At 49.5% G+C, this 138,181-nt stretch overlaps 7 protein-coding genes and 3 pseudogenes across 18 annotated transcripts in view; 6 read left to right on the top strand and 4 right to left on the bottom strand.

Moving 5' to 3' along the window:
- The window catches only part of RETREG3 (reticulophagy regulator family member 3), a 27,881-nt gene extending 26,025 nt beyond the window's left edge, over positions 1-1,856 (bottom strand). The window contains exon 1 of the mRNA XM_004041622.5: positions 1,618-1,856. Within this exon, the coding sequence (XP_004041670.3) occupies positions 1,618-1,856 (239 nt within the window). The remainder of the gene's footprint in view (positions 1-1,617) is intronic.
- A 205-nt stretch (positions 1,857-2,061) lies between these two features.
- Positions 2,062-7,766, top strand: LOC101154437 (tubulin gamma-1 chain). The gene is made up of 11 exons (XM_004041620.4): positions 2,062-2,317; positions 2,639-2,751; positions 2,954-3,121; positions 4,603-4,671; positions 4,955-5,034; positions 5,475-5,601; positions 6,176-6,262; positions 6,378-6,527; positions 6,789-6,941; positions 7,025-7,186; positions 7,373-7,766. The coding sequence occupies exons 1-11, from the start codon at positions 2,269-2,271 to the stop codon at positions 7,568-7,570; spliced, it is 1,356 nt and encodes a 451-aa protein (XP_004041668.1). The 5' UTR covers positions 2,062-2,268; the 3' UTR covers positions 7,571-7,766.
- A 31,886-nt stretch (positions 7,767-39,652) lies between these two features.
- LOC109026758 (ATP synthase subunit g, mitochondrial-like) lies at positions 39,653-39,962 on the top strand (annotated as a pseudogene).
- Positions 39,963-39,992: 30 nt separating this feature from the next.
- Positions 39,993-40,615, top strand: LOC109026757 (high mobility group protein B3-like; annotated as a pseudogene).
- Positions 40,616-51,099: 10,484 nt separating this feature from the next.
- TUBG2 (tubulin gamma 2) lies at positions 51,100-58,921 on the top strand. 4 transcript variants are annotated; one of them, XM_019026757.3, is made up of 12 exons: positions 51,100-51,403; positions 51,685-51,797; positions 51,999-52,166; positions 52,487-52,555; positions 53,049-53,075; positions 54,822-54,901; positions 55,226-55,352; positions 57,392-57,478; positions 57,594-57,743; positions 58,005-58,157; positions 58,241-58,402; positions 58,518-58,921. In XM_019026757.3, exons 1-12 carry the CDS (start codon positions 51,355-51,357, stop codon positions 58,713-58,715), a joined length of 1,383 nt encoding a protein of 460 aa, XP_018882302.1. In that variant the 5' UTR covers positions 51,100-51,354; the 3' UTR covers positions 58,716-58,921. The 4 variants fall into 4 exon arrangements, with proteins under 4 accessions (XP_018882302.1, XP_018882303.1, XP_055244055.1 ...); XM_019026758.3 differs by lacking the exon at positions 53,049-53,075; XM_019026759.3 differs by lacking the exon at positions 57,594-57,743 and having other exon boundaries at positions 51,106-51,403.
- A 902-nt stretch (positions 58,922-59,823) lies between these two features.
- On the bottom strand, positions 59,824-68,937 carry PLEKHH3 (pleckstrin homology, MyTH4 and FERM domain containing H3). Of its 5 annotated transcripts, XM_055388076.2 has the most exons (14): positions 68,299-68,437; positions 67,731-67,969; positions 66,254-66,309; positions 65,834-65,913; positions 65,543-65,734; positions 65,299-65,456; positions 65,076-65,196; positions 63,986-64,292; positions 63,254-63,461; positions 62,891-63,027; positions 62,470-62,602; positions 61,815-62,273; positions 61,326-61,517; positions 59,824-60,214 (listed from the first exon to the last, which is right to left on the bottom strand). In XM_055388076.2, exons 2-14 carry the CDS (start codon positions 67,884-67,886, stop codon positions 60,038-60,040), a joined length of 2,376 nt encoding a protein of 791 aa, XP_055244051.1. In that variant the 5' UTR covers positions 67,887-67,969; positions 68,299-68,437; the 3' UTR covers positions 59,824-60,037. The 5 variants fall into 5 exon arrangements, with proteins under 5 accessions (XP_055244051.1, XP_004041674.3, XP_030867437.2 ...); XM_004041626.5 differs by lacking the exon at positions 67,731-67,969 and having other exon boundaries at positions 68,299-68,891; XM_031011577.3 differs by lacking the exon at positions 67,731-67,969 and having other exon boundaries at positions 62,900-63,027; positions 68,299-68,891.
- A 651-nt stretch (positions 68,938-69,588) lies between these two features.
- On the bottom strand, positions 69,589-73,895 carry CCR10 (C-C motif chemokine receptor 10). The gene is made up of 2 exons (XM_019026755.3): positions 73,705-73,895; positions 69,589-72,522 (listed from the first exon to the last, which is right to left on the bottom strand). Exons 1-2 carry the CDS (start codon positions 73,726-73,728, stop codon positions 71,458-71,460), a joined length of 1,089 nt encoding a protein of 362 aa, XP_018882300.2. The 5' UTR covers positions 73,729-73,895; the 3' UTR covers positions 69,589-71,457.
- Positions 73,896-73,985: 90 nt separating this feature from the next.
- Positions 73,986-92,017, top strand: CNTNAP1 (contactin associated protein 1). Of its 3 annotated transcripts, none has more exons than XM_019026753.4 (24): positions 73,986-74,125; positions 75,718-75,819; positions 75,933-76,126; positions 76,890-77,037; positions 77,116-77,319; positions 77,858-78,042; positions 78,821-78,964; positions 79,639-79,900; positions 80,369-80,518; positions 80,783-80,954; positions 81,428-81,534; positions 81,995-82,114; positions 82,649-82,852; positions 83,047-83,203; positions 83,294-83,421; positions 83,716-83,901; positions 84,409-84,630; positions 85,217-85,456; positions 87,495-87,848; positions 87,999-88,126; positions 89,252-89,345; positions 89,534-89,779; positions 89,883-89,930; positions 90,644-92,017. In XM_019026753.4, exons 3-24 carry the CDS (start codon positions 75,992-75,994, stop codon positions 90,934-90,936), a joined length of 3,927 nt encoding a protein of 1,308 aa, XP_018882298.1. In that variant the 5' UTR covers positions 73,986-74,125; positions 75,718-75,819; positions 75,933-75,991; the 3' UTR covers positions 90,937-92,017. The 3 variants fall into 3 exon arrangements, with proteins under 3 accessions (XP_018882298.1, XP_018882296.1, XP_018882297.1); XM_019026751.4 differs by lacking the exon at positions 73,986-74,125 and adding an exon at positions 74,169-74,791; XM_019026752.4 differs by lacking the exon at positions 73,986-74,125 and adding an exon at positions 75,232-75,584.
- Positions 92,018-92,298: 281 nt separating this feature from the next.
- EZH1 (enhancer of zeste 1 polycomb repressive complex 2 subunit) lies at positions 92,299-137,419 on the bottom strand. Of its 3 annotated transcripts, none has more exons than XM_031010732.2 (21): positions 137,341-137,419; positions 122,546-122,636; positions 120,837-120,964; positions 119,649-119,777; positions 116,340-116,459; positions 114,823-114,943; positions 112,294-112,470; positions 111,126-111,228; positions 110,475-110,638; positions 109,997-110,088; positions 105,238-105,418; positions 104,305-104,501; positions 101,866-101,957; positions 100,899-100,939; positions 99,981-100,106; positions 98,031-98,209; positions 97,117-97,212; positions 96,631-96,712; positions 95,769-95,849; positions 94,906-94,990; positions 92,299-94,621 (listed from the first exon to the last, which is right to left on the bottom strand). In XM_031010732.2, the coding sequence occupies exons 3-21, from the start codon at positions 120,951-120,953 to the stop codon at positions 94,561-94,563; spliced, it is 2,244 nt and encodes a 747-aa protein (XP_030866592.1). In that variant the 5' UTR covers positions 120,954-120,964; positions 122,546-122,636; positions 137,341-137,419; the 3' UTR covers positions 92,299-94,560. The 3 variants fall into 3 exon arrangements, with proteins under 3 accessions (XP_030866592.1, XP_055244049.1, XP_030866594.1); XM_055388074.2 differs by having other exon boundaries at positions 119,676-119,777; positions 137,341-137,378; XM_031010734.3 differs by lacking the exon at positions 116,340-116,459 and having other exon boundaries at positions 137,341-137,378.
- Positions 106,336-106,685, top strand: LOC115934692 (large ribosomal subunit protein eL34-like; annotated as a pseudogene).
- Positions 137,420-138,181: the final 762 nt, after the last annotated feature.

Below are 138,181 nucleotides of genomic sequence, written 5' to 3'. Positions count from 1 at the left end.
TACCACTGCATTCCAGCCTAGGTGACAGAGCAAGACCTTGTCTCAAAAAAAAAAAAAAAAAAAAAAAGGCCAGACGCAGTGGCTCACGCCTGTAATCCCAGCACTTTGGGAGGCCGAGGCAGGCAGATCACCTGACGTCGGGAGTTCGAGACCAGCCTGACCAACATGGAGAAACCCCATCTCTACTAAAAAAAATACAAAATTAGCCGGTTGTGGTGGCTCATGCCTGTAATCCCAGCTACTTGGGGGGCTGAGGCAGGAGAAATGCTTGAATCTGGGAGGCGGAGGTTGCAGTGAGCCGAGATCACGCCATTGCACTCCAGCCCGGGCAATAAGAGTGAAACTCTGTCTTAAAAAAAAAAAAAAATAGGGAAAAAGCACTACCAAAAATAAATGAAGAACGTGGTATGAAAAGTTTACCATCGAGTTTGCTAAAGGCTCTGGAAGCCACAAATGCCAGAGACTACTGTGACACCTTTAACTGGGTCTCTTTCAAACTGGGAGAGGATTAGCTTAATAGCTGAACACTGTTTTCGGGTCAGTGAACTTCGAATTATTTGTTCTGCTTCAGCTCACTGAAAATCTTTCAGATAAAGGATAATAAATGTTTTGATTTTAAAACCAATTTTAAGGGGAAAGCTATTTTTAGCAAAAACACATTTAAAAAACACACATATTTTGTTGTTTCAGGCTTATCCAGAATAGTCTTAATCCATTCAGCAGCAAAGGCCCCCTATAAGTCAGTTCCCTTGGAACCTCCTCCATTACAAATAAATCCAAAATTATGGTTGGTAGATCCTATGAAGTCCTAGGTCCACTTCAGGTGATGACAACTGAGAGAAGCAGCAGTTCCATTTTCACAGAGCATGACACACACAAATAAAGCATATTTACAGTGCTACTTTTCCAGCTCAGGAAAACTCACACACAGTATTAGACATCAATTTCCTTGCCTATAAACCATGGCTAAGGATGCCTCTCTAATTCCTTGGAACAGGGAGGAGTTACAATCACAGGTGGCTTTGACACGCGTGAAATCTCCATCATCATTTCCTAACTGTTCTTTAAAAGCTTGTAATTTTCTTTCAATTTTCAGCTTTGGGGGCTCACACTGACGCTCAGACTTCATAAACTTCCTTCCTAGATATATAACATGCTAATTCATGCGAATCGCTCAAGCTTGTTGTATAATCACACCTATGGATACCTCTGCAAGACTTCACGCCTCTACTCCAACAATAAACTACTAAAACCTCTGGAAACAATCTAGAACTTCCACTTGAGCAGACAAGAGAAAGGAAGTGATGGCTTTAAAGGGACGCAGCTTTGTCGGGCTCAAAAGAGGCGCCCTCGCTCACTCTTGAGCGGCTCAAGATGTTACCAGAAGCTCCCGCCAGATGTGCGGGGCGGGGGTGCGGGCACAGGTAAGGCAGAGAAGATGGGTGGACGGCCCTGGGAAGAACTGGGGTGCCGAAGCCTGCAGGCGGGATGGAGTGGAAGGAGGTGAGGCAAAATTAGGCCAGTGCAGCGAAGAAAACAGGGCAGGCAAGAAGTAGAGCCCTAGAGGAACCAACGAATTCGGGACTCGGAGGGTTTCCGAGAGTCCAGTTCTCTCACCAGAAAGCCGCGTTCAGCCCCAGGCACCACAGAGCGCTCCTAGCTGGCCGCTCCCACACCAGGGCTGCCTGCACCCGACTCAGCAGAGGCTCGTAAGGCCCCAGCACCTCCACCAGGGCCCGCTGCGCCGCCTCAACCTGCTGGTCCCGCTCCCTGGAGCCTGACACATCTCGGCGGCCCCTGAAAGTCGACCCCGAAGCCGGGCCTGGGGTCGTGGGCACCCCTTCGGCCTCAGCCATCTCCCCCCGGCAGCCACAACATCCGGGGCCGTGGCCCGACAGTGACAATAACAGCAACTGCGCAGATGCGCGATTCGGCGGGGGAGGTGGCTTCGCACCACAGCGCGCTCGCGCGCAGGTCCAAACAGGCGCCCACCCAGAGGGGAGGGAGGACGCCGTACCCCGCCTTCGCTGAGGCGCGGAGCCGGATCCGGAGGCACCGAGCCGGATCCGGAGCCGCGCACGCGCAATCTGCATGAACGAAGGCCAGGGCTTAAAGACGTGCCATTCATTGCCAGAACTCGGTTCTCATTGGAGCGGAGGAAGTTCGTGGGTGGAGCTGGTTGTTTGGCGCCTGCGTCTTGCGGCGAGCGGGCTGGCGTGCGGCGCCGTTGCGGGCGGGAGCGGCTGCAACGCCGGTGCCTGAGGAGCGATGCCGAGGGAAATCATCACCCTACAGTTGGGCCAGTGCGGCAATCAGAGTGAGCGAAACTCCGGCCCCTCAGCTAGCCAGGTTCCTTAGGGTCAATGGGATCTCGCTGTGGGATCCTGGACTCCATCTGTCCTTGCCAGAATCGTAGTTCTCTGAAAGGCGAGACATCCCTGACCCAGTGTCCACTTGCCCAACCCCGAGGGGCCCTCCCCTGCCCAGTCCCTGGCGTACAGTCCTTTCCTCAGACACGGGAGAGTCCTGCGGCTTGACTTCTTATCCCTGGACGCAGGCGCCCAGTCCCCCGGCTCCTGATTGGAACCTGCCCGGACCTAGATATCTTCTTTCTCCCCTGCCCGCCCCTTCCCCCCAGTTGGGTTCGAGTTCTGGAAACAGCTGTGCGCCGAGCATGGTATCAGCCCCGAGGGCATCGTGGAGGAGTTCGCCACCGAGGGCACTGACCGCAAGGACGTCTTTTTCTACCAGGTGCCCCCAGCGACTTGGCCGGGGGCGGCAGTGGCCCAAGGGGGCGGAAGGGAAGGGAGTGGCCGGGTACTGGGAACCCCGCTGGGCAGTAGGGCCAGGCGGCTGGCTTGAGGAGGGAGGGCCGGAGGGAGCCAGAGTTGGGAGGACTTCGGACTTGGGCCGCCCTAGCTGATTGGGCCCCCTCCTGGACTCCCCTTGACAGGCAGACGATGAGCACTACATCCCCCGGGCCGTGCTGCTGGACTTGGAACCCCGGGTGATCCACTCCATCCTCAACTCCCCCTATGCCAAGCTCTACAACCCAGAGAACATCTACCTGTCGGAACATGGAGGAGGAGCTGGCAACAACTGGGCCAGCGGATTCTCCCAGGTCGTTTCCTATTCCCTGGCAGGGCCCACAACTCGCTGGGTAGGGACAGGCTCTATGACGTCCCGAAGAGAGGGGAAACCGGATCAGGGATGTATGAATGCTGGAGGGAGAGACCTGGCTGCAGGGAGTGGACTATGTAATATTGTCAAGCGCCTACACTAGCTAATGCAGTGTGCCATGCCATTCTAAGTGCTTTACATATATTAATTTTTCTAAATCTCCCAACAACCCTAGAAGTAAGTACTACAGGTCCACAGTCCCTTATCTGCCTTTCCAGGATCCAGAAAGCCATGAAACCAAAGGACATTTCATAACTAGTTTATCAGCAAAAACAAATTTCAATGAAGACAGGCTGTTTTATAGTTTCTTTTTTTTAATTTTTATTTATCTATTTTTTTTGAGACGGAGTCTCACTCTGTCGCCCAGGCTAGAGTGCAGTGGCACGCTCTCAGCTCACTGCAACCTCTGCTGCCCAGGTTCAAGTGATTCTCCTGCCTCAGCCTCCCGAGTAGCTGGGATTACAGGTGCTTGCCATCACGCCTGGCTAATTTTTGTATTTTTAGTAGAGACGGGGTTTTACTGTGTTAGCCAGGATGGTCTTGATCTCCTGACCTCGTGATCCACCTGCCTCAGCCTCCCAAAGTGCTGGGATTGCAGGCGTGAACCACTATGCCCGGCCCTATAGTTTCTATCCAACTTACTGTCATTAGTGATGCCTTTTATTACAGAAATACTAATATATTTGATTAACGTGCTTCGATTAAATAAAAATTCCCACTGGAATTTTATTTAATATATAGTATATATACCATAATACCTTTCTAAAATCTGAAATATTTTGAATTCCAAAACATAACTGGCCCCAACACTGTTAGATGAGGGTATATGGACCTGTATTATTACCTTCGTTGTACAGATGAGGAAACTGAGGCATAGAGCAATTAAATAAGCTGCCCAGAGCTACACAGAAGTAGAGTTAATGGGCCAGGCGTGGTGGCTCACGCCTGTAATCCTAGCACTTTGGGAGGCCAAGGCAGGCAGATCACCTGAGGTCAGGAGTTCAAGACCAGCCTAGCCAACATGGTGAAACTCTGATTCTACTAAAAATACAAAAAATAGCTGGGCATGGTGGCATGCGCCTATAATCCCAGCTACTGGGGAGGCTGAGGCAGGAGAATCGCTTGAACCCAGGAGACGGAGGTTGCCATGAGCCAAGATCGCGCCACTGCACTCCAGCCTGGGAGAAAGAGAGAGACTCCATCTCAAAAAAATAGAGCTAATGTATGAACCCAGGTAGTCTGGGTGTAGAGTGCTTTCTTGTAACCACTGCACCGTACTGCCTCTCAATGTAGATAAAAGCAGGTAGCTATGCTCCATAAAAGGGCTTCTGGGTGCTATAAGGAGAATTGAGGGTGGCTTTTCTGAGGTCAGAGACCTCCCATGGTTCTGTCCCACTCTGACCCTCCCCTATGTCTGTACAGGGAGAAAAGATCCATGAGGACATTTTCGACATCATAGACCGGGAGGCAGATGGTAGTGACAGTCTAGAGGTAAGTGTCCCAGGAATGCTGGTAGGAGCCGACATGGGCAAGGCTTGGCAGCATCCTCTAGAAGCGACCTGTTAGGAACAAGACCCACTCATGTACCCTTTGCACTGGACAGAAGCTATCAGGCCTTGCCGGAAACAAGGCAGTTGCCTAAGCTGTATAAGTGAGGGGACTGGATGGGAAGCAAGGGCTCGGGAAAATGGGAGTCCTAAAAAACTATGAGATGGGTCTAGTTTGACATCCTGCCACTAGATACCTGTACACTGACTGCCCCTTCCCCATGCAGGGCTTTGTGCTGTGTCACTCCATTGCTGGGGGGACAGGCTCTGGACTGGGTTCCTACCTCTTAGAACGGCTGAATGACAGGTAAGTTTGTGTTTGGGGATTAGGAAAGGTCTCCAACTTGGCTTCCTAAATGACTAGGGGACCCAGCAGATATAACTCCATATTTGCTGGAACAGGAAAGAGTTCTTATATTCCCTCCTATAGAGAGGAAAATGAAGTTACAATGACTGAGAACCCCATCACACTCCCAGTAGTGGGAACTGGAGCCTAGAACCTGAGCCCTGGATGAAAGTCGAGGTAGTGTGGCCAGGTATCAATTTGGAAGCCCAGAGTCTAAGATGTCTCTGCCCTTCCCCCTGTAGGGCTACAGACTTCCAAAAGTCAAGGCTCCCTTCTCTACTGATCTGACCCCACCCCAGTTTTGCCATCAAGATTTATCTGCTTCTGGACAGTTGTTAGGGAGCGCCATGTTCACCAGGCCTTCAGTCTGTTGCCCTGATCCTTTCCCCAACCCCCACCAGGTATCCTAAGAAGCTGGTGCAGACATACTCAGTGTTTCCCAACCAGGACGAGATGAGCGATGTGGTGGTCCAGCCTTACAATTCACTCCTCACACTCAAGAGGCTGACGCAGAATGCAGATTGTGTGGTGAGTCCTGGATTCTACCTCTTCCCAACTCTCAACACCCCATACCCACTCGAGTCTATTAAATCATTTTCATGTATTTAAAAAAAATCCATTTTAGCCAGGTGCAGTGGCTCATGACTGTAATCCCAGCACTTTGGGAGGCCAAGGTCGTTGGATCGTTTGAGTTTAGGAGTTCGAGACCAGCCTGGGCAACATGGCGAAACCCCATCTCTACTAAAAATACAAAAATTAGTCGGGAGTGGTGATATGTGCAGAAGGATCACTTGAGCCTCAGAGGCAGAGGCTGCAGTGAGCTGAGATCATGTCACTGACTGCACTCCAGCCGGGGTGACAAAGTGAAACCCTGTCTCAGAAAACAAAAACAAAAACAAAAACTATTTAAATAATTAAGATGAAAAGAAAAATTTAAAAATCCATTTTGAGCCCTCCTTTGCCCTAGGTCAGTGCAAATCCCTTTCCAGTGAGTCTTTCTGGCCATGAAGCTCAAAGGAAATTAAGCTTCAGAGCCTAGGGTCAGGCAGAGCTCCTGTTTTTCCTATCCCCATTGATCTGTGATCCTCTTCTGTCCCCCCAGGTGGTGCTGGACAACACAGCCCTGAACCGGATTGCCACAGACCGCCTGCACATCCAGAACCCATCCTTCTCCCAGATCAACCAGCTGGTGGGCCCCCACTCCTGGACTCCTTTGGACTTGAAGCCTTCCTTGTTGGAGGGTCATTTGGGGAAGGGAGGTCCCACCCAGGCTGAGGCCCATAACATGGCACGCCTGTCCCCAGGTGTCCACCATCATGTCGGCCAGCACCACCACCCTGCGCTACCCCGGCTACATGAACAATGACCTCATCGGCCTCATCGCCTCGCTCATTCCCACCCCACGGCTCCACTTCCTCATGACCGGCTACACCCCGCTCACTACGGACCAGTCAGTAAGAGCAGCCTTCAGTGTCCCAGGCCAGGCTGGCCCTGGGCCCAACAGGCCCTGCCCTAGCCTTTCTCTCTTCCCCACTGCTCCTGGAGCTGCCCTTTGCGGGCCCCAAGGCACTGCGCTCAGGGACTGACACAGAGCGGGCGACTTTCTTGCTGACTTGCTCTCCACCCTCCCTCTGCCTTTGGCTTCTGCCAAAGAGAAGCCAAAGGGGGACTGTGCCCTGAGCGCTGGCCGGGTCCCTGTCTCACTGTCCCATCAGGTGGCCAGCGTGAGGAAGACCACGGTCCTGGATGTCATGAGGCGGCTGCTGCAGCCCAAGAACGTGATGGTGTCCACAGGCCGAGACCGCCAGACCAACCACTGCTACATCGCCATCCTCAACATCATCCAGGGAGAGGTGGACCCCACCCAGGTAGGGGAGGCCCCTTCATCCCGCGCCCTGGACCCGCAGGGGTAGAGGAGAGGCCACCTCCACTGCTCCTGTGCCCACCCCAGGTCCACAAGAGCTTGCAGAGGATCCGGGAACGGAAGTTGGCCAACTTCATCCCGTGGGGCCCCGCCAGCATCCAGGTGGCCCTGTCGAGGAAGTCTCCCTACCTGCCCTCGGCCCACCGGGTCAGCGGGCTCATGATGGCCAACCACACCAGCATCTCCTCGGTGAGTCTCAAAGTTTGCACCTTTTTTCCCTGAATCAGTTTCTTGACTATACCTCACCTCTCTGCATCTGCTGGCCCTGCTTCTAGCTTTTTTGCGGTGGGCATAGCCCAGCCTTGGTTCCCCAGCTTTCCGGGCCACATTATTCTTTGAAGTTCTTTGTAACCCCTGTTTTCTGCACACCCCAAGCTCTTCGAGAGAACCTGTCGCCAGTATGACAAGCTGCGTAAGCGGGAGGCCTTCCTGGAGCAGTTCCGCAAGGAGGACATGTTCAAGGACAACTTTGATGAGATGGACACATCCAGGGAGATTGTGCAGCAGCTCATCGATGAGTACCATGCGGCCACACGGCCAGACTACATCTCCTGGGGCACCCAGGAGCAGTGAGTCCCCAGGACAGGGACCCTCATCTGCCTTACTGGTTGGCCCAGGCCCTGCCTGACTGACCACCCCCTCACAGCACAGATCAGGGACCTCACGCATCTCTTTCTCATATACATGCACTCTCCGTTGGCCTGCAAACACATTTACTTCTCCTCTTGTGAGACTATTTATCTTTAATAAAGCACTGGATATAAATCAAGTCACTGCTCGCTTTAAAGCCTTTGGGTTCTGGAGATGCGGTGGGGATGCCTGTTCTTTCTCCATCATTCTGACAGGGTCCTCACCCACTTCCAGCATCTTCAATTCTGAACCAACAGCTTCCCCTAGGTTTTTCCTCTGCCTAGTTTTGGAGAACGCTGGTGGGGTTTGACCCACCTGAAGTTCCTTTCCAGGGTAAAAAGGCCCAGAGATATTACTTTGTTCTCTGTCTGACCCTTTCTGGGTCCCCGTTCCCTCCCACCCTCACTGTATCAGGTGAATATTCCACCAGCCTCATGTTTCCACATCAGAGTGTCTGATTAATCACAACCTGAGGCCCAAGGCCACCACCCCTGCCACTAGGCCATGAACAAGCAATGGAGTCCAACCCAATACCTTTAAGCTTCTAGCAAGCAGTCCAGGAGAGCCGCTCATTTCAGGCAGATGGAGTCTAGCAGCATCAAGTCAGCGACCAAATCTAAAACCTAGACTGTAAGCAGGATCATAAGTGGTTCCGTAGCTAAGACACCATAATTCTCTTCTCTAGTGGTTGCCAGTAATTTAAATGGCCAGTGCCTTCTACTTCTGGTGGAAGATTGCAGAGAGGTAGTAAATACATAGGGGCCTAAGTCTTCAGGATTGGTTTTTTTTTTTTTTGAGATAGGGTCTTGCTCTGTCACTTTGTCACCCAGGCTGGAATGCAGTGGCATAATCACGGTTCACTGCAGCCTCGACCTCCATGGCTCAGGCGATCCTCCTGTCTCAGCCTCTTAAGTAGCTGGGATCACAGGCACACACCACCTAAATCTTCAGGATAAAAAGGGCAAAGCAGGTTCTCCTTAGAGCATGGTGGGTTGTCAGGGCCCCATTAGGCTCTTATACACACCATAAAGTTATATAGTAGTGACAGCTAACATGCACACATATGCTGTGAGAAGTACATTATTTTGTTGAATCCTCACAACAACCCTATGAAGTGGTAGATACTAATTTTTTTTTTTTTTTTGAAATGGAGTCTGGCTCTGTTCCCCAGGCTGGAGTGCAGTGGCATGATCTCGGCTCACTGCAAGCTCCGCCTCCTGGGTTCAAGCAGTTCTCCTGTCTCAGCCTCCCGAGTAGCTGGGACTACAGGTGCCCGCCACTGCGCCCGGCTAATTTTTTTGTATTTTTAGTAGAGACGGGGTTTCACCATGTTAGCCAGGATGGTCTCGATCTCCTGACCTCATGATCCACCTGCCTCGGCCTCCCAAAGTGCTGGGATTACAGGTGTGAGCCACTGCGCCCGGCTGGTAGATACTAATTTTTAAAATACAATAACAAGGCCGGGTGCGGCGGTTCACGCCTGTAATCCCAGAACTTTGGGAGGCCAAGGCAGGCGGATCACCTGAGGTCAGGAGACCAGCCTGGCCAACATGGTGAAACCCCATCTCTACTAAAAATACAAAAAGTTAGCTGGGCATGGTGGTGCATGCCTGTAATCCCAGCTACTCAGGAGGCTGAGGCAGGAGAATCGCTTGAACCTGGGAGGCGAAGGTTGCAGTGAGACGAGATCGCGCCACTGCACTCCAGCCTGGGTGGCAGAGCAAGACTCCGTCTCAAAAAAAGAAATAAAAATAAAACAAGGCCGGGTGTGGTGGCTCACGCCTGTAATCCCAGCACTTTGGGAGGCTGAGATGGGCGTATCACAAGGTCAGGAGATCGAGACCATCCTGGCTAACGCGGTGAAACCCTTTCTCTACTAAAAATACAAAAAAACACAAATGAGCCAGACATGGTGGCAGGCGCCTGTAGTCCTAGCTACTCGGGAGGCTGTGGCAGGAGAATGGCGTGAACCCGGAAGGCGGAGCTTGCAGTGAGCCAAGATCGCGCCACTGCACTCCAACCTGGGCAACAGAGTGAGACTTTGTCTCAAAAAAATAATAAATAAAAATAACAATAAAAGTACAAATAAAAACCAATACAGTATAACAATGATTTACAAGCATTTACCTTGTATTAGGTACTACAAGTAATCTAGAGATGATTTAAAGTACTGTACAGGAGGATGTGCATAGGTTATGTGTAAATTCTACACCATCTTATATATTTTCTTCTTTCTGTTTTTTTTTTTTTTTTTTTTTGAGACAGTCTCACTCTGTTGCCCAGTGCAGTGCAGTGGTGCCATCTTGGCTCACTGCAACCTCTTCCTCCCAGGTTCAAGCAATTCTTGTGCCTCAGCCTCCCCAGTAGCTGGGATACACACATGCGCCGCCATGCCCAGCTAATTTTTGTATTTTTTGTAGATATGGGGTTTCTCTATGTTGGCCAGGCTGGTCTTGAACTCTTGACTTCAAGTGATCTGCCCACCTCGGCCTCCCAAAGTGCTGGGATAACAAGCATGAGCCATGGCCATATTTTATTTTTTCTAAACCATTTTATTTAATTAAGGATCTGCAGATTTTGGCATCCTTGGGTGTCCTGGAACCAATACCCTGTGGGTACCAAGAGACAACTGTACTTGCTCACTATTGGCCTAGGAATGTACTTTTCCTTCTATGAACCTGTTTATCTTTCATAGTTATCCCCCCTTTGCCAGGTAAGTATGAACCTGTTTATCTTTCATAAAGCTCTACATGTGAACAGAGAACAATATACAGGCCAGGCCCCTATGAACAGAGGGAACCCTTTCAGGACTGATGGGCAGAGAACAGGCCATCAGAAGCTAGGCCCTAGGCTGACTGAGGGGTAGCAGAGAGGCCACAAGCCTGTTATCATCACAGCCAAGACAACCAGCCTGTCACTGTCAGTTGCCAGTGTCTTCAGGGGGCTGACTCAGGGAGAACCAGCCTGGTTGGTGTGAACCAGCTGCCTGTTCTCCCAAAAGGAAGGAAGATGACTTCAGTGAAAACCAGTGTGCACCTGGTCCCTTCTCAGCTCCTCCTCCTACTTCTGTACCACTAGGTTCCTTGCCTCAGTCCTCCTTTCCTTCCCCTGCCCTTGAAGACCAACCTTGCATTAGTTGCTCCAGGCATCTGCATGAGTGCTGGTGCTGAGTAGGGGATCACAAGCTGGCACAAGTAGCGAGGCTGCTGTATGTGAGTGGCCAGCTGGCCCACCTCCAGGCCATAAGCAACCCCCAGGCCCTCCTTTGGAGGATGCAGTTAAGTAGCACGTAAAGCCCTGAGCAGGAGAAAACACCAGGTAGTCCAGAATAAAAGTTATGTCTGGTTAGTACTACAGCCACCAACCCAGAGGGGTGAATACATGCCCTGGGGGGAAAAATGGAGCTGCAAAGACACCTCCTTTTCCTGATGGCTAAGTATCAGGCATTCTAAGCACAGACAAAGCCTTCGGTGCTAACTTCAGAACCAGATCCCTCCCCCAAGGCTATTTCCAGATCACCCATCACCCCAAACCAGGGCAGCCCCTCCCTGTTCTTGGCCAGCCTGCAAACCCCAAAGTGTGTCAACTAGAGGGCAGCTCAGAGGCCAGGTGGAAAGGGAGGGAGGCCTCTGGGAATCAGGACAGCAGGTGGTGCTGGTAGTGAAAAGTCCCTGTGGTTTGAGAGACTGTAAGCCACAGAAGAGACTGTCCCCGCTGAGAGACAAGGACTGCTGCAGAAACAGAGAGAAAGCCTGGAGGCGGGCCAGTGCTCAAGCCTGGAATAGGAACTTCTCTGCAACTAAATAAAAGAAAATTAGCTGTTTAAAGCTAATGTTCCTAGACTTCAGTGTGATGTGACCCCAGGGACCCTCAAACATGCATGACACGGACATCTATATCAGGAAGCTCATAGGCAAAAATAGAGCTGTGTAAATGAATCTGAAACTTAGAAGCTGTAACTTTGGAAAGTGAGACATGAAGAGGTGGCGAGCACACGCGGTGGGTGGGGAGCACGTGGCGAGCAGAGACACTGGACAAAGAGTTGGTGGGTCAGTCCATTAAGCCTTATCCTGGTCTCTACCAGTTGCAAACATTCTAGATCTCCCTAGAAAATGGGCTCCTCAGTGGAGAGTCCATTGAAATCCAACATGTAACCCACCCCCAAGTAATGCCCACCTCCAGCACTTGCTCCCTTTCCATTCCTTCTCAGGTATCTCAAGCAGGGAAGGGGCTGCCCTAGTAAAGTAACAGAAATATTTGAAATTGACATTCTGAACTACTAATACATCACTTATAAGATTTACTTAAATTTGGCCAGGTGCGGTGGCTCACGTCTGTAATCCCAGCACTTTGAGAGGCTGAGGCGGGTGAATCACTTGAGGTCAGGAGTTCGAGACCAGCCTGACCAACATGGTGAAACCCTGTCTCTATGAACAATACAAAAATTAGCCAGGTGTGCTGGCAGGCCTGTAATCCCAGCTACTCAGGAGGCTGAGGCAGGAGGATTGCTTGAACCCAGGAGGCAGAGGTTGCAGTGAGCTGAGATTGTGTCACTGCACTCCAGCCTGGGTGACAGAGCGAGACTCCATCTCAAAAAAAAAAAAAAAAAAAAAAAGTTTTAAAATTAGCCAGGCATGGTGGTGCATACCTGTGGTCCCTGCTACTCCACAAGCTGAAGTGGGAGGATCGCTTGACCCGGGAGGTCAAGGACAGCGAGCTGTGATCACGCTACTGTTCTCCGGCCTGGGCAAGAGAGTGAGACCCTGGCCACTCCAAAAAAAAAAAAAACATTCCATGATGGGGACAAAAAATTAAATAAAATAAGAACAACCCCCCCCCAGAAATCCCCACATTCCCTTAGTCCTAGGAAAACCAGGACAGTTGGTCACCCTAAATGAAAAACCACCACGGAGGATGATTAGAAAATCGCAAAGCAGTACATATAAATAATCAGGGCTGAATTAAAGCCTGGTAGATATTTGTTCATGAATTAAGCAAGGATTTATAAAAAACGGAGATTGAGTTGCTCAGCACTAAGCTTCACAATGGACCCTACCTAAAGGGGTTCCCACTTTTACTAGAGGGGTGATATAGCATTGTTACCATTTGGATAGTGTTTTACCCTGCACGATGCACCTGCACAGGCATTCATTATCTGGGTTTTCTGAGGGAGGTTTTTTTCGTCATTTATCATCATAGGGAAATCGGTTCAGGGAGGTTAAGTAAGTTGTCCAACATCACACAGCTGGTACATAAAAGACACACTAGACCTCATGTCCTCTGGCACCAAATCAATACACTCTTTCCTCCACACCCACTAAGAAGTGCTCAGAGGTGATGCAACCTGAATTGCAGTTGTTGGTTTGGGGAGTTTTATTTATTTATTTTTTTGACACAGAGTCTCGCTGTGTCACCCAGGCTGGACTGCAGTGGCGCGATCTCATTTCACTGCAACCTCCGCCTCCCAGGTTCAAGCAATTCTCCTGTGTCAGTCTCCCAAGTAGCTGGGACTATAGGCGCATGCTACCACACCCAGCTAATTTTTGTATTTTCAGTAGAGACAGCATTTCACCATATTTGTCAGGCTGGTCTTGAACTCCTGACCTCAGGTGATCCACCCGCCTTGGCCTCCCAAAGTGCTGGGATTACAGGCATGAGCCACTGTGCCTGGCCTTTTGTGTTTTATTTTTGAGACAGGGTCTCCCTCTGTTGCCCAGGCTGGAGTATGGGTGGCACAATCTTGACTCACTTCAGCCTTGGCTGAAGCTATCTTCCTGCCTCCGCCTGCCAAGTAGCTGGGACCACTGGTGTGCGCCACCATGCCTGGCTAATTTTTAAAATTATTTGTAGAGACAAGGTCTCCCTTATGTTGCCCAGGCTGGTCTCAAACTCTTGGCCTCAAGAGATCCTCTTGCCCCAGCTTCCCAAAGTGCTGGCATTACAGGCATAAGCCTCTGGGCCTGGCCTCAGTTGCAGGTTCTTAAATGAGAAGGGACATGATGAAATCTGTGTTTTAGGGCTGGTGCGGTGGCTTGCACCTGTAATCCCAGCACTTTGGGAGGCTGAGGCAGTGAAATTGCTTGAGCCCAGGAGTTTGAGAATAGCCCGGGCAACATAGCAAAACCCGTCTCTAGAAAATATACAAAAATTAGCAGGGCATGGTGATGTGCACCTGTGGTCCCAGCTACTTGGGGGGCTGAGGTGGGAGGATCACTTGAGCCCAGGAGGCAGAGGTTGCAGTGAGCCGAGATCACACCATTGTACTCCAGCCTGAGTGACAGAGCAAGACCTTGTTTCAAAAAAAATAAAAATCTGTGTTTTAGGATACTTTGTCTGAAGCTGGCTTAAAATGTAAATCAGCAAATTGGCAGTTTTTTAAATGAAAAAACACTCAGTGGTTTTTGGGGGTGTTGTTGTTGCTGTTGTTTAGAGACAGTCTTGCTCTGTCACTCAGGCTGGAGTACAGTGACACAATCATAGTTCATGGTAACCTTGAACTCCTGTGTTCAAGCAATCCTCCCGCCTCAGTGTGCCAAGTACCTGGGACTACAGGTGGTGCCACCATACCTGGCTAATTTTAATTTTTTTTTTTTTTTTAGAAATGGGGTCTCACTGTATTGCCCAGATTGGTCTCAAACTCCTGGCCTCAAGTGATCCACTTGCTTTGGCCTCACAAATTGCTGGGATTAAGGCTTGAGCCACTGCACCTGGCCTTTCTTTTTGTTTTCTATATTTTCCAAATGGTCTATAATTAATATGTATTACTTTTATAATCAGAAAGAAGTATATTTTAAGTGTAAATAAGTAGAAGAGTAAACAGGAAAAGAAGCTAGAGGTAAAGTGGCCACAGATGGTAAATGACAATCAGGTAGATATGAAAAACAGAGATGATTATAACAGAACAGAAGGAGAAATCTAACTGCTTGGTGGTGGAGATCAATACATTCTTATTTCAGACAGATTTTTACTCTCTTTCTGAAAACTATGGGAGACATGAAGGTTCAGGGTTATTTCAAAAAACAAGTGGAGGCTGGGTACTCATGCCTGTAATCCCAGCACTTTGGGAGGCCAAGTCGGGAGGATCACTTGAGGCCAGGAGTTTGAGATCAGCCTGGGCAACATAGCGAGACCCTGTCTCCACAAAAATAAGCCAGGGCTGGTGGCAGGTGCCTGTATTCCTAGCTACTCAGGAGGCTGGAGTGAGGAGGATTGCTTGAACCCAGAAGTTCAAGGCTGCAGTGAACTATGATTGTGCCACTGCACTCCAGCCTGGGCAACAGAGGGAGATCCTATCTCAAAAAAAAAAAAAAAAAAGTGGATATATTTGATTCAAGTTTAGAACTACAAAAGAATAGCAAGCAAAGAAACAAGCTCAATATTTTTCATACCATGACCAACAAGAAAACTTAACATTCTAAATGAACTTTCTATAATATATTAATTAGTGTACAAGTATTATAAAATATACATTCATGATATACAATTGTATACATTAATATGCCATACAAATGGATATAAAGTATCTCAACAAAAGTTTTTTTTTGTTTTTATGTTTGTTTGTTTTGTTTGTTTATTTTTAGGAGACAAGGTCTCACACTGTCACCCAGGCTGGAGTGCAGTGGCATGATCATAGCTCAGTGCAGCCTCAAATTCCTGGACTCAGCCTGTAATCCCAGCACTTTGGGAAGCCGAGGTGGGCAGATCACCTGACTTCAGGAGTTCGAGACCAGCTTGGCCAACATGGTGAAACCCTGTCTCTACTAAAAAGACAAAAATTAGCCAGGCATGGTGGTGGGCATCTGTAATCCCTGCTATTTGGGAGGCTGAGGCAGGAGAATCACTTGAACCCAGGAGGCAGAGGTTGCAGTGAGCCAAGATCGCTCCATTGCACTCCAGGCTGGGCCACAAGAGTGAGTCTCAAAAAAAAAATGCCTGGGCTCAAGTAATCCTCCTGCCTCAGCCTCCCAAGTAGCTAGGACTGCAGGTGCCTGGCACCACACCTGGCCTCAGTGAAACTCTTAAAGTGATGAATAAATACTCGAAATGCTAGGGATGGACTGCTGAACATAAATATAATTTTTGCATATAATCATATGCTTTGGTTTGTTTTTCAAATTCAAAATAAAATGTTGCAAAACATAAGTTGTCCAGCTAGGCACAGTGGCTCACACCTGTAATCCCAGCACTTTCAGAGGCCGAGGCAGTGGGATTGCTTGAGCCCAGGAGTTTGAGAACAGCCTCAGCAACATGGTGAAACCCTGTCTCTACAAAAAATACAAAACTTAGCTGGGTGTGGTGGCACACGCCTGTACCCCGTCACTTGGGGGGCTGAGGTGGGATAATGTCTTATGGGATGGGACAGTGTCTTTATCTCTATTTCCCTGTTATCTACTACAGGCCCTGCACAATGTAGCTGTTCAAAAAACATTTGTTGAACAAATGAAAAAATGATGTCAAGGCCATAACTTTTACTCCTCCTCTTTTCATTAACAAGAAGACATTAAGAGACTTGCCACATAATCAAATAAAAGCACACCCCAGGACAAATTAATGTGTTGACCACATTGGATCAGGAATATTGAGACTTTAATCCTAGACTGTTTTCAGAGAGGAGTTGGAAAATGGGGAAAAAAGATGTAATTTCTCCAACTAGAAATTAACTTATTAAAATTCATGCATAACATAAGATATCCCAAGATTCCTTTTTTTTTTTTTGACACAGGGTCTTGCTTTGTCACCCAGGCTGGAGTGCAGTGGCACGATCACGACTCACTGCAACCTTGACCTTCTAGGATCAAGCAATTCCCTGCCTTAGCCTTCCAAGTAGCTGGGACTACAGGCATGCACCACCACACCTGGCTAATTTTTTTGGTATTTTTTGTAGAGACAGGGTTTTGCCATGTTGCCCAGGCTGGTCTCGAACTCCTGAGTTCAAGTGATCTGCCCGTCTCAGCCTCCCAAAGTAGCAGGATTACAGGTGTGAGCCACCAGGCCTGGCCTATTCCAAGATCCTTACACCAAATAGTTTATAGTATCAGAAACCAAATGGCTTGATGTAGCTGAATTTCTGATACTTGATACTTTGGAAATTTTCCCAATGGACACATTATACAAGATGCCATTAGCACCTGAATGGAAACAAACTGGTGACTACAAGTATTCTACATCCTGCCAGATCAAATAATAGTCATGAGTCATAACTGGATCTGCAGACAGCTGCGTAAAACAGATTATCAGCGGAAGGTATGGCAGTTCCAAGGCCTGACCTGCAAAGTCAGTCGGGAAAAGGGTGCGGTCAGAACCGGCACAGCTGGAAGGTCACCCACAGAATAAAAATTGCCAACTGGATGTGTTCCTCTAAGACAACTTTGCAATGACACAGAAGCACAGCCATGGTCAAGAGATGGCCAGAAGGAGGTGGTGAGGAGCTGAGAGAGGTCCTTGGTGATCCTCAACCTACAACTGGGCTAATGAGGCAAACACTGGACCAAACAGCCCTAAATCTCACCCAAAGACTTGAAGGCTGTCCGTCTTCGTTCCCTTGACACACACAGCACTCCCTGAGAATTCCCATTCCCTCTATGTCCCATCCTTCTTTAGGATTTCTGAACTTAGAGAAATTTGCTCCCTGAAATTTTCTGTGGTGCTCACACAGATTTCAAGTTCTGGAAATGGCTCTATAAGGAATACCTGGCTGAGTGCAGTGGCTCACGCCTGTATTCCCAGCACTTTGGGAGGCTGAGGTGGGTGGATCACCTGAGGTCAGGAGTTCAAGACCAGCCTGGCCAACGTGGCGAAACCCCGTCTCTACTAAGAATACAAAAGTTAGCCGGGCATGGTGGTATGCGCCTGTAATTCCAGCTGCTTGGGAGGCCGAGGCAGGAAAATTGCCTGGACCCAGGAGTGGAGGTTGTAGTGAGCCGAGATCGTGCCACTGCACTCCAGCCTGGGCAACAGAGCAAGACTCAGTCTCAAAAAAAAAGAAAAAAAAAGAGTACCCCATCAGCCTGGGCCCCAAGGATGGAAATGAATCACAGATAACACTGGCCACAGGGATGGTATAGAAAGGTACTAGGTCCCCAGGGTACCCGGAAGGGATGAAGTAGAGATGAACAGAATGGAGTTTAGGTCAAGGAACTTAAGAAGGCCAGGTTACTACTTCTGCTTCTAAGACACAACCATAGGCAATACGGCTCAAGAGGATCATCTACCCCGAGCCAGGAGACAACCTTAAACTGAAGTCTAGTGTGGTTCCTTGGAAATCCTTGTGACTTGGCCCTCTTGTGAGGCATACATTGAATCTGGCCTGAGAATATCCTAATACTCTGTTTCCTCTGACAACAAATTGTGTTTAGTGACCTCCCCATAGTGACTGCTCTATTCCTACTGGCTATGTTCCATTGGATGCATAGTATTTATGTGCATAGTATTTTTTTTTTTTGAGACAGGGTCTCACTCTGTTGCCCAGGCTGGAGTGCAGTGGCGTGATCACTGCTCACTTCAACCTCCGCCTCCCCGTTTTTTTTTTTTTTTTTTGAGAAGGAGTCTCACTCTGTTGCCCAGGGTGGAGTGCAGTGGCATGATCTCAGCTCACTGCAAGCTCCGCCTCCCGGGTTCAGGCCATTCTCCTGCCTCAGCCTCCCAAGTAGCTGGGACTACAGGCGCCTGCCACTACGCCAGGCTAATTTTTTGTATTTTTTAGTGGAGACAGGGTTTCACTGTGTTAGCCAGGATGGTCTCGATCTCTCGACCTAGTGATCTGCCCACCTCAGCCTCCCACAGTGCTGGGATTACAGGCGTGAGCCACCGCGCCCGGCTGCCTCCCCATCTTAAGCCGTCCTCCCACCTCAGCCTCCGGAGTAGCTGAGACTAGAGGCACATGCCAACATGCCTGGCTAATTTTTAATTTAATTTAATTTATTTGTTTTATTTTATTTTATTTATTTATTTTGAGACAGAGTCTCGCTGTGTCATCCAGGCTGGAGCGCAGTGGTGTGATCTTGGCTCACTGTAACCTCCACTTCCCAGGTACAAGTAATTTTCCTGCCTCAGCCTCTTGAGTACCTGGGATTATAAGCACCTGCCACCACGCCTGGCTAATTTTGGATTTTTAGTAGAGACAGGGTTTTGTCATGCTGCCCAGGCAGGTCTTGAACTCTGAAACTCAAGTGATCTTCCCGCTTCTGCCTCCCAAAGTGCTGGGATTACAGGTGTGAGCCACTGTGCCTGGCCTACACAGTATTGATTTCTCTGACTGCCTTACAGTTGCCACCAGCTCACTCAGAAGGTTCCAGACTACTATCTCTAGCCCACAGAGATACATGTAACTACTGTTATCTGGTGATGTAGCAGTTATTAATCCATAGGCCCTAGGCCATCAAAATGAGCATGACTACACTGCCAGACTCCATTCACTGGTGTTCCTGCTGTGTGAACCACAACGCCGCTATAAATGCATTCTTCCTTCTCTTTTGCCCTACACCAAAAGTTCTTAACTTTTGTTCATTCACAGATCTGTTTGAGAATCTGCTTGGACATTTCCCGGAAAGAAATGGACACATAGATTTGCAAACAATTTCAAGATGTTCTCCACACATAAAGCCCATCCTTGGGATCCCAACTTAATGCTCACAATTTCTGATGGTAAGAAATGAAGACACTTCGGCCAGGCACGGCGGCTCATGCCTGTAATCTCAGCATTTTGGGAGGCCAAGCCAGGTGGATCACCGGAGGTCAGGAGTTCGAGACCAGCCTGGCCAACATGGTGAAATCCCGTCGCTACTAAAAATACAAAAATTAGCTGAGTGTGGTGGCACACACCTGTAATCCTAGCTACTCAGGAGGCTGAGGCAGGAGAATCACTTGAACCCGGGAGGTGGAGGTTGCAGTGAGCCAAGATCACACCACTGCACTCCAGCCTGGGCACAGAGTGAGACTGTGTCTCAAAAAAAAGAGAAAAGAAAGAAAGAGAGAAAGAGAGAGAGACAGAGAGAAAGAGAAAAAGAGAGAGAGAGAAAGAGAAAAAGAAAGTGAGTGAGAGAGAGAGAGAGAGAGAGAGAGAGAGAGGGAGGGAGTCCAGCCAGTTGCTGTTGTCACCTGTCCACCTAGCTCAGGCAGCAGGCTCATCATGACCAATCAAGGCAGAGCTCCTCTCTGAGACTGACACAGGCCCCTCCCCTTGCTCACACCCAGACACTCCCACTTATGGGTCTAGGGCAGACCTTACATACCTTTCCCTATGGCCACCTAGGTGACACTAGTGCCCACTTTGACACCTTGGAACAGCGGATGAAAAGGACTTCCCGCTGGGCGCAGTGGCTCACACCTGTAATCCAAGCACTTTGGGAGGCGAAGGCTGGTGGTTCACTTGAGGTCAGGAGTACAAGGCCAGTCTGGCCAACATGGTGAAACTCTGTCTCTACTAAAAATACAAAAATTAGCCAGGCATGGTGGTGGGTGCCTGTAATCCCAGCTAGGGAGGCAGAGGTTGCCGTGGGCCGAGATGGCACCACTGCACTGTAGCCTGGGCAAAGAGCAAGACTCCATCTCAAAAAAAAAAAAAAAAAAAAAAAAGCTGGGCATGGTGGTGTGCACTTGTAATCCCAGCTACTTGGGAGGCTGAGGCGAGAGGATCGCTTGAACCCAGGAGAGGGAGGTTGCAGTGAGCTGAGATCAAGCCACTGCACTCCAGCCTGGGCGTGCTGGAGTTGTTTGAGAGCATGACTCTCAAACAAACAAACAAAAAAACTTTCCCTAGGTCTGCTAGGCCACGTCTTTTCTGTGTTCCTCCTTCTCCCTTCTTGTCTTTCTCTCTCTCTCTCTCTGTCACACACACACACACACACACACACACACACACTCCAGCTGTCAGTAGAAGAGCCAGAGTCAGCACCTTGAGGCCTCCTGGAGCAGAGATTTTCTGGAAAGTCTTCAGGGAAGACTCTGCTGAGCTCAGTGACAATTGCCACCCGGCCACTGGCCAGATTACATTTCCTGGGTCACTTTGACCTTCTCAAAGGCTGCAGCCACCATTGAGCTGGTATTCGCTCATGCTGACATCCTACTCCAACCCTCTCTGCCTCATCAAACAAATACAGCCTTGATTTTGGTACAAGCCTAAATGCTCATCATATGCACACATATGCTGGGGTTACCACCAGCCTTCCCCAAACTATGCCAAAAATGATTCTATACATCTCACAAAGATTCATCATGAACACAATTGAAGGCCTATGGATCCCCGGGATAGGAAAAGATCTCCCTGCCCTTCCATAGAATGAGGACTTCTTGTGTTCTAGCCTTTCCCAGCTATGGGAAAAACAACCAAGGTGGCTTCTCTTGTCTACAAACATGGACCCACCATTCCTAAGGTACAGCATTAGCAAGAAAAACAAAACTAAGGAATTAAAAAAATAAAACTGTGAAGACAGACGAAAGAGTCAACTCTTTTTTTTTTTTTTTTTTGGAGATGGAGTCTTGCTCTATCACCCAGGCTGGAGTGCAGTGGCGTGATCTCTGCTCACTGTAACCTCCGCCTCCCAGGTTTGAGTAATTTTCCTGCCTCAGCCTCCCTAGTAGCTGGGATTATAGATGTGCATCACCATGCCCAGCTATTTTTGTATTTTTAGTAGATGAAGTTTCACCATGTTGGCCAGGCTGGTCATGAACTCCTGACCTCAGGTGATCCACCTGCCTCGGCCTCACAAACTGCTGGGATTACAGGCGTGAGCCACTGTGCCCAGCCGACAGAGTCAACTTTTGATGCTGTGAATTGTCACGTGAATTTCTCCTTTGTTTTTTGAGACAAGGTCTCACTCTGTCATCCAGGCTGGAAGGCAGTAGCAGGATCATGGCTCACTGCAGCCTCAACCTCCCAGACTCAAGCAATCCTCCTACCTTAGCCTCCCAAGTAACTGGGACTACAGGTGCACACCACCACACCTGTCTAATTTTTTTATTTTTTGTAGAGACAGGGTCTCACTATGTTACCCAAACTGGTCTGAAACTCCTGGGTTCAAGCAATTCTCCTTCCTTGGCCTCCCAAAGTGCTGGAATTACAAGTGTGAGCCACTGTGCCCAGCCATTAATTTTAATTCTGTCAATAACCTGTGATCAAAATTTTATTCCAAGATCCAGCTCTGTTCTGGCCTCTTACTATGTGTTTCCAAGCAATGTAATGTAATTAAAATGTTATCATAACCTTTCTCTCAGAATGTTGTTACTACATTTGTGATCTTGGGCAGGTCACTTCCTGTCCCTGGGCCTCAGTTTCATCATTCTGTTGCTCAACAAATATGTATTGAGTAGCTAGTAAGTTCCAGGCATTGTGCTAAGTGCTGAAGACAACAAAGATGAGCAAGATATAGTATGGCTGAAGAATTGCTCATTCCATTGTTTATGTGTTAATGTAAATAACTCATCATGTAACTGTGTGATTAGGGCTATAATGAAGGTTGGACAAGGTATGAGAGAAAAACTGGAAGGGGAACACTTGTGTCTGATGGGGGTTAGGGGTTTGTAAAATAAGGGGTTCGGCTTCTAGAGGAGTCTGTTATTCTAAGATTGTGATACATTCAAAAGGACACAGAGTCCATTTAGATATTCTGTTTCAGGGAAATGTGTACAATACCAGCCCTCTGCTAGTGCAGATGAGGAGTTTACCATTGGCACCAATACCTCTTTTTCAAGTTGAATAGAAGCCAGATTCCTATTATCAGTCGTTTGCATTACTCAATTCTAACAATCACTTGGGAACATAAATAATACTTGGTAAAATTCTTTTCCAATACAAATGAAAGAAACATATCACATATACTTGTGCCATACATACGCTTAACCAACAAACACATCATCTGGGGAAGAAAAAGCAAACCCAGACACATATAAAATGAAATCATCATAAGGTTTCCTTTTATTTATTTATTATTTTTTTTTTTTGAGACAGAGTTTCGTTCTTGTTGTCCAGGCTGGAGTGCAGCGGTGCGATCTCAGCTCACTGCAACCTCCACCTCCCAGGTTCAAGTGATTCTCCTGTCTCAGCCTCCCAAGTAGCTGGGATTACAGGCATGCGCCACCATACTCAGCTAATTTTGTATTTATAGTAGAGACGGGGTTTCACCATGTTGGTCAGGCTGGTCTCGAACTCCTGACCTCCGGTGATCCACCTGCCTTGACCTCCCAAAGTACTGGGATTACAGGAGTGAGTCACTGCGCTTGGCCTAAGGTTTCCTTTTAAAATACAATTTTTTTAATAACATAGAGATGGGGTTTCACTGTGGTGCTCAGGCTGGTCTCGAACTCCTAGATTCAAGCAGTTCACCTACTTTGGCCTCCCAAAATGCTGGGATTACAGGCATAAGCCACTGTGCCCGGCTCATCATAAGGTTTTCTTTCAAACAAAATCAGAAGTAAAATGTTATTGATTTGTTACTGCCAGGAACTCAATATGCACCCTGCGATGCTGTTGAACTAAAGTCTGCTAACTGTGGCTTACAAATAATTGAAGCACCAGCTAATACTATTTAAATCCTTAACTAGTGAAATAAAGAGTTATGAATTCCTAAAAGGCCAATATTTATTTTTTTGTAGTGACAGGGTCTTGCTGTGTTGCCCAGTCTGGTCTAGAACTCCTGGCCTCAAGTGTTCCTCCTGCCTTGGCCTCACAAATATTGGGATTACAGCCATGAGCCACCATGCCCGGCCCTCATTCCATTAGGCTTATATAAATATAATGATTCGTGTTAAACATTTTGTGTTTAGGATGGGCACAGTGGCTCACACCTACAATCCCAGTACTTTGGGAAGCTGAGGCAGGAGGATTACTTGACCCCAGTAGTTGGAGACCAACTGGGCAACATAGCAAGACCCTGTCTCTAAAAAAAAAAAAATACAAAAATTAGCCACATGGCCCAGCGTGGTGGCTCACACCTGTAATCCCAGCACTTTGGGAGGCTGAGGCAGGCAGATCACTTGAGGTCAGGAGTTCAAGACAAGCCTGGCCAACATGGTGAAATGCGGTCTCTACTAAAAATACAAAAATTAGCTGGGCATGTTGGTGCATGCCTGTAATCCCAGCTACTTGGGAGGGTGAGGCAGGAGAATCGCTTGAACCTGGAAGGTGGAGGTTGCAGCACTACACTCCAGCCTGGGCAACAGAGCAAGACCCTGTCTCAAAATAAATAAATAAATAAATTGGTTAAAATCGACTAGCTTGGGCAACATGGAAAAACTCTGTTTCTACAAAAAAATAAAACACACACACACACACACACACACACGAAATTAACAGGGCGTGGTGGCACACACCTATAATTCCAGCTAACCAGGAGGCTGAGGTGGGAGGATCACCTGAGCCCAAGAAGACAAGGTTCCTAAGATCACACTACTACTGCACTTCAGCCTGGTCAGCAGAGAGAGAGATCGTGTCTCAAAAAAAAAAAAAAAAAAAAGTTAAAAAGGTTAAATAGTAAATTTTATGTTATATGTACTTTATAAGTTTTTTAAAAAAATAAACAATTTTTAATTAAAAAATGTAACTGATGGCCAGGCACGGTGGCTCACGCCTGTAATCCCAGCACTTTGGGAGGCCGAGGCAGGCGGATCACGAGTCAGGAGATCAAGACCATCCTGGCTCACACCGTGAAACCCCGTCTCTACTAAAAACACAAAAAATTAGCTGGGCGTGGTGGCAGGCACCTGTAGTCCCAGCTACTTGGGAGGCTGAGACAGGAGAATCCCTTGAACCTGGGAGACAGAGGTTGCAGTGAGTGGAGATCGTGCCACTGCACTCCAGCCTGGGTGACAGAGCAAGACTCTGTCTAAAAAAACAAAAAAATGCAACTGACTTATTTATATGGACTATATATCCCATAACCTTTCTAAACTCCCTTATTAGTTCTAAACTCCCTTATTAGCTTTTTTTTTTTTTTTTGGTACATGCCTTAGGATTTTCTATGTACAATTATGTCTTCTGTAAATAATAGTTTTATTTCTTCCTTTCAAAAATAAAAATAGACATCTCTACATTAACAAAGGTACCAGAGTATACATTTTCTTTTTCTGTATCCTCAATAGCTTCTAGATAGGCCATGAAGGAGAAACAGTGCTACACAGAGGTCAATTCAGATTAGGAAAGATAAGATTAAAATTACTTTGATTCAAACACATGAGAACAGTTTAGGAATGACTATGCTTCAACATGTGATTAACAGCCATATATCACTCCTGAAATGGGGAGGAACTATGGCAGAGGGAAGCAGGGAAGTGCACACAAGTTTGTTTCCTTGGTTTATCAGCTCCTTATTTGAGCACAGAGTGATTCAACCAGCGAGCACTGCTTCAACCTGTTTGGTCTTGGTCTATCTAGAAAACTCACTGGCAGACCTGTTTCTATCGCTAACTTACAGTTGAGCTTGAAGCAAGCAAGGGAAGAGTTCTCAGAATAGTCACGGACTGGCCCAGACAGCCAGCGACTGTCTGAGACCTGCTGGGCCCTAGGGACAATCACCGAAGTCGGGAGAGGTAAGAAGCCAGAGGGGGTCGGGCGTGGTTGCCCACGCCTGTAATCCCAGCACTTTGGGAGGCTGAGGTGGGTGGATCACTTGAGGCCAGGTGTTCGAGACCAGCCTGGCCAACTTGGTGAAACCCTGTCTCTACTAAAAAAACAAAAATCAGCCGGGCGTGGTGGCAGGCACCTGTAATCCCAGCTACTCGGGAGGCTGAGGCAGGAGAATCACTTGAATCTGGGAAGCCGAGGTTGCAGTGAGCCGAGATCGCGCCACTGCACTCCAGTCTGGGCGACAGAGTGAGACCCCGTCTTCAAAAAGAAAAAAAGCAAGCTAGAGGGGCAGGCCAGCCAGGGCTCAGAAAACAAGAGCTCCAAAACTAGCAAACGAAACACTTTTCATTAGTGCAAAGTGTTAAGGACTTAAAATATCCTTAAAAAGCTATATCTTCTCTCTCTTTTTTTTCCATTTCTTTTTAGAGATTGGGCCTCACTCTGTCACCCAGGCTAGAGTGCAGTGGCATAATCATAGCCCACTGCGGCCTCGAACTCCTGGAAATATTTGGAACTACAGGCAGGGGCCACCATGCGTGTTTTTTGGGGGGCTTTTTTTTTTTTTTTTGGTAGAGACAGGGTCTTCCTATGTTGCCCAGGCTGGTTTCAAACTCCTGGTCCCAAGGGATCCTGCCACCTTGGCCTTGGGAGTCCAAGGGATTATACGCATATAATCCCGAGTCCTGGGATTATACGCATGTGCCACTGTGCCCAGCCTCCTGTCTTCAACTAGAGTGTGAAATTACTATTCTGAGAACTTTACAGTGTTGATTTTTTTTTTTTTTTTTTGAGGCAGTCTCACTCTGTCGCCCAGGCTGGAGTGCAGTGGCGCCATCTCGGCTCACTGCAAACTCTGCCTCCCTGGTTCAAGCCATTCTTTTGCCTCAGCCTCCTGAGTCACTGGGACTACAGGCACCCGCCACCACGCCCGGCTAATTTTTTGTATTTTTACTAGAGACGGGGTTTCACGGTGTTAGCCAGGATGGTCTCGATCTCCTGACCTCATGATCGGCCTGCCTCAGCCTCCCAAAGTGCTGGGATTACAGGCGTGAGCCACCGCACCCGGCCTACAGTGTTGATTTAACAAACCAAATGATAGTAGGAAACTAAAATCATGTCAAATGTTAATGCTTAATAACAATATCCTAAATAGTTTTTAATTTAAAAATTTGCCTAGCACTGTGTTACTAACCTGTAGTCCTACCTACTACTAGGAGGCTGAGGCAAGAGAATTGCTTCAGCCCCAGGAGTTCAAGGTTGCAGTGAGCTATGATCATGCCACTACACTCCAGTCTGGGCAACAGAGGGACTCTGTTTCTACAAAAATAAATAAATAAGTAATAAATATCTATTAAATCAAAATGGACTAAAATTCTCAACATACATATAAAAATAATGGAAGCAGGCCGGGTGTAGTGGCTCACGCCTGTAATCCCAGCACTTTGGGAGGCAAAGATGGGCGGATCACCTGAGGTCAGGAGTTCAAGACCAGCCTGGCCAACATGGCAAAACCCTGTCTCTACTAAAAATACAAAAATTATCTGGGTGTGGTGGCAGGTGCCTGTAATCCCACCTACTCTGGAGGCTGAGGCAGGAGAATCGCTTGAACCTGGGAGGAGGAGGTTGTAGTGAGCTGAGATTGCACCATTGCACTCCAGCCTGGGCGACAAGAGCAAGACTCCATCTCAAAAAAAATAATAATAACATAAATAATGGAAGATGTAGGAATAAAGGAATAATAACTTAATCCCAGGTACTTAAAAAAATCAATTTACAAAATATAATAACATATTAAAACTTTATGTAAGAAATATATTTTACCATATTAGAAAATATTTCAGGCTGGGGACAGTGGCTCATGCCTGTAATCCCAGCACTTTGGGAGGCCAACATGGGAGGATCGCTTGAGGCTAGGCGTTCAAGACCAGCCTGGGCAACATATCAAGACCCCCGACTCTATTACATTTTTAAAAAATATTTTAAGTTTTGGTCAGGCACGGTGTCTCAAGCCTGTAATCCCAGCACTTTGGGAGGCTGAGGCGGGTGGATCACTTGAGGTCAGGAGTTGGAGACCAGCCTGGCCAACATGGTGAAACGCCCATCTCTACTAAAAAAACAAAAATTAGCCAGGCATGGTTGTAGGCGCCTGTAATCTCAGTTACTCAGGAGGCTGGGGCAGGAGAATTGCTTGAACCCAGGAGGTGGAGGCTGCAATGAGCCGAGATCACGCCATTGCACTCCAGCCTGGGTGACAAGAGCAAAACTCCATCTCAAAAGAAGAAAAAAAAAGGTATTTGTGAAAGCATAGAAGCACAAATGGCTGGAACAGCAGGATCTTTTCTTTTCTTTTCTTTTCTTTTTTGAGACAGGGTCTCGCTCTGTCACCCAGGCGGGAGTGCAGCGGCAAGATCTTAGCTCACTGCAACCTATGCCTCCTGAGTCCAAGCAATCCACCCACTTCAGCCTCCCGAGTAGCTAAGACTACAGGCACATGACACCATGCCCGGCTAATTTTTGTACTTTATATAGAAACGGGATTTCACCATTGCCCAGGCTAGTTTCGAACTCCTGGACTCAAGTGATCTGACCACCTCAGCCTCCCAAAATGCTGGGATTATAGGTGTGAGCCACTGTGCCAGCCCAACAGCAGGACCTTAGAAAGGATCTCAGAAAGGATCTCTGACAAAAGGCCCAACATAAATATATAATTGGTTAAACAGAAATCATGTTTAAGAAGGAAAAAATATATATATGTAATTTTCCTAATAAAAGGAAAATACAGACCATGCACATAATACTAATACTATTATTTGTAAATGATTCAAATACATTTTTGAAAAAGAAAAGGGTCTGAGTTTCCTCATTCACAATACGGTGAGTTAAAATAGACTTGTGTGCCTATGATGGGCCATAGGTGTGCTGGATCGGGACCCTTCAGCTCTGGCTGGAGCCTGCAGGCAGCCCATCCTGCAGCAAGCTGCTTCTTCCCTTCCCTTTTCTTGGGGTGTTGGATAACATCTTCATTTTCTATGTGAACCCTGTGCAAGAAAGCCCGGGAAGCCTACTTAAGAAATGAGCTCCAGGTCCTGCTTAGGTCTAGCATGTGTCACTGTACCTCTAATAAATCAACATCATGATGCACTGTAGCAACAAGGCAAACAGACAGAACCTCCATGTTGCACAAAAGGTAATGAAAATGACAGAAATGGCCGGGCGCAGTGGCTCACGCCTGTAATCCCAGCACTTTGGGAGGCTGAGGCAGGGAGATCACAAGGTCAGGAAATCAAGACCATCCTGGCCAACATGGTGGAACCCCATCTCTACTAAAAATACAAAAATTAGCTGGGCGTGGTGGTGGGTGCCTGTAGTCCCAGCTACTCGGGAGGCTGAGGTAGGAGAAACGCTTGAACCCGGGAGGCAGAGGTTGCAGTGAGCTGAGATCGTGCCACTGCACTCCAGCCTGGTGACAGAGCAAGACTCCATCTTAAAAAAAAAAAATGACAGAAATACCCCTATTCTTCTAATAGCTACATTTCTGTAAGTTAACTACTTCAAAAAAGTTAGGGCTGGGTGCGGTGGCTCACACCTGTAATCCCAGCACTTTGGGAGGCTGAGGCGGGCGGATCACAAGGTCAGGAGATCGAGACCATCCTGGCTAACACGGTGAAACCCCGTCTCTACTAAAAATACAAAAATTAGCTGGGCGCGGTGGCAGGCGCCTGTAGTCCCAGCTACTCGGGAGGCTGAGGCAGGAGAATGGCGTGAACCCGGGAGGCGGAGCTTGCAGTGAGCCAAGATCGTGCCACTGCACTTCCGCCTGGGCGGCAAACCAAGGCTCCGTCTCAAAAAAAAAAAAAAGTTGGATGGGGTCTTGCTATGTTGCCCAGGCTGGCACTTTTCTGTCTTTCTTTCCTTTTTTTTTTTTTTTTTTTAAAACAGAGTCTCACTCTGTCATCCAGGCTGGAGTGCAGTGGTGCAATCTTGGCCCACTGCAACCTCTGCCTCCCAGGATCACATAATTCTCATGCCTCAGCCTCCCTAGGATTAGAGGTGTGCACCACTATCACCAGCTAATTTTTGTGTTTTTAATAGAGACAGGATTTCACCATGTTGGCCAGGCTGGTCTCAAACTACTCGAACAAGTAATCTTCCCACCTCAGCCTCCTAAAGTGCCAGGATTACAGGTGTGAGCCACCTTGCCCGACCTCAAATTTATGTTTGGAATAAGTTTTCCATTTAAAAGCAACTGTGGGCTGGGTGTGGTAGTTCATGGCTGTAGTCCCAGCACTTTGGGAGGCCGAGGTTGGCGGATCACCTGAGGTCAGGAGTTTGAGACCAGCCTGGCCAACATGGTGAAACTTCATCTCTACTAAAATACAAAAATTAGCTGGGTGTGGTGGTGCGCACCTGTAATCCCAGCTACTTGGGAGGCTGAGGCAGGAGAATCGCTTGAACCTGGAAGGCATAGCTGAATCCTGAGCATGTAACTTCAATCTGATCAGTTATGTATCTTTTCAGTGCTCTTCAATAAAAGAAAGAAAAAGACTCAATTAAGCATATTGTAGAGCAGTGCTTCTTAAACTTGAATATGTGTACAAACAACCCAGGAACCTCCTAAAAATGTAGATTTAGATTCAGTAGGTCTGCATGTAGTGGAGCGTGAGACGGTATGTTTTTCTTTTCCTTTTTTTAAAAATAGAGACAGGATCTCTGTCACCCAGGCTGGGGTACAGTGGCTCGACCTTGGCTCACTGCAATCTCTGCCTCCCGGGCTCAAGTTATCCTCCCACCTCAGCCTCCCCAGTAGCTGGGACCACAGGTGTGTGCCACCATATCCAGCTAATTTTTGCATTTTTTATATTTTTATATTTTTTGTAGGGTTTCTCCATGTTGCCCAGGCTGGTCTTGAACTCCTGGGCTCAAGCGATCAGACTTGGTCTCCCAAAGTGCTGGGATTACAGGCTTGAGCCACTGCACCTGGCCTTGCTTTTCCTTTTTTTGAGACAGGGTCTGGCTCTGTCCCCCAGGCTAGAGTGCAGTGACGCCATCATGGCTTACTGCAGTCTCAGCCTCCTAGGTTCAAGGGGTCCTTCCACCTCAGCCTCTGAGTAGCTGGGACTACAGACGTGCATCAACACACCTGGCTGATTTTTTTTTTTTTTTTGGTAGAGATGGGGGTCTCTCCATATTGCCCAGGCTGGTCTCAAACTCCTGGGCTCAAGCGATCCGCTCACCTCAGCCTCCCAAAGTGCTGGGATTACAGGTGTGAGTCACTGCACCCGGCTGAAATGGTATATTTTAAGCAAGCTCCCAGGTTGTCCAGAACCACACAGTGAAGAGCATGGCTACAGAACGGTGGTTCTCACACTTTCGGTGCATGAGAATCACTGGGAGGGCTTGTTAAACCAGATCGTTGGGCCCACCCCCACGGTTTCTGACTTAGAAGGTCTGGGGTGGCATATGATATTCTGCATTTCTAACAAGTTTCTCCGTGATACTGATGTTGCCTGTCCGGGGACCACACTTGGAGATCCACTGCTGCCAAGGAAAGCATATTAGATTGTGAGAGTCAAAACCCGGGTTACTAACTGGCCCTATGACTCTATCAGGTAGAAATGCATTCAACAGAACAACCAATTAACAGTAGCTTAAACAAATAATAGTTTGTTTTTCTCATTTGTTAAATCCAGAGGTGGGCAGTCCAGGTCTGGGGCGCTTCTTAGAAAGTCAGCAAGAACACGTGGTCTTTCTTTCTTTCTGCTCCACCATCACTAACATGTGGCTTTTGTGTTCATAGGCACAAGATGGCTGTGGAACCAAGTTCCTAGCAGAAAGAAGGGAGCAGAGACTGGGCATGGTGGCTCACACCTGGAATCCCAGCAGTTTGGGAGACGGAGGCAGGATAATTACTTGAGCCCAGGAGTTTGAGACCAGCCTGGGCAATGTGGTGAAACCTGGTCTGTACAGAAAAAAACACAAAAATTAGCTGGGAGGCATGCACCTGTAGTCCCAGCTACTTGGGAGGCTGAGGTGGGAGGATCACCTGAGCCCGGGAGGTTGAGGCTGCAATGAGCCGAGATCATGCCACTGCACTCCAGCCTGGGTGATGGAGTGAGACCCCGTTAAAAAAGAAAAAAAAAAAAAAGGAAGGAGGGAGGGAGGGAGGGAAAGAGAGAGAGAGAGAGGAAGAAGGAAGGGAGGGAGGGAGGGAGGGAGGAAGGAAGGTAGGTAGGAAGGAGCAGAGCCAATGGGGAAGGAGCATCCAGCTTCACTTGCCCTTTTGAGAAAGTTTACCCAGGAGCCCTGCTCCATGACTTCTGCTTACATCTCATTGGCCTGAACTGTGGCAAACACAGACCAATCACTGGGCGGTAACTAGGGTGAAAGGGTGAGACTTGCTGCTTGACACTGTCTGCCACAGGGACCTCAGATATAGACACAAAATCTTAAGCCATGCATAGTAGCACGCATTTGTAGTCCCAGCTACTTGGAAGACTGAGGCAGGAAGATTGTGTGAGTCCAAGAATTGGAGGCCAGCCTGGGCAACAGAGCGAGACCCTCTCTCTCTGTCTCTCTCTCTTTGAAACAGAGTCTTGTTTTGTCACCCAGGCTGGTGTGCAGTGGTGCAAAGACTGCAGCCTCGGCCTCCTGGCCTCAAGCGATCCTCCCACTTAGGCCTCCCAAAGTGCTGGGATTAGAGGTGTGAGCCACCATGCCCAAGACAAGGTCTTGCTCTGTTGCCCAGGCTGCAGTGTTGTGGGATGATCTCATCTCACTGCAGTGACCCTATCTCTTAAACAAAAAAGTCTTAATATAATTTCAATGCTACAGAAGCTCCCAAAAGTAGGCACATACCTCAGCTCTGTGAGCCTCAGTCTGCTTATCCATAAAATGTGTGAGATGCATGACTGGCATTTTGTGTAGGACAATTCATCAGCGTGTGGAGCTCTCCTGTGCATCGCAGAGTGTTTAGCCTCCCTAATCTCTAGGTACCAAATGCCAGTATCACCCACCCACAGCATTGTGATAAAACCAAAGGCCTCTGTGGGTTTGCAAATACTTTCTGGTTGGGTGGGGTATGGGAGGGGACCACCTTCCTGGGCTGGAAACCACCATACTTTTTTTTTTTTCTGTCACCCAGGCTGGAGTGCAATAGTGCAATCGTAGTTCACTGCAGCCTCAAACTCCTGGGCTCAAGCAATCTTCCCACCTCAGCCTTTGGAGTAGCTAGAAGTACAGGCACACAACACCATGCTCATCTAATTTTTAGGTTTTTTTAAGAGACGGCGGTTTCATTGTGTTGCCCAGGCTGTAGCCTCTTTTATAAAGGTTAGAGGTTTTTCTGTTTTGTTTTGTTTTGTTTTAACTTTCTCTGTTGCCAGGCTGAAGTGCAATGGCGCAATCTTGGCTCACTGCAACCTCCACCTCCCAGGTTCAAGCGATTCTCCTGCCTCAGACTCCCAAGTAGCTGGGATTACAGGTGCATGCCACCACATCTGTCTGATTTTTGTATTTTTAGTAGAAGCAGCATTTCGTTATGTTGGTTAGGCTGGTCTCGAACCCCTGACCTCAAGTGATCCTCCTGCCTCAGCCTCCCAAAGTGCTGGGATTACAGCCGTGAGCCACTGCACCTGGCCTCTATCTACTATTGTTCCAATGATCTAATGACTTCAAAATCACTCCTCCATATTTCCAGAAGACCTTCCTCTCCACATTGGGTGGCGGGGCGGTGGTGGTGGTGGGGTCTCACTCTCATCCCAGGTGACTTTTATTACGTTGGTACAAAAGTAGTTGCAGTTTTTGCCATTACCTTTATTTTATTTTATTTATTTATTTGTTTTTTGAGACGGAGTCTCGCACTGTTGCCCGGGCTAGAGTGCAGTGGCACAATCTCAGTTCACTGCAACCTCTGCCTCCTAGGTTCAAGCAATTCTCCCGCCTCAGCCTCCCAAGTAGCTGGGATTACAGGCATCTGCTACCACGCCCGGCTAATTTTTTGTATTTTTAGTAGAGACGGGGTTTCCCTATGTAGGCCAGGCTGTTCTCCAGTGCCTGACCTCATGATCCACCTGGGATCATGCTGGGATTACAGGCGTGAGCCACCGCGACCGGCCTATTTTTTAATTTTTTATCTATTTATTTTTTGAGACACAGTCTCACTCTGCTACCTAGGCTAGAGCGGTATGGCTCCATCTTGGCTCAGTGCAACCTCTGCCTCCCAGGTTCAGGTGATTCTCCTGCCTAAGCCTCCTGAGTAGCTGGAATTACAGGTGCCCACCGCCACATCTCGCTAATTTTTGTATTTTTAGTAGAGACGGGTTTCATCATGTTTGTTGGCCAGGCTGGTTTCAAACCCCTGACCTCAGGGGATCCACCCACCTTGGCCTCCCAAAGTACTGGGAATACAGACGTGAGCTGCCGCACCCGGCTGCCATTACCTTTAATGGCAAAAAGCACAATTACTTTTGCATCAACCTAATATGTCCATCTGGATGGTCCTGGCTGGACTGGCAGTTCCCCTTTACCAACACCCTTTACCTCTTCCCTATTTCACTTGCCCACACAGTGGCCAGAGCCCAGCACTTGCCATCCATGAACTATTCCTTAACCTTAAACTTCACTGGCTCTGGCTGGGCGTGGTGGCTGTAATCCCAGCACTTTGGGAGGCCAACGCGGGCAGATCACTTGAGGTCAGGAGTTCGAGACCAGCCTGGCCAACATGGTGAAACCCCGTCTCTACTAAAAATACAAAAATTAGCCAGGCATGATGGTGCATGCCTGTAGTCCCAGCTACTCTGGAGGCTGAGGCAGGAGAATTGCTAGAACCCAAGAGGCAGAGGTTGCAGTGAGCTGAGATCATGCCATTGCACTCCAGCCTGGGCAACACAGCAAGATTCTGTCTTTAAAAAAAAAAAAAAAAACTTCAGTGGCTCATCCGTGGTTCATCCCTTCCTGCATCTCCACTTTCTCATTCCCTTGGTCTCATTCTTCTTCCCTGTGTTTATTCACCCTCCTCAGCTATCAGCCCCATTCTAGCATCACATTCTTCTTCCTGCAGCCTGGATATGCTGATCCATGCTTCCTCCATTCCCCTGATCCTCCCCTCATCCTCCTGGGAGAACCCCAGCCCTGGCTCCAGCTGACTTCCTGCCCTCTTATCCCACACTTGGCAGCTGAGCACTGATGGAGGCAGTGCACACCCAAGCAGGTGGTTGCCATGACAACCCGGTGGTCTCTGGCCACTCCACTCCTGGGCTGGGAGCTCTTCTGGGCTGTCCTTGTCAGTCCTTTCTGTTTCCTACCTTTATCCTCCTCCCTTCTCATTGTAACTCTCGACAGATAACTTCACTCCTACTTGTAGGTGAAAATAGAAGCCATCAGGCAGAAGCCCCCTCAACTTCCTGCCCCCCACTCCCACCCCACTGAAACATTTATTTTTATCCACTCTTATTCTTTCCTCCCTTTTATTGTGGGAAAGGTTTCCTTCCTGTAGTTAATCCCTCCACCTGAGCCCTGCATCCCAGTAGTTCAGCCTCCTCAGGGACCTTGGCTCTCAAAATCCCCTCTCTGCCCTTGCAGTATTTTAACATGTTAGCCTCTCTTCTCTCCTGAAAAGCCAGGTTCCCCAGACACTACAAGTCTCCCTTTCTCTCTTTTCTCTTGGAGCAAGGGTTCCTAACCTTTTTTAACTGTGGATTCCTTCGGCAGTCTGGTGGGGGTTTTTTTGTTTTTGTTTTTTTGTTTTTTGAGGCGGAGTCTCGCTCTGTCACCCAGGCTGGAGTGCAGTGGTGCAACCTCTGCCTTCCCGGTTCAAGCAATCCTCCTGCCTCCGCCTCCCAAGTAGCTGGGATTACAGATGCCCACCACCACGCCCAGCTAATGTTTTTGTATTTTCAGTACAAAAATACCATGTTGGCCAGGCTGGTCTCAAAACTCCTGACCTCAGGTGATCCGCCTGCCTCAGCCTCCCAAAGTGCTGGGATTATAGGCATGGGCCACCGCCCCGGTGTTTTTTGAATACATAAAATGATACACATAGAATTACCACAGGAACCAATTATATACAATATGTTGTTACAATATTTTTAAGTTGCCTGAATAATTTTTGACATAGTTATACATTTTCTCTTATTTTGTGTCCTTTATTAATGCATTCAATAACGAGATCTTGAAGTGGGCCTAATAACTTCTGTATTTAATTTTTTTTTTTAGAGACAAGGTCTCACTCTGTTGCCCAGGCTAGAGTGCAATGGCACGATCATAGCTTACTGTAACTTCAAACTCCTGGGCTCAAGCAATCCTCCTGCCTTAGCCTCCCAAAGTGCTGGAACTATAGGCATGTGCCACCATGCCTGGCTAATTTTTATTTATTTATTTTTTTTTTTTGTAGAGAGAGGGGGTCTGCATGTTGCCCAGGCTGGTCTCAAACTCCTGGGCTCAATTGATCCTCTCACCTTGGCCTCCCAAAATGCTGGGATTACAGGTGTGAGCCATCACACCCAGCAATTTCTGTATTTTTAAAATATTGATAATTATAAGCAATATTTTGCTATATCTGCATCAAAAAACTTTTTTTCACTAGCCGAGCATGGCAGCATGTGCCTGTAGTTCCAGCTACTCAGTAGGCTGAGGTGGGAGGATTGCTTGCGCCTGAGAGGTTGAGGCTCCAGTGCATGGTGATTATATCACTGTACTTCAGCCTGGGCAACAGAGCGAGACCCTGAACCCTCCAAAAAAAAGTGTATACTCACCGACCACTTCCTTATCTTCCACACATCTCAATTTTATGATTTCTCAAACATCCATTTGTGCCAACTGTGTATAAGGATAAGCAGTGATTGTTTTGGCAGCACATATACTAAAATTGGAATGATACAGAGATTAGCAAAATTAAATTAAAAATTCAAAAATACAAAAAGGATAAGTAACCTTTTGCAATCTAGTTTTTACTCCATGGCCCAGGGCCACTAGTCTTTCCAAAGGTTCCAATGGTCCCTTGAATTTTTTAATTTTATTTTATTTTTTTGAGACAGAGTCTCACTCTGTTGCCCAGGCTGGAGTGCAAGTGCCATTCACTCAGCTCACTGCCACCTCTGCCTCCCAACCTCAAGCAATTCTCCTCCCTCAGCCTTCAAGTAGCTGGGATTACAGGTGTGCACCACCATGCCTGGCTAATTTTTGTATTTTTAGTAGAGATGGGGTTTCACCATGTTGGCCAGGCTGGTCTCAAACTCCTGACCTCAAATAGTCCATCCACTTAGGCCTCCCAAAGTGCAGGCTGGGATTACAGGCACGAGCCACCGTGCCTGGGCCCTTGAATTTAAAGCACATTTTCTGGCCGGGTGTGGTGGCTCACGCCTGTAATCCCAGCGCTTTGGGAGGCTGAGATGGGTGGATCACGAGGTCAGGAGATTGAGACCATCCTGGCTAACATGGTGAAACCCTGTCTCCACTAAAAAATACAAAAAAATTAACCGGGCATGGTGGCGGGTGCCTGTAGTCCCAGCTACTTGGGAGGCTGAGGCAGGAGAATGGCGTGAACCCGGGAGGTGGAACTTGCAGTGAGCCTAGATTGCGCCACTGCACTCCAGCCTGGGCAACAGAACAAGACTCCGTCTTGAAAATAAATAAATAAATAAAAAATAAAGCACATTTTCTTTTCTTTTTTTTTGAGACAGTTTTGCTCCTGTTGCTCTGGTTGGAGTGCAATGGTGCAATCTCAGCTTACCTCACACAATCTCCGTCTCCCGGGTTCAAGTGATTCTCCTGCCTCAGCCTCCTGAGTAACTGGGACTACAGGCATGCGCCACCATGCCTGGCTAATTGTGTATTTTTAGTAGAGATGGGGGTTTCTCCATGTTGTTTAGGCTGGTCTCGAACTTCTGATCTCAGGTGATCCACCCGCTTCAGCCTCCCAAAGTGCTGGGATTACAGGTGTGAGCCACTACGCCTGGCTTTTCTTTTCTTTTTTTTTTTAATAGGCGTGTTTCAGAGCTCAGTTTGATTACATAACATCTAGCATGAGTGACTCTATTCTGGTTTGGTCTGGATTGCTAGGGCCTAGGACAGGAGGCTAGTCTAAAGCAATGGCCTCCTGTAAATTGTATTTAACAGCATGAATAGGATCTTCCAGGGAGAATATGTGGTCTGGGAACATCCTAGATTGGAAGAGGCCTAGACTAGAACCTGACAGTGAATGGCAAAGAAAAATGAAGGAGCCAGCAAAAAAAGCAGAAGGAAAACTGGCGTGTGTCAGTATGGTTTCATTGCCTACCCCTTCATTTGGGACAAAGCCTCGATTTCGTTTTGCATTCCACCCTTCCTCCAAGTGGTTCAGCAATGAGTCCTGATTAATCCAAGCCAATCATTGTTATCACAATTTCCCTGCCAGGGACTGATTTAGGAAGGGGCATATAATGCAATACAAGCCAGTGAGATGTGAGGATAAAGACTTCTGGGGGCTTCTGGGGAAGGTCTCCTCATTGGTTAAAAATAAAGAAACATGTGGGAAAAGACACACTCTCTAGCTGCATTTTTTCATGTTGGGATATAGCATTGGAATGACTTGTATTAGGGTTTTCCAGAGAAACAGAACCAGTAGGTTCTAGATATAGAATACAGATAGATATTTAGATATGAGGAGATTTATAGGAATTGGCTCATGTGGTTATGGAGGCCAGGAAGACCCATGATATGCTCTCTGCAAGCTGGAGAACCTGGAAAGCCAGTGTGTAATTCTGTCTGAGTCCAAACGCCAGGTAATCAGCTGAGGGCCAATGATGTGGGTCCCACTCTGAGTCTGGAAGCCCAAGTCTGAGGGTAGGAGGAAATGGGTGTCTCAGCGCAAGCAGAGAGAGAGAGTTCACCCTTGCTCGATCCTTTTGTTCTACTCAGGCCTTTAATGAATTGGGTGATGCCTACCCACACTGGGAGAGCCATCTGCTTCACTCAGTTCATCAGCTCAAATGAGAATCCCTTCCAGAAACATCCTCACAGACACAGCCAGAAATAATGTTTTACCGGTTATCTGGGCATCCCTTAGCCCAGTCAAGTAATACACCCAATTAACCATCACACACTGCTGCAGTCATCCTCGAACAGTGCAGAGAGCACCTTTAGGACAAGCCATCGTCTTCAGGGTGGTAGATCAGAATGGTGGACGGTAGCTGGGAGCAGCAGCTCATGCATGTAATCCCAGCACTTTGGGAGGCCAAGGCAAGCAGATTGCTTGATCCCAGGAGTTCAAGACTAGCCTGGGTGACATGGTGAAACCCTGTCTCTACCAAAAAAAAAAAAAAACAAAAAAATTAGCTGGGCATGGTGGTGCATGCCTGTACTCCCAGCTACTTGGGAGGCTGAGGCAGGAGGATCATTTGAGCCCAGAGGTCGAGGCTGTGGTGGGCCAAAATCATGCCACTGTACTCCAGCCTGGGTGATAGAGTGAGACCTTGTCTCAAAAAAAAAAAAAAAAAAAAAGGTGGAAGGCACCCAAGTCCCCGATGACACTGCTGAGTCTTCAAATTAATCAGCCCTGAAGCTCTTCAAATGTGAGGTATATTTTTCCTATGGTTCAAGCTACTTGACTTGGATTCTTTTTTTTTTTTATTTGCAGCTAAAGGCACAGCCATAGAGAAGAATACTGCAAGAGCCTAGGCGGCAGAAAGCTCCAAAGAGGAAACGAGTTGGCATCTGAGGCTGCAGGGAAATGGAGTCATATGGAGACAGAAAAAGGTACTTTAGGCTGGGTGTGGTGGTGCATGCCTGTAATCCTAGCTACTTGGGAGGCTGAGGCAGGAGAATCGCTTGAACCCAGGAGGCAGAGGTTGCAGTGAGCCGAGATCGCACCACTGCACCGTGCCAGCCTGGGCAACAAGAGTGAAACTTCATCTCAAAAAAAAAAAAAAAAAGAAAAAAAGGCCAGGCACAGTGGCTCATGCCTGTAATCCCAGCACTTTGAGGGCCAAGGCAGGAGGATCACTTGAGATCAGGAGTTTGAGACCAGCCTGGCCAACATGGTGAAACCTGGTTTCTACTAAAAATACAAAAATTACCTGGGCATGGTGGTGCGCGCTGGTAATCCCAGCTACTCGGGAGACTGAGGCAGGAGAATCGCTTGAACCTGGGAGGCGGAGTTTGCAGTGAGGCAAGATCATGCCATAGCACTCCAACCTGGGTGGTAGAGCGAGACTCTGTCTCAAAAAAAAAAAAAAAATTAAATTAAATAAATTTTAAAAAACCACACCACGAGATTCACAGCACCCAATCTAAAGAGCTCAGTTTACCTGTTGCCATGATAATGAGGCCCCCTCTGTTTCAATCCTGTAAGGAAATCGCTTTGAAACAACCAATCCACTTTTTGTTCTCTGTTTCTGCTTTCCTCAGTCCTTTTCTGTCTATAAAACCAATCTTTTGGATGTTCAGCTGCCTGTTTGGGATGACGGACTTTCCATCCTAGAACCACGGCCTAATTTGTCCGTAACCTCACAGAGGTGACTCTGGCGCTAGTGAACAATGCTGCTGTGACTTATGTGAAACCTCAATTGGCCACATTTTGGTACTATGCCAAAGTTGAGCTGGTTCCTCCACCCCTGTTGAGATCCCTAGAGCTATCCAAAGCCTGGGGGAAAAAAATAAGTCACTAGTGCTCAAACTGGTAGCTTCAAACCGCTCACAGTTAAGGAAGTGGTGCTGAATGATTTGGTGGCCACTGAGGTGTGAATGTGGTTTTATGTTGGAGAGATCACAGGCAAGTGTGGCATGATTGGCTATAATATTTGAAGAACAAGACTAGTGAACAATACACTCAGGATGGCTAAAGGTGACCCCAAGAAACCAAAGGGCAAGATGTCTGCTTATGCCTTCTTTGTGCAGACGTGCAGAGAAGAACATAAGAAGAAAAACCCAAAAGTCCCCGTCAATTTTGCAGAATTTTCCAAAAAGTGCTCTGAGAGGTGGAAGACAATGTCCAAGAAAGAGAAATCTAAATTCAATGAACTGGCAAAGGCGGATAAAGTGCACTATGATCAGGAAATTAAGGATTATGGACCAGCTAAAGGAGGCAAGAAGAAGGATCCTAATGCCCCCAAAAGGCCACCGTCTGATTCTTCCTGTTCTGTTCAGAATTCTGCCCCAAGAGCAAATCCACAAACCCCGGCATCCCTATTGGAGACGTGGCAAAAAAGCTGGGTGAGATGTGGAAGAACTTAAATGACAGTGAAAAGCAGCCTTACATCACTCAGGCGGCAAAGCTGAAGGAAAAGTATGAGAAGGATGTTGCTGTCTATAAGTCAAAAGGAAAGTCTGATGGCGCAAAGGGTCCTGCTAAAGTTGCCCAGAAAAAGGTGGAAGAGGAAGATGAAGACGAGGAGTTCTGTATTCTACACTCGGTGCTAACTTTTTGGTATGTCTATCTCCTTCACAAAACCATATGACTTTGGTTTGCTATCTCTATTTTCTGAGCTTAAAATAGTGTGCAAGGCCGGGCGTGGTGGCTCACACCTGTAATCCCAACACTTTGGGAGGCCGAGGCAGGTGGATTACCTGAGGTCGGGAGTTTGAGACCAGCCTGGCCAACATGGAGAAACCCTGTCTCTACTAGAAATACAAAATTAACCGGGCGTTGTGGCGCATGCCTGTAGTCTCAGCTACTGGGGAGGCTGAGGCAGGAGAATCGCTTGAACCCGGGAGGCAGAGGTTGCAGTGAACCGATTGTGCCGTTGCACTCCAGCCTGGGCAACAAGAGCGAAACTCCGTCTCAAAACAAAACAAAACAAAACAGTGTGCAAACTTGCACATGTACCCACTGAACCTAGAATAAGAGTGGGAAAGAAAAAAATATATATATGGCAAATAAATCTATAAAGAAAAGGGGCCGGGCGCGGTGGCTCACGCCGGTAATCCCAGCACTTTGGGAGGCTGAGGTGGGCGGATCACAAGGTCAGGAGATCAAGACCATCCTGGCTAACACGGTGAAACCCCATCTCTACTAAAAATACAAAAAATTAGCTGGGCGTGGTGGTGGGCGCCTGTAGTTCCAGCTACTTGGAAGGCTGAGGCAGGAGAATGGCGTGAACTGGAGGAGCGGAGTTTGCAGTGAGCCGAGATCGCGCCACTGCACTCCAGCTTGGGCGATAGAGTAAGGCTCCATCTCAAAAAAAAAAAAAAAAAAAAAAAAACAAAAAAAAAACTACCAAGAAAAAAATTCCAGTGTTCCAGCCTAGTATAGATGCATAATTAAAAAAAGAATAATCAAATGATCTACAAACAGGATTACTTTTAGGCTTATTTTCTTTTTCCTGTTCCTTGAGAAAATAATACAGGAACAGGGCCGGGCGCGGTGGCTCACGCCTGTAATCCCAGCACTTTGGAAGGCCAAGACGGGCGGATCACAAGGTCAGGAGATCGAGACCATCCTGGCTAACACGGTGAAACCCCGTCTCTACTAAAAATACAAAAAATTAGCCAGGCGCGGTGGCAGCAGCTGTAGTCCCAGCTACTCAGGAGGCTGAGGCAGGAGAATGGCGTGAACCCGGGAGGCGGAGCTTGCAGTGAGCCGAGATCGCGCCACTGCACTCTAGCCTGGGCGACGGAGCAAGACTCCGTCTCCGAAAAAAAAAAAAAAAAAAAAACTACAGAAACAGCCCATTTTGTTCTATTTCACAACTAAAATATGAATTTAGTACAACTCCCTTCACATAAAGAGCGTCGGCTCTTTGCCATCATTGTTTTAATTTTTCCTTTTCTTTTTTGTTTTATTTTGTTTTGTTTTTGAGACGGAGTCTTGCTCTGTGCCCAGGCTGGAGTGCAGTGGCACAATCTCGGCTCACTGCAACCTCCACCTCCCTGGTTCAAGCAATTCCCCTGCCTCAGCCTCCTGAGTAGCTGGGATTACAGGCGCACGCCACCATGTCTGGCTAATTTTTTGTTGTTGTTGTTGTTGTATTTTTAGTAGAGATGGGGTTTCACCATGTTGGCCAGACTGGTCTCGAACTCCTGACCTCAGGCAATCTGCCCGCCTCGGCCTCCCAAAGTGCTGGGATTACAGACGTGAGCCATTGCGCCTGGCCCCCTTTTCTTTATTTCGAAAGTTAAACTTCCCGGGGTCATAAGATTCCAGTCTCATGACTGGAAGAAGCTCTAATTAGCTGCTCTTCTTCCCAGTCCCTGCCACAGCCTCATTCCGCCACCTCACACTTCTACCTCCTCACCTTGACAAGATACCTGTGCTCCTGACATACTGCAGGCTAGGCATTCAGGAAAGGTCAGAATGAAAGTGCATCCCAAAACATGTTTTATTCCACCTGGGATGTCCAAGAAAGGCTCTGGACATTTAACAAACTTGTTAGTTTACAAATGCTACGTTTATTATCAGAGGCCAACCAAGGCCTCAGACTAAGGAACAGCACATCCCACTGCATTATCACAACCAGGACCAGAGAACTTGCAGCCAAGCCAATTAAAGTCAACATTCAACAATCAAGCCATGGGTACATGACCTTGAGGCCCTGGATGTGAAACCTATGAGAAGGACCATGACCCTGGACTTTCTGCTGAACCTCATGAAAGTTCGATCTTAAACTGAATCTGTGGGATCATAAGCACTTGGGTGTTCAAGACCAGCCTAGGCAACTCCCGTCTCTACAAAAAAAAAAAAAAAAAAGCCAGGTGAGGTGGCTCATGGTTGTAATCCCAGCACTTTGGGAGGCCAAGGCAGGAGGATCACCTGAGGTCAGGAGTTCAAGACCAGCCTGGCCAACATGATGAAACTTCGTCTCTACTTAAAATACAAAATTAGCTGGGCATGGTGGCTGCCATCTGTAATCCCAGCTACTTGAGAGGCTGAGGTGGGAAAATTGCTTGAACCTGAGACGGGGGTGTTGCAGTGAGCCGAGATCGTGCCACTGCACTCCAGCCTGGGCGACAGAGTGAGACTCTGTCTCAAAAACAAAGAAACAAACAAAAATTAGTCAATATGGTGGTATGTGTCTGTAGTCCCAGCTTCTCAGGAGGTTGAGGTGGGAGGATCAATTGAGCCCAGGACCCAGGAGGTCAAGGCTGCAGTGAGCCATGATTGTGCCAGTGCACTCCAGCCTGGGTGACAGAGCAAGACTTTGTCTCAAAAAAAAAAAAATCTTTCATCTGCAGCAGCAGCCAAGCTATATACTTCAGTTCCGATTGCATCTAGTGATAATAACAGTGGCTAATATTTGTTAAGTGCTTACTATGAGTCAGTCACTGTGCTAGGTGCTCATGCATCATCTCATTTAACCCATATTGATTGGAAAGCATACCCTGCTAATGACTGGGAGAGCTACGGTCAGTTCTGCGAGTGCATTTCAATTTCCAACCCATTTCTACAAGACCAGAAAGAGAGGAGCCTCCTGTGTGTTAGAGATGGCTTCTGAGAGGAAGTGTGCCGTGCAACTCCTCCAACTCGGAGTCATGTTTTCTTTTTTTTTTTTAATTTGAGACGGAGTTTCACTCTTGTTGCCCAGGCTAGAGTGCAATGACACGATCTCAGCTCACCGCAACCTCCACCTCCCAGGTTCAAGTGATTCTCCTTCCTCAGCCTCCCAAGTAGCTGGGATTACAGGCATGCGCCACCATGCCCAGCTAATTTTTTTTTTTTTTTTTTTTTTTGAGACAGAGTCTCGCTGTCGCCCAGGCTGGAGTGCAGTGGCGCGATCTCGGCTCATTGCAGGCTGCTCCGCCCCCCGAGGTTCACGCCATTCTCCTGCCTCAGCCTCTCGAGTATCTGGGACTACAGGCGCCCGCCACCTCGCCCGGCTAATTTTTTGTATTTTTAGTAGAGACAGGGTTTCACTGTGTTAGCCAGGATGGTCTCGATCTCCTGACCTCGTGATCCGCCCGCCTCGGCCTCCCAAAGTGCTGGGATTACAGGCGTGAGCCACCGCGCCTGGCCGACCAGCTAATTTTTTGTATTTTTAGTAGAGACAGGGTTTCTCCAGTTGGTCAGGCTGGTCTCGAACTCCCAACCTCAGGTGATCCACGTGCCTCGGCCTCCCAAAGTGCATGAGCCACTGCACCCGGCCAGCCATATTCACGTTTTCTAACCTGCTTGCCTACAACCTGGGATTTGAAGAAAGTTTTCCAACTTTTGGGAGACTTCAACTCATCCTTCAACTTCTGGGAGACTATATGTTTGAGTAAGGCACTGTTGCGAATCACAAGAAAAGGAGAAACTTAATTCTCCGGTTTCCCGAGTGTTTATGAACTAATTATCATTGTTATTATTGCTTTATTTAATTTAATTAATTTATTTTTTGAGACGGAGTTTTGCTCTTGTTGCCCAGGCTGGACTGCAATGGCACGGTCTTGGCTCACTGCAACCTTTGCCTCCCGGGTTCAAGCGATTCTCCTGTCTCATCCTCCCAAGTAGCTGGGATTACAGGCCACCATCACCATGTCCAGCTAATTTTTGTATTTTTAGTAGAGATAGGGTTTCATCACATTGGCCAGGCTGGTCTCGAACTCCTGACCTCAGGTGATCCATCCACCTCGGCCTCCCAAAGTGCTGGGATAACAGGCGTGAGCCACCGCAGCCGGCCTATTTTATTTTTTTGAGACGGAGTCTTACTCTGTCGCTCAGGCTGGAGTGCGGTGGCGAGATCTCGGCTCACTACAACCTCTGCCTCCCAGGTTCAAGCGATTCTCCTGACTCAGCCTCCCAAGCAGCTGTAACTACAGGCATGTGCCACCACCCGGCTCATTTTTGTCTTTTTAGTAGAGACGGGGGTTTCACCATGTTAGCCAGGCTGGTCTCGAACTCCCGACCTCAAGTGATCCGCCCGCCTCGGCCTCCCAAAGTGCTGGGATTACAGGCGTGAGCCACCATACCCGGCTAATTATTATTATTATTTTTAGAGATGGGGGTCTCGCTATGTTGCCCAGACTGGGCTCAAACTCTTCTGCTCAACCAATCCTCTCGCCTGGGCCTCCCAAGTACCTGGGACTACAAGATGGCGCCACCGCGCCCGGCATTAGCTTACTATGTAAAAGCCCTACCAGACTCACGTGGCCGGGGGTCAGTTTATTCTCATCTCTTGAAGCCTTGCGCTTCACCTGGGCCGACTGGGAGACAGTCCTGGCAAAGCCTCTGAGAACAGCCAGCCCCTAAGGAGCGGTTCTGCTGGGGGAAGGGAGCCTCAAGGCTAACGAAGGAGCTCCCACCCCACCCTTCAACTTCAGAGGGAGCAATGAACCCTTCCCTGAAAGGGCGAGACTACTGGGTCCTCTTGGGGGACGCTGGAGATCCTCCCGGCCAGAGCTGGAGGAAGCTGAGAGGCTCTGCGGGGTGCGGGGAGGGAAACTGAGCCGAGGCCGGGTAGAAGGCGGGCGTGGGGCGAGCCAGAGACTTCTCTAGAAGCCCAGAGGATTCTGGGGACTGGAAAGCGGCCGAGTTCTTTAAAAAAAAAAAAAAAAGAGAGAGAAGAAAACAAAATCTCTCGTCTGAGCATAACTCTTGGCGGTGGTGCTTTCGCCAGCGCGTCTGCAGCGGTTCCCAGAGAAAGCCCGCCAGGCAGGGACAGACTGACAGACCGACGGAAAGGTCTTCCCAGCGAAGACTTGGAACGCCCCAGGGGGTGGGGGAGGCTGCACCGCCTCTTCAGTAATTGGTTTGGAGACAATTGGCCATCCATATGGAAAAGATAAAGTAGATCCTATCTGACGGCAGGCCTCCAAATAAATTCCAGATGAACTAGAGACCTACAGGGAACAAGCAACGCTATTACAGAGCTTTGGGAAGAAAACGGAAAGATAGCTGTATGACACTGGGATAGGGGATGTTTTCTCTAACAAAGTATAAAACGTGCAAAACATAAAGGAAAAGATGGTATGGACCGGGCGCTGGGACTCACGCCTGTAACCCCAGCACTTTGGGCGGCGGAGGAGGGACGATCGCTTGAGCCCGGGAGTTTTTGTTTTTGTTTTTGTTTTCTTGAGACAAGGCATCTTGCTCTTGCCCAGGCTGGAGTGCAGTGGCAGCGGAATCTCTGCTCACTGCAACCTCCGCCTCCCAAGGAGCTGGGTGGGGCTACAGGCACCACCACCACACTTGGCTAATTAAAACAATTTTTTCTGCAGAGATGAGGCCTCACTATACTGCCCAGGCCGGTCTCAAACTCCTGGCCTCAAATGATTCTCCCGCCTCGGCCTCCCAAAGTGCTGGGATTACAGGCTGTTCCACTGTGCCCAGGGAGCCCAGGAGTCCGAGATGAGCCTGGGCAACACAGCGAGACTCCCGTCTCTATTTTTTTTTTCAAAGATGGTATGGTGTTATGATACATATTGGTTTTCGTCCACAGCTCCTGGCTCATGACTCTCATAGTCCTTGTTAGTCTTTTGTTATTATATTGAGTGTGTTAGCCCTCAGGGGCAGTATCTGACCTTCCGCACTCCTTTCACTCTAACCTTCCTGGGCCTTTCTGACTGTGGGCCTTAAGACCCTCCCATAAAGCTTCCATGAAAACCCAAGAGGACAGGGTTCAGTGAGCTTCCAGATGCCTGAACACCTGGAGGTTCCTGAAGGGTGGAGCACCCAGAGAGGGCATGGAAGCTCCACACCCCTGCCCTCATACCTTACCCTCCGTGTCTCTTCATCTGTATCCTTTGCGATATGCTGGCTTTTTTTTTTTTTTTTCAGATGGAATCTTGCTCTTTCACCCAGGCTGGAGTGCAGTGGCGCCATCTCGGCCCACTGCAACCTCCACCTCTAGGGTTCAAGCGATTCTCATTGCCTTAGCCTCCCTTGTAGCTGGGATTACAGGCACCCACCAACCACGCCTGGCTAATTTTTTTTTTTTTTAGTAGAGACGGTTTCACCATGTTAGTCAGGCTGGTCTTGAAGTCCTGACCTCAAGCGATGCACTTGCCTTGGCCTCCCAAAGTGCTGGGATTATAGGCATGAGCCACCACACTAGGCCTGCAATATGGTTTCTAATAAACCAGTAATTGTCAGTGTTTCCCCGAGTTCTGTGAGCTGCTCCCACAAATCAATTGGACCCAAAGAGGGGGTCATGAGAACCCCAACTTGAAGCCTGCTGGTCAGAAGTTCTGGAGGCCCAGACTTGGGACTGGTGCGGGGCAGGGAGGCAGTCTTGGGGACTAAGCCCTCAACCTATGAGGTCTGACACTGTCTCTGGGTAGATGGTGTTAGAACTGAATTAAAGGACACCCAGCTGGTGTCCACTGCTGGGTGGGGAACAAAAGCCCCATGTGTATGGTCACAGAAATCTGTGTGGATGATTGCTGTGGTGTGAGAGTAGAGGAAATGGTTACAGTTTTCTCTAAACAATTGGTGTCAGTGAAGTGGGATTTGCAGGAATGGCCCTGACTCACATAAACATGTGGTTTGGGAAGAAAAAGGATAAAAGAGTGGAGGAAGAGGTCGTCAATTCCTGGGTGACCACGTGGTCACCATGGTGTGAAGCCACAACTCTGTTGAGATCAGTTACTAAAGGTAAAACTTACTAGTGGAATTTAGAGATGGATCCAACTCCCAGGAATTGGTTCATTGAATGCATAAGGAAATGCAAACTAATAAGAAAAATGTGAAATATTCAGTCCCCTGATTATTGTTATCTATAATGGCTAAAATGAAAGTAAAAGAGGGTGCTGGGTTAGGAGTTGAGGCTGGACCAAGCACAGATGTGGGTCTGGCTGAGCTCAGGACACTAGCCTCAGAGTCACCCACAGAGGAGGAAATTATGCAGGGACAACAGAAAGTACCTCTGAGACCTGTGGTTACCAAGAAGGTAGTCAATGTGAAGGAACCAAGTAATTATCGAAACCAGACAGTAGAATGTGGAGGAATTGTTCCATTTCATAGATCAGTATCATCGGCTTCCTGAGGAACATTTACTAAAATGGATTCTGAGAGTGACTAATTTAGGGGCAGTATGCAGAGTGAAAGAGCATGTTTGGGTTGATGCAGGACTCACAGTTCACTATTCTAGTCACAGTTGGGTATATATGATTCAGACACACAGGAGATTATTCCTGAGGGAACAGCCAGCCTGCTGGAATGCAGAAAAGTCACTGTAAAGGTCGGGCATGGTGGCTCACACCTGTAATCCCAGCACTTTGGGAGGCCGAGGCGGGTGGATCACCTGAGGTCAGGAGTTCAAGACCAGCCAGGCCAACATGGTGAAACCCTGTCTCTACTAAAAATACAAAAGTTAGCTGGGCGTGGTGGCTCATGCCTGTAATCCCAGCTACTCAAGAGGCCAAGGCAAGAGAATCACTTGAACCCGGGAATCGGAGGTTGCAGTAAGCCAAAATCATGCCAGTGCACTCCAGCCTGGGCACTCCAGACTCTGTCTCAAAAAAAAAAAAAAAAAAATTAGCTGGCATGGTGGCATGTGCCTGTGGTCCCAGCTACTCAGGAGGCTGAGGTGGAAGGATCGCTTGAGCCCAGGATTCCAAGGCTGCATAAAAAGTCTCAGAGGCTGGGTGCGGTGGCTTACGCCTGTAATCCCAACATTTGGAAGGGATCACAAGGTCAGGAGTTTGAGACCAGCCTGGCCAACATGATGAAACCCCGTCTCTACTAAAAATACAAAAATTAGCAGGGTATGGTGGAGCGTGCCTATAATCCCAGGTACTTGGGAGGCTGAAGCAGGAGAATTGCTTGAACCTGGGAGGCAGAGGTTGCACTGAGCTGAGATCAAGCCATTGCACTCCAGCCTGGGCTACAGAGTGCGACTACATCTCAAAAAAAAAAAAAAAAAAAAAAGGCTGGGCGTGGTGGCTCACGCCTGTAATCCCACAGCACTTTGGGAGGCCAAGGCAGGTGGATCACATGAGGTCGACCAACATGGAGAAACCCCATCTCTACTAAAAATACAAAATTAGCTGGGTTTGATGGTGCATGCCTGTAATCCTAGCTACTTGGGAGGCTGAGGCAGGAGAATCGCTTGAACCCGGGAGATGGAGCTTGCGGTGAGTTGAGATCGAGCCATTGCACTCCAGCCTGGGCAACAAGAGCGAAACTCCATCTAAAAAAAAAAAAAAAAAAAAAAGATTGTAACTTGGCTACTTGTCTGAGCATGGTGGCTCATGCCTGTAACCCAGCACTTTGGGAGGCTGAGGCAGGTGGATTACCTGAGCTCAGGGGTTCGAGACCAGTCTGGGCAACATGACAAAACCCCTGTCTCTACTGAAAATACAAAAAAATTAGCCGGGTGTGGTGGTGCACACCTGTAATCTCAGCTACTAGGGAGGCTGAGCCAGGAGAATCGCTTGAACCTGAGAGAGGCAGAGGTTGTAGTGAGCCGAGATCATGCCACTGCACTCCAACCTGGGCAACAGAGTGAGACTTTGTCTCAAAAAAAAAAAAAAAAAAAAAAACTTAAGTGGCATTTACAGTGTTTGTGATTCTAGATCAGGCTACGTTTCATTCCATAAAATAAATAGAATGAGTGTTCAGATGAGTCAAGCACAGGTTAGTTTTTATGGACAAAAAAGGGTAGAGAAAAATAGAAACAGAAGGAAAAAAAGCAGATTGGTCCTTTCAAAGTTACTTTTCTTGTAAAAGGACTTCCGTATCATGCCGGCTAACACTGGCTTGTTTGGGGTTTTGGCTCTTCCTTCCCTCTCCTGATTCCTCTGAAGGTTTGATAAACAACTTAGTGTTGCTTAGTGACATGGAACTTTAGCGTGAGTGACTCCATTTTGGTTTGGTCTGTTGAGCCAAGCACAGGAGCTCAGTGCAAATCAATGGCCTCCTATAAAATTTATTTAACTGAACCCTTGTGCATCACTGGTGGGAATTTAAAATGGTGCAGCTACCATGGAAAATCGTATGGCGATTCCTCAGAACATTAAACACAATTACCATATGATCCAGCAATTCTGCCTCTGGGTGTATATCCAAAATAATTGAAAGCAGGGACTCGAACAGATATTTGTACACTCACATTCAAAGCAGCAACATTCACAATAGCCAAAAGGTGGAAGCAACCCACATGTCCATGGAGGGATGAATGGTTATGCAAAATGTGGTACATCTATACAATGGAATATTATTCAGTTGTAAAAAGGAAGGAAATTCTGACACATGCTACAAAATGGAAGGATCTTGAAGATATTATGTTAAGTGAAAGAAGCCGGACCCAAAAAGACAAATACTGTATAATTCCACTCATATCAGGTGCCTAGAGTAGTCAAGGGGAAGTTACTGTTTAATCGCGATAGAGTTTCAGTTTGGGAAGATGAGAAAGTTCTAGAAAAGAATGGTGGTGGTGGTTACAGAACAATGTGAGTGTACTTGGTGCCACAGAACTGTATGCAGTACTTACAAATGGTTACAATGGTAAATTTAGGCCAGGAGTGGTGGCTCATGCCTGTAATCCCAGCACTTTGGGAGGCCAAGGCAGGAGGATTGATTGAGGCCAGTAGTTTAAGACCATCTTGGGCAACACGGTGAGATCCCCATCTCTATAAAAATACATTTTAAAAATTTAAAAATTAGCTGGGCGTGGTAGCACACGCCTGTAGTCCCAGCTACTCGGGAGACTGAAGTGGGAGGCTCACTTAAGCCAGAAGTTCAAGGCTACAGTGAGCTATGATCGCGCCACTGCACTCCAGCCTGGGCGACAGAGCGAGACCCTTCTAAAAAATAAAAAGGTAACATACATGTGTATGTATTGTAACACCATTAAAAAATAGAAATTTAAACGAAGAAAAGTTGGCTTCTAGCCCTTGGATCTAGCAAAGCTGACAGTGTCCTCACCTACCAATATAGGTAGATGACTCCTTACACGTGGACAAGCACATCCACCTGGCCGCTTCTCCCCTTTCCTCCCCTCGCCCGTTCCTCTCCTCCCCAACACATCCAGGTTCTGACCCTGCCACCCCCGACGAGTCTCACTGCGCAGGCGCAGAGCGGTGGGCAGGAGCGGGCGTGGCCTGACTCTGCGCCTGTGCGGAATTCCAGCTGCGACTGCTGAGGGAGAAAATGATGCCCAGGTTGGGCTCCCCGGCCCACCGGCCGAGGAGAGGCCTGCGCTGCACACGCGCAGACCGAGCATCCGCGTCAAGAGGCGAAGAGAGCGCGCGCTCCCCACGTCCTGCGCGCCTGGCTGCCAGGCATTCGTCTCAGCCGTGACTCTCGCCAGGCCGGGGCTAGCGCGCCCACGTCTGAAGAGCGATGCCCCGGGAGATCATCACCCTGCAGCTGGGCCAGTGCGGCAACCAGAGTGAGCAAGCGAGCGCCGGCCCCGCCGGTCTCTGGTTCTGCCCCTTCGGGTCCCACCCAAGTGCCTGGCTTCCACCAGTCCCCCTTTCCCTTCCATGAACCCCCTGCCCTGCTGCTCTGGATAACCCAGACCGAGAGCTGCGCCTCCAGCCCGGGGCTGGGGCAGCTACCAAACCCAGACATCTTGGGTCCACCCTCTGATCGTGTCAGCCTCTGAGACTAAAACTGGGCTCCTCAGGCCTTAAGGCTCCAGTAGACCCGGGCATCTCCCCCCTCCCCCAGTTGGGTTCGAGTTCTGGAAACAGCTGTGCGCCGAGCATGGTATCAGCCCCGAGGGCATCGTGGAGGAATTCGCCACCGAGGGCACTGACCGCAAGGACGTCTTTTTCTACCAGGTGCCCCCAGCGACTTGGCCGGGGGCGGCAGTGGCCAAGGGGGCGGAAGGGAAGGGAGTGGCCTGGTACTGGGAACCCCGCTGGGCAGAGGGGCCAGGCGGCTGGCTTGAGGAGGGAGGGCCAGAGGGAGCCAGAGTTGGGAGGACTTCGGACTTGGGCCGCCCTAGCTGATTGGGCCCCCTCCTGGACTCCCCTTGACAGGCAGACGATGAGCACTACATCCCCCGGGCGGTGCTGCTGGACTTGGAACCCCGGGTGATCCACTCCATCCTCAACTCCCCCTATGCCAAGCTCTACAATCCAGAGAACATCTACCTGTCGGAACATGGAGGAGGAGCTGGCAACAACTGGGCCAGCGGATTCTCCCAGGTGTCCAGGCGACCATTCCAGAGACCTTTGATATTCCCATCCAGAGGCAAGGCAGGCTCAAGCTACTAGGAATTTGACCGGACTGACAGAAAATAAGAGACAAAAGGATGCCCCGAACAAGAGGGACAGCCAGGGAAAATTATGCAAATTTTGTGCAAATCATTTGCAATAGTAGCACTTCTGGTTTGAGGGCTACAGCCTAGGCTCTGCTTCAGGGTGGCAACAATATTCCAGGGTAGACAGAATTCTTGGTGCTGTGCTGAGAAAAGATGCTCTCTGGAACGTTTGGCCTGACCCTCCCTTTCCATATCTCTATACAGGGTGAGAAAATTCATGAAGACATCTTTGACATCATAGACCGAGAAGCAGATGGAAGTGACAGTTTGGAGGTGAAGTTATGGAGTGGGGGAAGGAATGGGCAGGGAGGCTGAAGAGTGCTGGGGAAAGGTCAGGAGGTGGCCTGGATAGGTAATATGAGGGGAGCAATTCAATTCAAAACCCGTTTATGGAGCATCAGATGTGGGATATTGAGGTGAATAAGATATAATCTTTGTTCTCAAGGAAGTCATAAATCTGAATGGCACCGGCCCCTTAGGCATGAGTCATTCAGCTGCTTCTACAGCTCCAAACCTTCCCAAGGAGCCTCAGCCTGGATGCATAAGAGGAAGCTTTGAGACATTGGCGTTTTGGGAATGGAGAATGTACCAAGCCGAAGTCTCTCCCCCAGATCCTTGGAGACTGCCTCTCCATCTCTCCCCATGCTGGGTGCGATATGTTCCTGGCTTACAGCTCTTATAACCCATGTAATTTCCTAAGGGACTAGAGCAATAATAGTATGTTTTGTTAAAATATTTGACCTTTTGTCCTTGGTTTCTGAAACAGCTCCAGAACAGCTCCAGAGTGATAAAGGTGAAAGACAGTCTTTTGTTATTTATAACAAGCCCCTTTCTTTTAGTTTAATCTTTCATTTTATTTTAATTAGTTAATTTTACTAACCACTGTACTAAGGAGGAACAAGTGCCTTTCAACCAAACCTGAGCTTATGTTAAAGAGGCGATTTTTGGAAAGTCCCAGATAGCCACTGGATGGGGGGCTGGTTGCCAGGGGAACAAACCTGGTGCTCTGAGGGTTGGAATTTACAGGCCCACCCCTCACCTCTGGGGAAGGGAGAGGGGATGAAGATTGAGTAGAGCACCAATTGCCAATGATTTAATCAGTCATACCTGTGTAATGAAGCCTCCATAAAAATCCAAAAGGACTGAGTTTGGGGGCTTCCAGGAAGGTGAACAAGAACACATCCACAGGCCAGGAGGGTGCAAACCCAACGCCACAGGGCAGCAGCTCCTGTGCGCCGGACCCTTCTAGAGCTTCCCCTCAGTATCTCTTCATCTGGCTGTTTATTTGTATCCTTTAAAATATCCTTTATAACAAATGGATGAACGTAAGTGTCTCCTTGAGTTCTGTGAGCTACTCTAACAAATTAATTGAACCCAAGGAGCAGTCCTGAGAACCTCGATTTATAGCCGGTTGGTCAGAGGCACAGATAAAACAACCTGAAGCTTGTGTTGGCATTGGAAGTGGGAGAGTCTTGTGGGACTGAGCCTTCACTCTGTGGGATCTGATGCTATCTTCAGGTACAGATACTCCTCAACTTACAATGGGTTTATCAGGATGTAAACACATCACAAATTGAAAATATTGACTAGGCACAGTGGCTCATGCCTGTAATCCCAGCACTGTGGGAGGCCGAAGCATGTGGATCATCCGAGCCCAGGAGTTCAAAACCAGCCTGGGCAACATGGTGAAACCCCATCTCTGCAAAATATACAAACATTATCCAGGCATGGTGGTGCATGCCTATAGTCCTAGCTACTTGGAGGCTGAGATAGGAAGATGCCTTGAGCCCAGGAATTCAAGGCTGCAGTGAGCTATGATCACACCACTGCACTGCAGTCTGGGGGACTGAGTGAGATCCTGTCTCTAAAACCAAAACAAATTTGAGGCCAGGTGCGGTAGCTCATGCTTGTAATCCCAACACTTTGGCAGGCCGAGGTGGGCAGATCACTTGAGGTCAGGAGTTCAAAACCAGCCTGGCCAACATGGTGAAACCCCGTATCTACGAAAAATAAAAAAATTAGCCAGGCGTGGTGGTACATGCCCGTAGTCCCAGCTACTTGAGAGGCTGAGGCAGGAGAATGGCTCGAACCTAGGAGGTGGAGGTTGCAGTGAGCCAAGATCGGTCCATTGCACTACAGCCTGGGTGACAGAGCAAGACTCCGTCTCCAAAAAAAAAAAAAAAAAATTGAAAATACCATAAGTAGAAATGCATCAGGTTATAACCCAATAAGCCCATCATGAAGTTGAAAAATTGTAAATTGAACCATTGTAATTCAGATGCTTCTTGATTTAAGATGGGATTATGTCCTGATAAACCCATCATAAAGCCAAAACATCTTAAATTAAACCATCCTAAGTCAGGGACAGTCTGTAGGTAGTCCAGAATTGAAGTGAATTAGTGGATACCCAGCTGGCATCTACTGTAGAATTGACTGCTTACCTGATGTGTGTGGTAAGACCCCACCCATCTGGTATCAGAATTGTGTTGTGAGAGTGTGGCAGGAGAAACTGAGTCTGTTTATTCCTGTATGCACACAGGGCTTCGTGCTGTGTCACTCCATCGCTGGGGGTACGGGTTCTGGCCTGGGCTCCTACCTCCTGGAGCGACTGAATGACAGGCAAGCCTGTGTTTGGGGAGAGGGCATTAACCCTGGTTCCCTGGGTAATGTAATTGCTTTTTTATCTTGAGCTAGAAAGTCTGCCACTACCCCTTTTGAGTCATAGGGACAGACCCACCCAAGGACCATGTTGGAAGCTATTTTGGGGGGTGGGGGTTTACCTGTGGAGGGGAGGGGATCTACAGAGTTTGAAGCTTTCAGGCTTATCCTTTTTGGCTCTGAAGACTCAGTTCTGCCCTCACCCCTTTTGTACAAAATGGCACATACGGGCAGTGATGGAGGGGTCCTTCCAGTTCACTATGCCACCATCCTCTTTTCTCTCAGGTACCCCAAGAAGCTAGTGCAGACTTATTCAGTGTTTCCCTACCAGGACGAGATGAGCGACGTAGTGGTTCAGCCCTACAATTCACTCCTGACACTCAAGAGGCTGACGCAGAACGCAGACTGTGTGGTGAGCAAAGAAAGAGTTGAGGGGCTGGGTGTGGTGGCTCATGACTGTAGTTCTAGCACTTTGGGAGGCCTAGGCAGATGGATTGCTTGAGCTCAGGAGTTCAATACTAGCCTGGGCAACATGTGAAACCCTATCTCCACAGAAAATACAAAAATTAGAGCTGGGTGCGGTGGTTCACACCTGTAATCCCAGCACTTTGGGAGGCTGAGACGGGCGGATCACCTATGGTTGGGAGTTTGAGACCAGCCTGACCAACATGAAGAAACCCCATCTCTACTAAAAAAACAAAATTAGCCGGGCGTGGTGGCGCATGCCTGTAGTCCCAGCTACTTGGGAGGCTGAGGCAGGAGAGTTGCTTGAACCTGGGAGGTGGAGGTTGCAATGAGCTGAGATTGCACCATTGCACTCCAGCCTGGGTGACAGAGCGAGACTCTGTCTCAAAAAAAAAAAAAAAAATTAGCCAGTCCTGGTAGCATGTGCCTGTAGTCCCAGCTACTTGGAGGCTGAGGCAGGAGAATCACTTGAACCCGGGAGGCAAAGGTTGCGGTGAGTCAAGATCACACCATTGCACTCCAGCCTGGGTGACAGAGCGAGACTCTGCCTCAAAAAATAACATAAAAAAAAATTAGCCGGGCATGGTGGCATGTGCCTGTAGTCCTAGCTACACGGGAGGCTGAGGTGGGGGGATTGCTTGAGCTCAGGAAGTCGAGGCTGCAGTGAGCCATGATGACACCACTGCACTCCAGCTTGGGCAATGGAGCAAGACCTTGTGTTTAAAAAAAAAAAAAAAGGGTAGAGGACTTTGGTCTGTCTCCTCAGGCCAGTGAGTCTCATTCACCCCACCTTTCCTCAGCCCCTATACACACAGACAGAAGACCAACAAAGCCATACCTGTGGGCCAAATTAGGAAATAAGGTCCTGACTTCTAAGTTTCTTAGAATCCTTTTAGGCAGCAAAACTCTCAACAAAGTGAATATACCTTCCCCACACCACCACGTATCCCACCTTTGCCTACTTAATGCCCACTCATGCTTGTATTCTTAGCTCAAGGATAACTTTCTTAGCAAAACCCTTCCTGACTACTCAGTCAAGATCAGATTCCTATATGTGTATTTCAGGGAGTTAACTATACTTTTCTGTTTTATATTTAGTGTGCCTCCCTCCACGAGACTGTAGGCCTAATGAAGGGAAAGACGGTGCCTGTTCGTCTCTGTGGTCTTCCCAGAGCCAGGCACAGTGAATGGCACATGTGGGTACTCACGTGTTTGTTTACTGCCCCGCGTAGTCCGAGAGTATCTCATGGTGCCCCAGAAACAGTACTTTTCTTTCTTTTCATTTTTTATTTATATTTATATATATACGTATATATATTATATATATATTAATATATATGTATATATATTATATATATATTATATATATATTTATATATATTATATATATATTTATACTTTTTTATTTATATTTTTTACAGAGATGGCATCTTGCTGTGTTGCTCAGGCTGGTGTCCAACTCCTGGCCTCGAGTGGTCCTCCCACCTTGGCCTTGGGATTACAGGCCTGAGCCACCATGCCCAGCAGTACTTTTATTTTATTTTATTTATTTTATTTTATTATTTTATTTTATTTTTGAGACGGAGTCTTGCTCTGTCCCCCAGGCTGGAGTGCAGTGGCATGATCTCGGCTAACTGCAAACTCCGCCTCCCGGGTTCACGCCATTCTCCTGCCTCAGCCTCCGAATTAGCTGGGACTACAGGCGCCCGCCAACATGCCTGGCTAATTTTTTGTATTTTTAGTAGAGACGGGGTTTCACCGTGTTAGCCAAGATGGTCTCAATCTCCTGACCTTGTGATCCGCCCGTCTCGGCCTCCCAAAGTGCTGGGATTACAGACATGAGCCACCGCGCCCGGCCTCAGTACTTTTTTTTTTAAACTAACAAACCTACTTCCTGGCTTTGGAGTTCAGCAGGGGCTAAGCCAATATCTTATTTCTATGCCCATTTTATCCTCAAGATGCTGTGATGCTCTTCTGTCCCCCCAGGTGGTGCTGGACAACACAGCCCTGAACCGGATTGCCACAGACCGCCTGCACATCCAGAACCCGTCCTTCTCCCAGATCAACCAGCTGGTGGGCCCCCACTCCCGGACTCCTTTGGACTGGAAGCCCTCCTTGCTGGAGGGTCATCTGGGGAAGGAAGGTCCCACCCAGGCCGAGCCCCATGACATGGCACGCCTGTCCCCAGGTGTCCACCATCATGTCGGCCAGCACCACCACCCTGCGCTACCCCGGCTACATGAACAATGACCTCATCGGCCTCATCGCCTCGCTCATTCCCACCCCACGGCTCCACTTCCTCATGACCGGCTACACCCCGCTCACTACAGACCAGTCAGTAAGAGCAGCCTTCAGTGTCCCAGGCCAGGCTGGCCCTGGGCCCAGCAGGCCCTGCCCCAGCCTTTCTCTCTTCCCCACTGCCCCAGGAGCTGCCCTTTGCGGGCCCCAAGGCACTGCGCTCAGGGACTGGCACAGAGCGGGCGACTTTCTTGCTGACTTGCTCTCCACCCTCCCTCTGCCTTTGGCTTCTGCCAAAGAGAAGCCAAAGGGGGACTGTGCCCTGAGCGCTGGCCGGGTCCCTGTCTCACTGTCCCATCAGGTGGCCAGCGTGAGGAAGACCACGGTCCTGGATGTCATGAGGCGGCTGCTGCAGCCCAAGAACGTGATGGTGTCCACAGGCCGAGACCGCCAGACCAACCACTGCTACATCGCCATCCTCAACATCATCCAGGGAGAGGTGGACCCCACCCAGGTAGGGGAGGCCCCTTCATCCCGCGCCCTGGACCCGCAGGGGTAGAGGAGAGGCCACCTCCACCGCTCCTGTGCCCACCCCAGGTCCACAAGAGCCTGCAGAGGATCCGGGAACGGAAGTTGGCCAACTTCATCCCGTGGGGCCCCGCCAGCATCCAGGTGGCCCTGTCGAGGAAGTCTCCCTACCTGCCCTCGGCCCACCGGGTCAGCGGGCTCATGATGGCCAACCACACCAGCATCTCCTCGGTGAGTCTAGGTTTCTATTCTTAGGAGAATCTGTTCCACTGGCCACCTTCATCATCTTCCCCAAGTTCACTCCTAACCCCCTGGCTCACATTTTGGAGATTTTCATCTCTTTCAGCTCTTTGAAAGTTCCTGCCAGCAGTTTGACAAGCTGCGGAAGCGGGATGCCTTCCTTGAGCAGTTCCGTAAGGAGGACATGTTCAAGGACAACTTTGATGAGATGGACAGGTCTAGGGAGGTTGTTCAGGAGCTCATTGATGAGTACCATGCGGCCACCCAGCCAGACTACATTTCCTGGGGCACCCAGGAGCAGTGATTTCCCTCCCCACTACTCCTTCTCCTTCTGGATGGTAACCACAGCCTCGACCATGCCTGCTCCCTCTGACCCAGCTTCACCTCATGGACAACCCTTCTTGGTTCATCTCCAGCCCATGAGCTGGTCCTGCTTCCTCCCTTCCATGCCCTAACTCTTAATATGCTTGTTCAGCTCTAATAAAGTAATAAAGCTTGGTTGTCAGTATAGCCAGGGCTTGATCTGTGAATACGGGGGGTGGTGAAGGGGTCCAGTTTCTAGGCATCTGACAGTAGGGTGGCCTTTTCCTCCAACGTCTTATCACTTAGTCCAAATCTTAGTGTGTTCACTGTTTCCACTGCATCCCTCACCTTGAACTAGGCTGTTTAGTATTACTAGAGTCAGCCCTTGTCTCAAGATTACAGAGCTTTACTGAGGTTTGCTGTCTCCTCAGCGCCTAAGCTTTGCCCCAGTGAGGGTCAATGTTGCCCCAACCTCTTCCACTCAGGGCAGAGGAGGTGGGGTCTACCGAAGGAGGGCACACTACATTCTGAGCAGGCCAGGAGAGCCAAGATTCCAGATTCCCAGTGCCCAGAGCCATGAGAGTTCCAGGAACTCAATCCAGTTCAACCCAACCTGATAAGTAGAAACAGAATTCAAGAGTAGGGCTGAGCACATCCTGAGTTACTTTTCTGTGCCAGAGAAATTCGTGGGTTTGTTATTTGCCCCAAGCTTCTCTCCATTCTAGGCCCAAAGCATTAGGCACATCAATGATGGGCCCAGAGCTGGACACCGAGTAAGAAATGGGCAGTGCCAGATCTGATGACTCACTGCCCTCCAGCCTCAGGGATTCCAGGAGGCCATCTGTATGCCACTCAGTGGAGAAGGGAGGGTGAGTAACTGCCAGCTTCCAATGAGGCCTGTTTGCCTGCTCCACCCACAAACCTGTGGCAGCATACTGGCCAGGAGGAGGTTAAGTCTGGAAGGTCAAGGAGGGGGAGGGTGAAGCGCTGTGGTGTCCAGACTTCCCCCAGAGCCTGGTAAAAGCCCAGGGTGTGGGCGTCCCCAGAGGCGGGGCTCTGCGTTATGGGGTTCCAACTTGTCCCACTGAATAACACTCCCACAGGAAGGGTTTGTGTAAATAAGAAACTTTTTTTTTTTTTTTTGCTTCTCTTCTACAAATAAATTAAGAAACAAACTAGAAAATTACCCACACCCATTGTAGCCCTTGGGTGTGGGATGTGCCCTGTCCCTGCAGGGCCAAAAGGGTCCATGTTTCCCTCAAATCTCAGAGCAGTCCTGGCCCAGGCTGCAGGCAGGAGGGAAGTCGTGACCTCTTGGCAGGCTCAGTCCTGCAGCTGCCCCAAGCAGCCAGACTGTCCCTGGGGCTCGTCCAGGCCCGGGCACTGGCTGGGAGGGGAGGTGTCTGGCAGGTCTTGGCATGGAGGAGAAGAGCTGCTGCAGGGCCTCTCGGGGGAGGGGTTGGCCAAGTAGGCATTCACCAGCTGCATGATCTCTTCCACCTAAGAGAGGGCAGAGGTCAGTGTGCAACAGGGGCTGCCAGGTTCTCTTCTTTTTCTCATCCTTTCTCCAGGCTCTAGGGCTCCAGCTTCCCCACCAGGGTCCTATGTGCTCTGGCCCTGCAACCTTTCCTTCCTTATCACCACTCTCTCCTTCATTTCTTTTTTTTTTTTTTGAGACGGAGTCTCGCTGTGTCCCCCAGGTTGGAGTGCAGTGGCGCGATCTCAGCTCACTGCAAGCTCTGGGTTCACGCCATTCTCCTGCCTCAGCCTCCTGAGTAGCTGGGACTACAGGCGCCTGCCAACACGCCCGGCTAATTTTTTGTATTTTTAGTAGAAACGGGGTTTCACCGTGTTAGCCAAGATGGTCTCGATCGCCTGACCTCGTGATCCGCCCGTCTCGGCCTCCCAAAGTGCTGGGATTACAGGCGTGAGCCACCGCGGCCGGCCTCTCTCCTTCATTTCTATGTGCCAGTTATACTTGGTTCTTTCTGCTCTTCTAACATTTTTTGTTGTTGTTGTTGTTGTTGAGACGGAGTCTTGCTCTGTTGCCAGGCTGAAGTGCCTCAGCTCACTGCAACCTCCGCCTGCCGGGTTCAAGCAATTCTCCTACCTCAGCTTCCCGAGTAGCTGGGACTATAGGTGTGCGCCACCAGCCCCAGCTAATTTGTATTTTTAGTAGAGATGGGGTTTCGCCATGTTGGTCAGGATGGTCTCGATCTCCTGACCTCGTGATCTGCCCGCCTCGGCCTCCCAAAGTGCTGGGATTACAGGCATGAGCCACTGCACCCGGCCGCCTTGCAATTCTTTCTACCTGGAATGCTGTTCTCCCAGGTCTTCCCTGGCTAGCTTAAATGGCACCCTTTTTGAGAACCCTTCCCTGGCTTCCTGTCACATCACTCTTTCCTTTGTAGCATTTCTCACTGTCTTCATAGCCTGGGATTCCTTGTTTATTGTCTGACTCCACTCTAGTGTAAGCTCCTTCAGCTTGTCTGTGATCACTGCTGGATCCCCAGTGCTTAGAGCTCTACCTGGCCCAGGTTTGGTGTTCTGTAAATGCTTCCTGACATCGCTTCCCTTCTCTCCTCCTCCCACAACTCCTCTTCTCACTCACCTGGGGGCTCTGCAGGAGGAGCTGGCTCTCTCCCACCCTCAAGGCCAGGGTGTGGGGGCCCATTAGCTGGCAGGCGGCCACATGGCCATAGCTGACACTGTGGATGGGCTCTGTCTCCCCTGGCCGGGAGAGGGACATGGCCTTGGCTCCCAAGCCCAGGCACAGCTTCTGTGGAGCACCCCCACCAGGCTCCTGCAGACAGAGGGGCAGAGTCAGGGTGGAAGGAGGAGCCCAGCGTTATTTTTGGTAGGGGGAGATGGGTGTCTGTGAGCAGGAGTATCCTGATCCCCCTATGATTCACAGCACGTGTGTGGAGGGGGGCTGAGGCTCCAGGGATGTGAGGGCCCAAGGGCTAGTGACTCCTGGGGTTTGAGATGGGTAGCTGTTCTGGATGTGGGGAATTACGTGACCCTCCGTGGGACCTGTGGCTCTGGGGCAAAGGTGTGGGGCTTGGGCCGCCAGAGTCCCCTTCTCCCTTCTCCCCCTCACCGTGCTCAGCTCCAGAACGTCATACCGAGCAGCGCCGAACCCCGGACACTGCGCCGCCAGGGCCAGGTAGGCGGCCATGGCCTCAGCTCGGCCCATGCCCCGTAGCCGCTTCCAGCCGCCCAGCACGGCAGCTGCCGTGCCGGCGCCGCCTCCTCCCTCGCGGGCAATGCTTCCCGCAGTGCGGCCGGCCCCGCCGCGCCGGGCCCGCTCCGCCCGCCTCTTGGCCAGGCCCGGGCTCCAGAGCGCCCCGGCCAGCAGGGCAGCGGAAGGGGGCGGCCTGGGTGTCGGGCGGGGCGGGTCTTCGCGCGGCGGGGCCGGGGGCGGGAGCAGGCGGTCCAGGCGGGGCAGGGGCACCCGCGGAGAGAAGTCCCGATGCAGGCTCTGCAGGCGCAGCGCCGCCAGGGCGCGCAGCGTGTCGTCGGGTGGGGGCGGCCGGCCCCGCAGCAGCAGAGCGTGAGCCTGCAGGGGAGGCACCCGGCGTCAGTGTACGAGCGGCGGCGGAACCGTCGCGAAAACGCCTCGCGGAATCTGAGCAGGTCTAGGTTCCAATCAAGCCTCCCGCGGGGCTGCCATAGTGATGAAATGAGACGGCCTAGAAAACCAGGGGTTCAGGCTTGGGGGTCTGTTTGGAGGCGTGAACGCTGGAGAGCCTCACCTGCTCAAAGAGGAAAGGCAGTTCGTGACCGTCTGGGGACAGCCCCTCAGGGTGCAGAGGTCCGTGAAGACGCAGACATAGTCTCCACCCGGAGTCGGGCGAGTCCTCCAACCCAGCTTCCTCCGCGGCCAAGCTGCAGAAGAGGAGCGGACGAAGCGCTAGGGAGAAGCCGGACCCCTACGGCGAGGGCAGCTTCGGGTGGGGGCGGGGCCATGTGTTTGGGGCGGGGCCTGGGCGGAGCCGACTGCGGAGGTGATGCTGCAGTCGGACTGCAAACCTGCGGCGGGCAGGTCCATCTGTAAACCAGCGAACACCACAGCGCAGGGCCAGGGGCAAGCGCTGGATAATGTCCGCTTAGAGACTGACCTCATCTGAGAAGTGGATGGGCTAATAGAGAGCAGGGCTGGGGCTGGACATTTACTTCTCAAACCTGGTGAGCACGTCGGCCACGAGAGTCCCCCCAGCCAGGGCTCGCTCCTGGGCCCCTCGCTGCTCGTACAGCGCGAATGCGTTGCGGCTCCGGGCCAAGCCCAGCCGCCCCACCAGCTCTCGAGCCACCTAGAAGAGGAGGGTGAGGGGAAAGTTAGACCACTCAGAGGTCTTGCCAGGATTCTGGGAGGGGTTGATTCAATTGGAAGGGGTCTCTTAGTCCTGTCACCACCACTCCCTCCCTTACCAAAATAATCTAGACTCGGGGCAAACCTAGGGTCCAGGAAGCGGGAGAAACAGGCGTGAGAAGCTGGCAGGGTGGGTTGGAGGTCATGGGGCCTTTCTCTGGCCTCACCTCCCCCGCCGTGGTGTGGGAGTCGATGGCCACAGCACAGGCACCAGCCCCCGGACAGTGCACGGTACACAGCAGCTCCCGCCGTTGGCTCAACGCGGAAATCTCCGCCAGCGAGGGCACCAGCTCTCTGCCGCGCGTCCGGCCCAGCGCTTTCCGGATGAAGCGAGCATATTCCGCCAGTTCCGAGTCCGGGAGTGCCTGCTCGGTCCTGGGTTAGGAGGAACCCAGGGATCAATACTCCAAGGGCTTTCTTCTCCCCTTCCCTCTTGCCTGCTTCTGTTATAGTTTATTTTATCTAGCCGATTTCCTCCCCGCAACTCAAGTTCTTTGAAGGCTCTTCTAAATCTCTCCCCAGTGCTTTGCATAGAGCTGAATTACTTTTCAAGTCCCCTGGCAGCTTTCTCCCAACTGCCTCCACCACTTCCAAAAGTCTTCGTGATCTTCCTTCGGCCTGAAATCGAAATCCAGCCACTTTACTACATTTTCCTAAGCCCTGGCGCTGGCCTGCATCAGCTGGAGGAAAAGCAGCCTTTTCATAACTCCTCAGCCCAAGGGGGGCGTTTTATTGTAATTCATCCGCTCACAACTGCGATAGGATCTTGTATCTCCCACAAAGGCACTGTATGTATTACTCGGTTCTTTACCTACCAAGTCTTTTGCAAAAGACCTTTCATTCTCTCCCAGCCCGGTAGCTCCTCGCCTAGGCCGTAACCCCCGCCTCGCCCCTCTCACCTCTCCAAGTGCCCCAGGAGGTGCCCCCGCACAGCTCCCCCAGGTCGGAAGGTGCAGCTCATGCAGGTGAGGAGTTGCCAGTACCGCAGGGCCGCAGGGTCTTGGGTAGCCGGGAGCCCGGGGGGACCTGCAGGGCCCGAGGTCTGCTTAGCCAGCTGCAGGAAGAGTTCATCCCGGAGCGCGGGCAAGTCCCGGCAGGTTTGGAGCACACCCTGCATCAAGGGCCCGGGGCGCCGCGCCCCCTCCAGCGCCTGCAGCGCCAAGAACAGCCGCACCGCCTCCTCGCGCAGGGGTGCATAGCCCGGACCTGTGGGAGGGTGGGGGCGGAGGGACGGTTTGGAGAGGGGACACAGAGCTGCGCCCTGGGAGGAAGGCATGAACCAGGGGAAGGTCAGAGGGAATATAAGGGGATGGGGTGGCAGGGAGGGGAGGGTACGAACGACAGGAAGAGTGAAGGGAAAGCAGTGGTCCCACGGAGCCAGACTCTCAACCTCTGCCTCCCAGGAATCCCCTTCCCAATCCCACTAAGCCTGGATTTGGACTTAGGGAGACGGACGGCCGGGAAGGGCTGTAGATTCACACCCCAGATTCTGTAACTCCATACTGAGGCTCACCACCATAGGTCAGAAAACAGGCTGGACTAGGAGTCAGAAAACCGGGGTTCCTCTCCCAGCACCCTTTAATCCTCTAACTTTAGGACCTGGGCCAGTCACTACACCGTTTAGGGAGAAGTACAGTTGGATGAGGCCAGCACGTTCTACAAAAGTGGTAGCTTTTCTACCACTTGTAAAGGTAATATGGCATAGTCTCAAGAGGATAGTGAAAAAATAGGGGAGTGTACAAACTCCTGAAGGAACATCAGTAGTCAGAATGAGACCCATAGAGAAGGTGGCCAAAGGGGGCCCTTTTGTGTGTGCTGGCTTCCTCCCCTCCACCCTGGCCAGCTTCCAGTTTCACCTTCATCCTTCGAAAAGTGAGGAGCTGGCAGGTCCATGAAGGATGCTTAGATCCCTGCCAGTTAAGGGATTCAGATTCTTACCTCTGAACCACCCCATCCCATCCAGGGGACTTGGGCCATGGGACCACTCACCTGGGGCGCTGACTCCATAGGGCAGGGGCAGGAGTGGGGCATACAAGGCTCCACTAGTGTGTCTCAGAATCGGGTTCCTCAGGTAAATGAGGGCAACGGCCTCTGGGTCCCCGCAACTTTCCTAGGGGGCCAGGAAGAGGGTCACCTTGATGGGGAAGGGAGTTCCTCACAACCCCAGAAAGCTTTGGGGTCCACCACTCTCCTGGCTCTCCCTGGTGTGTACCTGTATGTCCCTGAGCAGTAGCTGGGTGGGGGTCTCCAGGGGTGCCTTGGAGGCGATCACTTCCCGCAATGCCACCCCCCAGCGCTCAGCCTCTGCCTGGCGTGGGGAGCAGAGGCGGACACTGTGTTTCCGACCAGACACAGTCACTGACCACAGACCTGGGGAAAAGAGAGGCCAGGGAGGGCCATTAGGGTCTGCCGGGGGCCCTGCCCAGGAAGGTAGGAGAGTCCCCAGGAGGTCTCACCTGTCTCCTTACGCCTGCGCTCTGGGCCGGTCACCGAGCACAGGCTGGTGAGCACGAGGCTCCCGAGACGCCGCGCCCCTTTCCCGCTGCTGCTGAACTGATCCAGGGAGTCCCGCGTGAGCACAAACCAGGCTCGGCGCGGGGGCAGCCAGGGCCGCGCCCCTCCTCCGCGAGGCTCCCGGTACAGCCAACCTGGGGGCCGGAGAGGGAGGGAAGGGACATCAGTAGAGACATTAATCCCTAGGGGGTTGGGATTGGGGGCCTCCAGAGTGCACTGAGGGGGGTCTCTACCTTTCACAACGATGTCCGGGTCGTCCTCCGGCAGCCCTTTCTCCGGGATGAGGCTCCAAGTCTCCTCCCAGCTCTGCAGCCTGGGCCAGAGGGGAGGGAGGGTTGGGCCTCCACTCTGCCTCTAGGGGGCTCCTCTGTAGGGGCTCCCCAGACCGCACGGGTGTCTGCTCCCAAGCTGGGCACCCCTCCCCCAGGCTGTGGGAACCGCTGGGCCATTCTGACCTCGAACCAGAAATAGCCCCGACCCCCCTCTTTCTCCCCGCGCCCCCAGCCGGACCGCCCCCCGGGACCCCAGCCAAACCACAGCGTCCGGCATAGGGCCTCTCCCTTATTGCACAACCGCTAGGGGAGACAGAGAGGATGGGGGTCCCGGGAACATGCTGGGGTCGCCAGACTATGGGACGTAGGGGCGTAGCTCACCTGTTGGAGACAGGCCCGCTCCTCACTGGCTGAGTCAGCGTCACTTCCAGGGGACCCTGGGGAGACAGGCGGGGAAGCCCTCAGGGTCAGAGCCCTTCCTGCGCAAGGTTCGTGCCTTCTGCCCTCAGGACAGGGCTGCTCAGGGGATTGAGGAAGGAGTCACAGAGTGGGGTCGTGACTAGGGTGGAGCACGCTGGAGCCGCTGGGCTCGCCCCTCCCGCCGGTCTCAACAGGACAAGCTCTTCAGGACAGCAGGAGCTAAGGAGCCAAGGCTCCTCTCAGTTACCCTTTGAAAATACAATCAGGGGTAGGGTAGGGTGGAAAGAGCACTGGGCAGAGAGTCAGGAGACCTGGGTTCCAATTCCCGCCCCACCACTAACTCACTGTGGAACCTTGGGCAAGTCTCTTCCCGTCTCCGGGCCTTAGTTTCCCCATCTTTGAAACAGGAGAGGTGAGCTCGTTCTGCCAGGCTCCAAGGCACCCTCTCCTCCTCATTTTACCTTCTTCCACACTGCCTCCCTGGCCAAGGCAGGACAGGTGGTAGGCACAGAGGTGAATGAAGGGCAGAGGGACCCTTTCAGTATAGGGCTTTCTCCAAAAGCGTCTTACATTCTCCCATAGACACTCCTGAGACTCAACGGTGAGCAGAGACCCTGCCCCTTTGCTGGGGCTTAGGAAGGGCGGGCCAGACTGAGGAATGGCACACCCTCTGGAGGCAGGTGTAGTTCAGGGTTTTGCCCTCCCCCTCCCCCTCCTCCTCCCTTCCCCGTGTCCTGGAACTTCAACTGTAGACTGGGGTCTGAGAGAGGCCACAAACCCAACCCGGAGGCCAGTCAGGCGGGAACCGTGCCATCCTCACATTGCTCCCAAACTGCTAGAGCCAAGAGGGGGAGGTGGGGGAGGGGGCCAGGGACACCTGTCCCCAGGCTCAGGGAAGGGGGGAGTTGAGGTGGAGCATGAGGGAGGCAATGGCCTGGTAAAGCCGACCCTGCCCAAGCTGGAAGCTTGGGGACGCCTGGGTCCTGCGCCCTTCCTACGTGAACCTCCACCTATTTTCTGGAAGGTCTGAGTGGGGCTGTCAGCCACACCACATGTGGCAGGTACTGACCACCCTCTTAGGCTAACTCCCCTAATCGCAGTGCCCTGCTTCCCTCCCTCCCCCCCCCTCTATATTTATCCACCCTCCGCCTCCGCCAGGTGCTGGCGCCGGCCCCGGCGGCGCAGCCCGCCCCACCCGGGCACCGAGCCACTGGGCCTGCTGGGGACCCCTGCGCGGGGGATGGGAGCCTGACCCGGGCCACAGCACACGGGAGTCTGGCCGCCAGTATGCAGGAGGGATGGGGGAGGAGACGTCAAGGGATGGAGGTCTCCCACACCAATCGTGCCTCCGTTTCCCCACGGGGAGATTCGACAAAACCAGGCAGCAGCCCAGTGTCCCTCACCATCCATCCCCTCAGGGGTTTCCCAGGAGCCTCACCCGGGAAAGCCGAGAGTTCTGTCCTGAGTGGCAGGGTAATGAGGAGGGGTCCTCAAAGAGCTCCCACCTCCCTCTCCGTGGGGTCCCCGCCACAGACCCCAATCCTGGGATGACTTCTCCCCCTCGTCCAGGTCTCCGCAGCAGGAGCTCTCGCATCTGGCCTCCGCACTTGCGAACTGGGAGCGGAGGGGGACCCAGGCGTTCGAGCCGCCCAGCCGGCCTCGCCACATTCCTCGGCGCTGGCGGAGGCGGAAGGAGACGGGATGGGACGCGGGCCCAGCGGGGAAGGGAGAGGCAGGGCCAGGTCGGGCCACGCGTGACGCCTCCCCTGCCTCAGGGCCCCCAGCAGGTGGACAGCGCCCAGCCTGCAGCGGGAGGCCCACAGGCACATCCCGAGTAGGGCTGCTGCTCCGAGAGCTCCCGGGGGCTTTGGCCCCCAGGCAAAAAACTCTCCCTCATCCCTAGTTCGCCAAGCGCGCAGCGTGTGGCTGGAGGCTGGAGCGGATCAGCGTGACGGCCGGTTACAGCGAGAGTGATTGAGACGAGGCTCCGAACCCCCGGGACTTACCCTCCCGCCGCCCGCTGGACTCGGGGTCCGCAGCTCAAAGGTTTCCTCGTCCTCGTCCTCGTCCCCGTCCCCGCTAAGCTCGCCGTCCCCGTAGTCCCGGTGCAGAAGGGTGAAGCCTCGACGGCAGCAGAGAAGCCACCATAGTCCCCCGGGGAGAGGCATCCGGGCGAGGAGCTGGGGATGGGGGCGCGGGCAGCCGCAGCCGAGCAGCAGGGGGTCGGAGGAACTGGCGGGGCTCCGACCCGAGCAGGGGAAAGATGAGGTGGGAGGAGCAGAAGGGAGAAGAGGACAGGGAGGAGGCAGTGTCCTGGGCTGGGGTGCAAGGGGACGCTAGCCAGACGCTGAGGGGGGCTCAGTGTCTGGGCCCCCGGAGGGGGGAGGGGGAAAAGAGTCCAGGGCCCCGGGAGAGGAGGGAGCAATGTCCGGAGCTGGGAAGTAGTGTCCGTTGGAGTGTCCAGCCCTGTGGGGGGCAGTGTCCGGTGCAGCGTCCGAGGTGGGCAGTTGTCCAAGCTCCAGGGAGGGTCGTGTCCGGTAGGGCGTCCGGTGGCCGGGGCCCGGGCCGCGCGCGCTGCGCTCCCTGCAGCCCCGGGACTGGCGCGCTGGGGGCGCGAGCACAGAGCTGGGACCCCGCCCCCCCGGCCCCCTCCCTCCCGGGGGCCCCCCCTTCTCTCTTCTTTCTCTCCTCCCTTCTTTACTAGGCAGGGTCCAGGTTTCGTCACAGTGTCCTCTGTCCAATCCCTGTGCCTGGCGCCGGGCGCTGCCACCAATCAGACGGCTGAAACCGCGTTGGGTTGCATCATGTGCCCCTGGCTTGGTGACAGCGGGGAGGGGCGGGGAAACACGGAGGGAGGGGACGAGGCTATGTTAGCCACGCCCCAGTCTCTGAGGTCGGACGCGGGGTGCTAGTGACGTCACGGAAGCCCGCCTTCAGGCTCTTGTTTTAACTCTTGGCTCACCAGCCAACAAATTAAAAACCCTGTTGAGGAGTTTTGGCACAGGACAGAGGAAAACCCAACTGCCGCTCTCTGAACCCCTGTCTCGTCTCAGTGTCCCTGAGAAAGGGAAACGCCTTGGTTACTAAGAGGATGTCCAGACCTGCGAGGACACAGCTCTGGAGGTGGCCCTCCACGTCTGGGGAGAAGGAGTCCAGTTTCTCGAGTTTCTCAGTCTGATTCAGCTCTCCCCCACCCTTTTTTTTTTCTTCCAGACAGGGTCTCGCTGTCTTGCCCAGGCTGGGATGCGGTGGAGCCATTATAGCTTACTACAGCCTCGAACTCCTCGGCTCAAGGGATCCTCCCACCTCAGCCTCTCCAGGAGCTGGGACTACAGGCGTACACCACCATGCCTGGCTAATTTTTTAAATTTATTTTTTGTAGAAATGGAGTCTCACTATGTTGCCCAGGCTGGTCTCGAACTCCTGGGCTCAAGCGATCCGCCCAGCTTGGCTTCCCAAAGTGCTGGGATTACAGGTATGGGCCACTGCACTCGGCCTCACCTCCTTTTCGAGGTGAAGGAGTTGAGGCAGGCACTCTGGGAAGGTGCAGACCTAGGCCGGAAATAAAATCGAATATAGAGCTCACAGCTCACCGAACTCAGCTGGGGAGACTGACTTGGATTCTAAGGAATTCTGTGGTCTCCGAATAGAGTGGAGGCCTCTTAGGGCTAATATCCTGCGGTTCTGTATAGGAAGGGGTTAACTCAGGCGCTAGGCGGCCGGGGCGGGGCCGCGGCCTCCGCGGGCGCGCGCGCGCGTTGCTGACTCAGCGGCGATTCCCGAGATCTCGGATGGAGGGTTCCAGGTCGGTCCCCAGTGGCTGGCGTGTGGGACCCTTTGAGGATCGGCGCCGTCTCCGGGCCTTCCCTGGATCCTGGCCCCTAGAGGCCGTGGGGGACCCCTTTTCGCCGCTGCTGCCGGAGGCTCTGAGGACTGCTAGCCTGGGCAGGGCTGGGCTGGGCTGGGCGGGGAAGGGCGGGACGGGCGGGGCCGTCAGGCCAGCACCTCCCTTGAGACCTCCTCACCACGCCCCGCCCTTCTCGACCCTAGACTCCAGGCTGGAGCGGTGGGGACAGCTTTGCTGACCGATATTAAACCGCGAGAACTGTCGCACGTGAACACCATCCTGCCCGTTGTGATTGTGTAAAACAAAGACCAGGAATCAATGCGAGCGTGTCTAGGAGGCCATCTCGGCCGTGGCCTCTCTCCAGATGAGAGTGGCCTGTACTGAGAGGTTACCTAGGAATGGAAATACCACAACCATCTTCCAGGTCTGGATCCCAGGCCCTTGCCTGCAGAGAAGTTTTTTCCCATATCCAACCTCTCTCTTTCCGGCCAGCTCAGTGCATTTCCTCTGACCCAGTCCCCAGAGAAGATGGAGAACAGCAAATAACCCTCACCCCCACCACACCCATGATAACTACTCTGGAAATCTGCAGATTGCAATCCCTCCTAGGTTTTTCTTCAAGGTGGAAAAACTTCAACTCAACTTTTACAATTAATGTTTTCATTTTTTCTTTCCATCACAGACACCAGGAAGGGATTGTAAAGTGGTAATGAAATCCAAACGCCCACCAAAAACGGGAATCCCCTGCCCCTCCCCCTCCCCCCACACCACGCAAAGGCCCACAGCGTCCCCGACAGTTTGAACATTCCAATAGCGGGAACTCAGTATTTGCTAAGGCAGCCATTACTGGAGAGCGCTCTGGTTGTTAGAAAGCTCTTCCTTACAGTATTGCAAGAGGAACCACCGCCCCTCCTTGCCTGGCAGCTTTCCCACCTCACCTCTGTTGGCTGAGGCCAGGTGACGGTGGAGGGGGTGTCAGTGGCTAGAGCTTTAGCAGACTCAGCAGCCCCCCACCCCCACCCAGGCCCTCAGCGTCTTCCACTCAGAGAGCCAAGCGCGGGGCGGGGCGGGGCGGAGCGGGGGGGGGGGGCGGGGGCGGGGTGTTAACCCACCGGTTCTGCCCTGCCACAAATCACTTCCAAGTCGGTGACTCAAAAATAGTAACAGTTGTTGGGTTGCATCTCATTTCCATGTTATCAATTTAATGTGGCAAGGCACAGAGGTAGTCCCTTTAGGTCCCTGCCTATTTCTCAGTGTTCCCCCACCTACTCCCCTTTCCCACGACCGTCAGCCTGCCCCCTCCTCTAGATTCGCAGCCCTAGTTGTCCCAGGAGAGACTGTGGGTCTCCGTGGGAGCTGAGCAGGAAGAAAGGCGGGGCCGGCGGGGGCAGCCGCGGCGGGGTTGAGGCCCTGAGGGGCAGCTCCCACCCTGTAGCAGCCTCCGCAGGTCCTGGCGGAAGCGCAGGCCCAGGAAGGCGTAGAGCACGGGATTGAGGCCACAGCGGGCGAGGGCCAAGCCGCTGGTCACCAGCAGTGCGACATCCTTGCGTTTGCTGGCAGGGCAGCTCCGCTCGCGCGCAGCCAGTAGATCGGCCGTATCCAGCAGCAGGGCGAGGCTGTAGGGCAGCTGCAGCACCACGAAGGCCGCCACCAGAGCCACCACGACGCGCAGCGCACGCCGGCGCTCGGGCCCCCTGGCGGCCAGCAGCGTGCGGCCCAGAAGCGCGTAGCAGGCTACCATGACGCCCAGCGGCAGCGCGAAGCCCAGGGCCACCTGCGCCACGGCGCTCGCCCCCTTCACCGTCTGCGTGAGGCCCTCGGGGAAGATGAGGCGACAGCGTCGTTGGCCTTCCCGCTGCCCATCCTGGCTGAAGAGGAGCGCAGGCAGCGCCAGGAGCAGTGACAGCAGCCACACGATGACGGAGACCAAGTGTGCGCGGCCGGGAGTGGAGGGCCGCGGCCCGGCTGGGAGCGCTCGCGCGATGGCCACGTAGCGGTCGGCGCTGATACAGGCTAGGAAGAGAAAGCCGGCGTGGAAGGAGGCCGAGTAGAGGCCAGAGATGGTGCGGCAGGTGGCACTTCCCAGACTCCAGCCCTGAAGAGCCCCTGCTGCCGCGAAGGGCAGAGTCAGGGCCAGCAAGAGGTCGGCCAGGGCCAGCTGGAGCAGGTGGGCAGAGGTGGGCGAGCGCGCTGCGCGTCGGGCTGCCAGGTGGGTGGCCAGGACCAGGCCATTGCCGGCCAGACCCAGCGCAGCCACGGTCAGGGAGACACTGGGTTGGAAGGCCCGGCTGAAGGCCTGGACATCGGCCTTGTAGCAAAGCTCCGGCAGTGGCTCAGCCGAGTATGCGTCCTCTTCATCCCCAGAGTAATGGCCCCAGGAAACCTGGGAGGGTCAAATGAGAGGCGGGATCTTATGAGACACATCTGACCACACAACTCCCCCGCCCACACTTGCCTTCCAAGCTGAGAGCTCCTGTGTGGCCAGATGTAACAGTACACGGGGAGACATAAACTCTTCTCCAGACTCTTCCTAGCACACCTTCAGCAGGCCTTGGCTTCCCTTGCACCCCTCCTACCTCTGCTTCCAGCTTCCTGGGTGACCTTGAGCAAGACACTTGCTCTTTCTAGACCTCAGTTACCTAACCTGTAATGTTGAGATTATAAATCCTGACCCGCCCACCTCTCAAGGTTTGCTGTGAAGATGGCAATATGGAAAATAATGGATGGGGAGAACCTGTGTTCTCCAAAGGCCATAATACAAAGTTTGTATTATTATTATTATTTATTATTATTATTTTTGGAGACAGGGTCTTGCTCTGTCGCCTAGGCTGGAGTGCAGTGGCACGATCTCGGCTCATTGCAACCTCCGCCTCCGGGTTCAAGAGATTCTCCTGCCTCAGCCTCCCGAGTAGCTGGGACTACAGGCGCCCACCACCACGCCCAGCTAATTTTTGTATTTTTAGTAGAGATGGGGGTTTCACCATGTTGGCCAGGCTGGTCTCGAACTCCTGACCTCAGGTGATCCGCCCACCTTGGCCTCCCAAAGTACTGGGATTACAGGCCTGAGCTACTGCGCCCAGCCCAAAGTTTGTATTATTAATAAATCCGACAGCTTCAGTTCCCTTTGCAGCGCCCTCTCCTGGAAGGATGCCCATATGCAGGCTTTGCCTCAGACCTGAGCCCTTGACTCCAACCTCCGCCTGGAGTGGGTTTTGTTTCTCTTCTTTCCCTTCCATACCCACCTTCCCTGTACCTCCAATACCAGCACACTGAACCACTCATGCCAAGGGGGTCTCCAGGGTTGGGACTCAGGTTTTCAGGGCCAAGGTGGGACCCTGGACTTCTAGGTTCAACCCGCCTTTCCCCTCAGCCCTAGTCCCTGTCCCACAACCCCAGCCTCACACCACCAGCCCATTTATCTGGAGGACCCCTAGTCTGAGACAGCTCCAAGAATCCCGAATAAGCCATAGGATGGCAGAGGCCCATTGCCAGGTGGGGAATCCCATTCCTTCCCTGTCTCCTCCCTCTCTGTAACCCTTCTCCCCCTCCCTGCCCCCACTCCCACCTGCTCTGTGGCCTCCGTCCCCATCTCTGGCTACACAGGTTTCTGAGGTATAGCCACAGGGGGTAGAAGTTAAACTACTAGCGGGACAGGAAGGAAGAGGCGGGGAGAGGGGCCGAGAGGGAGGTGGGGATTAGGGTCTACGGGGTCACTTTCCCATTCCACCTCCTCCAAAAGACTTCACTCTCTTGTGCAGGATCTGGATTTTACGAAAAAAAAAAAAAAGAAGAAGAAAGGAAGGAAAGAGGAAAGAAAGAAAGAAAAAAGGAAGGAAAGAAAGAAAAAAGAATGAACGAAAGAAAAAATAATTTACTGTCTTTGTCAGTGAAGAAAGAACGGGCTTCGGAATATAATCATTTGCTGTGTGATATTGACTAAGTTTCTTGACCTCTCTGAGCCTGAGGTTTTTCATCTGCAAAGTGGGGTAGGGCAAAAATGCTAAATTCACAGTGCCCAGCACCACTCCTAGAGCATAATTTGCCTTCCGAAAATGTTAAGATTATTTTACTTACCCTTCATTCCATTTCCAGGCACCCCTCCCCCAAACCACCTCCCTTTTCTTGAAATTTTCAGGATGCTTCTGGCCCTAGGTTCCCTGTCCTCACTCCTGTGGCCCTAGTCCCGGGCAGCCTCGGGTTACTTGGGGTTTTCCCGGTGCCTAGAGGCTCTCTACCCCCGCCCTTTCGCAGCAGGGCTGAGGCACGCGCTTGCGCGGGGTCCGGGAAACCGGCGCGTGCCAGGAGACAGAGGCTGGGGAAGGGGGGAGGTGAGAGGAGAGAGGGTGGAAAGGAGAGGATAGAGAGAGAAGAGCGGAGGACCAGGAACCAGAGAGAGAGAGAGAGAGAAAAGAGAGAGGAGAGACAGAGCGCTTGGGGGCGAAAGGAGAGAGGGAGGGAAGGGTGGGTAAGGAGGAGAGAGCGGTCTGCTGCAAACCCCAGGAGGAGAGCTTGGAGCCCAAGCCAGAACTCGAGCCCTAGCCGGAGCCGTTCACAGGGAGGCGGCTGCCGGGACCGTCAGCCCTGCATGATGCATCTCCGGCTCTTCTGCATCCTGCTCGCCGCGGTCTCAGGAGCCGAGGGCTGGGGCTACTGTGAGTGTTGGGCTTGGAGGCAGGTGGGGTTGGGCCCAGGAGTCCAGAGCCTGCAGGGCGGCCCCGAACCGCATTGCGGCTGGGTGGTCGCGGGTCCTTCCCGGCCGGCGCGCGCCCGCTGGCTCTCATCTTTTCCTTCCTCTCCCCCGCGCTCCGCATTGCAGCTCTGAGGCTGCCGCGCGCGCCCGGGGCTGGGGCTGGGCTCTGGGGCGAGGATGAAGTCAGCGGGCAGGGATTTGGGGATGGAATCCAAGCAGGAGCTGGTGTCTGGGTTTGAGGCTAGGGCTGGGGGATAAGTGTATACTGGTGACCGATACTAGGATTAAGGTTTTTGCCAGGGCTTAAGGCTGGACTTTGGAGCTGGCCAAGGGGTGGGGTTTGTGGCTAGGGCTGGGGTTTGTGGCTGGGGCTGGGTTTTGTGGCAGGGATCCAAGCAGGAGCTGGTGCCCCTGACTGATGCTAAGGCTGGACATGGAGCTGGTGATGGTGCTAGCACTGGCTGAGGTTGGGTGCAAGGCCTGTATTTGGGGATGGTGCAGGTTTTGGGGGCCGAGTTGGATTGAGGCTAGGGTTGGAGCTGGATTGGTGTCTTGGGTTGACTTAGGTTGTGGAAGATGCTGAGGTTTAGGATTGAGTTTGGGAAAGTACTAAACCAGGGCAGGTATTGGGCTAGCTAGGGAGGGTCTGGCCTTGGGCCTATAGGTGTAGCCTAGGGGTTTGCCTAGAAGGAGAAGGCAGCCTCCTCTGAGCATGCAGCTGTTGCTGCAGCCAGGATTGAATAGATGGCTTTAAGGTAGGGCTGGGTGTGCCTCTGGGGGCGGGGGTTGGGGGCACCGAAGAGGAAGCTTCGGTCGCTAAGTGGGCCGGCCTTTGGAAGGGTCTGGGAGGGGCCAGCGCTGACTAACATGTCGGTTTCCCTACCCTAGACGGCTGCGACGAGGAGCTGGTGGGTCCCCTGTATGCACGCTCCCTGGGCGCCTCCTCCTACTACAGTCTCTTTACTGCGCCGCGATTCGCCAGGCTGCACGGTGAGCTCCGCGGAACATCAGCTGCCAACTGGCAGCGCACCGCGGAAGGGTGGGGGCCTCCGGAGGACTTCGGGGAGAGGGATAGCCGGTTAAAGCTCCTGTCCCTTCTATAGGCATAAGCGGGTGGTCACCACGGATTGGGGATCCGAATCCCTGGCTCCAGATAGACTTAATGAAGAAGCACCGGATCCGGGCCGTGGCCACACAGGGCTCCTTTAATTCTTGGGACTGGGTCACACGTTACATGCTACTCTACGGCGACCGAGTGGACAGCTGGACACCGTTCTACCAGCGAGGGCACAACTCGGTACTCTGGGCGCCAAGGCGGTAACACTTGGGGAGCTTCCTCTGCTCCAGGCTCTGGGCCGGGCACCAGCCTCTGGGAAAATGGAGGGGGTGGTGGTGAGGGCTCGGACAAGGAGCAGTGACTCCACTCCAGGGACTCTGTCCAGAGGGGCTGTCAGCTTAGGACGTGAGCGAAACACTCGGTTCACAGGGTTTAACACACTTTAGGGTAAAACCTGGGAGAGCTTCCTAAGGAGGTGACATTTGATTTCAAGTCTGAGGAAATAATAGGATTGTGGGAGAGGACACTTTATGGAAACTGTGCAGGCAAAGCCGCCAAGCAGGGAAGACCAAGGAGTGTTTACTTTCCAGAAGTCGAGATTGGCTGGGTGTGAAAGTTGTGGGCTGGGAGGCTATGGAGAAAGAAGCAGAGGGGGGCCGGGCGCAGTGGCTCACGCCTGTAATCCCAGCACTTTGGGAGGCCGAGGCAGGTGGATCACGAGGTCAGGAGTTCATGACCAGCCTGGCCAACATGGTGAAACCCCGTCTCTATGAAAAATACAAAAAAATCAGCCGGGCGTAGTGGCGGGCGCCTGTAATCCCAGCTGCTTGGGAGGCTGAGGAAGAGAATTGTTTGAACCCGGGAGGCAGAGGTTGCGGTGAGCCGAGATCGTACCACTGCACTCCAGCCTGGGCGACAGAGCGATACTCTGTCTCAAAAAATAAAATAAAAAAAAAAGAAGCAGAGGGCGGGACGTGGTTACTACTCTCCCCCACCCCCGCAGACCTTCTTTGGTAACGTGAACGAGTCGGCGGTGGTGCGCCATGACCTGCACTACCACTTCACTGCGCGCTACATCCGCATCGTGCCCCTGGCCTGGAACCCACGCGGCAAGATCGGCCTGAGGCTCGGCCTCTATGGCTGCCCATACAGTAAGTGTGCAGAGAGCGCGGAGGGGGCCTGGGAGACAGCCTCCCCAGTTCCCGGCCCACCTACGGTCCTTTGCGCAGAGGCCGACATACTCTATTTCGACGGCGACGATGCCATCTCCTACCGCTTCCCGCGAGGGGTCAGCCGAAGCCTGTGGGACGTGTTCGCCTTCAGCTTCAAGACCGAGGAGAAGGACGGGCTTCTGCTGCACGCCGAGGGCGCCCAGGGCGACTACGTGACGCTCGAGCTGGAGGGGGCACACCTGCTGCTGCACATGAGCCTGGGTGAGCTCGGCGACCGTGTGCGATGCGGAGCCAACCCCTGAAGCTCTCTCACCGCCCTCCTCGTGGCACCTCCTCGGCGCATCCGCGCTCAGCCTGGTCTTCCACTTCTCTAAGGCCTGGACCAAACTGCCCCTTTCTTGCAGCATTTGGTGCTAGCAAAACACTGGAGTTGAGTGAGAACTGGATTCCAGTCTCAGCTCTACCACTGCACAGAGATGTGACCTCGGATGGGGCACTTCCGAGCCTCAGTTCCCTCCTTGTAAACACACACACACAGACGCACACACACATTGTATCTCATTAGCTTTTCATAACACCCGCACATGAAATAGAAGCAGCTCATGTGTTCCCAGTTTTACAGACAGGAAGCCAGGCTAAATGGCTTACCCTGTCACACACTCGCCAATGGCTGTTGATCTATTCGCCCACTCTCCCTGATTGCCCTGGGCTTTGTTACACGCTGCTGCTCTGCCTAGGAGCTTGGACTCCATGGAGTTCTCCTGGCTTGAGGTTTCACTCTGTCCTGCTCCACCCTCAGGCAGCAGCCCTATCCAGCCAAGACCAGGTCACACCACCGTGAGCGCAGGCGGAGTCCTCAATGACCAGCACTGGCACTATGTGCGGGTGGACCGATTTGGCCGCGACGTAAATTTCACCCTGGACGGCTATGTGCAGCGCTTTATTCTCAATGGAGACTTCGAGAGGCTGAACCTGGACACTGAGGTGAGAGACTAGGGAGGTGCTATTTCGTGGTAGGGTAGATGCTGGATGAGTGAGTGCAGGTCGGTCTCTCCCTTTCTCTTTTCCTCTGTCTCTCAGAGGAAAGACCTGGCATTCAGGCTGTGGGTGGTGGCTCATGCCTGTAATCCCAGCACTTTGGGAGGCTGAGGTGGGAGGATTGCTTGAGGCCAGGTGTTCAAGACTCACCTGGGCAACATAGTGACATCCTACCTCTATTTAAAAAAATTTTTTTTTCAAAGACCTCGCATTCCAATTCCTGAATATCCTAGCAGCCCTTGGCAAACTTGCCACTCACCAGAAAAAGGCCTGTTTTTTTTTGTTTGTTTTGTTTGTTTGTTTGTTTGTTTTTTTGTGGGTGTTGTTGCTGTTAGCATGCAGACTCCCAGGCACTATTTCAGAACTAATGAGATGGGGTTTGGAAATTCAGATTTTGGGGACTAGGCAAGGTAGGAAAATTGTTCCCTTGGATCCTCCCACAACTTTGTGGAGTTGTTAAAGACCCTGACCCCATCTGCAGATAAGAATCCCAGGCAGGCTAATTGACTTGCCCAAGGGCGTGCAGCCGATTTGTGTTGGAGTCAGAGCTTGAACTCAAGCCTTGAAAGGCCTAGCGAGCTTTAGTACCGACACTGGGGAAATGTGTGTTTTAAGTCTTTTACAAAACCCCACCTGGCATTTGGGAAAGCATACGGCGGGGACGCGCGAGAAAGGCAGGCGCCCTCCTGTGCCCAAGAGGCCTCATTCCCCACGCCTCCCGCAGATGTTCATCGGAGGTCTGGTGGGCGCCGCGCGGAAGAACCTGGCCTATCGGCATAACTTCCGCGGCTGCATAGAAAACGTAATCTTCAACCGCGTCAACATCGCAGACCTGGCTGTGCGGCGCCATTCCCGGATCACCTTCGAGGCCAGTGGGCAGGGGGGGTCTGGGAGGACAGGATATCAAAGCGTCGTGGAAAGCAAAGACGTGGAGTGGGAAAAGATATTGAACATCAGATAAAAGCCGAGAATCCCTCTGTCCCCAGCCAGATGCTCAAGTTGGGAGGGGAGCGGGTCTCACTTGAGGTGCATGAGCCACGCAGGCCCCTAGTTAAGAAGCAGTGGTCGGGTCCAATCACCTTCTTAGTTCATAGATGAGGAAAGTAAGGCGCAGACACAGGGAGTGGCTTGTCCAGGGGTCGTGCAGCTGCACGGTGGCTGAGTAGGGACTTGAACCGATGGCTTCTCTGATATGCCCCCCTCAACCCTCTCCGACTCTGGAGCTCTGTTGGGAAGCTGGCAGGAGCCAGGTCTGTGGTCCAAAATTGCCTCTCGATACTGGAAGGAGAGAAGCGGTCGAATCGCAGACGGTGGAGATCAGCGAGAGCAAGCGAGCAGAGTTCCGAGGGCCGACTGGGTTGGGGCCCCCTCCACAGATGGACGAGCTTGGAGGGGAAGAGGTCACGTCATGGTTGGAGATCTCACCCCCGCCAACACCGAAGGAGGGCGGTGACCAGGGTCTTAGACCGGTGTGAAAACTGAATTCCCAGCTGAGGCAGAGGCGGCTCACGAGTGTTGATGCGTCTTCACTTTTGCCCCTAGGGTAAGGTGGCTTTTCGTTGCCTGGACCCGGTACCGCACCCTATCAACTTCGGAGGCCCTCACAACTTCGTTCAAGTGCCCGGTTTCCCACGCCGTGGCCGCCTGGCAGTCTCATTTCGCTTCCGCACCTGGGACCTCACCGGGCTTCTCCTTTTCTCCCGTCTGGGGGACGGGCTGGGCCACGTGGAGCTGACGCTCAGCGAAGGGCAGGTCAACGTGTCCATCGCGCAGAGCGGCCGAAAGAAGCTTCAGTTCGCTGCTGGTGAGGGCGTTTCGGGGGAGGCACAAGAAGAGAAGAGAAGTGTAGAGGATCCCGGGAAAGTTGTAGGCCTGGACTGAGACCTTTACATTCTGGAGAGGGGAGAGGAGTGAAGGGGGCAGGGCAGGAGGCCCCAGGGTACTGGGAAAAGGTGGGAGTGGCTGGAGGCAGTGAGGAGGCGAATCTGAGGGACTAAGTATTCTTGGAGAAGGGGGAAGCCTGGGAGTCCTGGTATTCTCCAGTTCCAGAGGGCCCCTGGAGATTTGGTTACTCGTTTATAACTGTGCAGTTGCTGGGTCATGGATAATGAAGAGACATTCAGAGAGGTCTCCACTGGGTGTGAGAAGTGTAATCACGGGGGCACACAGGCTGCTACTGGGACACAGTGGGGCTGCTGCTTCCCCACTCAGAACATTCTTCTACCCTAGTTGCTGCTTCCCTCCACCCACACCATCATCCATTCTTGTCCAGGGTACCGACTGAATGACGGCTTTTGGCACGAGGTGAATTTTGTGGCACAGGAAAACCATGCAGTTATCAGCATTGATGATGTGGAAGGGGCAGAGGTCAGGGTCTCATACCCGTTGCTGATCCGGACAGGGACCTCATATTTCTTTGGGGGTAAGTGGGGGCCAACCTGACCAGACCTCTGTTTCTGGGTGGGAAGGCTCCATCTAAGTCCACCCAGATGGGGCCACATGGAGAATTTTGGAGGGATCAAGCCCTCTTCCCCTCTGGGGCCTCAGGGAGTGGAAGGTCATTGCCATCTACACTTTGGTTGTAGTCCCCTTTCTTCCTTTATGTCTGGCTCCCCCTCGGCATGTCCCTGGGGGAGGGTCTTTGGGGTCTCCCCTGGGGAGGATCTCACAGGGGTGGTTGCTCCAGGTTGTCCCAAGCCAGCCAGTCGATGGGACTGCCACTCCAACCAGACGGCATTCCATGGCTGCATGGAGCTGCTCAAGGTGGATGGTCAACTGGTCAACCTGACTCTGGTGGAGGGCCGGCGGCTTGGATTCTATGCTGAGGTCCTCTTTGATACATGTGGCATCACTGATAGGTACCCAGAAGCCCCTAACAAGAGATGACCCCTCCAAAGCCCTCTTCCCTGGTCTCCCAGTAGGAATGGCCTCTCTCAATAATCTCCCTTCTCCTTGTCTCTGCTCCTTAGTCCCCTGCTTGGGGATGATTCTTCTTTGATCTCTTACCTCCTATTTCTTCCCTTAAGGTGATACATGCTCAGGATGGAAATGACACATTTGCTTTTGGTCCTAGAGGGGTTTTTTGTGCTAGGGGGATGATGGGGGTAGAATAAGGCATGTTTTGATGTTTTCGGGAAGGGGGAATAGTAGTACTTGAGCCCTGAGGACTGCCTAGTGCCCCTGCATCTGCACTTATACCCGGCTGGCTAGGCGGGGTGTGTCTCACCGGGTTCTGGGGCTTCAAGGAGCTGGGAGTGAAGCTTGCAGGGATCAGACCCCACTCTCCAGCTCCTAGTAAGTCTCCTTCCCTTGGTCCTGACCCCTTCCCTAGGTGCAGCCCTAACATGTGTGAGCATGATGGACGCTGCTACCAGTCTTGGGATGACTTCATTTGCTACTGCGAACTGACGGGCTACAAGGGAGAGACCTGCCACACACGTAAGCCAGATGTGGTATGGGGGGAGTCAGGGACAAGGGAGGTCAAGAGAAGGTTGCTGGGGATCATCAGGCTGCTAGAGATGGCGAGGATGGCCCTTCCAGCCCTCTCGCTTTTTGTTTTTGGTTTTTTTGAGACAGAGTCTTGCTCTGTTGCCCAGGCTGGAGTGCAGTGGTGCCATCTGGGCTTGCTGCAACCTCTGCCTTCTGGGTTCAAGCGATTCTCCTGCCTCAGCCTCCTAAGTAGCTGGGACTACAGGTGCGCACCACCACGCCTAGCTAATTTTTATATTTTTATTAGAGATGGGGTTTCACCATGTTGGCCAGGCTGGTCTCGAACTCCTGACCTCGGGTGATGCACCACCTTGGCCTCCCAAAGTGCTGGGATTACAGGCCCGAGCCGCCGCACCTGGCCAGCCCTCTAACTCTCTAACTGTCTTTGTCTCAACCTATTATCTGCCAGCTTTGTATAAGGAATCCTGTGAAGCTTATCGGCTCAGTGGGAAAACTTCTGGAAACTTCACCATTGATCCTGATGGCAGTGGCCCCCTGAAGCCATTTGTAGTGTACTGTGATATCCGAGGTAAGTGTCTCTGATGGGTGGTGAGGGGGTGAGGAGAGAACCAGGAAGGATAGAGTGGTGGGTGGGGGCCAGTTAAACTAAACAAGTGAGGGTAAAGGAGGACAGAGGGGAAGGGCATACTGAGGAATTTGTAACCTAGCCTTAAAAGTAAATCCCAAGCCAGGCGTGGTGGCTCACACCTGTAATCCCAGCACTTTGGGAAGCTACTCGGGAGGCTGAGGCAGGAGAATCGCTTGAACCTGGGAGGTGGAAGTTGCAGTGAGCTGAGATAGCGCCACTGGACTCCAGCCTGGGCAACAGAGCGAGACTTCATCTCAAAAAAAAAAAAAAAAAAAAAAGTATATCCCAGCTTCCTTACCCATTCCAGCTATCTTATTTCCAGCCTACAATGCAGAGTGCCCAGGGCAGAGGTGGAATGGAGCTGCTGGCCACGTTCAGTGGTTCTGAGTTGCAGCAGCGGTGGTGGAGTTGGGCAGGGAGATGGGTAGAGAATGCCCAACTCCAGCCAAAGCTCTGTCCCCTCTTGTCTGCCAGAGAACCGAGCGTGGACAGTTGTGCGGCATGACAGGCTGTGGACAACTCGAGTGACAGGTTCCAGCATGGAGCGGCCATTCCTGGGGGCTATCCAGTACTGGAATGCATCCTGGGAGGAAGTCAGTGCCCTTGCCAATGCTTCCCAGCATTGTGAACAGTGGATCGAGTTCTCCTGCTACAATTCCCGGCTGCTCAACACTGCAGGTTAGGGCTGGGGTCAGGGAGGTGGCGGAACTGGAGGAGACACCAATGGGAGCCTGGGAGAAGGAAGCCAGAGAGCTAGCTGGGGCCTTGGGTTGGAAGATTCAAGGAGGGGTCTGAACTCGCTGGAAGGGCGAGAGGAGCCCAGAGGCTAATGGAGGGACAGGGCCTGGAAGCTGCCTGCACCTCTTCCCCAGGAGGCTACCCCTACAGCTTTTGGATTGGCCGAAATGAGGAGCAGCACTTCTACTGGGGAGGCTCCCAGCCTGGGATCCAGCGCTGTGCCTGTGGTCTGGACCGGAGCTGTGTGGACCCTGCCTTGTACTGCAACTGTGACGCTGACCAGCCCCAGTGGTGAGGGGGCAAAGGGACAGGGTTTTTAGGACTCCGGGAGTGGGAGGAGCTGAGTGGCTGGGGCTGAGCCATGACATCCTGCCCCCACAGGAGAACTGACAAGGGACTGCTGACCTTTGTGGACCATCTGCCTGTCACTCAGGTAGTGATAGGGGATACGAACCGCTCCACTTCCGAGGCCCAGTTCTTCCTGAGGCCTCTGCGCTGCTATGGCGATCGTAAGTGGCAGTCCCCTTTTGTGTGCCCTCCCAGAGCTGACTCTCCAGTTTCCAAAATCTAGGCCGCATGTCACTGGTGGTCTCTAGCTGGGGTGCCCGACCCCCAGCTCCTGCTGTGATGCGATCTCATTGCCCCTCTGCACCTGGCTCCTCTTTCATTCCACTCCTTAGTCTCCCCTCCGTCACCTCAAACCCTCCCCCTTTGCCCGACCTTCCCTGCCCCCAACCCCAGGTTCTCTTCCTCCTCCACCCTCCAATCTCCCTGACAAGACCTTCCTCCATCTGCTTTTCTAGGAAATTCCTGGAACACCATTTCCTTCCACACCGGGGCTGCACTACGCTTCCCCCCAATCCGTGCCAACCACAGCCTGGATGTCTCCTTCTACTTCAGGACCTCTGCTCCCTCCGGGGTCTTCCTAGAGAATATGGGGGGCCCTTACTGCCAGTGGCGCCGACCTTATGTGCGGGTGGAACTCAACAGTGAGCAGGCAGACTGTGGGAGGGCCTCGGGGTAGATGAAAGTGCTGTCTGGGGAGACAGGGGTAGGCTGGGGTTGGAGCCAAGGGCAGATGCCCTTTTGACAGGCAGCATGGGAAGGGTTGAGATACCCTATGTTCTAGCCCTCACTCGGTCTTGATGGCTGGCTGGGTGACCCTAGGCATTCACTTGGCCTCTCTTGGCCTTAAGCCCCTTCCTTGTGCCATAAGGAAGCTGGACCTTCGAGTCCCTCTCACCGCTGATTAGCCATGCTTCTAGCCTGGGAAGTGAGGCTGGGAAGCTGGCTTCAGGGATCTGTGATGTGGGGAGAGACTAAGGGTATGAGGTTTTTAAGCAGTTGGTAAGTTTCAATGCAAGCTACAGACAAATTGGAGGGATATTCAAGAAGCTCCAAAGAGGTGAGGGAAAGAGGTTGTATTGGGCAAGGATCCATGAAGGGTCTTGTAGGTCTGAGTCCTTTTCTCCCCCACCCTGCATCACACTGTCCAGCATCCCGGGATGTGGTCTTCGCCTTTGATGTGGGGAATGGGGATGAGAACCTCACAGTACACTCAGACGACTTTGAGTTCAATGATGACGAGTGGCACCTGGTCCGGGCTGAAATCAACGTGAAGCAGGCCCGGCTCCGAGTGGATCACCGGCCCTGGGTTCTGCGGCCTATGCCACTGCAGACCTACATCTGGATGGAGTATGACCAGCCCCTCTATGTGGGTAAGCAGCAACCCAGAGGCAAGTCTGAAGCCTCCTTTACCTCCCCATCCTCCAAGGCCGCTTGCCTTGTTTCCAGGAGCCTCCTGTCTCAGGTGCCAGTCCCCTCTGCTTCAGAACAAGCCAGTGTCTCACTTGTCCCTCCAGGCCTTTGTATCCTATTCTATTCTTCCAGCCCCCTTGGCTCCCTTTCCAACTACAATACTTCATCCTGTCTCTGGCTCTGCCTCCATTTCTTTTCTTTTCTTTTCTTTTTTTTTTTTTTTTGAGACGGAGTCTCGCTCTGTCACCCAGGCTGGAGTGCAGTGGCACGATCTCGGCCCACTGCAAGCTCCACCTCCTGGGTTCAAGCAGTTCTCCTGCCTCAGCCTCCCGAGTAGCTGGGACTACAGGCACCCGCCACCGTGCCCAGCTAATTTTTTTTGTATTTTTTAGTAGAGACGGGGTTTCATCATGTTAGCCAGGATGGTCTCGATCTCCTGAGCTCGTGATTCGCCCGCCTCGGCCTCCCAAAGTGCTGGGATTACAGGCGTGAGCCACCGCGCCTGGCCCTGCCTCCATTTCTTGACCTGTTGCCTACCCTTCCCAGGATCTGCAGAGCTTAAGAGACGCCCCTTTGTGGGTTGCTTGAGGGCCATGCGTCTGAACGGAGTGACTCTGAACCTGGAGGGCCGTGCCAATGCCTCTGAGGGTACCTCACCCAACTGCACAGGCCACTGTGCCCACCCTCGGCTCCCCTGTTTCCATGGAGGCCGCTGCGTGGAGCGCTATAGCTACTACACGTGTGACTGTGACCTCACGGCTTTTGATGGGCCATACTGCAACCACGGTAAGTGCTGCTGGTTATGGGGCAACAGGGAGCCATAGGGTATAATGGGATGTACGGAGGGCAGGGAAGGAAATAGCATGTAAAGCCCACATCATGGAAAATTAGAGTTGTCCCTGGATTCCTGAGCTCTGAGTTTGGGGAGTTAGGCAGTTGAAGATCATGGGTGACTCCAAAGGCATGGACAAGGAAGGGATGGTACAGATAGCTGGTGCAAAAATATCTCAAAATCACCAAGTGTGCTTTGGGAGCCCAAGGTGGGAGGATTGCTTGAGGCTAGGAGTTCGAGACCAGCCTGGGCAACATGGCAAGACCCTGTCTCTACAAAAAAAATTATTTTTTTTTATGAGATGGAATCTCGCTCTGTCACCCAGGCTAGAGTACAGTGGCACGATCTCGGCTCACTGCAACCTCCGCCTGGTTCAAGCGATTCTTTTGCCTCAGCCTCCCGAGTAGCTGGGACTACAGGTGTGCACCACCATGCCTGGCTAATTTTTGTATTTTTAGTAGAGATGGGGTTTCACCACATTGGCCAGGCTGGTCTCGAACTCTTGACCTTGTGATCTGCCTGCCTCAGCCTCCCAAAGTGCTGGGATTACAGGTGTGAGCCACCGCGTCTGGCCAAAATAATTTCTTTTTTCTTTTTTTTTTGAGACTGAGTTTCACTGTTGTTGCCCAGGCTGGAGTGTAATGACTCGATCTCGGCTCACTGCAACCTCCACCTCCCGGGCTGAAGCGATTCTCCTGCCTCAGCCTTCCAAGTAGCTGGGATTACAAGTGTGTGCCACCACACCCGGCTAATTTTTGTATTTTTAGTAGAGATGGGGTTTCACCACGCTTGCCAGGCTGGTCACGAACTTCTGACCGCAGGTGATCCACCCACCTTGGCCTCCCAAAGTGCTGGGATTACAGGCGTGAGCCACAGCGCCTGGCAAAATTTTTTAATTAGCTGGGCATGGTGGTGCACACTTAGGCCTAGCTACTCGGGAGGCTGAGGTGGGAGGATCACTTGCACCTAGGAGGTCAAGGCTGCAGTGAGCTATGATCGTGCCACTGCACTCCAGCCTGGGGGGCACAGCAAGGACTGTGTCTACAAAAAAAAAAAAGCAAATCGCTTCTCCATCTTCCCACCATCACCATGGTAACACAGGCGAACTCCCTTGTCAATGTATTTGATGATTGCTACATTCCTAAAACATGTCAATGACCCAGTTCTTGGTTAAGGTGAGCCTTGACATTCCCCATAGCAAGATCCTACACACATGCCAAGACTGCATCCTCCCTAAGGCTGGCCTATAGGGAGGATATATGAGCAGGTGGGTTACTGGTGGGAGGAGTGTGGGGGACTAGGGAGATACAAGACTTAGGGACCAACAGATTTCTGGTGGTGGTTTGGAAGTGTGAGTAGTGGCACATATACTACATGGGGTCAGGCATCCCCATTCTAATCTTGGCTGTCCCCTTACTGTGTGTCCTTTTTTTTTTTTTTTGAGACAGAGCCTCACTGTCACCCAGGCTGGAGTGCAGTGGCATGATCTTGGCTCACTGCAACCTCTGCCCCCTGGGCTCAAGCAATTCTCCTGCCTTGGCTTTCCTATAGTAGCTGGGATTACAGGCATGCACTACCACACCTAGCTAAGTTTTGTATTTTTAGTAGAGATGGGGTTTTGCCATGTTGGCCAGGCTGTTCTCGAACTCCTGACCTCAGATGATCTGCCTGCCTTGGCCTCCCAAAGTGCTGGAATTACAGGTGTGAGCCACTGTGCCTGGCCTTACTGCATGTCTTTAAGCAAGTCACTACTCATCTCTGAGCCTGTTTCCCCATCTGTAAAATGCAGGGGTTGGATCAGATGATCTCAAGTTTCCCATGGCTGTAAGATTCTGTTCTGTGACAGAGGGGCTCAAGGGGACCTAAAAGTAAATGGAGGGTTGTGAGGGTGGCAGAAACTGAAGTCTCAGGATGTATGTATGGATGACATAAAACCTCTGAATTGGGGAGTGAGCAGTGTGGGGGCCCTAACCTCCCTGCTTCTACCTGCAGATATTGGTGGTTTCTTTGAGCCGGGCACCTGGATGCGCTATAACCTACAGTCAGCGCTGCGCTCTGCAGCCAGGGAGTTCTCCCACATGCTGAGCCGGCCGGTGCCAGGCTATGAGCCTGGCTACATCCCGGGCTATGATACTCCGGGCTATGTGCCTGGCTACCATGGCCCTGGGTACCGCCTGCCCGACTACCCCCGGCCTGGTCGGCCTGTGCCCGGTTACCGTGGGCCTGTCTACAACGTTACGGGAGAGGAGGTCTCCTTCAGCTTCAGCACCAGCTCCGCCCCTGCTGTCCTGCTCTACGTCAGTTCCTTTGTTCGTGACTACATGGCTGTGCTCATCAAGGATGATGGTAAGCTCTCCCGGGCTCTCTCACCCCACTCCAGCTTCACCCCGGTGCCCCTAATTCTCCTATTGATTCACAAATACAAGGACCCACGTGCTGTTAGAAGATAGGAGTCATGGGGCCTGAGACCCCAAATTTCTTCTCCCCACCCCACAGGGACCCTTCAGCTGCGATATCAGCTGGGCACCAGTCCCTACGTGTACCAGCTAACCACTCGACCAGTGACCGATGGCCAGCCCCATAGCATCAATATCACCCGTGTTTACCGGAACCTCTTCATCCAGGTATGCGTAGAGGGAGGTGAGCCAGTTCAGATCATAACCTCATGGTCTCCGTTGTGGCATCCAGGAAAACATCAAATACTTAATATTTGTAGATCACATTTGAATGTATAGAGGATTTTCACGTGTGTCACCTCATGTAACCCTCACAATAGCTCCAAGGGGACAATAGGCATTTTTTTTTTTTTTTGAGATGGAATTTTGCTCTTGTTGCCCAGGCTGCAGTGCAGTGGTGTGATCTCAGCTCACTGCAACCTCCGCCTCCCGGGTTCAAGCAATTCTTCTGCCTCAGCCTCCTGAGCAGCTGAGATTACAGGCATGTGCCACAACGCCCAGCTAATTTTGTATTTTTAGTAGAGACAGGATTTCTCCATGTTGGTCAGGCTGGTCTCGAACACCCGACCTCAGATGATCCGCCTGCCTCAGCCTCCCAAAGTGCTGGGATTATAAGCGTGAGCCACCGCGCCCAGCCAGACAATAGGCATTCTTATTTAAGTGTTTTACAAATCAGTAAAGAGCCTCAGAAAGTAAAGTGGTTTCAGCTACTCAGGAGGGTGAGGCAGGAAAATTGCTTGAACCTGGGAGGTGGAGGTTGCAGTGAGCTGAGATCATGCCACTGCACTCCAGGCCTAGGCGACAGAGTGAGACTCCATCTCAAAAAAATAAAGTAAAGTGGTTTACCCAAAGTCAAACCGCTGGTAAGCTGCAAAGACGGGGCTTAAAACCAGGGTTTTAAAAAATATATAGGCCAGGTGCAGCGGCTCACACCTGTAATCCCAACACTTTGGGAGGCTGAAGTGGGAGGACTGCTTGAGGCCAGGAGTTTGAGACCAACCTGAGCAACATAGCAAGACCTCATCTTCACAAAGAAAAATATTTAATAAATAAAATAAAATAATAAAAATAAAAATATATATACCAAATCCTACATCTAGGCCCAAGGGTTGCCCACTTCAGATTGAGCTAGGACTCACCCAGCTGGCACCACCAGTTTGGACAGGATGAGAGATCTCCAGTATCTGCCCCCAAGTATATTCCCAGGGTCCACACAGTTCCAGTCCAGCCCACAGGCATCTGCTTCTGGTCCCCACTCCCTCATCGCCCTCACCCCCACCCTCCCCACCTCAGGTGGACTACTTCCCACTGACAGAGCAGAAGTTCTCGCTGTTGGTGGACAGCCAGTTGGACTCACCCAAGGCCTTGTATCTAGGGCGTGTGATGGGTAAGCTGCGGGTGCGGACGCGTTTTAGGCAAGGAGCTGTGGCATATGTTCCTGGATCCTCAAGGAAAGTGAAGGCCCTGGGAATGGCTGTGAGGGCAGTGGGAAGGATGAGTGGGAAACCTGTGGACAGTGAGAGTGGCAGGGCCTTTGGGTCCAAGTCCCTCTTTCTGGGCCTGCCTCTCTCTCAGAGACAGGAGTCATTGACCCGGAGATCCAGCGCTACAACACCCCAGGTTTCTCGGGCTGCCTGTCTGGTGTTCGATTCAACAATGTGGCTCCCCTCAAGACCCACTTCCGAACCCCTCGACCTATGACTGCTGAGCTAGCTGAGGCCCTTCGAGTTCAGGGAGAACTGTCCGAATCTAATTGCGGAGCTATGCCACGTCTTGTTTCAGAGGTGCCACCTGAGCTTGATCCCTGGTATCTGCCCCCAGGTACATTCCCAGGACACAGAGGACGGAAGGGAGGGATGACAGGGAAGGGAATGATTCTTAACATGGAGGAGGCATCTCCTAACTGGTGCTTTCTCCTCTCCAGACTTCCCCTACTACCATGATGAAGGATGGGTTGCCATACTTTTAGGCTGTGAGTAGCACTGATCACTAAGCTGACCTCCCAAGACTACCCTCTGACTGTCAGCATCCTTTCCCTGCCCCTGATCCCCAAGGCTGCAGGATGGCAAAGGCACTAGATGCACGATGGCACAAAGGATGATGAGACAGGCTATGCTGAAGGTGCCATATAACTGGGCAGAGATTTTTAGATGTTTGAGGATGAGACAGGCTATGCTGAAGGTGCCATATAACTGGGCAGAGATTTTTAGATGTTTGAGGATGAGACAGGCTATGCTGAAGGTGACATATAACTGGGCAGAGATTTTTAGATGTTTGAGGATGCTACAGATTTTTAAATAAAATATTAAAATGGGACTATAGCTAAGGGATGGGAAAATGGGGATACAGTAACACCTAGAGAGATAAGAAATTGGGGTAACTACCAGGGATGTGGAAAGAGAATATTAGAAACAGAAGGTGGCAGGGGGTAAGCCAGGAATTCAAACCTGCCAGACACTTGAGATGAGTTTAGTGTGGTCGAACAGCTAACTGAGGGTCATACATTATGCTTTTGGCCAAAAGTAAATGTGTGTGTGTGTGTGTATGTGTGTGCGTGTGTGTGTGTGTGTATAGGTGAAATCCCAAAGTGTGTGTATGTATACAGGTGAAATCTCAGTGTGTGTGTGTGTGTGTGTATACAGGTGAGATCCCAAAGATCTGAATTGTCCCTTTTCTTCCTTTCAGTTTTGGTGGCCTTTCTGCTGCTGGGGCTGGTGGGAATGTTGGTGCTCTTCTATCTGCAAAATCATCGCTACAAGGGCTCCTACCATACCAATGAGCCCAAGGCTGCCCACGAGTACCATCCTGGCAGCAAACCTCCCCTGCCCACTTCAGGCCCTGCCCAGGTCCCCACCCCTACAGCAGCTCCCAACCAAGCTCCAGCCTCAGCCCCAGCCCCAGCCCCAACTCCAGCCCCAGCCCCTGGTCCCCGGGATCAGAACCTACCCCAGATCCTGGAGGAGTCCAGGTCTGAATGAGTCAGAAAGGCTTCTGGGACCAATTCCAGCTCCTGAAATTCCCCCAGTCCTGCCTCTCCCCCATCCTATCAGGGACATTTGGCTCCTCTTAGCTGGCTCTGCTCATCCAGAGGATATTCCCCCATCCCCCCCGTCAAGTTTGGTGGGCAGAGCTACAGATGGGACCCAAGGGAGTGGCCGAGCCTCACTGCCTAAACCAATGCCCTGCTCATCCCTGTTTCCCCAGGCTCCTGGCTGTTTATCTGCCCCAAAGGAGAAGCCTCATGGGGTTGACATAGGTCCTTCCTGCCATCTCTGTCCCAGCTGCTGTCAGGGATTAACAACAGAGTGTAGGGGAGATTAACTGCCTCCCTTCCAATAGACACTATCAGCAGGGACAGATGTGTGGGCGTGCAGGGCTGCAGAGGGTATGGGGGGAGGAGGCTGCTAAACCCTATCCCCCAGCCTCCCCCCTGCCCTGAAGATCTTCCATTTGCTTCCACTCAGCTGGAGGCTCAAGAGGGCTTGATGGCTGTCCCCTGCCCCCCTCCTTTTGTTTTGTACACAGAGACCAAGAGGCCTCAGTTTAGCACCTTAGTACCTCCGCTGCTTCACTTGCTTTAGCCAAAGCCATAAAAAACCTGCAACGTAGAGAAAATAATGCAGATACCCTGACTAGCCAGCCCTCTACTCCTCCAACCTTTTCCAAGATATGCAATGGCCTTTGTGCCTGCCCAAAGGCTTCACCCCCTCCAGTGCATGAGGAACCCTCTTTCCTCCGCTCAGAGATGCTGCTTCATTTACCCAGGAGGTCATATTCTTTATATATATTTTTTGTTGCAAAGTGTCTCTCTAGAGAAACTCTATATATTATTCGAATTTTTAAATTATTTGTTTATATATAAAAGAGAAGCTCAATTGGCTGTGCTGTCCTGTGCTGTGCTGTGCCCACAGTCTGTAGTTTGCCTTTCCTGTGTTGGAAGTGTCATGAGTCCTGCTGGTCACTCACCAGCCTGGTCCGGCCTCCACTCTGAAGCAGGGTTGAGCCTGCTGTGCTCTCAGACGCGGAGCCGTTCCAATAAAGCAGAGTGGCAGAGCCCCAGTCTGCGTGTGGTAGCTGGCGTCGTGGTTAGGGGATAAATGGGATGATTTTAAGGGAACTAATCTGAGGGCTCAGGAATTTCTAGAAGGAGCTCTCAGAATCCTTGCATCACCTTCCAGGGACTTGACTGACTGGCTCTTGCCAGACCCCCCATCTCCCCCTTTCCCAGATCTCAGTGGGTAAGTGGGGATCAGAATGCTGATGCTTCGGCCCAACCTGCTCCTGGACCCCATCCCTGGATCCTTCCAGCCCCAAAGCACACAGTACACAAGTTGCCAAAATGGATTCTAACACTTTATTCAGATAAGAGGTCACAAGCCACAGGACTTTAAAGTGCATGAAATTTATTGGCAATGAAGCCGCATGTATACCAGGCTCCCCTAGTCCCCACCACCTTGCCCCATCCATCATGACGTGGTGGGGAGGGGTTGAGACCCATCTTTAAAAGTGGGGGACAGCAGGGACAAAGGATGGGAAACTGGAGGAACAGGAGTATTCATGAACTGAAGCTGGGACAGGAGACTGACCACAGTGATTCTGCTCACTGAAGGAAGGGTGGGGTCAGTCTAGTCTCTCAAAGGCTGGTGAAAAGGTTTTTTTCACCTATTCCTCAGAGCGAGCCCCTGGCATTTCAAATAGACCTAACTCCTCCTCTTCATCTTTCTCTGGTTTTTTCCTCTATGAGTAATTTGGAGCCCACAGTCCAGCTTGAGGGTATCCCTGATATGCACAATGAATACAAACCACGGCGGATGCAGATTTCAGGATCATGCTGGGGCCTGGCCCATTTGGGTGGGAGGAGCTTTCTGTCAGGAGTTGCTGGGTGCGGGGTGCATGTGTGCCCTCCAGTGTGGTGAGTGAGAGCATGTGAGTGTGTGTGCATGTCCCATACCAAACCGTAAGAGGCAGCTGGGTCAGGAGGAACCCCACTTCTTCCTTCATGGGACAACAAGTGGAGTGGGAAGAAGGGGGGCTCTGAGTCCCAGAAAGAAGGGAGAAGCCTGCTCCCTACTGTAACACTCCCAGGCCAATCTATACCCGCCCACACCCTTTCTACTCAACACACTGCTCCTTGTTCCCAGCCAGCCCGGCACACCCACCATGGACACAGGGCAGCTCTTGCTGGCCCCATTCACATGAAATTCTTCTGTGTGAAACTCACTCCTCTGCCTCTCCCAGGAGATGAGACAGGACTGGAGGAGAATCTCCCACCCTCTCTTCTTCCCCCTCCCTCAGGAGTGGGATTTAGGCAGGGACCCTAGAGACCTTAGGCCAAACTCTACCCCAATCTATAGACCTTTTAAAAGAAATGGTTAAAGTGCTTTGCTCTGCATGAATGCCAGAGAGGGTGGCACCACAGCCTGGGACAGGTGGTCTACCTGCTTCTTCTCCCACTTCAGATACCCTCTGCCAGTGTGCCCTGCACACGGGGTGCCAGCCTAAACACGTGCAATTTAGCCCCTCACCAACCTTGGAACATATTCTAACTCACCCTTTCCAAACAGCAGGCACTACAGACAGGAAAGCAGATTACACCAATCTTTCTCCTCTCTAGTCCAAGCCTGTGCCCGCCTACCCTGAAGCGATAAGCAACACTGGCCATTGGGCCTTGCCTCTATGGGGAATGCAAGGCCTGAAAACACCCACAAATCCAGTGAGCCAGGGTGCTCACACCTGCCAGGCACACCCCTAATGCTTCTTCAATAGCAGCATAATGCTTGCCTGCAGCTGCTAAGCCAGAACTTTGGAGGAGCTGGAGCACTGGCGTCTGCTCCCAGGAATCTGAAAACACTTCTCCATCTATCTCCAGAGTACACAGAGAAGGCTTTCTCAAAGCCTCCTGGGCCCAAGCTTAGCAGTTTAACTACTATCATCTGGCTGGTTCTCCCTCTCTGGCCAAGGAAGGATGGCGTAGCTTTCCTTCCCCCAGCCTTGAATGCCTGTACTTAGAACCCACACTCTTTCAGTTTGAGCCCTGCCACGAGGGAGGAGGTAGTAAGGTGACCTGTCTACCTCTGAGTTCAGTCTGTGCTGCCTGCCAGGCTCGCCTCTAACCCAGACCACTTGTAGGCTCCAGGGACCACACTTCACTTAGCCTGTCCTCTCCAGGTCTTAGGACCACAGAGGTTTGCCTGCACCCCAATAACATAAGGACTCTTGATGTGGAAAGCTACAATTACAGGCTAGCGCTTGTTGGGAACTGCCTAAGTTGATTCCTGAGGCCACAGCCTGGGGAGCCAACACGAAATCACGCATAAGTCATCCACCCCAGCCTGTGCTCGCTTCCTCTGAGGCCAGAGAAACAGTCTCCCATTTCTGTAACTCTCTGTCCTGGGAGACCCAGCCCTAGCTGCCTCTGTCTCCCCTCTCATTGAGACAGTTTTGTGCCCTCTGGACATGGCAGAGGCCTCACTACAGAGGGAGTGGGTTGGGGGGTTTCTCAGTGTGGGAGACACAGTGCAGGAGACTCGAGCAGCAGTGGTGTGAGCACGAAAGCCAAGACAGTGCCGCTACCATAAGTGCTGCCGTGGGGCCTGGGAGGGCTAAAGGACGTCGGTCTCCCTCTCGATCCCCACGTACTTGAGAGCATCAGCTTGGCTGTACCTGTCCCAGAGCAGGGAGGAGGAACCAGGTTACTCTCATGACTTTTGTGATTGAAAAGGCGGAGTCCCCTCCCGTTTCACTTCCCCTCCCACTCCTTAACGGCTGTTTACAATGGTCCCACTTCTGAGGCAAGGCACCAGATATCAGAACAAGGAACACAGCCTTGTTCACCGGGAGACTCTCTCCTCCATCCCCATTACCCTCCCTGAGCCCCCAAATCTATTCCAACAGCCACTCTTTCCAATTCCTGGGCCACATCCCAAGGACCATTACTGGCACCTCACCTGTAATCAAAGAAGAGCTCTTCGCCAGCTTGAATTGCCCTCTTGGCAAAGATCCCAATCCGATGGTCTCCATTCACCATGACCACTGCAAGCAGGATAAACCCGAGGCTAGGTTCCTACCCAACTCCAAGTCAATAACCAGTAGGCTTCTGGGTTGATTTTCTCCAAATTCCCAGTGAAAACATGAATCAAATGGAATTAGAAAGTAGTCAATAAGGTAGTTGCCTCTATGCTTTTAGATCTGTTATTATGGCAGAAAAATTATCTTTATTATTATTATTAGTGGGGTTTTTTGTTTTGTTTTGTTTTGTTTTTTGAGACAGAGTCTTGCTCTGTTGCCCAGGCTGGAGTGCAGTGGCATGATCTTGGCTCATTGCAACCTCTGCCTCCAGGGTTCAAGCGATTCTTGTGCCTCAGCCACCTGAGTAGCTGGGACTACAGGTGCCCACCACCACGCCCCCCAGCTGATTTTTGTATTTTTAGTAGAGTTGGGGTTTCACCATGTTGGCTAGGCTGGTCTTGAACTCCTGGCCTCAAGTGATCCACCTGCCTTAGCCTCCCAAAGTGCTGGGATTACAGGCGTAAGCCACCACACCCAGCCTATTATTATTTTGTGAGATGGGTCTCACTATGTTGCTCAGGCTGGTTAAATCATGTTTGTGGGAAAGTGTTTATAATGTATTTGCTGAAAAAAGCAGATTATAAAACTAAGATTGAGAGGGGCCTAAAATGATACCAGATATTAATCATGATTATCTTTGGACAAAAAATAGCTCAGCTAAGGAAAAGGTTCAACAACGAATGGAAATCACAGTAAAGAGGCATCCATCCCCCACCCCACCTCCCAGGTTACTGGGACTCACCTTTGGCATAACAGTTGGGATTCACTGAATGATTTGCAAATCGAATTTTGTTTCCTTTCCGAGTAGCATCCACTACAAAATCTGTATAAAGTAAATCAAGGAAAACCATAAGCACAGCAGGCAACTCCACAGCTTCTCAGCTTGAATTTAAAATCAGTTAAATGGTAACAGAAACACTTTAGTCTGATGGGAATGTTGAAGCCCAGTGTGCTAACAGGAGCAGAGGAAAGCATGCAGCCTCAGAATTCAGCCTTGTGTGGGAGCACTCCCTTTGGGTCCCTCTTTGAATTATGGATCTTCTCATCTACTGGGCAGGGAGATTTCTCAGGTAAAGATGCTCAGCGCTCCTATTACAAACAGAACCCAGAAATGGAGGTTCTTCCAAAGCAAGGGCACTGTGGCCTGTGGGATCCCCAAGTGTGATCCTGCCCCCTTGCTCTATGCATCTGCTGGAAGATTCAGAGCTGATCTAAACTTGGACTACAGCAAGGGCAATCTGGTAGAAAGATCACCTTGGGGCCAAGTGCGGTGGCTCACTCCTGTAATCCCAGCACTTTGGGAGGCCGAGGCGGGTGGATCACTTGAGGCCAGGAGTTCGATACCAGCCTGGCCAACATGGTGAAACCCAGTCTCTACTAAAAATACAAAAATATTAGCCGGGCATGGTGGCAGGTGCTTGTAGTCCCAGCTACTCGGGAGGCTGAGGCAGGAGAATCACTTGAACCTGGGAGGCAGAGGGTAGAGGCTGCAGTGAGCCAAGATCGCACCATTGCACCCCAGCCTGGGCAACAGAGCAAGACTCCGTCTCAAAAAAAGAAAAAAAAAAAAGACCACCTTGGGATGAGACAAAGTGACTTCATACCATTATTGAGGTTGAAGAGGAAGCTGGACATGTATTTGTCATAGACCTTTCCGCGTCGATCAGCCTCATCCTGAGAGATGAGCTAGAGAGATAGACAAATAACAAATAGGAGTATCAGGCTGCCTGCTCAGGGCATGGTACCCTGCCCCCAGAAAGGGCTGGGTGGTATCTCACATGGGTGCTTACTGAGCATCATGATGAGAATCATAAGAGAGCAAGCTCAAGTTATGCTGTTCCAATTCCCACCCAGGCCAACCAGTTTTAAGGCTGAAAAGAGCCCCCCTCATCTCTTGCGTCTGGAGTTGCCAAAGAGTTGAACAGTGGTTTCAGTACTGCAAACGGTTCTGTGGGATCTCCCGAAGAGGCCACGTGAGAACACAGCTGAGTTATTTAGAGATTAATTCAAAGAAGCCTGGCCCACAGAAAATCAGAGTTTCTCATCAGTCTCCCCCGAGTAAGAATGTGGGCCAAAACTATAGCACTCACCTCACCACAGTATTCAGAAATGAATTCGTTCTTCTGCACAGACTCCTTTATGAAGGTGCCCCATCCGGCCACATCAGAGGGGGCCAGCAGCAGGTGCTGGGGAAGAGGGGGCCAAGTCTCAGACTACAGGGTGTGCATGAGTAGGGGGTGTGTGCTGGATGTGCACATGTGTGGTGGGGGTGGGGTGGAAAGAACCAGCAACTGTTAAGAGGATCTGAAAGCAGAAAAAGGTCTAACCCATTCTTTTCTGCTTGGGGGAGAAAAGAAAATGGGAGGTGGTGACGAACGGAAATAGGATATCTTTTCCTTTATCCATGGAGCCCTCCTGGGCCTTATAGGAATTCACTGCGATGTGTGAGGTAAACATAGACATCACCAAAGGTGCATACACCTCGCAGCTCCTTTTTGTCTGGCCAGTTCAAGGAACCACTTTTCTTTCTCTTTTTGGAGATGGAATCTCACTCTGTCCCAGGCTGGAGTGCAGTGGTGCAATCTCGGCTTGCTGCAACCTCCACCTCCCAGGTTCAAGCGATTCTCCTACCTCAGCCTTCTGAGCAGCTGGGATTACAGGCATGCATCACCATGCCTGGCTAGTTTTTATATTTTTAGTAGAGACAGGGTTTCACCATGTTGCCCAGGCTGGTCTTGAACTCTTGACCTCATGATCCGCTGGCCTCGGCCTCCCAAAGTGCTGGGATTACAGGCGTGAGCCACCACACCTGGCCAGGAACCATTTTTCTAAGCCCTACTGGGACTGAAGCCTTTATTAATTCAGTAAATATGTGTCTTTTAGGATTTATCAAGCACTTTCACATATAAAGCCTCAAAAGAATCAGTGGAAAGAGAATGCTTGGGACCGTTCCTTCCTTCCCCCTCCATTTTATCTGGTGTGGGGTCCTGAGGAAAGGCCTCACCTTCTTAAGGCCACGCTGGATGCTGCAGTTTTTACAGGAAACCACCTTGCAGTCCCAGTGCTCTGAGGCCCCACAGGTGAGACACAGGTCAGGGTCACATTCTCGCACTGCCAGATAGCAAGGACATTGCTTGGTATTGCACTGGGTCTTACAGCGACAGCCAGGGAAACGATTCTGACCTGGGAAGGGAAGACAGGTAAGTCTTAGAAGGGAAATAAGCTAATACTGGGGCTTGTGGTTGACTCAAGGGACAGCAAAGAAGTAAATTTTTTGTGTTCAAGGATGTTTGGCAAAATAAGAGGAAGTTCCCTTCCCAATAATCAAATATACAAGTTTTGTCCATAGAAAACTGAGTGCTTCCCAACATTCATGCCTTCGAGTCAAAAAAGCAGGTGTGGTCAAGCATGGTGGCTCATGCCTGTAATCCCAGCACTTTGGGAGGCCAAGGCAGGAGAATCACCTGAGCCCAGGAGTTCAAAACCAGGCTGGGCAACATAGGGAGATCCTGTCTCCACAAAAAAATTAAAAAAAAAAAATAGCCATGTGTGGTGACACCTGCCTGTAGTCCCAGGCTTGATGGATGTTGGGGGATGAATGGCTTGAGCCAGGGAGGTTGAGGCTGCAGTGAGCCATAATTGTGCCACTTCTCTCCAGCCTGAGCAACAGAGCTGAGATCCTGTCTCAAAAAAATTTAAAAAATAAAAAAAAAAGCAGGTATACTAATAAGAAGTGTCCCCTAGAGATTCCCCAACAATCCTCTCCCTCCCACTGAGGTGGAGAGTACCCCAGAGCATATGAAATCAGTGCATTTCACTGGTAAATTGTCACCATCAAAACAAGTATCATTTTGAGAACAGAATGCATCCGTTCTATGCCATCCTTCTCCACCCACTGCCCAACCCAGCGCAACCACTTCTCTGCTGCGGCTAAGATCACTATCTGCTATGGGTTAGGAGGTATTTCCTCCAGCAAAACTGCCTGGGCACCAAGTTCTGCAAGCTGTGGGGACTGCCATCAAACTGCTCAGCTTTGAGTTGGGAAGGGCATGGTGGGATAAGAAGTAAAAGATAAGTACCCGGATGTCTCTGCTGACATCCAGGCCCCTGTCTTCTACCTGATATTAAAACTCCAGCTATGAAATGAAAATAGACATACACAGAATCACAAACAAAAAATATCTGAATAAAAAATTTTTTAAAACAGTATTCAGAAAAGGGAAACTGGGGCTGTAACTTAAAAAAAAAAAAAGAGTCCCACATTTCTTTTCTTTTTGAGACAGAGTCTTGCTCTGTTGCCCAGGCTGGAGTGCAGTGGCACAATCTTGGCTCACTGCAGCCTCTGCCCCCTGGGTTCAAGCAATTCTTGTGCCTCAGCCTCCCAAGTAGCTAGGACTACAAGCATGCACCACCATGTCTGGCTAATTTTTGTATTCTTAGTAGAGACGGGGTTCACCATGTTGGCCAGGCTGGTCTTGAGTCCTGACCTTAAGTGATCTGCCCGACTTGGCCTTCCAAGTGCTGGGATTATAGGCATGAGCCACCACACCTGGCCTAATTTTTTTATTTTTAGTAGAGATGAGGTTTCGCCATGTTGGCCACGCTGGTCTTGAACTCCTGACCTCAAGTGATCCGCCCACCCAAAGTGCTGGGATTACAGGCGTGAGTGACTGCGCCTGCTGCCCCCCACATTTCTTAATTCTCCCCTAGAAGACAAAGTTGGGAAAGTATCTGATTTCTGTGTAATTGCTGCTTTTAGAATCATGAACTTAAACGTTTTCCAGAAACGACTCTCCCAGATCTCATGCACTTATTTCATTTGTAGAATCCCTAAAACACAGCAAAGAGGATATCAGAAGGCCATAAGCAGTAAAGGGCACAGGAATGGGGCAAGCCTAGGGCACACTGGAGCCAACTGTTTTGGTAGACTATACAGAAAATGTAGCACACTTACAGTCTGGGTTGCACTGGCAGAACTTCTCACAGAAATTCTGAGTCATGATGCAGGGGCAGGTGCTGTCACAGGGGCGGTCTGGGTGGTCGCAGGGTTGGTAGTTGTACACTTGTGTGGAAGAGTTATCTAGGAAAGAAAACAGAGGAGGATGCTGCTGTGACCATACTGTCCAGCTGTCTTCCCTCCCAAGTAGTCAGCTGCCCTGATTCAGAGGAGGCTGGTCCTAACAATCTCCTTGGACACACATTTAGCACCTGAAGTGAGAAGACAGGGATGACCGTTGTTCATAAGCTGCAGTGGGGTGATCTGCTTTGTGGGGAGGGTGTGGAGATGGTCTGGGAAAACAGGGAAGCTATTCTAAACATTAAATGAGGTCTGGAACCTAGCAAATGGCACACTAGAAAAGTCACATACTGGCCAGGCGCAGTGGCTCACACCTGTAATCCCAGCACTTTGCGAGGCCGAGGCAGGTGGATCATTTGAGGTCAGGAGTTCGAGACCAGCCTGGCCAACATGGTGAAACCCCGTCTCTACTAAAAATACAAAAATTAGCCAGGCATGGTGGTACATGCCTGTAATCCCAGCTACTCGGGAAGCTGAGGCAGGAGAATTGCTTGAACCCAGGAGGCGGAGGTTGCAGTGAGCCAAGATTGTGCCACTGCACTCCAGCCTGGGTGACAGAGCGAGGCTCCATCTCAAAAAAAAGAAAAATCACAGACCACAAGGCCCTTAATGTTACCTCCTAAGAGGTCTTCTCAGTTGCAGTGACAGGCTCAGCTGTTCTCAGTTGCTGCAGAGAATTCTGCAATCTGCGGAAGTGGCACAGGGTCAACAAGTGCAGCTGGAGGTGGGGTAGGGTGATGACCACAGAGTGAGGCCTCCAGCTGAACTGCTGAAGAATGCCCTGGTAGAACTTACCTTTCTTCAGCTGAATCTTCCTGCAGTGTGCAGCCCACAATCTGAAAAAGACAGGAAGGACAGGTCTCAGTCACGGCCCTAGGGAGCTCTGCAAATGCAGGTAAATGACAACGTGACTTGCTCTGAGGGACTGTGTTTGATGACTGGGGAGTATCTTCCCAAACCCCTCAACAGGACGACTTTGGTACACAGAAACTAGAGTCCATCCTAAATCCAGCTGGCCTGTGCTACAAGATTTAAACTTAAACACAACCCCTCCCAAACAAGCAAATAACATAAAAGAACACAACACAGAAATAAAAGAAAGCCCAAGCCTATTGGTCTATTATAAAGCTATTGTTTCTCTCCAAATCTCTCCCTTTGTCTTTGTGGAGGTGGAGATATGGGGGAGTTTCAAGATGGGGAGGTGGGAAGGCCTTTCAGGAATTTTCTCCGAAAGAACTGAAAGGGAGGAGCCACAGGGATTTCCTTCTGTATCTAGAAGTGGTGTCAGCTCCTTCCTCTGACAGGTGATAGTCACTAGGGAACAGAGCCAGGGTGCAGAATTTTTTTAAAAACTTCCAACCTAAGTAAAGGCTATCATGTAACTCAGAAAAACAACACAAACCAAACAAATAAATAAACTCTGATCAGAGTTGAGAAATGGGTACGGTGGTAACAAAACCAACAAGGAGAAATGGCTTCAGGGTGGAGCCATGAGGCCAGCTCATGTCCTATTGGCCAGAAGCTTAAATAGAAAAACAGACAGTTATGGTCCACAGCACTGGGGGACAAGAAGAGGGCTGATCCAAGGCACAGACCCTCAGGGAGCACTCAGGAGGCTGGCCTTCAGTCATGTGATGCCCAGCTGATGGGCTCACACAGCCTGTGCGGTTGCTAAAGAGGGAGGCAGATGGGAACTCCAAGGGGAGGTCAGAGCACAGGGAACAGCCTGGCTGTAAAACAAAACACTTTGTCCAACCCTTGCCTGTGCTTTCTTTTCTTCTTCTGTGAGGGGTTCATGAGCTCATCTGTTGGCAGCTTCAGGATAAGTGATTCTTTGACTGCAAACTGAAAGACCTGGAAGAGAAATCCAACGGGCCTGTCACTCCTCGAGCAAGGGGGTCAGGTAAGTGGCCCAGCTGGGTGCTGGCCTTGGGAGGGTTCTGAGAAACTCAGGCAGCTGACCAAGCCTCTCATCAGTCAGGGAGAGACAGAGTGCCACTGGGACATTGGGTTACTGGCTCTGAAGTTCATTCCTAATTATTTATCCTGATTCAGGAAAGGAGAAATACTGAGCACAGTAATACCGCCCCTGGTCAGAAGCTGTCACCTACTACTCTTTCTACCAAGCCACGGGTAGAAGAGTGGGCTGACTGTGACCAACAGTATCTTCTTCTTTTTAGGAAGGGCAACTCTGTGCCTTGTGTAACTGAGTGTAAGGCAGGACAGGACAGGACAGGAATGGTTTCAGTGGGCTAAATATTAGCTCCCTCTGTCAGTATAAAGATACCGGAGTCTTGGCCATTTCAATAGGATGTGTTTTTTCTCTTAAAGCACTGGTTTTTAGTTTTTCCTTTTCTTTGTTGGGGCTATTGGCCCTTTGTGGGGGATCTTTGAAAACTGTAAATATTCTCAGGAAAATACAGACAAGAACATTCTTGCATACAAATCCATAGATGGTTACGTTGAGAACCTGTGATCAGGGAAACAGGTATGAGCTCCAAAATGAAAGCAAAGGGCACTTCAGCTCATGGTTCTGTTTTTGTTTTTTTTTTTTTTTTTTTTTTTTAGAGAGAGGGTCTCATACTCTTGGCCAGGCTGGAGTGCAGTGGTGCCATCATAGCTCACTGTAGTATAGAACTCCTGGGCTCAAGCCATCTTCCCACCTCAGCCTCCTGAGTACTAGGACTACAGGTACATGGCTTTTTTTTTTTTTTTTTTTTTTTTTTGTAGAAACAGGGTCTCATTTTGTTGCCCACACTGGTCCTGAAATCCTGGCTTCAAGCGATCCTCCCACCATGGCTTCCCAAAGCACTGGAATTCTAGGTGTGAGCCACCTTGCCCAGTCCATGGTTCTATTAATTGTTCTCAGTACAGGAAGCATGAAGAAGAGGCCACAGAGTCTCCTCCAGAAGGTAGAAAGCCAAAGCATTGGGGTTCCTTTCCTGTTGGACATGCTGGCCCTGACACCTGCCTCCCTGTCCCTGTTCTTCAGTCTGTCTTCTCACTGTGGTCTTTTCCTGTCTTTTCCTGGGCCAATCACTTGAGGTCAGGAGTTTGAGACCAGCCTGGCCAACATGGTGAAACCCCATCTCTACTAAAAAAAAATACAAAAATGGCCAGGCACATTGGCTCATGCCTGTAATCCCAGCACTTTGGGAGGCCGAGGCGGGTGGATCACCTGAGGTCAGGAGTTTGAGACCAGCCTGGCCAACATGGTGAAACCCCGTCTCTATTACAAATACAAAATTAGCCGGGCGTGGTGGTGCACACCTGTAATCCCAGCTACTTGGGAGGCTGTGGCAGAAGAATCACTTGAACCTGGGAGGCGGAGGCTGCAGTGAGCTGAGATCATGCCACTGCACTCCAGCCTGGGCAACAGACCGAGACTCCGTCTCAAAAAAACAAAACAAAAAAAATTAGCTGGGTGTGGTGGTGGGCACCTGTAATCCCAGCTGCTTGGGAGGATGAGGCAGAAGAATCACTTGAACTTGGGAGGCGGAGGTTGCAGTGAACCAAGATTATGCCACTGCACCACTACAGCCTGGGCAACAGAGCGAGATTCTGTCTCAAAAAAAAAAAAAATTAGCTGGGCATAGTGGCCTGCACCTGTAGTCCCTTGCTACTTGCTTGGCTGAGGGGAGAGGACTGCTTGAGCCCAGGAGGCAGAGGTTGCAGTGAGCTATGATCATGCCACTGCACTCCAGCCTGGGCGACACAGTGAAACCCTGTCTCAAAGACAAAATAAAGATAATCTAGTGATAGAAAATGTGGAGAATAAAATGACTGAAGAGGCTGGCGGAGTGGTGGAGGGAGCAGCAGCTGCAGCAGCAGCAGCAGTGTGCTCATTAAAAAGAGCCACAGAAAGACCTGGGAGTCCCTTCTGGGAAAGGGGTACACATTTAGAAAGGAGGCCAGAGCCAAAAAAAAGAAGCGAAAGAGTGTAGGACCCAGAAGCATTAAATACAGTCCAGACAGAAATGAGCATTCAGCAAGGAGGAGGCGGGTCCCCAAACATCATTAGGCCTGGCACTTGCAGAAGGGCCATGTTTGGGAAACTCACAGAAGCACAGGCTCATCAGGGACTGAACTTAAGACAACTTCTCTCCAGACCCAGACACACAGCCTGGTAAGATGGCAAAGGGCTGGACAGAGCAACGCGTGAAAGGAGGGGCCCATTTGTTCTGCTGCTTCCAGATGGTACCTGCTTGCACGTCTTGGTCCCCAGAAGCCTGGCTATTGAACAGAAGTTGTTGAAGTAGGTGCCATGGAAGACTCGAAAAAGAGATTCTTCAGCCCCAGTCCATTCCACAGGCTCCGAGGGTGCTTCCACTACGCAGAGTTGAGGTGGGGCTGGACTAGCCTTCTGTTTTGTGGGAGTCTGACAGCGAGAGTTAGCCTCTGAGAAGGGAAGAAATAACAGAATCAGAAGAAGGTAGAATGCAGTTGTCATCAGCAGTTTGTCACAAACTCAGAAGTACTTCATTCTACTTTAAAAGGTAGAATAGTTAGGAATGAAAATATTCCCTAACTTTAGGCCAGGCATGGTGGCTCACGCCTGTAATCCCTGCATTTTGGGAGGCCGAGGTGGGTGGATTGCTTGAGCTCAGGAGTTCAAGACCAGCCTGGGCAACATGGCGAAACCCTGTCTCTACTAAAAATACAAAAATTAGCCAGGCAGGGTGGCTCACGCCTGTAATCCCAGCACTTTAGGACGCCGAGGCAGGCGGATCACCTGAGGTCAGAAGTTCAAGACCAGCCTGGCCAACATGGCGAAACCCCGTCTCTACTAAAAATATAAAAATTAGCCGGGTGTGGTGGCAGGCACCTGTAATCCCAACTACTTGGGAGGCTGAGGCAGGAGAATTGCTTGAACCTGGGAGGTGGAGGTTGCAGTGAGCCAAGATAGCACCACTGCACTCCAGCCTGGGCAAAAAAGCGAGAGACTGTTTCAAAAAAAAAAAAAAAGAAAGAAAAGAAAAGAAAAGAAAATATTCCCCATCTTTACTGTTTACAAAATTTGCAGAAAGAATTTATAATTTTTAAGAGGTAGTAAAGTTAAGTGTCAGGCAGTGATCCTGGGTTTACCAGAGTCCTTGCATGGAAAGAAAAAGTCTTCATTTTCTGTTCATCGTACCTGAAGAACTGGAGGCCCAGTCATTGCTTGTGTCCCTGTCACTGTCTCCTTCTTTAGTCTCAGCCACAGCAGAGGATGAGGCATTGGAGCAGGAAGCACTGACTATGTGGTGCCTTCTCCGGCGACGACCAGAGCACTTGGAGCGGGGGTTGTGGAGCATGGCATACTCCTTTGCTCCTTCCTGCAGTGGACACATTACAGACAGGAAATAGGAACAGGCCCATCACCATATTGATCTCATCATCACAGACTTTCATCTTTACAACATCTGTCTACAATAATAGTGTCTTTTCTTTTTCTCTGTACCATATAATAAGTATGATCATATAACAATGAGAGCTGCTTAACAAAACTTACATACTTTTTCACAAAAGAGTTGTCCTATAATGTTTTTTTGTTTGTTTGTTTGTTTGTTTTTTTGAGACAGGGTCTCTCTCTCTTGCCCAGGATGGAGTGCAGAGGCCTGCTCACTGCAGCCTCGAATTCCTGGGCTCAAGTGATTCCCTTGCCTCAGCCTCCCAAGTAACTAGGACCACACGCACATGCCACCATGCCCAGCTAATGTCCTATAATCTTAAAAAAGATATAATCTATGCATCTGTGTCTTCAATTTTCCAGTGAGTTGTATCTAAAATTAACTTGCGTGTTACTTGTTTGGAATTTGAGAACACATTCTCCTATGGATGAAGAAATGAGATTCAGAGAGGGGAAGAAACTAGCTTGAGAGTATGCAGCTAATAGTTCCAGAGGGGTATAGGAATCAGGGCTCCTTGTCTCCCTAGGCCACTATTCTTTCCAGTCTACCACACTTTCTCTGTTTCCTTAATAAAATGTGTAATGCTTAATCTGTACAATCTTACTACTTAATTTTGAAACTTCCTCCCAAATCTGTGTATGAAACTCAGAAGAATATTGTTTCATTATTTTACAGCTATCACCCCCTTTTTTAAAAAATGAAATAATTATCACTCACCTAGATCATCGATATTTTCTCATCAGACTTGGTTTTCAAAGACTTCCTAGCTGTTTCTGAAAACTAAATCTATTTCTACAAAATAAAGGTTTATCTTCCAGTGACATTGTCTAGAGGCACTCAGAATGGTCCAGCATTTGACATACATGTAGGCTTTCCTACAATATAGCTTTTAACAAAACTAGGCTGTCCTGAGCCCCTGGTAATAGAATTGATTACCTTTATACCAAGAGGGTTGGGAAAGCACTGAAATCTGCATGTGGTGTGTGCCCAGCAGACTTCGGGGGGTTTGTGCTATGAGACCTAAAGTTCCTATGAGATTGTCCAAAACAAAAAAGCATGTCAGCAGGGCCTATGGTGGATCCGTATGTGCTGAATGTATTGGTGCAGGAGCAAGTGTGCTTTCCTTAGCAAGCAGCAGAAAATTGTTGTGAAAGTGTTGAAGGCACAAGCAGAGTCAGAAAGCTCAATTTAAAAATGAAGTTGAGTAATAAAAATGAAAAAAAAATAAAGGTTAACTATCATTAAGGGTATTTGGAATTTGGAATAATATACAGTAAGGCCTAAAGGAAATTCCAAAAGAGAAGTTTCAAAATTAACTGAACCTGATATTATGTGCCTATGCTGTGTGTGAAGTATACAGTACCACTTATACTATTTTAAACATTTATATATATTTACATATAATTTTTATATATTATATATATTTTTATATATAATATATAATATGTATTATATTATATAATTATATAAATATAAAATATATTTATATATAATTTATATAAATATAAAATATATAAATATATATAATTTATGTAAATATAATTTATATATTATATATGTATTTATATACTATATATTACATGTATTTATATATTATAGATTATATGTATTTATATATTATATATAATAGTTATATGTATTTATATATTATATATTATAGATTATATTTATATATTATATATTATAGATTATATGTATTTATATATAATATATATTATAGATTATATGTATTTATATATAATATATTATAGATTATATGTATTTTTATATATATATATTTTTTTTTGAGACAAGGTCTTGCTCTGTCACCCAGGTGAGTACAGTAGCATGATCTCAGCTCACTGCAGCCTTGACCTTCTAGGCTCAACTGATCCTCCCACCTCAGCCTCCCAAGTCCAGTCCAGCTAATTTTTGTATTTTTTATAGACACGGGGTTTTGCCATGTTGCCCAGGCTGGTCTCGAACTCCTAGGCTCAAGCTATCCACATGCTTCAGCCCCCCCAAATTGCTGGGATTACAGGCATGAGCCACCATTTTAATATAATGGCCAAACATTTTAACATAAATAAAATCAAGTTTCCAGACCTAATTTCTAGGTTATAAGAAAGAGGAGACAGAAGAACACAGAAATGACACTGTGAAAAAACAACAGATGAATCCAGGATGTGGGTAATCCTACAAGACAACCAGCCTGGAACTTTTAAAAAGATTTTAAAAGTGATAGAATTATTTGAGATTAAAAACGAGTAAAAAGACATAACAAGGCCGGGCGCCTTATTACGCCTGTAATCCCAGTACTTTGGGAGGCCAGGCAGTCTGATCACCTGAGGTTGGGAGTTCGAGACCAGCCTGACCAACACGGAGAAACCCTGTCTCTACTAAAAACACAAAAATTAGCTGGGCGTGGTGGCACATGCCTGTAATCCCAGCTACTTGGGAGGCTGAGGCAGGAGAATCGTTTGAACCCGGGAGGTGGAGATTGTGGTGAGCCGAGATTGCACCATTGCACTCCACCCTGGGCAACAAGAGTGAAACTCCGTCTCAAAAAAAAAAAAAAAAAAAAGGGCATAATAACCAAATATGATGCCTGACTGGATGATCTTGGTTTGGAAACAAAACAAAACAAAACACAAAAATATCTATTCTTGGTACAGCTGAAAAAAAAATTAAATATATTAATAGAATGGGTAATAGAGGATACTATACAATTTTTATTAATTGTCCTAGGTATAATAATGTGGTTATGTAAGAGAATGTCTTTATGCTGAAACATTTACCAAATGAGCATCACAATGTCTGCAACTTATTGTCAAATGGTTCAGCAAAAGATACACATACGCAAATTTATGGAGAAAGGAGATACAGAAAAAAATGTTATCAAATCCAGGAAGAAGGTATCTTTCAACTCTGCATGATTGAAAATGTTCTTAGTAAACAGTTGGGGGAAAATAGTCCAGCATTATATTTAATATGCACTCAAACCTAAAACACAATAAAAGAAAAATTGTGCATACATTATCTCTGTAAGTTAAACATGCATACATTTCAGGCATTGGCAGCATCTTTGTAATACATGTACAGGGTATCAAGGTGACTCCTGTGAGAAGGGCAATGCCCTTTTGACTTATATAAATGCTGGTATGTTGACATAACATGGTATATATTTTTTTTAAGCATGAAGTAATTTCATTTTATTATTTTTTTTTTTGAGATGGAATCTCACTATCTCACCCAGGCTGGAGTACAGTGGCGTGATCTCGGCTCACTGCAGCCTCCACCTCCTGGGTTCAAGCAATTTTCCTGTCTCAGCCTCCTGAGTAGCTGGGATTACAGGCGTGCGCCACCACACCTGGTTAATTTTGTATTTTCAGTAGAGACAGGGTTTTTCCATGTTGACCAGGCTGGTCTCAAACTCCTGACCTCAGGTGATCCACCTCCCTCAGCCTCCCAAAGTGCTGGGATTATAGGTGTGCACTACGATGCCTGGCTGAAAAACATGGAGTAATTTTAAAAGCATGATCTGTGGAGTTAGACCCTGACTTGAATTTCATCGCTGCCATACCACTGACTTATCAACAAACTTTAGGCAAAATATATAACTTCTGTAATCCAGTTTCCTCTACCTCATGACACTGTTATAGGATGAAAATAAGACAAGGTATGTTAAGGGTCTACTACGATACTTGGCACATAGGAAGGAGTCAATACACATTAGGAAAAAATAAACCCAATAACGTCTATTCTTTTGCTTTTATAGTATGGCCCATTTTCCACATGCGTGCCCAATGCATTCTCTACCATCTTTCCATCTATTATCCCACTAAAGATGGTTCCAAAAGCACTTGGCTGGTTGTATAATATAATTTTAATAGGTGGCAGAAATTTTATCAAGGTATTTTATTCATCGCCTAGGCTCATCCTATTGTGTAAAAAGCCCAACTTGTCTTTGGCAAGTCCAGTTGATCTATTTCCTTCTAGCTCTCAATATATGGCTTCCCCACAGGTATGCCAGACCATTTATGCTGCTTCTTAAGGTCTGTCCATCAGGGAACGGTCCATCTGGTTGATCACAACAAGACATCAGTGTCATCACGTGCTATTCGTCTCATAGTTATATGCATTTATAAGAAGACAGCAAAGAAACTAGAGTGCGTACCCACCCCCCCAGCATACATTTTGCTCCAATTCTAACAATACAGTTTTAGGCTCTGAAATCTAAGCAGATGATATTTAGAGCAGGCAAGCCTTTAATGATCTTCGAATCTGCACTCCATCAGACTAACTTCATAGTGCTACCATGTCTGGGGAGTTCCTTAAGAGCGGTCCCACAGTAACTGGGGAGCTCCTTAAGAGCAAAAGCCATGTTTTATTTGTGCTATATGACCCCCAGAGTGCTGTGTACTGGCTCACGTGGCTTGTGTTCCCAGAGGCAGAGAGCCTGAGGACCATTTCCTGCTCAATCTTCAATGAAGTTAATAATGCCAGAACAGCTTAAGAACATACCAGCAAAAGGAAGCAGTCTGTGCCACATGGTTCTGGTTCAATCTTGATTTCTTTATTCTTGCGTTTATATACATTAGGGGTGGCATGAAAAGCTGGAAAACAAAAACTGTCTTGTTGCCAGTGGTCTATCCACTTGACAAGATGGGGAGAAACAAAAGTGAATTAGAGAGCTATTGTAGGAGTTAGAATTCGATATAAACGGCTACCATCAGGGTGCACAAAATTCAGTCATTTCTGACATCAACACAATGCTTTCAAAGCTAAGAGGTACTGAGGGACAGATAAGTTGCTAGTTAGTCTGTCCCTATCATGCAAAGCATGTTGCACTATAATTGAACAAGGGAAAATAGAACTGGCCCTTTGTAAAACATTAGAACAGAAGCCAGGAACTCTATACGAGAAACCAGAACAAAGAGAAGGAAATGGTGGCTGGGGATGGAAGAGAGGAGAGCATTGCAAACAGAGTAGCCCCACTCACGGTGAAGGAAGCAGTCGTATTTAAAGCAGCGCCGGCAAAAAAGTGTGTGGAAGGAGTGCAGAGATTGCTCCCGCTGCACAGACTTGGCATTGGGGCCATCGATGTTGGGTGTGCACTGAGGGGGAAGTGCATTGGGGTCTGACATCTCTGTTAGCTCTCGATACCTATTTAAGAAAAGAGAGATAAGAGTTCCTCCGAGGAACTGCCTCCACTGAGGAAATACAGATTGGGTACTGACAGTAGCTCACCTACGGTCTGCCAAGGGAGGATGGGTGTTTTTTATAGGTCTGGTTGATAAGAGAATGGTAGATAACTAAAGTGGGTCCACCATTGTAATTATGCTGGGTTGGGCAAATGTTGGAAAGTAAGGGGAGGGGAAGGATTTGTTAAGATGGTGCTGGAGTAACTCTCCAGAAAAATGGCAGAGTAAATGTTCTCTGCCCAGACTCACTCAAAAGCCAGTATACGATGACCCTTAATATAGTAAGGGGGGCATTTAGAGGTAATTGAGTAAGCAAGAAATAATCAGATTGCAGGCAAATCATAATGCCCTTACCATAAACAAAGCTTTTTACTAACCAAAAATTAGGAGGGAATAAAGGTTTTGTCCGAGCACTCTGTATATGGCCTAAGTGGGACAGCTTTCCCTACCTCTCCTTCATGTCATCTGGGACACCATTCTCAGGGAACATTGAGGCAATTGCACTGAAGATCATGTCATTTGGGAACTGTTTCTTGGAACTCTTTTTGTTGCCTGAATTGGAAATGATAAAAAGCTCCTGAGTGCGATTATCAGAACACGCAAACAAATCTGTGTGATCTTTTTTCCTTTTGTCATAGCATTTTGATTACAGCTGCTTTGTTAACCTAACCACTGATTGTTTGGAGATATATAAACATCAGTGCTATCTGGACTTATCTGATATATGCTACCAGTAAATAAGGAAGTTAGAGTAGTCTACATATTAACAACAAAATCCACAGTCCCAATTAGAATCTGGATGTGAGGTGGCTCACGCCTGTAATCCCAGTTAGTACTTTGAGAGGCCGAGGGGAGCGGATCACTTGAGGCCAGGAGTTTGAGACCAGCCTGGCCAACATGGTAAAACCCCAACTCTACTAAAAATACAAAACTTAGCTGGGCATGGTGGTGCATGCCTGTAGTCCCAGGTACTTAGAAGGCTGACACACAAGAATCACTTGAACCAGGGAGGTGGAGGTTGCAGTGAGCCGAGACTGTGCCACTGCACTCCACCTTGGGTAACAGAGCAAGACTGTGTCTCAAAAAAATAATAAATAATAGATTTTAAAAATAAAAATAAGAATTTGGAGGTGAAAAGAGTGTTCATAGAGAGGCCTGAACATAGAAGAATCCTATCATAAAGTGGATGCTGAAGAACTACACTGATCCTATAATTATGATACAATAAAGGAGAATACACTATGTCCCTGGACATATAGTATAATTAAACTATTAAATTTTAAATTAAACGTTAGTGACATGGAAAAGTACTCATAAGATTAAATAAAAAGGGATATAAAATTTGATATATACATATATATAAACTGGCATGATCCCAATTTCACATAAGACATATAATTAGAAATGAATAGCAATGATTATTCTATCAGTTCTTCTACTTTCTTCTTCACCCAAGTCACAGCTATCTGAAGCTATCACTTAATGATCATGTTCTCCTTTTAAGTGAACCAACAAGAAGCACCAACAGCCTTTAATAGGCAACAAATCTTTCCAGTTCTTCCTTCTTCCCTATCCCTGTCACTTTAAAAAAGGAATAAGGGAGCCAGTGCTATGTACCTTCAATAGCATGTCGCTTTCTCTTTCTTGTTACTGGCAGATCTTCTTTGCTGTCATCCTGCTTTCCATCTGAGGTGTCATTGTGCCCTTCCTCCTCCTCATCTGAGTACTGATTCAGGGCATCGACCAACTCCAGAAAAACAGCATCACTAATCAGAACGGATCCAGGGATCATCTCTGAAACATGAGGATTCGAAGGATGAGCAGTGGTCACTTCACATTCCATTAGTCCTCCTAGGCAGGTTTTCTTGTACTCACTCCAGAGGCCCAGATATGTCACATGTGTACATTTTTACATGGGAGATCAGGAAATTACAATCATTTGATTGGCTCCTACACATGCAGTGGGCAGCTGGCTAGAGTAGGAATACAGCTATAAGCTTTATTTATTTTTATTATTTTTTTTAGACGGAGTTTCGCCTTATTGCCCAGGCTGGAATGCAATGGCGCGATCTTGGCTCACCTCAACCTCCACCTCCCAGGTTCAAGTGATTCTCCTGCCTCAGCCTCCCGAGTAGCTGGGATTACAGGCATGTGCCACCACCCTGGCTAATTTTATATTTTAGTAGAGACTGGGTTTCTCCATGTCAGGCTGGTCGTGAACTCCAGACCTCAGGTGATCCGCCCGCCTCGGCCTCCCAAAATGCTGGGATTACAGGTGTCACCCATCGTGCCCAGCCATAGGCTTTATTCTTACTGAAGAACTTCACTTCCTCAGTCACAAGTCAACTCTGAATTTCTGGTTCAAAATCTCACAAAAGTGTTCAAACAATCTCAAAGTAGGGCAGAGAAAATAATAAAATGAAAATTCTCTTGGCTTTGCTGCTGATGGGTCAGTAATGACGTCTCTAAATCAAAAGACAGCAATTTTTCCTAAAATTGTACTTTATGGAGATGTACTACAATTTAGGAGGTCTTTGAACACTAGGAGGCACTGTGGACAAATAATGTAGTTCAACAGCATCACAACAGTGCCCACAATTGTCAAAAGAGCAGGTGGGGCTGTTGGTTTACGAAGTGATGGAGAGCCTCTCCTCTTTCCATTTCTTACACACGGACAGACTTTTCTAGAATTATGACTAAATCCAAACAATTGGCTTTTAGAAAATTCAGATTATTAAAACCAACTTCTGGGAGATTCAGGGGATGCCTGGATCAAAGAAGTATGACAGAAAGCCTCATTGCCATTCTCAGAGAAAGAGAAATAAAGAACAAAATGGTCTTGGATGTCCTTATGGAAAACTCCTAAACCCTAAGATTAAACTTATTTGTACAATAAACTTTCTCTCCAGCCACTGATTACTACATAATCCTTTTATGTCCCAACTCCTTTTAAAATTTAACTAGGATACTTTAAATAATTTTTATTTCTGTTTCTGCTGCTTGAATCAGAAATAACTAGGGTAATAAAAAAAAAAAGAAAGAAAGAAAAAAAGAAATAACTAGGGTATTTTGGGCCAGGCATGTTGGCTCACTCTTGTAATCCCAGAGCTTTGGGAGGCCAACGTGGGAGGACTGCTTGAGGCCAGGAGTTTAAGACCAGCCTGGGCAACGTGGTAAGACTCCATCTCTACAAAAAATTTTAAAAATAAGCCAGGGCCGGGCACGGTGGCTGATGCCTGTAATCCCAGCACTTTGGGAGGCTGAGGTGGGAGGATCACAAGGTCAGGAGATCGAGACCATCCTGGCTCACACGGTGAAACCCCATCCCTACTAAAAATACGAAAAATTAGCCGGGTGTGGTAGGCGCCTGTAGTCCCAGCTACCTCGGGAGGCTGAGGCAGGAGAATGGCATGAACCCGGGAGGCGGAGTTTACAGTGAGCCGAGATTGTGCCACTGCACTCCAGCCTGGGTGACACAGAGAGACTCTGTCTCAAAAAAAAAAAAAAAAAAAAAAAAAAGCCAGGTGTGGTGGAGTGCACCTGTAGTCCCAGCCCCACAGGAGGCTAAAGCAGGAAAATCACTTAAGCCCAGGAGGTTGAGGCTACAATAAGCTATGATCATGCCACTGCATTCCAGCCTGGGTGACTGAGTGAGTCCCTGTCTCTAAAAATAAAAATAAAAATAAAAAAATTGGGCTAGGCATGGTGGCTCACGCCTATAATCCCAGCACTTTAGGAGGCCGAGATAGGTGGATCACCTGAGGTCAGGAATTCGAGACCAGCCTGACCAACATGGTGAAACCCCATCTCTACTAAAAATACAAGAATTAGCTGGGCATGGTGGCAGACACCTGTAGTCCCAGCTACTTGGGAGGCTGAGGCAGAAGAATCACTTGAACCCAGGAGGCAGAGATTGCAGTGAGCCTAGATTACACCACTGCACTCCAGCCTGGGCAACTAAGGCAAAACTCCGTCTCAAAAAAAAAAAAAAAAAAAAAATAACTCCCAGCCATGTGATGACATTGAAATATTCTGCAGTGTGTACCCCATGGGGCAGAAGATAAAAGCAAGATGGCAAGATGATGAGGTACCAAAGAAGAGGCCTGATTCTAACAAAATTTTCTCCAAAGAGTTCAGTACCACTACCTTCTTCACCATGGACTTTCCCATCATAGTTATTGATCAGCTCCTCAATAAAAGTCTCATCTTCTTCTTTCACTTCATCTCCCATGTAGGGAATATTGCACAAAACCGTCTCATCTTCTACCTGAAATTAAACCAGATGTGATTTATTCCATGAAGCCATCATGCATCTGCTCTTTCCTATTTAGTGGAATCTTTGCTGAGCTTTGTTTGTTGCTTGAGTCTCCTGAAAATGCCTTTGTCCCAGAGTTTCCTGCATTTTAAACACTGGCCATTTTGTTTGGCCAAAAAAACCTCAAATGGGGCCAAGTGTGGTGGCTCACGCCTGCAATCCCAGCACTTTGGGAAGCCGAGGCAGGCGGATCATGAGGTCAGGAGATCGAGACCATCCTGGCCAACATGGTGAAACCCCATCTCTACTAAAATACAAAAAATTAGCTGGGCGTGGTGGCGCATGCCTGTAGTCCCAGCTACTAGGGAGGCTGAGGGAGGAGAATCGCTTGAACCTGGGAGGCAGAGGTTGCAGTAAGCTGAGATCGCGCCACTGTACTCCAGCCTGGCGACAGAGTGAGACTCCGTCTCAAAAAAAAAAAAAAGTTTCATAATTGTTTTCATAAGTAGAGAGACAGATGGATAAATAAAAATGAAGGCTTCTAAGATTATGATCTGTAATTTAACTACAAAATAAACTGGGCAACCATAAGACATGGGTATTCTATAAAATGGACTAAGATTCTCCAATAATAAAAAAAAATTATGATTACAACTCATGCCAGTCACACTTAATGGGAACCTAAAGTCAACTGCAGCCTAGGCTATGGATATTTTCTGGCAATAAACAATAGTAAATAATTTTGGGGGAGTGGGGTGCTCAGCAGAGAATATAGTCATTCTAAAATCCCCAAGTAGCAAGTAAAATTATTCTGAAGTTTTATTATAAGAGATGATTCCCTTCTATAAACCTCGACCTCATTCCAACCAGTAGTACGGCTATCTGTCACCAGGCAGATGATAAGCAATGGCAGTATTTAGAGAGGAATGATTATCAAAACCACAAATAATCCTAGTAGGAGTCAGCACAAAGGCCCAGATGAAAGGACTGTGTGCATGTCTGTTGTCTCAGTTGTTTTTGTAGCATCTTGCATTTAGAGAATTCAGAAAGGATTACTCCATCAACAGGGAGCAGTGCTCAAGCCTCAAGAGTCTGATTTAGACTGCATTTAACTGTACATAATATTGGGCCAAGGTACTAAGAGAAAATTGAAATCTTGCCCAATATTATTCATTTAAAAAAGAACCAGCATCAATTCCAAAGCACACATCAGAGAGCATAAAATCTGACAAGTTAGAACAACTTGCAATATATATTGTTTAGAGTAAGTAAATTACAACCTTGTTCTGCCCTGCATGTCCTAGCTTTGTTAATTACTGGACAATCTTTACCCTAAGAGGAGCTCTGGCATATCAACATAACACAATCATACAGTTTAAATAACCACCACAGTGCTTTCAATACATACCATAAAGTTCTGTTGGAGAGGGGACCAGGAATACATGATGGGAACCAATGCAACTGTGTTCAGTGACCTCATTAACATATGTTGGCTTGCAAATCCCGGGAAAATGCTCTCTATGGTACACTGAAATATAAGCAATGACATGGAGAGGGAAAGACGGGCATATAACCCAAGAAAGAAATGTAATTTCCTTCCAAAATTGGCCGGGCATAGTGGCTCATGCCAGTAATCCCAGCACTTTGGGAGGCCAAGACAGGCAGATCACTTGAAGTCAGTTGGAGACCAGCCAGGCCAACATGGTGAAACCCCATCTCTACAAAAACATAATACAAAAATTAGCTGAGCATGGTGGTACACACATGTAATCCCAGCCACCTGGGAGACTGAGGTATGAGAATCACTTGAACCTGGGAGGCAGAGGTTGAGTGAGCCACTGCACTCCAGCCTGGGTGACAGAGCGAGACTCTGTCTCAAGAAAAAAAAAAGAAAAAAAATGATCTTAGTAGCCTCTAGTTCTTACAAGCTAATAAATTAAATTTTTAAAATTCAGATGGCATTTAAAATTATAAAAAATTTGACCAGGCATGGTGGCTTACACCTGTAATCCCAGCACTTTGGGAGACTGAGGCGGGTGGATCACGAGGTCAGGAGATCAAGACTATCCTGGCCAACATGGTGAAACCCAGTTCCTACTAAAAATACAAAAATTAGCTGGGCGTGGTGGCACATGCCTGTAGTCCCAGCTACTCGGGAGGCTGAGGCAGGAGAATTGCTTGAACCTGGGAGGTGGAGGTTGCAGTGAGCCAAGATCACGCCACTGCACTCCAGCCTGGCGACATAGCGATACTCCGTCTCAAAAAAAACAAAAACAAAAACAAAAACAAAATTTAAAAAAAAAAATTAATAAATTGAGAGTTTTGTAACATCATCTCCTAAAAGGAATCCCTAGACTGCAAACTTGTGGAAAGTAGAAACTCTTTTTTTTTTTTTGAGACAGGATCTCACTCTGTTGCCCAGGCTGAGTGCAGTTGTGCAATCACAGCTCACTGCAGCCTCTGCCTCCCAGGCTAAAGCCATCCTCCAACCTCAGCCTCCCGAGAAGCTGGGATTACAGGCATGTGCTACTACATCCAGTTAAACAGCTAATTTTTCTTTTTTTTTTTGTAGAGACAGGGTCTTGCTATATTGCCCATGCTGGTCTCCAACTCCTGGACTCAAGCAATCATCCTGCCTTAGCCTCCCAAAGTGCTGGGATTACATGTGTGAGCCACTATGCCCAGCCAAAAGCAGGGACTCTTATTCACCTTTGTGTCCTCTATAGAGTTCAGCACAGTACTTCCCATACTCAGCTGATGTTTACCTCAGCTCAAACTGTTGGTCTACCTGGGTTATACACAACAGTAAAGAGCCTCTGAAAGTCCTAAAAGATGAGGAAGTTTTCTGAAGACCTAAACTTTAAGACAGTGGACATCAACTTAGCTGCATAGGTGATAGGGATAGTACATGGAGAAGCAAAGTGGTATAGAAATTATAGCAACATTCTGCTTCAGGAAAGATATTTGCTCTCAATACACTATCTGCTTTTTGTTTTTTGTTTTGAGACAGGGTCTCACTCTGTCGCCCAGGCTGGAGTGCAGTTGCACGATCTTGGCTCATTGCAACCTCCGCCTCCCAGGTTCAAGCAATTCTCCTGCCTCAGCCTCCTGAGTAGCTGGGATTATAGGTGCACGCCACCACGCTCGGCTAATTTTTGTATTTTTAGTAGAGACAGGGTTTCACCATGTTGGCCAGGCTGGTCTTGAACTCCTGACCTCAGGTGATCCACCTGTCACAGCCTCTAAAAGTGCTGGGATTACAGGCATGAGTCACTGCACCCAGCTTCTGCTTTTTTTTTTTTTTTTTTTAAGAGAAAGAGTCTCACTCTGTCACCCAGGCTGGAGATCATAGCTCACTGCAGCCTTGAACTCTTGGGTTCAAGTGATTCTCCCACCTCAGCCTCCCGAGTAGCTGGGATTATAGGCATACACTACCATGCCTAGATAATATTTACTTTTTATATTTTAAAAATATTATCTATTTCCCAGGTGTTGGAGGTTACAGTAAGCTATGATCATGACACTGCACTCCAGTCTGGGTGACATAGTGATATCTTGTCTCTAAATAATAATAATGATAATAATTTATTTTCAAAAAGTTTCTTTTTTTTTGGAGATGGTGTTTTGCTCTTGTTGCCCAGGCTGAAGTACAATGGTGCCATCTCAGATCACTGCAACCTCCACCTCCCGGGTTCAAGCAATTCTCCTGCCTCAGCCTCCCTAGTAGCTGGGATTACAGAAGTGTGCCACCATGCCTGGCTAATTTTTTTGTACTATTAGTAGAGATGGGGTTTCACCATGTTGGCCAGCCTGGTCTCAAACTCTTGACCTCAGGTGATCCACCCACCTCAGCCTCCCAAAGTGCTGGGATTACAGGTGTGAGCCACCGCGTCCAGCCAAAGTTTCTTAACTAGAAAATTCTTTTATTTATTTATTATTTTTTTGAGACACAGTCTCACTCTTTCACCCAGGCTGGAGTGCAGTGGCGTGATCTTGGCTCACTGCAACTTCTGCCTCCTAGGTTCAAGAGGTTCTCAGGCCTCAGACTCCCAAGTAGCTGGGATTATAGGTGTGCACCATCACACGCAGCTAACTTTTGTATTTTTAGTAGAGACAGTGTTTCGCTATGTTGGCCAGGCTGGTCTCAAACTCCTGGCCTCAAGTGATCCATCTGCCTCAGCCTCCCGAAGTGCTGAGATTACAGGTGTGAGCCACTGCGCCCAGCCCCCATAATTATTCTTGAAGCTGCAGATTTACTATCTTAATTATTCAAAGTTGACTAAAATAGCTGTATCTATTAACCTTAACCTTATTTATTTATTTCCTTTCTTTCCTTTTTTTTTTTTTTTTTTGGACATAAGGTCTTGTCTGTCAACCCAGACTGCAGTGTTGTGGTGAAATCATAGTTTATTTCAGCCTTGAACTTCTGGGCTCAAGAAATCCTTCCACCTCAGCCTCACAAGTAGCTAGGACTACACCACCAAGTCTGGCTACTTTTTTAAAAAATTTTTTAGAGACACAGTCTATGTTGCCCAGGCTGGTCTCAAACTCCTCACCTCAAGCGATTTTCCCACCTCAGCCTCCCAAATAGCTGGGAATACTTGTGTGAGCCACCATACCTTGTCTTACTTATTGACTTTCTAAAAAGTCACAAATATAGGAAAAAGCTTTAAGCCCAAGGAAGAGAGGAAGACTGAGCTTAAACTCCCAAAAGTACCTTTTTGAGAAAAGGGTGTCCACTCACAGGCTTCATTGACTGAACTGGTTGGACACGAAGCTTCTTCCATTCTTCATTGAGGATCTGGGTTTTTTCTTGAACCTTTGCAAAATTTGCCACATACAAAGCCTAGCAAAGCCATGGAAAAGATTAAGATATATTGCTATTTTATTAATTAATTAATAATTTTTTTTTTTGAGATGGAGTCTTGCTCTGTTGTTGCCCAGGCTGGAGTGTAGTAGCGCGATCTCAGCTCACCACAACCTCCGCCTCCCGGGTTCAAGCGATTCTCCTACCTCGGCCTCCCAAGTAGCTGGGATTACAGGCACAGACCACCACACCTGGCTAATTTTTGTATTTTTGGTAGAGACAGGGTTTCACTATGTTGGCCAGGCTGGTTTGAAACTCCTGGCCTCAAGTGATCTGCCTGCCTCAGCCTCCCGAAGTGCTGGAATTACAGGCATGAGCCACCGTGCCTGGCCTTTTTTTTTTTTTGAGATGGAGTCTTGCTCTGTCACCCAGGCTGGAGTGCAGTGGCGCCATCTTGGCTCACTGCAACCTCTACCTCCTGGGTTCAAGCAATTCTCCTGCCTCAGCCTCCCGAGTAGCTGGGATTACAGGCATATGACACCACGCCTGGCTAATTTTTGTATTTTTAGTAGAGACAAGGTTTCACCAGGTAGGACAGGCTGGTCTCGAACTCCTGACCTCAGGTGATCCACCTGCCTCAGCCTCCCAAAGTGCTGGGATTACAGGTGTGAGCCACCGCACCTGGCCCTGTTAAGATTTCAAAACAAAAGTTAAAAAGAAATTCCAACCCCTGGGCCAGGCGCGGTGGCTCACGCCTGTAATCCCAGCACTTTGGGAGGCCGAGGCGGGTGGATCACGAGGTCAGGAGATCGAGACCATCCTGGCTAACATGGTGAAACCCCATCTCTACTAAAAATACAAGAAAATTAGCCGGGTGTGGTGGCAGGCGCCTGTAGTCCCAGCTAATCAGGAGGCTGAGGCAGGAGAATGGCGTGAACCTGCGAGGCGGAGCTTGCAGTGAGCTGAGATTACGCCACTGCACTCCAACCTGGGTGACAGAGTGAGACTCTGTCTCAAAAAAAAAAAAAAATTCCAACCCCTTTACACTGGGTCAGTATATTGAAATATACAAACTTTCACTTGGGAATTATTTTTTACCTTTGCACCCATATTTGCCTGAAGCCGTTTAAGTTGTCGAAGTCGCATGTATTCAGATTTCACTTTTCTTTTCCAGTAAGTGATACATTTGGAGGTAGGGGGATTTGGTATTTCCATCTTGCTGTAATCTAAGAGAGACAGAGATAAGAAATAGCATTTTATTGCCTGGAAATAAAGCACTCCTCAAATACAAAAAAAAAAAAAAAAAAAAAAAAAAAAAAAAAAGATCAATTATGCTTTCATTCCCATTAAATTTACTCATAAAAACACACATTTAAAGAACTCAAATGTGTGAGTTCAACAGAAAGTTTCAATTTAAAAAAAAAGAGGCAGTGGCTCACACCTGTAAAACCAACACTTTAGGAAGCCGAGGTGAGAGCACTACTTGAGCCCAGTGATTTGAGACCACCTTGGGCAACATGGTGAAACCCCATCTCTACAGAAAATACAAAAGTTAGCCAGGTGTGTTGGCCAGTGCCTGTAGTCCCAGCTACTCAGGAGGCTGATGTGGGAGGACTGCTTGAGCCCAGGAGGTCAAGGCTGCAGTGAGCCGTCACCACGCCACTGCACTTCAGCCTGAGTGACAGAGTGAGACCTTGTCTCAAAAAACAAAACAAAACAAAAAAACAAAAAACAACAAGAAGTCCAGGCACGGTGGCTCACGCCTGTAATCCCAGCACTTTGGGAGGCCAAGGTGGGCGGATCTGCTGAGGTCAGGAGTTCAAGACTAGCCTGGCCAACATAGTGAAACCCCGTCTCTACTAAAAATACAAAAAAAAAAAAAAAAAAAAAAAATTAGTTGGGCATGGTGGCTTGTGCCTGTAATCCCAGTTACGTGGGAAGCTGAGACACAAGAATTGCTTGAACCTGGGAGGCGGAAGTTGCAGTGAGCCGAGATCACACCATTGCACTCCAGCCTGGGTGACAGAGTGAGACTCCATCTCAAAAAAGAAAAAAAAAAAGGCCGGGCATGGTGATTCATGCCTGTAATCCCAGCACTTTGGGAGGCCAAGGTGGGTGGATCACGAGTTCAGGAGTTCAAGACCAGCCTGGCCAAGATGCTGAAACCCCGTCTCTACTAAAAATACAAAAATTAGCTGGATGTGGTGGCACACGCCTATAATCCCAGCTACTCAGGTGGCTGAGGCAGGAGAATGGCTTGAAACCGGGAGGTGGAAGTTGCAGTGAACCAAGATCGCATCACTGCACTCCAGCCTGGGCGACAGAGCAAGACTCCGTCTCAAAGCAAAAACAAAAGACAAAAACAAAACAAAACAAAAAAACAACAGCAAAATTTCACATCAGCAATTTGTGGTCCAATTATCAAAAAGCTTAGCCTCTGTCCTCCTGTGGTATCTTGTTTTTAATTTAGCACTCAAGAAGTTCTCCCACAGGTACTAGGAACTTGGATTACTTCAAGATATGGAAGTCTTCTCTTTACTTTGAGTAAGAGAAGTGGTCAGCAAGAACCAAGTTTGCATCCAAGGGTTTCATGGAAAGATCCACCCATGCTACAAAACCATACTGCCAAATGGTCTAAATTTACCACACGCCTAGTAATAAAAGTAGGATATAACAGCAGTATAATCTCATCTCCAAGTCAGCAGCAAGACATATGGAAATAGATAGCAATGCAAATCCCCCTTTTTGGTATTTGAATTAAGGTTCAACGTTTTAAAGAAGTATGTATTCTAATATACTTTACCTACCTCATAGAATGCAAGGGGAAGTGTTGGGTTTTACAGTGTGCCTCTGTTCTTCAGGAGAATGGCAAGACACAACAGCAGAACAGGTGTCCAGCTTTTCAAAAGAGAACAGACAGTGGTTCTATTAAGTTAGTGCGGCAAGTTAGACCCTGACACCCTCAGTAGGATTTTCCCCCAGAATCAGAAAGACTTCAAGGTTTCTCCTACTATTTTTGTATGTCTAAGACAGGTCTCTATAACACTTGATGCCATTTGGGAAGAGGCCCTTTACTTTATTAAATTCTATTTTTTCATAATGCTTTTTTTTTTTTAAAGACAGAGTCTCACTCTGTTGCCCAAGCTGGAGTGCAGTGGCACAATCTTGGCTCACTGCAACCTCCGCCTCCTGGGTTCAAGCCATTCTCCTGCCTCAGCCTCCCAAGTAGCTGGGACTATAGGCGTGCACCACCATAGCCGGCCAAATTTTTTTGTATTTGTAGTAGAGATGGGGTTTCACCATCTCTACTGGGGATCACCTGACCTCAAGTGATCCGCCTGCCTCGGCCTCCCAAAGTACTGGGATTACAGGTGCAGGTGTGAGCCATTGCACCTGCCCATAATGCTTTTCTGAACCAATTTCTAGGCTCAGCTAACAGGCCTGCCAATTATTTTAGAGAAAGTACAAACACTAAATACATGTAAAAATTCAATAAAATCCACAAGATGATGCTTTTACTCTATAATAACTACTTGGGTTTCTTAGATAACTAGCTCTATTTATTCCACCTAACATTAAAAATGTTTAAAAACATTACAAGGAGCTAGCCAGGTGCAGTTGCTCACGCCTGTGATACCAGCACTTTGGGAGGCTGAGGTCAGGAATTCAAGACCAGCCTGGTCAACATGGTGAAACCCCGTTTCCACTAAAAATACAAAAAAAAAAAAAAAAATTAGCCAGGTGTGGTGGCAGGCACCTGTAATCCCAGCTACTTGGGAGGCTGAGGCAGGAGAATCACGTGAACCCGGGAGGCAGAGGTTGCAGTGAGCTGAGATCACACCATTGTACTGCAGCCTGGGCAACAAGAGTGAGACTCTGCCTCAAAACAAAACAAAACAAAACAAAACATCACAAGGAGCTATGAGGAGCCAAAATTTGAAACAGAAACTAAAGTTTCACACCCTATTTTTTAAAATTTCCTACACATTTTTTTTTTTCGCTGAGGTGAGAGGATCACTTAAGCCCAGGAGACTGAGGCCACGGTGAGCCATGATTGTACCACTGCATCCAGCCTGAGAAACTGAGCAAGCCCCTGTCTCAAAAACAAAAACAAAACAAAACCAAAAAAAAAAAAGGAAAAGAAAAGAAAAATAAATGATCAGGCAATGTGCAGTGGCTCATGCCTGTAATTCCAACACTTTGGGAAGTCAAGGCAGGAGGGTTGCTAAGAGGCCAGGAGTTTGAGATTAGCTTGGCCAACACAGTCAGATCCTATCTCTATTTTTCAAAATTTTCTTTTGCTGTTATTTTTGTCATTTTTTAAAGGAAAAGAGGCTGGGTGCAGTGGCTTACATCTGTAATCCCAGCACTTTGGGAGGCCAAGCTGAGAGGATAGCCTGAGCTCAGGAGTTTGATACAAGCCTGGGTAACATGGTGAGACCTCATCTCTATTAAAAATCAAAAACATTGGCCGGGCGCGGTGGCTCACGCCTGTAATCCCAGCACTTTGGGAGGCCGAGGCGGGCAGATGATGAGGTCAGGAGATCGAGACTATCCTGGCTAAAACGGTGAAACCCCGTCTCTACTAAAAATACAAAAAATTAGCCTGGCGAGGTGGCGGGCGCCTGTAGTCCCAGCTACTTGGGAGGCTGAGCCAGGAGAATGGCGTGAACCCCGGGGGGCGGAGCCTGCAGTGAGCCGAGATCGTGCCACTGCACTCCAGCCTGGGCGACAGCGAGACTCTGTCTCAAAACAAAACAAAACAAAACAAAATCAAAAACATCATCCGGGCATGGTGGTGCATGCCTGTAGTTCCAACTACTCAAGAAGCTGAGGCAGGAGGATCACTTGAGCCTAGGAGATCAAGGCTAGAGTGAGCTACTGAGATTGCGCCACTGCACTCCAGCCTGGGCAACAGAGTGAGACTCTGTCACGTGCAATGGCTCATGCCTATAATTTCAACAGTTTGGGACTCTGAGACCAGCCTGGGCAACAAAGTGAGACACCATCTCTACAAAAAAAAAAAAAAAAAAAAAAAAAAGCCAGGTGCGCTAGCTCATGGTTGTAATCCCAGCACTCTGAAAGGCCGAGGCGGGCGGATCACCTGAGGTTGGGAGTTTGAGACCAGCCTGACCAACATGGAGAAACCCCGTCTCTACTAAAAATACAAAATTAGCCGGGCGTGGTGGCGCATGCCTATAATCCCAGCTACTCTGGAGGCTGAGGCAGGAGAATTGCTTGAACCTGGGAGGCAGAAGTTGCGATGAGCCGAGATTGCGCCATTGCACTCCAGCCTGGGCAACAAGAGCAAAACTCTGTCTCAAAAAAAAAAAAAAAGTCTGGGCGCGGTGGCTCACGCCTGTAATCCCAGCCAGCACTTTGGGTGGCCGAGGTGGGCGGATCACGAGGTCAGGAGATCGAGACCATCCTGGCTAACACGGTGAAACCCCGTCTCTTCTAAAAATACAAAAAATTAGCCTGGCATGGTGGCAGACGCCTGTGGTCTCAGCTACTCGGGAGGCTGAGGCAGGAGAAAGCCGTGAACCCAGGAGGTGGAGCTTGCGGTGAGCCGAGATCGCACCACTGCACTCCAGCCTGGGCGACAGAGCGAGACTCCATCTCAAAAAAAAAAAAAAAAAAAAAAAAAAAAAAGGCCGGGCAGGGTGGCTGACGTCTGTAATCTCAGCACTTTGGAAGGCTGAGGCAGGCAGATCACGAGGTCAAGAGATTGAGACCAGCCTGGCCAGCATAGTGAAACCTCGTCTCTACTAAAAATACAAAAAATGAGCTAGGCATGGTGGCGGGTGCCTGTATTCCCAGTTACTTGGGAGGCTGAGGCAGAAGAATCGATTGAACACAGGAGGTGGAGGTTGCAGTGAGCCGAGACAGCATCACTGCATTCCAGCCTGGTGACAGAGCGAGACTCCATCTCAAAAAAAAAAAAAAAAAAAATCATCAGCACGGACAAGAAAACAGCAAAATTTAACCCATTGCCACACATATACCACAATAAGCTCATGATTATATCTCACGCACATGGATTTTTTTTTTTTTTTGAGACGGAGTCTCGCTCTGTCACCCAAGCTGGAGTGTAGTGGCACGATCTTGGCTCACTGCAGCCTCCACCTCCCAGGTTCAAGCGATTCTTGTGCCTCAGCCTCCTGAGTAGCTGACATTACACCACCATGCCCGGCCAATTTTTGTATTTTTAGTAGAGACAAGGTTTCACCATGTTGACCAGCCTGGTCTGAAACTCCTGGCCTCAAGTGATCTGCCTGCCTCCCAAAGCGCTGGAATTACAGGCATGAGCCACCGCGCCTGGCCAAAATAATGGTTTTAAATTGCAATCCCTCTTCCGTTCCTTTTTGGCATTCATTTTCCTTTTTTCCTATTTTCCTTTTTGAAATAGTAAGCTTAGGTTTCTCCATGTATTTGAAAATGAAGATTACCAGCTGGGACAACATGCCAAAACCCAGTCTCTACAAAAAAATTACAAAAATTACCCGGGCATGGTAGCCTGTGCCTGCAGTCAGTCCCAGCTACTCAGGAGGCTGAGTTGGGAGAATCACCTAAGTATGGGGAGGTAGAGGCTGCAGTGAGCCATGATTGTGCCTCTGTACTCCAGCCTGGGTGACAGAGTGAGGCCTTGTCAAAAAAAAAAAAAAAAAGTAAAGAAAGAAAGAAAGAAGGAAGGGCTGGGCACAGTGGCTCACACCTGTAATCCCAGTACTTTGGGAGGCCAAGGTGGGCGGATCACCTGAGGTCAGGAGTTCGAAACCAGCCTGGCCAACATAGTGAAACACATCTCTACTAAAAATACAAAAATTAGCCGGGTGTGGTGGTGGGTGCCTGTAATCCCAGCTACTTCGGAGGCTGAGGCAGGAGAATCGCTTGAACCTGGGAGGCAGAGGTTGCAGTGAGCTGAGATCGCGCCACTGCACTCCAGCCTGGGTGACAGAGTGAGACTCGGTCTCAAAAAAAGAAGAGGAAAGAAAAGAAAAGAAAGAAGAAAGGAAGGAGGGCGGGAGGGAGGGAAGGAAACAGAAAGGCAGGGAGGGAAAGAAAAGAAAAAAGAAGTATTGAGTAATGGAATAGAACATAATCTACAGATGCTGTCGTGTCTGGCTGGCTGTGGTGGCTCATGCCTGTCATCCCAACACTTTGGGAGGCTGAGGCGGGTGGATCACTTGAGGCCAGGAGTTCGAGACCAGCCTGGCCAACATGGTGAAACCCTGACTCTACTAAAAATACAAAATTTAGCAGGCCATGTTGGCACACACCTGAAACTCAGCCATAAGATGAGTTTTCACCACAGCTGGACCCTAACCAACAATTATCATATCAAAGTTAAAAAAAAAAAGTGAACAAATAAAAAACTTAGCATTCACTAGAACAGGCAGATTTGGAGAGATGGATTCATTCGTGTTGGGCAAAGGGAGTGGCACACAAAAAAATACTTTATATTTCTACCAGATCTATTCTTTAGTTACTTACACATGCAAAACAGCACTTATATTCCAGTTAGGTACTTAGCTAGTACTTAACAGCCTTTCATTATGTTCATCTACACATTGAAGATAAACTCCAAAACATATGCTGTTTTGATCAAGAAATTAAAAAATATTTATATAAGCAAGTCTATAGCTCAATAATAAGACAAATCACCAATAAAAAGTGAGCAGAAGGCTGGATGTGGTGGCTCACGCCTGTAATCCCAGCACTTTGGGAGGTCAAGGCGGGTGGATCACAAGGTCAGGAGTTCGAGACCAGTCTGACCAACATTGTGAAACCCCATCTCTACTAAAAATACAAAATTAGCCAGGCGTGGTGGCGTCTGCCTGCAATCTCAGCTACTCAGGAAGCTGAGGCAGGAGAATTGCTTAAACCCAGGAGGCAGAGGTTGCAGTGGGCCAAAATTGTGCCACTGCACTCCAACCTGGGAGACAGCGAGACTCCGTCTCAAAAAAAAAAAAAAAAAAAAAAAAAAAGAGCAGAAATGTGAACAGTTATTTCACCAGAAAAGATACAGGAATGGCAAATGAGCACACAAAAGGTTGCTCCATATCATTAGTCATTAGGGAAATGCAGATGAAAAATACAATGAGATACTATTAAACACCACTACCATGGCTAAAATGAAAAAAGACTGATAATACAACTTGCTGGTGAGGACGTGAAGCAGCTGGAATCCTCATACACTGCTGGTAGGAATGCAAAGTGATATAGCCACTGTGGAAGGCAGTTTGCCAGTTTTTCAAAAATAAAGCTGAATATATACTTACTACAGAACCTGGCATACAATTTCTAATTATTTGTCCAAGAGAATTGAAAACCTATGTCTCCACAAAGATCTGTACCCAAATGTTCATATTTATTTATAATAGCCAAAAGTGAAAACAACACACATATCAATGGATTGGCTAATGGATACAAAATGTAGTGTGTATAGATATATACACACACAGTGGAATACTATTCAGCAACAAAAAGCCATGAATAGTTTCTATACATTCACACCACATCTCAAGACCATTAAAAGACTATGCTGGTTGAGCGCAGTGGTTCATGCCTGTAATCCCAGCACTTTGGGAGGCTGAGGCAGGCAGATCACTTGAGATCAGGAGTTCGAGACCAGCCTGGCCAACATGGTGAAACCCCATCTCTACAAAAATACAAAAATTATCCGGGCATGGTGGTGTGCACTTGTCGTCTCAGCTGCTTGGAGGCTGAGGCAGGAGAATCGCTTGAACCTAGCAGGGCAGAGATTGCAGGGAGGTGGAGATTGCAGTGATCTGAGAATGCGCCACTGCACTCCAGCCTGGGGAACACAGCGAGACTCTGCCTCATTAATAATAATAGTAATAATAAAATAAAACCACTATACTAAGTGAAAAAAATAAGACACAAATAACTGCATATGATTCCACTTAAGATGTTCTACTGGCCAGTTGCCGTGGCTTCACGTCTGTAATCCCAACACTTTGGGAGGCTGAGGCAGGAGGATCCCTTGAGCCCAGGAGTTTGAGAACAGCCTGGGCAACATAGGGAGACCCTGTCTCTATTAAAAAAAAAAAAAAGTGTTGTACTAGAATAAATCTAGAAAGGGCAAAACTAGTGACAGAAAGCGGATCAGCGGTTGCCAGGGGCTGAGGTGCGGTAAGAGATTAAATGGGAAGGAGCACAAGGGAACTTTCCTGGGATGATGAAATGTCCTAGACTTCAGTAGTGGTGATGGTTACATGATTATATACTTTTATGAAAACTCACTGAACTATATAAAGTGGGTAGATTTATTGTATGTAAATTTTTACCTTAATAAAGCTGGCTTAAGAAAAAAATAAGTCTTGGTCAGGCCAGTATTTTCTAGACATTTGCTATTAAAAATCTGCAGGCAATTCCACCTTTTTTTTTTTAACTCAAGTGAATTGGGAATGAATAAGTATAATAATATAATCAAAAGTGGTTCATTAACTGTAACAAATGTTACATGTATACTAATATAAGATGTTATTAATAGGGGAAACTGGATGTGGATTTACAGCAACTCCCTGTACTAGCTTTACAATTTTTTTTTTTTTGAGACAGAGTCTCGCTCTGTCGCCCAGGCTGGAGTGTAATGATGCAATCTCGGCTCACTGCAACCTCCACCTTCTGGGCTCAAGCGATTCTCCTGCCTCAGCCTCCTAAGTAGCTGGGATTACAGGCACATGCCACCGCGCCGAGCTAATTTTTGTATTTTTAGTAGAGACAGAGTTTCACCATGTTGCCTAGGCTCGTCTTGAACTCCTGACCTCAGGTGATCCACCCGCCTTGGCCTCCCAAAGTGCTGGGATTACAGGCGTGAGCCACCGCGCCCAGCCTACAATTTTTAAAATAAATCTAAAACTATTCTAGGGCAGGCGTGATGGCTCATGCCTGAAATTCCAACACTTTTGGAGGCTGAGGCAGGTGGATCTCTTGGGCCCAGTTGTTCGAGACCAGCCTGGACAACATGGTGAGATCCCATCTCTACAAAAGAAATACAAAAATTAGTTGGGCATGGTGGCGTGTGCTTCTAGTCCCAGCTACCAGGGAGGCTGAGGTGAGAAGACAGATGGAGCCTGCACGATCAAGGCTGCAGGAGCAAGCTGTGACTGCGCCATTGCACTCCAGCCTGGGTGACAGAGTGAGACCCTGTTTCAAACAAACCAAAAACAAACAAACTATTCTTTCTTTTTTTTCTTTCTTAAAAAACAAACAAACTATTCTAAAAAATAGAGTTTATTTTTTAAAAAGATTAATCATTGGAAATACGAACCACTTTATTTACTGTCACATCTCTACAGGAAAAGAGAGCTATAAAAATGTAGCAATCTTTCCCCAGAAAACTGGATCTCAATTTGCTGCAAAGGCTAAAACTAGAATGTAGTCTGTCACTAGGTGGAAATGGGAAAACATTACTGAAATTGTATGGCAATAAAAAATTTAAGGAACGGCTGGGCGCGGTGGCTCACGCCTTTGGGAGGCCGAGGCAGGCGGAACACGAGGTCAGGAGATCGAGACCATCCTGGGTAACACGGTGAAACCCCGTCTCTACTAAAAATACAAAAAATTAGCTGGGCGTGGTGGCGGGCGCCTGTAGTCCCAGCTACTCAGGAGGCTGAGGTAGGAGAATGGCGTGAACCCAGGAGGCGGAGCTTGCAGTGAGCCGAGATGGTGCCACTGAACTCCAGCCTGGGCGACAGAGCAAGACTCTGTCTCAAAAAAAAAAAAAAAAAAAAAAATTTAAGGAACAAGTTCTTAAACTTAGACAGACTGAGATCAGAATACAAAAGTTCCAAACTATTAAATTTTTTCATCTACATAAGGTGTCCCTTTGCAGAAATAGCTTCTTTGTCTTAGGGGCAAATTCAGTGTCTTTGACAGTTTCTCTTGAATAATAATTTTATTAACCAGCAAGGCTAAGTAAGCCTTTGGAGGCAGATGGCACTACAGATTTTTATTTTTTAATTTTATTTATTTGTATTTATTATTTGTATTTATATTTGTATTTATTATTATTATTATTTTTTGAGACGGAATCTCGCTCTGCTGGGATTACAGACGTGAGCCACCGTGCCCAGCCTATTTTTTTAATATTTTCTTGAGATGGAGTCTCACTCTGTTGCCAGGCTGGAGTGCGTTGGTGCAATAACAGCTCACTGCAACCTCTGCCCCAGCTAATTTTTGTATTTTCAGTAGAGACAGGGTTTCACCATGTTGGCCAGGCTGGTCTCGAACTCCTAACCTCAGGTAATTCACCCACCTTGGCCTCCCAAAGTGCTGGGATTACAGGCGTGAGGCACCGGGCCTGGCCTAGATTTTTTTTTTTTTTTTTTTTGAGAAGGAGTCTCACTCTGTCACCCAGGCTGGAATGCAGTGGTGCTATCTCAGCTCACTGCAATCTCCACCTCCTGGGTTCAAGCGATTCTCTTGCCTCCACCCCCACCGAGTAGCTGGGACTATGCTCGCCACCATGCCGGGTTAATTTCTGTATTTTTAGTAGACGCGGGGTTTCACCATGTTGGCCAGGATGGTCTCCATCTCCTGACCTCGTGATCCACCTGCCTCGGCCTCCCAAAGTGCTGGGATTACAGGCGTGAGCTACCACGCCCGGCCCCTGGCCTATATTTTTAAATATTTCATCCTATTCCTTTTTTGATTCATAGTGTAATTGAAACCTGAATGATAGGGGTGAACCGATCCCTGCAAAGAGCTCTAGTAACACACCTTTGAGTCATTCTGGTGATCACCAATTTCATCAACATTTCAATTAAAATCAATTCTGTGACTAGGCACACAGCCTGATCTCTCAGTTAGGATCTATAAAGCACATCTCTAATTTATACCCTCCAACTTCTCTGAGGTATTTTCATCTGTCATTAGTTTGAGCTTCTGGGCACTACACACAGAAAGAACCTTCCTAACAGGAACCTGTGACTCTGAATTCTAATTTAAAATAAAATTATAACATTAGTATTTCCTAGTGTTGCTTAATTAAGAGAATCAGATCAGCTGGGTGCAGTAGCTCACACCTGTAATCCCAACACTTTGGGAGGCCGAGGCGAGTGGATCACCTGAGGACAGGGGTTGGAGACCAGCCTGACCAACATGCAGAAACCCCGTCTCTACTAAAAATACAAAATTAGCCGGGTGTGGTGGTGGATGCCTGTAATCCCAGCTACTCGGGAGGCTGAAGCAGGAGAATCGCTTGAACCCAGGAGGCAGAGGTTGCAATGAGCTGAGATCGCGCCATTGCACTCCAGTCTGAGCAACAAGAGTGAAATTCTGTCTCAAAAAAAAAATTAGATCGTATGCACTGGAGGTAATGGTAACAAAAATCTAAACAGGATTAGTTTTTTTTTTTTGAGACGGAGTCTCGCTCTGTCGCCCAGGCTGGAGTGCAGTGGCGCGATCTTGGCTCACTGCAAGCTCCACCCCCCAGGTTCACGCCATTCTCCTGCCTCAGCCTCCGGAGTAGCTGGGATCACAGGTGCCCACCACCATGCCCAGCTAATTTTTTGTGTTTTCAGTAGAGACAGGGTTTCACCGTAAACAGGATTAGTTTTTATGAGACCCAAAGGAAAATGCTGGCTCACAGGATTTATAACTCTGGTTTAATTTTATTTCATTTTATTTTGTTTTTTGAGAAAGGGTCCCACTCTGCCGACCAGGCATGATCATAGCTCACTGCACTTCGACCTCCCAGGCTCAAGGGATCCTTTGGCCCCAGCCTCCCTAGTAGCTGGGACTACAGGCACATGCCACCATGCCTGGCTAATTTTTTATATTTTCAGTGGAGACAAGATCTTTTTTTTTTTTTTTTGAAACGGAGTCTTGCTCTGTTGCCAGGCTGGAGTGCAGTGGTGCAATCTCAGCTCACTGCAACCTCCGCCTCCCGGGTTCAAGCGATTCTCCTGCCTCAGCCTCCCGAGTAGCTGGGACTACAGGTGCACGCCACCACGCCCAGCTAATTTTTGTATTTCAGTAGAGACAGGTTTCACCATGTTGGCCAGGATGATCTCGATCTCTTGACCTTGTGATCCACCCGCTTCGGCCTCCCAAAGTGCTGGGATTACAGGCGTGAGCCACTACGCCCAGCCTACAAGATCTTGCTATGTTTCCCAGGCTGGCCTTGAACTCCTGACTTGAAGTAATCCCCCTTCCTCAGCCTCCCAAAGGGTTGAGATTACAGACATGAGCCACCGTGCCCAGTGAGAATGCTGACTTGGAAGAGTAAAAGCAATCTCCTAACAGGCTAGAGCCCTATCTTGACTGGTTCTGTACTGTGTCAGCCCAAAGTTTAATACTGTACTGTATTTAGTGCCTGCTCATATCATCCAATAAAAATAAGACTTTTTAGTCTATTTTGAATCAAATTATTAGGGTAGGTGAGTTAGAGAATAAAACACACTAAAGGTACTGAATTCCAACTACCCATTAAGTAACTCATGACTTTAGGGTGTAGTGTACTCAAGTCTCAACTGATGATTGACTGATAGACTAAGGAGTAGGAAAGAATCCAATATGTACACAGTTTGGACATAAAACAAAACAAAGAAAAAGCTGGTGACTTTCCAGAATGGAGAAGCACAATTTTTCTTTTTTTAACCTTTAACCCTTCCCCTCAATCCCAACCTATCTAATTATCTTCACTTTTCTCCACAAATTGTTTTCTCTTTTCTCTTTAGTTTATTCTATGTAGAAATGGAATTAGTGTGTTTTTAGTGTTGCTACCTCAAATCTTTTCTGGGATGCTACTAGTGAACAAAATAGAAATAGTGAACAAAGTGGAAACTTTTTTTGAGACAGGGTCTCCCTTTGTCGCCCAGGCTAGAGTACAGTGGCGCCATCTCAGCTCACTGCAACCTCCGCCTCCCAGGTTCAAGGGATTCTCGTTCCTCAGCCTCCCAAGTAGCTGGGATGACAGGCGTGGGATGCCCACGCCCAGCTAATTGTAGAAACGGGGTTTCACCGTGTTGGACAGGCTGGTCCCAAACTCCTGGCTTCAAGTGATCAATCCCTCACGCCTGCTGGGATTACAGGCGTGAGCCACAACGTGGGGGGCCCAAAGTGAAACTTTTTAAACTTAATCTAAGACCAGAAAAAGATATACTTAATGACATGAATTGTTACATGTTTCATATAAACAGCAAATCAAAGGGAAGGAACTGTTGCCTACAGAGTAATGAAGCCAGGTTTCAGACCCTAGGAATTAAATATAGACAAAATTAATATTTTGAATCGGTTTCTTATTTTGTTTTGAGACAGGGTCTTGCTCTGTTGCCCAGGCTGGAATGCAGTGGCTTGATCTCGGCTCACTGCAACCTCTGCCTCCTGGGCTCAAGCAATCCTCCCTACTCAGCCTCCTGAGTAGTTGGGACTACAGGCCCACACCACCAGGCCTGGCTAATTTTTGTAATGTTTTTGTAGAGACAGAGTTTTGCCATGTTGCCCAGGCTGGTCTCACACTTCTGAACTCAAGTGATCCGCCCACCTCGGCCTCCCAAAGTACTGGGATTACAGGCATGAGCCACAGTGTCCAGACTTAAATTGGTTGTTTGAAGGTATCATCCAAAAGCAAATATATAAGAAACAAGCCCGACCACATTTTTCTTACCTTTCCCTTCTCCCAAATGTCTTCTTGGGAGTAAAATTTCATTTTTAGTTCCAGCCTCCTTATTCTAGTGCTGTCTCTCTTTTTTTTTTTTTTTTTCCCAAGACAGAGTCTCACTCTTTCGTGCCCAGGCTGGAGTGCAGTGGTGCAATCTCAGCTCACTGCAACCTCCCACTCCCAAGTTCAAGCGATTCTCCCACCTCTGTCTCCCAAGAGCTAGAATTATAGGTGTCCGCCACCACGTCTGGCTAATTTTTTGTATTTTTAGTAGAGATGGGGTTTCACCATATTGGCCAGGCTGGTTTTGAACTCCCTGACCTCAGGTGATCCAACAGCCTCAGCCTCCCAAAGTGCTGGGCTTATAGGTGTAAGCCATCAGCCCAGCCTCTAGTGCTATTTCAAAGGGCACTAATGTAACCATCATAATGAAGAAGTCATTTACACTTTAAGGAATTTTAAGCTGGGCCTTAGCATCAAGTTCCACGATTAGCATACAAGTACTCTGCCAGTTACTGACAATACTAGCATCCAGATCACCTGACTCCCAGTGCCAGAAATTTCCCCACTATTTATTCCACAAATATATGTTGAGCACCTACTATTATACTTAATAGTAGTATCTACTATGTGTTACCATTTTAGGTGTTTGGGGTATATCAATGAATAAAACATATATCCCTGCCTTTGGAGTTGATTCATTATGTTTGCGACACACAACAATATGCATAAACCTTGACAATGATAGCATTATTACAGTTTTATAGATAGTCCTTTCTCCTATTATGTGTGTGCGTTTTTAAGTACTTCTCTCTCCCTTTTTTTTTTCTTTTTTGAGATGGAGTCTTGCTCTGTCACCCACGCTGCAATGCAGTGGTGCAATGTCGGCTCACTGCAACTTCCACCTCCCAGGTTCAAGCGATTCTCGTGCCTCAACCCCCTGAATAGCTGGGATTACAGGCACCCACCACCACGCCCAGCTAACTCTTGTATTTTTGTAGAGAAGGAGTTTCGCCATGTTGCCCAGGCAGCTCTCGGACTCTTGACCTCAAGTGATCCGCCTGCCTTGGCCTCCCAAAGTGCTGGGATTACAGGCCTGAGCCACTGTGCCAAGCCTCCTTTTTTTTTTTTTTTTTTTTTTTTTTTGAGACAGAATCTCACTCTGTTGCCCAGGCTGATGTGCAGTGGCGCAATCTCGGCTCACTGCAACCTCCACCTCCCGGTTCAAGCGATTCTAATGCCTCAGCCCTCCCGAGTAGCTGGGACTACAGGCGTGTGCCACCACACCTGATTAATTTTTGTATTTTTAGTAGAGACGGAGTTGCGCCATGTTGTCCAGGCTGGTCTCAAACTCCTGGGCTCGAGTGAACGGTCCACCTCAGCCTCCCAAAGTGCCGGGATTACAGGCATGAGCCACCGTGCCAGGCTTTTTTTTTTTTTTTTCTTGAGACGGGGTCTCAGGCGCTGTCACCCAGACTGGAGTGCAGCGGCAGGATCAGAGCTCATTGCAACCTTGACCTCCCAGTCTCAAGCAATACTCCTGCTTCAGCCTCCCAAGCAGCTGGGACTATAGGAGAAGGCCACCACATCTGGCTATTTTTTTTTTGTAGAGATGAGGTCTCGCTATTGTTGCCTGAGCTGGTCCCAAACTCCTGGGCTCAAGCTATTCTCCTGCCTGGGCCTCCCGAATGCTGGGATTTCAGATATGAGCCACCGAGCCCAGTCTAAAGTACGTATCTCCTAACACACACTCTCTCCTATGTAAGTAATCTCTTTTATCAGTGGCATATCTGGGGATTCCAAGACTTAAAATAGACAAGCTTTCACAGAAACCTCTAATAGGGTTAGCACCTTCTCAGGCTGGAAACCTCCTTCAATATCAGTTTCCTAAATTTAAAAAACACTGGGTGTGGGAATTTTTTTATTCAGCGGCAGTATGGCAGCAAACGTGGAGGAGACTCACGTTTTCATTGCCATCCTTGCACACAGCTAATTGTTAGTGTACCTGAGCTCCTTTGCCTTCATCCTCCCCTGCCAAGCGTCAGGTTCCTATCGGCCTGGGCTACATAACATACAACCCTATATTTCACCCTCCATATTCCTTCACATTCCACGGGGGGCACTAACATCCTTCAGGTATCCCTTCCGTCCCTGCTCAAGAAACAATTCCTCAGTAGTCACTTTTTATTGAAATAAAAGTTTGTCCCACATTTCCTAACAGGCATGTCCCAAATACAACACCTTGTCTTTGCTTCAAGGCACTTTTATTTATATCATTTGATCCTCGGGGGAATGGTGGGGGTGAGCGATCATTAGCGTGACACCAAAAGTCTGGAGTGAAGGAGATTCTTGCTCAGGGCCAGGCCTGGGGTGAGGCGACCGAGGCACCCAGGACGCACGTGAGGAGGCGCTCACTGCACTTGCGCGACCCTGAGTCAGTGCTCCTTTACACTTTGTGCCTTGGGAGCCTTACTCACCTCACCCTAGTCCCGGCCTTGTTTTTACTGCTACACCTCCTCAACATCCCCGAAAGCCATCGCAAGATCAGCCCCGGTCTCTAGCCCTCCCCGAGCACAGCTCCAGGTCCCCAGAGTCCACCTCGCTAAAGGCCCCCGCAGGTGCCACCGCCCTCCCGCGCCCTTTGGGCGCTGGGGCTCCCGCCCACCGGCCCACCCCGCCATCCAACGGGATTCCCCGTCCCCGAGCCCGCCCCCGCCGCTCCTCCTCCCGGGCACACAGCCCTCGTAGCCCCAGACGCTGTCCTCGCCTGGGTCTCTCTCGCCCCGTCGCCCCCATTCCCCCACCCTCGGAATGAGGAGGGGCGCCTGCTACCCCCGGCCAGGCAGGCAGTGTGTCCCTCGGATTCCTTCCAATTTCTTGATCCCTCCGCCTCTCCCTCCCTCAGGCCCAGGGCGGCGAGGGGAGGAGGCCCGGCCCCACCGCCCGGCCCAGGCTTGTTTACTCACTCACCCTCCATCCCGAGCCGCAGGGACCCGCTGCTAGGACGCATGCGCGCCGCGGCCCCACCCCTGCGCCGTGCCCCGCCCCGCGCCTCCTGTCGGCGCGTGCGCATTGACCTACCCGTGCCGCGCGGACGCACTACTGTCATCTGCCGCCAAAACCCCGCACTCAGGAGTCCTGGCGGGTGCAGCCTCCCAGACGGCTTCCAAAGCGGCGCTGGCAGGGGAGGGGAAGGGCTCTGGGGAAACCTTCGCAGAGCCACTAATATCTTCCTGAAGACCCTATTCAGCGGATGCGCCATCCCCACGCGCTGGTGACAGGCCACATCTCACTTCAGCGTTTGAAGCCAACCCAGATCACCTCCATACCGATGCTTCACCCCTACCAGTTCCCCAGACACCGGTCTATGGGTTCTAAGCCCTTTATTTATGTCTGATCTCCCTATTTCTGTCCATAGTTTTCTAGTCACTTAGAATCAAAATTATAGCCTTGTATCGAAATAAATCCCCACAAGACACCTGCTAGTTACAAAGGGAAAAAATAGCAACTTTACAGATAAGAATCTGGCAGACACCACCTTAACTAAGTGATCAAAGTTAGCATCACTAGTGATAAGAGGTATGGTTTTCTTCTTCTTTTTTTGCCGGGGGGCGAGGCTGGACGGAGTCTCGCTTTGTTACTTACACAGGCTGGAGTGCAGTGGCGCGATCTCGGCTCACTGCAACCTCTCCCTCCCGGGCTCAAGCAATTCTCCCGCCTCAGCCTCCCAAGTAGCCAGGAATACAGGTTCGTGCCACCACGCCCGGCTAATTTTTGTATTTTTAGTAGAGATGGGGTTTCACCGTATTGG

The sequence above is a fragment of the Gorilla gorilla genome, chromosome 4 (assembly GCF_029281585.2).
Source record: "Gorilla gorilla gorilla isolate KB3781 chromosome 4, NHGRI_mGorGor1-v2.1_pri, whole genome shotgun sequence".
NCBI classification, from domain to species: domain Eukaryota; kingdom Metazoa; phylum Chordata; class Mammalia; order Primates; family Hominidae; genus Gorilla; species Gorilla gorilla.
The sequence above is the reverse complement of the archived record's forward strand: the minus strand, read 5'-3'. Positions and strand labels throughout refer to the sequence as shown.

Coding starts and splice junctions, on each gene's coding strand:
- CCR10 (XM_019026755.3), bottom strand. CDS start 73,728: ATGGGGACGGAGGCCACAGAGCAG. Junction 72,523..73,704: donor GGACGGAGGCCACAGAGCAG/GTGGGAGTGGGG, acceptor TGACCCTCCCAG/GTTTCCTGGGGCCATTACTC.
- CNTNAP1 (XM_019026751.4), top strand. CDS start 74,725: ATGATGCATCTCCGGCTCTTCTGCATCCTGCTCGCCGCGGTCTCAGGA. Junction 83,422..83,715: donor TCTGCGCTGCTATGGCGATC/GTAAGTGGCAGT, acceptor CTGCTTTTCTAG/GAAATTCCTGGAACACCATT. Junction 84,631..85,216: donor TGACCAGCCCCTCTATGTGG/GTAAGCAGCAAC, acceptor TACCCTTCCCAG/GATCTGCAGAGCTTAAGAGA.
- LOC101154437 (XM_004041620.4), top strand. CDS start 2,269: ATGCCGAGGGAAATCATCACCCTACAGTTGGGCCAGTGCGGCAATCAG. Junction 6,528..6,788: donor CGCTCACTACGGACCAGTCA/GTAAGAGCAGCC, acceptor CTGTCCCATCAG/GTGGCCAGCGTGAGGAAGAC. Junction 7,187..7,372: donor ACCACACCAGCATCTCCTCG/GTGAGTCTCAAA, acceptor GCACACCCCAAG/CTCTTCGAGAGAACCTGTCG.
- PLEKHH3 (XM_004041626.5), bottom strand. CDS start 68,460: ATGCCTCTCCCCGGGGGACTATGGTGGCTTCTCTGCTGCCGTCGAGGC. Junction 65,197..65,298: donor TACTGCTCAGGGACATACAG/GTACACACCAGG, acceptor CTGGCCCCCTAG/GAAAGTTGCGGGGACCCAGA. Junction 61,518..61,814: donor ACGTTCTGGAGCTGAGCACG/GTGAGGGGGAGA, acceptor CTCTGTCTGCAG/GAGCCTGGTGGGGGTGCTCC.
- EZH1 (XM_031010732.2), bottom strand. CDS start 120,953: ATGGAAATACCAAATCCCCCTACCTCCAAATGTATCACTTACTGGAAA. Junction 110,639..111,125: donor CCAGATGACATGAAGGAGAG/GTAGGGAAAGCT, acceptor TTTCTTAAATAG/GTATCGAGAGCTAACAGAGA. Junction 98,210..99,980: donor CTGCCAGTGCAACCCAGACT/GTAAGTGTGCTA, acceptor TTCCCTTCCCAG/GTCAGAATCGTTTCCCTGGC.
- TUBG2 (XM_019026757.3), top strand. CDS start 51,355: ATGCCCCGGGAGATCATCACCCTGCAGCTGGGCCAGTGCGGCAACCAG. Junction 54,902..55,225: donor CTGGAGCGACTGAATGACAG/GCAAGCCTGTGT, acceptor CTTTTCTCTCAG/GTACCCCAAGAAGCTAGTGC. Junction 58,403..58,517: donor ACCACACCAGCATCTCCTCG/GTGAGTCTAGGT, acceptor CATCTCTTTCAG/CTCTTTGAAAGTTCCTGCCA.